The sequence below is a fragment of the Lygodium microphyllum genome, chromosome 3, assembly GCF_053477565.2.
Source record: "Lygodium microphyllum isolate KBCC chromosome 3, Lygodium_microphyllum_v1.1.10, whole genome shotgun sequence".
NCBI classification, from domain to species: domain Eukaryota; kingdom Viridiplantae; phylum Streptophyta; class Polypodiopsida; order Schizaeales; family Lygodiaceae; genus Lygodium; species Lygodium microphyllum.
In genome coordinates, this window is record NC_141137.1 from 32,169,353 (window position 1) to 32,313,531 (window position 144,179).

The window sequence follows — 144,179 nt, forward strand, 5'->3', positions numbered from 1 at the left end:
TATTGTATACATGAAATCCCTATAAAACAAACTTGGCTATAAAGCAATCCATTTATATACTATGATATAGATGTAGCTCATAACCTCCTTTTGAATTAGGTCTTTCATGAACTTGTAGCATACATGTTCATCCTCATCCATCTTTATTTGTTGGGGTAAAGTTCAATGTGGTCGGTGACCCATCTTCACTAACTCTACCTATATATACATACATACATACATACATACATACATACATACATACATACATACATATATATATATATATATATATATATATATATATATATATATATATATATATATATATATAAGGTAATAAGGTGTGGCTCATAAGAGAACAATTGGAGGAACCAGAAACATTCTCTCCCTCCCTCCCTCTCTCCCTATGTGTGTGTGTGTGTGTGTGTGTGTGTGTGTGTGTGTGTGTGTGTGTGTGTGTGTGTGTGTGTGTGTGTGTGTGTGTGTGTGTGTGTGTGTGTGTGTGTGTGTGTGTGTGTGTGTGTGTGTGCAATCTCCATTCTCCTTGATCCATCAACTGGTATCATAGTGGGTGAGAGTGTCAAGTGAATGCCACCATTAGTAATTTTCATGGTCTTCATTTTGGATGAGATTTGATGTGTACAAAGAGGTCCATAAATTCTTGGAGGTAGCTCATAAGGGCTTCATTTGCCCATCAACCTCCTAAAAAGGAAGGCAAAGCGCTCTCTATGGAGAGGCTTTTCGTGAGCAAGTGTATAGGATTCAGGTCAGTTGAGAGACATGTCCACAATGACCTCATGAATGAAGTGATACATCACCTCAATGTGTTTCGTCTTCGCATGGAAGATCAGATTCTTGGCTAAATGGATAGCACTCATAGAATTCGAATGCAGTGTGGGGGGTAGTATCTACAATACCAAGGTCAACGAACAAATGACCCAACCAAATATCCTCCTTGCAAGCCTCAGTGGTTGCAACATACTCGGCCTCTATAGAAAGGGCCGTGCATTTCTACACCCTGGACATCCATGAAACAGCACCTCCAACAAAAGTGAACACATAGCCAGAAGTGGACTTCCTACTATTTACATGTCCTGCATAGTCAGAGTCAGTGTATCCCACCACTCATGTATCCTGGCTACCATAACATATGCACATATCAATAGTGCCCTTCATGTATCTCATGATACCCTTCACAGCATCCCAATGCCTCTTGCCAAGTGTAGCCATATAACGTGTTGTAGAAGCATAGGGAATCTTGGCCATCTCGACCCTCTACTCATCTATTTGTGGACAATCGGCCTATGATACCTTCACATGAGAAGGCAATGGATAGCCAATAGGCTTCACATCCTGCATATGGAAGTGCTTATAGTCCTTCTATGACAAATACATTAGTCCCTGAGACTTGTCATGCGTAATGCGCATACCAAGTATATGGGAAGCATGTTCCACATCTTTCATCTCAAAGCTCTTCTTTAGCTAAGCCTTAAGAGCATCTAGCTCATCATGAGCTTTCCTTGCTAAAAGCATGTCATCCACATAGAGTACCAAAATCACTAATGAACCATGATGGGCTTTCTTCCTGTACAAGCACGGATCCATAGCACTACCACTATAGCCCTGTGATTGCATGAATGCATCAAATTTCTGGAGCACTACATGGCTCAACACAGTGACTCCCACTCCCATGTCTACAATTCCTTTCATTGTGGTATCGCCTAGAGCAGCAGCCTAGAGCGGCAAGACAACATGCATTTCAGTGCCCTCCTAGAAAGCATTGATGTGTAAGGATTTTGGCACTAAGTATGATGTTGGACTCGGTATCTGTGACATGCAAGGATTTTGGCACTAAGTGTGACGTTGGACTTGGTATCTGTGTTTCTGCATCGTGTTTGTGCAAGTCAATGGCACCTTGCCCCATTGATCCTTCAATCCACTATTTTAGCTCTTGCCATAGCAATAGATACTGCCTAAGCAGATCTCCTAGGCTTAGCGTCACACATGGGTGGTTACCAATGAGGTGAGGAGATTGCTAACCGCTTGCCACTCTCCTATCCTTGTGCTTCTTGGCCAATGGCCTTGGTTGTTCCGCTGGGCCGTAGCATTTAGGCTTTGTTTATGTGGCACTGCTTGTGGTGCAATCACATCTCTCGATTTTGATTATGGAGGTGACACTGGCATGCTCATGCTTGAGAGATCATCAGTCTTGTCCTCCAATATGGAATTGACGTCTTTTAGGTGTTCCTAGGCTTCTTTGACCCACTCCTTCACCTTTTCGATGGCTTCGAGTTGGCGCTTTGGGTTGGCTGATCTTTGCACTTCCCTTCTTAGCCATCCTTGGGGCTAATGTTTCTACTTTTGCATCCATCAATTTCTTTCCTGTAGGCAGCATTGTGGCACTCTCCATTTTCAGTGTGACCTTTGCATCCAGTTTCTTCCTCCTTCTATGGCTCCTCTTTTCGATTGAGGCTACATCTAAGTTGCTAGGCCCTAGCAATGATATGCTAGCCTAGTTTATCTGTGTGTGGGTCACGACATGCAACGGGATAGTCGTGGCCTCCCTATCGAGTGTCTTGACACCAAACAATCCCAAGGGGCTAATGACTCATTTGCCGAATTAGAGAAGGGATTTTATCTAGGAAAATCAACAAAGAGGTGTGTGATTCTGCATTTGGTGCATCTCTAATTAGCCTTGTCTCAATTTGCTTGCTACCTTTCAAGGCAGTGCGAAGAGATATGCCCTGGGTGACCGCAAGTCCAACATTAGCTCTTGGGTCTACCCTCCTAAGCCTCTACCTCTCCCTCTACCTAACGCCATCATTGGTACTGGTCGGTAGTCCATAAGGACTACATTGCCCTATTCATCATACAAGATGTAAGGGTGCACATAAGGATCTTTGTCGTTCGGCTCCTCCACATAGTGGACTGGAGCGTCACATGGTGGATGGGTCACGTAGGGTCTAGGTGGTCTAGGTATGCCCATAGGGTTTATTTCCATCCTAGAAGTGGCTAGCTTGGTGTCATTTGGTGCCATAACTGCCAAGGGGCTCTCCTTCCGAAGAAGTTTGGCTGCCTATTCGCTAGGTAGGGTTGATTTTATGGTTGCAGGTATAGGAGTCTCCTCGGCAGTCTCCAATGCATGGCATCGTGGCCAAACCTACCACAATTGGTAGAAGGTCGGGAGTGAAGGTCCTGACACTCAATTGGAAAGTGGTTTCCATTGCAATACATGCATTGGACGTGCGGGTGTGTTGGTCATCTCATCATCTCTTGTAATCTAGCTAGCTCCATCTTCATCTCTGCTAGCTCTTGGCTTGAGTCAGTGCCCTTGCCTTTATCCTAAGTACTTGGATCTGATTGTTGTAGCTCTCTCAAAATTCTTAGAGGTAGTCTCCTCTCGATTCGAGCTCCTAGATGTTCTCTTCTTGAGCTGGTTGTCCACTCTAATGGCCTCTTCAAAGACCCTTGTCATCACATCTTGCTGTAAGCTCGAGTTGCTGGCCAAGGCCTTGTAGAGCTCTTTGCTTCGTATTCCATTAATGAATATTGTGGACACTTCTCTCTCAGTTGGTCACTCGCCCCATTGGGATTCTCTTGAAGAAACTCCTCACGTGGGTCATGTAATCTCAGATATCTTCCTTATCCCTCTGCTTAACATTCATTTGCCATATTAGTAGGTTGTTTGAGTTCCCAGTCTTTGAGAATCTCTTAATGAAGAGATTCTTGAGGTCATTGAAGTTGTTGTGCTCTTTGCAGGATCTAGACTAGTGTACGAAGTCCTTCCCTTGTCGACTAAGCATAATCCAAAGGCTTGCAATCCCTGAGTGAGATTGGTGAGGCCATTGGCTTCATAGACCTGCTCGAACTACTCCACGAAGCTATAAGGGTCATTGTCTGGTTGGTATTTGTCTAACTGCTTTGTGACTGTAGGGATTTTAGATTGGCTCTTGGAGCCTTGAGTAACCCCTAATCCTGCAAGCAACAAGGTTGCCATTATAGTGGAACTTCGCTCGACAAAAGCGTTAGCAAGGTCTAATAGTCGCTTCATGAGGAGCTCACTCAACGTAAGATCTCCTTCTAGTGCTCTTTCCCTCTCGACATCAGGGCATGTCCTATTCATGTTTGCTAGTGCTAGCACCCATTGACTTTCATGCAACTCCATGTTCTGGCACAAGTTCTTGGCCTGATGCTCCTGATTGTAGATCACTAGGCTTTGCAAAGCTTTGCACGCTAGTCTCCTCTCCTCTCCTAAGTCTGTTATGACATCCTGGACGTCCTACCATGGTGGTCTATTTGGGCCTATAGATTGTAGTGGGTAGCTAGCCACCACTGGATGTCCATGGTCTCTCTCTCCACCAAGTTGTTGATGAGATTGATTAGATTGGGTAGATTCACTTCTCCAATGGTGCATGTTCCTCTTGTCTTCATTGCTGCATCTTCTGCTTGGTCCGACGCTTGGGGTTTTGATCACCCAACCATGTCTCCAAGTCTTCTCCTATTGGTGGGTTCCTTTGGGTTATTACGTCTAAGTGAGTTCCTTGTTATTTACAGACACTCCTCAACTTAACTTGTTAGAAGATAGGCATAGGAACCCACTATAAGCAAGGGAGTATGAGAGCAGATGAGTGTGAATAGCCTTAGGGGTAGGGGAAACCCTAACCCTATCTTGGCAGAGGCTATATAAATAGCCTATGGGTCACTATCAAGTGTAAGATAGAGTGTACCCAAGTTGTACCTTGAGCAACTTATTAAACAAGAATTTGTTATTGTACTTTGAGCCTCTTTCTCCCTCTTGTGCACACATTCAATGCTGCAACTCGGCTTTCAAACATGGTATCAGAGCCTCCTATGATCCCCTCAGCTTCCTATACCCTCAGCCTCACTAAGTGCATAAGATTGTCCATCATCTTCATCTTTTACCTCTTGCCTCCATAGCCACAAACCAGACCCACCTCTGATGGAGGACTCAGGGAGAATGAAGGAAGAGGTTTCAGCTCATGGTTCCTTTTGAGGAACTCTTCAACAACTCAGGGCGATTCAGCCTGGCACAACAAAGACTGACATTAGTCGACGTCATGGATGACATTACAGAAATCGCAGATTTGGTGCAGTTTTCGTAGGCGACCTGATTCGAGCTAAAGTTCATTTGGTACAAGGCATAATAATAGCAGCTACCTTAGGGCTATTGTAGCCCCTATAGAGGACTATACTCACCTAAGAGGGTTTGTATTGATTCATCTCCTACAGCCTGCAATGATGAAAACCCTAACTATGGGTCTCTGGCAGCCATAGCCAGGAGCTTCAAGCTTCATCCATTTTTAAAAAATTTTCAATGTTTGGTCATCAACAGTGATTTTAATCACTGAGCCAACTCTTATAGAGTGCGTTATTAATCTAGGAATCTCATTTTAGAAGTTCCTCTACTCGAAGAGTCAACATCAAGCTCATTAAGACCGACATTTACCATCTCTAGCAACATGAGCTACAGATGAGTGCTTGTAAGCACTAAGGCACTTTGTTTAAATCATCATTGCTGCTAATACCTACACAATCTGAATGCTTTTATCAGGAAATGAAAAAAACTAAGTGCTCTGCTTAAAATTGTAAGGCTATGTGTACAATTATAAACACATAGACCATCATACACTAGAAGTGTATTGCATATCTTGAGTGACTTTGTTTCAACTGCACTGGTCAATGAAATCAAAAGGATGAGTGCCATTGTACTCTCCTCAGAATCATCAGCAACAAGCATTGAGATCATATACCAACCTTGTCCAACACAAGCTTCATCCACTAAGCCATATCACAAGGAGGAGCCTGAAGTCCAGTCTAGGTTTACTTCATTAAAACCTAAAAAGACTATTAAAGGTCGGAAGAAGATTGCATATAAGAAAGGATCACCATAGTCATACCTTGAAATATTACATCTGTATGATTTTCAGCCTTTCTCCTCATTGCAACTTTGATTTCAATTGTTTGATTTGCTTCCGCATTCAGTGAAAAATTTGTAAGGGACTAGATACTGTCCTTGTCCTAACAAGTGGTAAGACCTTCCCAATGGCCACAACATATGCTGATGTCTGTCCTCAAATTCGAAAGTTTGATGGCAAAGATTTCCACCCATGGCAGGTACTTATAAAGTACAAAATGATGGAGAGAGGATATTGGCCTCTCATTCAAGGCACTAGAGTTGTAAACTCTACAAATCTGGTTGATATAGAGGATGACCAACGTGCCCAAGCAATCATAATGCTACACTTAGATGAGTCCCTGATTCATCATGTTGATCAACTAAACACTGCTAAAGAAAAATGGGATGAGCTTGAAAAGCTCTATGGAGCCACTGGTAAAAATACTAAAATCTTCCTTAAAATTGAATTCTTTAGCTTGGAATATAGATCAAGAGAAGATTTGGGAAAATTCATCTCTCACATGAAGGGGCTTATGGCACAGCTTGCCTTTGTACAAGCTCCAATACATGAAGAAGATGCTATTGCTATTCTCCTAAAAGCTGTAAAACAGGTGTTTCCTACTCTTGTAACCACTCTCACCAACATTCCAGATCCTACATTGACAAGTACCATTCAATCTTGTTTGGATGAAGAAAAGAGGAATCACAAAGAAAGCAGCAACAGTCAGGCATCTTCAACTTCCCGTGATCAAGTATTGGTACATACAGCTCTCACTAGATGTTCTTTTTGTAAGAAAAAGGGACATATTGTAAACAACTGTTGGAAGAAGTATCTCGAGAAAATGAAATGTAACAGATGTAAGAAGATAGGGCATATCACTAGTGAATGCCCCAACACTCCTGATGTACCCAAAGAATTAGTGGCCAACTATGCCTCCAATCCATCTGAAGATCGATTATTTTGACTCTTTAAATCATCTATCTAAAACACTCTTGTAAGCCTGATTTATAAAGGCATCCCAAGAAGGGGGGGACATCTTACATGCCTTGTAATCCAATGCCATCCTGGCATTGAGGGGGGGTGTTAGAAGATAGGCATAGGAACCCACTATAAGCAAGGGAGTATGAGGGTAGATGGGTGTGAATACCCTTAGGGGTAGGGGAACCCTAACCCTAGCTTGGCAGGAGCTATATAAATAGCCTATGGGTCACTATCAAGTGTGAGATAGAGTGTACCCAAGTTGTAGCTTGAGCAACTTATTAAACAAGAATTTGTTCTTGTGCTTTGAGCCTCTTTCTCCCTCTTGTGCACACATTCCAATGCTGCAACTCTCCTTTCAAACATAACTCACTTGGTGGATGAGTGTTGATGCTCTCTTTCATGCACTGTGTGAAATCAGGCTCTCGACTTTTTAGTGCATATTAAGTGATAAAATTGATGCAGGGTGTGAATGCAAAACAAAGAATGCAACTCATGCTATCCCCCCTTTTCGTCTTGTAGCCTAATATGGCTCTAGGTGTGTTCCTTGGCTGCCCATAGGAATTATTTAGGGTCTCTACTGCTCCTCTCTGCTCGGTCAGGGTAATTTTATGATCTATGGATTGGCTTTGGGTCCAAGTGGGGTTGGGCCCTCATTTAGGGCACTAGGGTTTGCCTTTAGGTCGTGGGTCACGATTGCTTGTATCCTTGGCTTTTGTAACCCAGGTTATTTATCTTGGGGGGTTTCTGGTGGTTCTAGTAAGAGGCTAATAAATTTTTCCTATTTCTATTTTGCTATGTTGGTCTGATTTCCAGAGTCGGACGGTCCGAGTTAATTGGTCTGACTAGTTCGACTTTGTGAGTTGAACAGTCTGAGTCCGATTGGGTGTGTTTGACTGGAAACGAGTGGTCCAAATGGTAAGTCGAAGTGGGGTCTCATTTGACCAAACATGAGGTCGTCCGCCGTTGACTGGTGTTGGTCTAATGGTCTTAGTCTTAGTGCTGGTCCTGGTGCCGACGCAGTCTTAGTTTGACTGACCAAGACCGTCCGACTCGAACTGTACGGTCCAGCCAACTAGACTCTAGGAGTCGGACGTCGACAATTGCGACAGCAGCCGTAATCCTAAATGCTAGTGTGATCGATGCTAGAGATCCCCATGGTTCATTGCCTGACCTGTAATCCTACCTGATTAGAACACGACAAAGGCCTGAAACTACTTGGATTGCAAGATCGGACTCAAAATCTATGCGCTTGATCCATCCTGTATACCTGCAACTCTCTCAGTCTCTCTCTCAAGCTCTCCCTCTCACACTGGAGTGTAGAAATGAGCTCTTCCTTGGCCTCTTGGGTTATAAACCCTTCCTTGGCTAAGGCTCGACCTTTCCAATCATTCTTCTAGTGACATAAATCCTTCTAGCACTTTTTCCCTGATCTATGCCCTCTTTGGGCCCATTTCACAACAGCAAAACCCTACTGTTTCCCTGTAAGTTATTGGTCCCAATCTACTCTAAATGCAATAGAAATTCAAAACAAAAAACTGAAATGCTCCCTTATACTTGCCTAATCATTAACAACACAAAATACTTACTTGTTTTGAAGATTAAAATCCCAAATCTTTATTCAGTTTGACACTCAATTCGAAGCGTGCAAGCGCTCAATCTTGAATCTATTGGTCCCGGCAACGGAACCAAAATGTAATGGAAGCTCTTGCTCAACTACTAAGACCCATGGACCGCTTATTGTTCAAGTGTTTCAAGCGAGAACTAATGGCTACCTCTCACATAGCCGATGCGCTTTCCCTCTCTACAAGTGTAGTGAGCTTACCTTGATGCCCAACAGAGTTGCTTCCTCTCTCAAGCACTCTGATAGCTCCACGATTCGTGATGCAAGCTCAAGCATCCTCAAGCCTCTTCCTCCAAGCTCCATCCTCCATAGCCATGTGTGAGATGAGAGAAGAGAAGAGTAGAGAAGAAGAAGAGAGGAGATGATGGAGAGTTTTACCTCTAAGATCCCTCACCCTCACACACTCACTCCCTTACTCACTCACACTCCCTCCCTCAAGCTCTCACAAACAAGCAAAGAGAAGAGAAGGAGACAAGAAGAAGAGTCTACTTTGCCACACACTAAAGAATGAGCCCTTCATTTACTTTTCAACATTATATACAAAACCCTCAATGCCTTTTGGGCGATCATGCCCTTTTTTACATGGTCGGCCATAGCCTAGGGCCTTTTTTCCCATTGTTCTCCTATTTTCTTCCTAGCTTCCTTTCTACCACCCACCTACCTTTACAATTTACATAGGAGGGAGCCTGATACTATTTTACAAAAATTTTTAGGGGCGCCTTGCATTTAAGAATGTGCTTTTGCCTTTGCCTTAGCTTGCACTTTTTCACTTTTTTTGCTTTCTTTTTGAGTTGAGGTTAACATAATGTTATAATCAAATATGTCCATCTCTTGCCACCCAATGATTGATGATCTCTTGGATTAGCTAGGCTAATCAATCAATTGATCTGGCCTCATGTTACTAGCAAATAACACTAGTACTCAACTAATGCTCATAAAGTAGCATATTGTATAGCTATTGGTTCATATGAAGTAGATCCTAGAAAAGTTTTAGCAACTAGGATTATCCACTTCAGACATCAATAAAACACATTCAAAGATTTATTGGCTTGATTGCAAGGACAACAAGATTTGTACCAAATGTGGCAATTGTTGCTTATCCATTGAGAAAATTGCTAAAATAAGAGAAACATTTCAATACTCAATAGCATGTAAATCATCATTTTGACAAATGAAGGAACTTCTAGCTACAAACTCTATCTTAAAATATCTAGATTTCAACAAACCATTTCTTCTTCACATGAATGCATCAAACTTAGGACTTAAGGCAATGTTATTGTCAAAAAATGAATCCAATAAATGGCAACCCCTATGTTTCATCAATTAGAAGTTGATGAAGTAGAAGAGAACTACTCAACAATTGAGAAGGGACTATTAGCAATTGTTTGGGCTACCAAATTACATCCATACTAGCATGGGCCATAGATGAGAGCACTCAAATGAGGCAAATTAGTACATTAACAATTCATGTAAGTAGTGTAACCGCTCATATTCTATTTAATGAAAGAAGGATATAGAAAGGTGTCCTTCTTTCCCACAAGATACAAAATTCTAAAATATGTTAAAGTAAAATATTAATGCTCATTATTTGTATTAACATTGATATTTTGATTATTGATATTTGTTGGCATTGTTAATAAAATAAGATGCATTATGGTTTTATCAATACAATGTTTAAATAAATATGTTAACATTGTTAATATAACATATATATTTTGTTATAATATTAGTATTATATATTTCCAGATGATTATATATTAGAGATAAATATTAATGTTGTAATGTATGTGAAATGTTTAAACTTTTTCCTACTTTAAAATATTTTAGTAGTAATGATGTAGTGAAAATTTTAGTATTAAAAAATGTTGATTTTAAAGGTTTTTCAAATGTTTAGTGTTTACTATTTTTTCAACTTTAATAGTGATCATCTTAACATATTTATTTTTAGCATGTATAAATTTTTAAACCTTAACGTTGATTTGTGTATATTTTCATCATTTTTTCTTTGCATTTGGATTTAGAAAATTCCATGTATGTGCCATTATGTTGTTTTGAATATTATAATAGGAGTTTTATTTTTCAAAAATTTAAATTCAAGTTTTCTTTTTCATTTTTAAAGTATATTTAGTGATGTATTAATGGTTCTATTTCTCTCTCTCTCTCTCTCTCTCTCTCTCTCTCTCTCTCTCTCCATGTGCATTAGTTTATTATATGAATAGGTTATATTTATATACTTTTGTATTGTCTCTATGTATGAGTGATAAATGATTTTATCAATACATTTGAAACATCATATTTCATATTTAAAAGGTTGCATTGGTTTTGAGCCTCTCTCTCTCTCTCTCTCTCTCTCTCTCTCTCTCTCTCTCTCTCTCTCTCTCTCTCTCTCTCTCTCTCTCTCTCTCTCTCTCTCTCTCTCTCTCTCTCTCTCTCTCTCTCTCTCTCTCTCTCTCTCTCTCTCTCCATGTGCATTAGTTTATTATATGAATAGGTTATATTTATATAATTTTGTATTGTCTCTATGTATGAGTGATAAATGATTTAATCAATACATTTGAAACATCATATTTCATATTTAAAAGGTTGCATTGGTTTTGAGCCTCTCTGTCTCTCTCTCTCTCTCTCTCTCTCTCTCTCTCTCTCTCTCTCTCTCTCTCTCTCTCTCTCTCTCTCTCTCTCTCTCTCTCTCTCTCTCTCATGCTATAATATTTTTACACTAACATGTCAAGTTTAGGGTGGATGGATTAATGCTTTCTACTTATTACATTAAGTTTTTTTATACATTATGTTAAATATGATTTCCAAATTTTTGTATTGATATTGAATTTATTATTTTGATAGTAATTTCTTTTATATCTAATACATTATTCTCTCGCTCTCTATGTGCATTGCATTATTGTTTTTAATCTTTTTAATCATGTGAATAAATTATATTTATATATTTTGACATTGTCACTATGAATGAGTGATAATTGATTTGACTAATAAATTTCTAATATTATATTTCAAATCTAAAAGGTTAAAATGGTTTATCTATGTGTGTGTGCGTGCGTGAGTGCGTGCGTGCGTGTGCGTGCGTGCGTGTGTGCGTGTGTGTGTGTGTGTGTGTGTGTGTGTGTGTGTGTGTGTGTGTGTGTGTGTGTGTGTGTAAACAAGACAAAGTATGAAGGCTAATGCTTCCAATAAATTGTTAAGAATACCACATAAGGTAAATTCCAATATATCATGCCAAATTTTAGAACAATACAACCCGATTTGCATGAAATAGCCGACGCTAGGACATAAACAAGAAATAAATGTTCACAAAGGAGGAGTACCGCATGTTACCTACAAGGTGAGTAAACAGATTATTAGTAAGGACTAGATAATCAAACTTATATTGCAAGTGTCAACAACAATACATAGTTGCTATCCTTGTCACCAACATGAAACAAGTTTACCTTTTTCATGTCCACCATGAAGCTATTCCAAGCAGGTTTTCCAAAAGCTTGAGATGTGTAAAACTATAGCAACTATATCAACCAAAGAATAGTATGAGGCCAAGAGTATGGCAAAGGAACAAAGGGGGATTGTGCATTTATAGGCACTTGGTCAAGAACTAAGTTAGATATAGCATATAGTGACCAAAAAATCAAAAGGAACTTGGTTAGATACCAACCTAAGAAGGGAATTCGTCCAAATGCAATTACACTACTAGTTATTATTAGTGTTTCGTGAGCGCAGTGATTGAGGATCTCCTCTCACACGACTCGAAATGAGGTGACAAGGAGTACCGGTAAGTGATTGACTTTGTTTGAATTCCATACTTAACAAGAGATTTTGACAAAAACACCCCAATACAACCAAACTACAAACCAACACCGTAATCTCTGATGATCGTGAGCATTTTTAAAATCACACAGTAAATTATAGCATCTACAACCTCAAGAAACAAAGTCTTTTTGAAAAAAACTTCACACAATATTCTCATATATTAAATTTCAATTTTGGTGACACTTCGAAGTGGGTGTGACCCTCCTTTCCTCACTCCAAGGCAAGAGAAACAATTGCAAGAGAAGGGCCCTCTATTCTTTTGTGGTATGGTAATCTGGGTTGCAGTGGCTACTGATGGATCTATCAACACTAGTAATACTGAAAATACACCTAGAGTGAGTACATCTATGAGTGGTCCTACAAGTGATGGGTCACCCATAGTAAGTCCTTGGTCAAGACGCTTGTGGAGTCGTACTCCTATGTCCACTGACATATATATATTAGTGAGGGGGATATTGGATAAGGGAAAAGAAAAGATGCTTGAGGATGTGATAGGTCCACTTATAGTAAGTTATGAGTCATCTAACAGCGACAATTTGGATACTAAGTTGGGCATTCCATCTATTATGACACTTGGAGCAAGGCAGAGTCGTTATGTACTGCCTCATGAGAGACAAGCTCAAAGTGAGCCAAAGTTACGAAGATCTGAGAGAGTCAGAAAACTAGTTGACAAGTTTACATAAACTGGTTATTTAGCCCGCCATTATGCATATATGGCTAGTGTGACAGGTTACCAAATGCAAGTTCTAGGTCATGCAAGCTTAGTGCAAGCCCTAGGTGGTGCAAGGATGGTGCAAGTCCTAGGCCATGCAAGCTTAGTGCAAGCCCTAGGTGGTGCAAGGATGGTTGTGCAACTACAAAGTGACCTAGGTGGTGCAAGTTGTTGATGCAATTCCTAGGCCATGCAAGCCTAGGTGGTGCAAGTATGGCACAAGTCATCAGCTGTGCAAGCTTAGCTACAAGCCCTAGGTGGTGCAAGGATGGTGGTGCAAGTGGAAAGTGACCTAGGTGGTGCAATGTAGGGTATGGATTTGTTTTAGGTGAGTGAGTGTGTTGTTAGTGGATGAATGGGATTTATGTATTTATATATGTGTGGTTAGTTTATTGTGTGTGAGGGTGAGTGTATGTGTGTAAGTTCTAATGTGTAGTATTACGGGTGTCTACGAAGGTTTGTGTTAGGGTGAGAGTGGAAATGTGGTGTGAAAGTATGTGTGTGTGTGTTAGTAAGGGTGTATGTGTGGGGGCTTGTTAGCGAAAAAGTCTGAGTGTGTTTATAGGGGTGAATAGGTGTGTGTGAGTTTTAATGTGTGTGAATGTGTGGGTATTGGTGGGAGGTGTGTGAATGGGTTTGTATTTGGGTGTATGAAGATAGACACATGGGTATTAATGCATTTGTAAGTGTTGGGGGGGGGGGGGGGGGGGGGTGGGGGTGGGGGTGGGGAGGGGTGAGTGAAGGGGTGGGTTGTGTAAGTGGGAAAGTGCACGTGAATGAGGTTTGTGAGAGGATGTATATGAATATTATGTGTGTTTTAAGGGTTTTTTTAAAGATCAAAAAATAAAGGAGAGAGAAAAAGAAAAATTAAAATTAAAAAAACTTACCTACACACATCTTTGCCAGTCAATCATCATAGCCTATACACATCGCCCACCAACTAGTTGCAGCCAACATTCAAGACACCACCCAACAGCCTCAAGCTACCAGCCATTGCCCAATAGCTTCCAACTACCACTCAAAATGTAGAGAGAGAGAGAGAGAGAGAGAGAGAGAGGTAAATATTTAAAAGACCGATGGAGGGACCTACTAACCGATTGTTTTTTGTCATCTCTTCATCCTCCTCCTTCCTACTCCTCCCCCTTCTTATTCTTTCTCTTCACTTTCTATCTCTCTTCTTCCTCTTCTTCTTCTTTTCTACCTCCACTACTTCTACTTCTTCTTATCTTCTATCTTCTTCTTCCTCCCCTCCATCTTCTTCTTCACCCCCTTCTTCTTTCTACTCCACTTCTCCTACTATCTCATCTTGCTTCACTCTCTTCTTTTTCTTCCATTCCTTCTCTTCTTCTATTCTTCTTCCTCTTCTTCTTCTCCCCTATTCTATTCTTCTTCCTCTTCTTCTTTTCTATTCTTTTTCTACCTTCTTCTCTTCCTATACCCCTTCTTCCACTTCTCTTCTCCTTTTTCTTCACTCCATCTTCTTCTACCTTCTCCTCTTCTTCTATTCTCTCTTGCCTTATTCTTCTTTCTTCTAATCTTCTTTTTCTAACTCTTCTTTCACTTCTTCTTCTCTTACATCTTCTCTTCCATTCTCCCATCTTCTTTTCTTAACCACCTTCTACTCTTTCTTCTACCCTTCTTCCTTCTATCACTACCTTCTCCCTATTATTCTTTCATTTACTCTTCGACAAGCCACAACCGACATGCCAAAACCTTCCTTTGAACCTTCCAAAGGAAGCCACAAGTGCAAGCTAAACATTGGATTAGAGTCTAGTCATGAGCACATATGTAAGCAAGATGAACCATTATTTACAATGTTACTACATAATAACTTCCAACAAAAAGAGCACCTTGAGTTTTGAGTTTTGCATTTTGCATTTTGAGTTTGGGCTTTTTTTGTTTTCTAGTTTGTGATTTGTGTTTTTCCCTACTCTAATAATTCATATCTCTTTACTTTCAATCCAACAAACCAAATTCTTCTGATTTTGCCTTCTTAACCTAGCCACATATTTTGAAATACTAGCCACAAACACAGACAATCGATAACTTATCGATCCCATCCATGCACATGCACAAGCCTCCTATTCTACCACACGATAGGAGTGTGAGAACCTTGATAGTTGCACTATCCTTGGTCTCAGCTATGGAACCAAAATATTGAGCTAAATTCACAACAATCAAGACATTGAACAAACTTCTATTATTTCAAAAGTTGCAACTCACTTTGGTGACAATCTCTCACATTGTCACTCAACACTCCGCTATAACTAACCAAGCATCCTCCTCTCTATTCCAAGAAAGCAAGAACACAAGACTAGCTTTGAGGTGTAGTGAACTCACCAACTTACCTTCTCACATTGTAGTCGAAAGCTTGAAGGCTTGAAGATGGTTCACAATCATGATCAACATTATCCAATGTCATCGCTCCTTTGCATCCAACACCAAGCACACTAACATGTTGGAAAGCTACTAGAGAAGAAAAGAAAAGTAGGAATATAACGAAGAGCTTCATCTTCCCTTAGTCCCTTGCTTAACACGCCTCTCACACACACTCTCTCTCTCATTCACTCTCACTGATGGAAGCAAGAAGATAGAATAGAATAAGTGAATAGAAAGCTTCGATGGTTGCACTAATAGAGCTTCCGTAGCATGGATGCACCAAAATGGTTAATACAACTAAGACCTTCCACCTTTATATAGACACAATTAGTATTAGGTCACCTCTCTAGGACAATGCACCTTTTTAGGATTAGTGTTTGCACCCCACTTTACATTTTAGTATTTGTACCCCTTTTGTATTTTAGGGTTTCCACCATTATGAATTAGGGTTTTTGCTCTCTTTTGGGCATCCTACCTCCTTTGTGGGATCTAAGCCAACCAATACTCATACCATGCTTGTACCTTAGTCTAAATAGGCCAACCCTATGCTAATCTAATCACAAATACATGTGTATAATCCATGCAACACTTGTGGGTATGACAAATATAATTGTGGGTAATAAATGTGCATGGGAGTGAGCTCGACTCTCACAAAATAATACATCCATGATAATCTAGTATCCATGAGTACAACAATAATATAAAAGTGCCCAAAATAATACAATGAAGCTATACAAAACTACAATCCCTTCCAAAAAATAGTAGCCAACACTTGTACTTTTATTTTGCTTTGACCTGCTTTGACTTTAGCCTTCATAAAATACTATTAACAAATTCCATGCTTATGAATTCACCAACCATATGAGAACTAAGAGTTTGACAACCAAGAAATACTGTTATGAATGAAGCTTAATCATGCTACTTAGCAAAGAGGGAGGCAAATGTCTGTAGTTCCACGATTAGCACTGGTCATCAACAAGCTGAAGTCTTGAGAAGAAATCAAATAGTTGTGTTTTGTAAGCACAACAATTGGTGGCCATGGTTGTCTCGCTATCTCTCTTTACCAATGAGCTTCCATTGGCTTGCCATGGCATCTTCAAGTTTGTTGAAAATTTTGATTAATGATGAACAAGTAGAGAGGAGGATTGTAGAAACTCAAAGAAGGAAGCACACTTAAAGAGATTGAGAAGAACTTTTTATACCCTTCTTCAACATCAATCTGTGTTGTAAATCGTTGTCTCTCTACCATAGTTGACATATGCCTCATGACTACCAAAAGCTAAATATTCTTGCAAATCTCTTCCACTAGCCAAAGCTTCTTTCTCCAATCTTCTAAAGTTCAAACTTCCCTCTATCTACTTCAGGAGTTCAATGTTCTTTATCACCATAACTACTATTGTAAGGTTCAAATGATCGAAGGAAAGACTAAAGTAATACTTTGCTTTCCTTGACTTCACTAAACTTGTGTCTCCACAAATAATAAGGAATCCCACTTGATACCAATTGCTATCCTTCTTTAGTATCTTGCTTTACTTCTTATCCTCTATAGATTTGTGGCTTGATCCAATTGCCCTTCGACAATATCAAGAACACTTGCCCTTAATCTAATGTCTATTGCTCACAAACATGGAAACTGAATAAAAAATGTTGTACATGGCCATGCCATGGAGAAATTTTTCCATTATTCTGTAGCACAATGGAGCCATGGTTGCTATAGGAAATACAAGAAAGCAACTAATGCTAAGCGCTAAATTTTCTTGATGATTTTGCAAAAATGAGCCAAAAAGTATTTATAATGACGCCAAGGCCCCCTTATATACTCCTAAGAGAATACTCTAAATCCCTCTTCACTTTGCAAACAATTGTCTTCTTTTTCCATTTAATAATGGACTCTTGAAAATGTATTTTGGTAGAGCATTTTTCATTCATTACAAGGATGGCTTCGCACAATGCCCTAATACTAGCTAAGGGTGCGAATTTATGGAAAAGGTCTTCAAGTAGATCCTATCTCTTGGACAGATATACTAATGTAAATAAACCTATATTGCTCAACTAGAATAAAGAATTATTTTTTGTTGAAAGATTATTTTCAACTTGTCTTTATATCCATGCTAAGATTGCATGAATAAACCTTATGCGAAACAAGATTAATTAAGAAATTTTTGGGTGTTTTAGGAGGTAATTAGTGAATATTAAGAGTAAATGAGAGAATTTATTGATGACAAATGGGATATGAAAAATTAATGTCTTGATAATGAAGGAATTAGTGAAACAAATAAAAAGAGACTATAGTTTATTTTATGTTCAAATTTTGATGTTAAAATTTCACGGCTAATGAAATCCATTTGCAAGTACTTCTTTTGTAAAATGCTATTCAGGGGGGCTAAAGTAATGATTAGTGTATATTAGTGGTTTTATTGAAGTATTAGCAGAGGTTAATGGTAAATTAGGAGTTTTTGGGTAATTTATTTCTCTAATTTAAATGCTAAATAAAATGGGTTTGATATGTTATGAGTTGTAGTTCAAAATAAGGGTTAAGTAGCAATATTTGAAAGATCACAAGTAACCTAAAGGGAACTGTTGGGTTAATAGTTGATAGTTGGACTACATAAGGAAAGATAGAATTGTGGGCTTCTTAGGGGGCCATCATTTTTTTTGTGTTTGCCGAGAAGGACAAGCGTGTTAATTAAGGAGAAGAGAAGGTGGTTTTTTATGTTTTATTAATTTAAGGATAAACTAAAAAGAAATAAATTTTAAGACGGAGATAACACTAAAAATGAATAAAATGTGGAGGGAAGATCTATAGAATCTCTCCATTACCTGAAACCAAACTTCTTTCAAAGTTCAATATTCCAAAAGGAGCCAAATAATAAACCACCACAAGTATGGCAGGAGCAACATATGAGGAGTCTTCCTAAGAGATGGGGAGAAGCTATGGAGCTCAGGATTAGAACTTTACACCTATTTGACCTTGCTACAAGACTTTATTAGCTATTTTGAGATTAAGCAAAAGAATTATTGACCTAACCAAACGAGACCCTAATGAACAGTTATAATGAAGATTTCTTACAAGGCTTCTTCCCGGAATTGCCACAGGATATTCAGTGCATTATCATAGATAAGGCAAGGGATACCGAGTTAGTGGATGGGGGCAAACACTGTGGATCTCAACTGTGGGTTGATGTTGAGCAATTGTTTGGAATTGGATGTTTCAAGATGAAGAAAAGGGGATTGTCCTATTAGCATAACATTTTAAATTAGTTGATGAAATTCAACTTAATACCATTAGTATGAACCACCATTACAATTGGTTTTCTAGAGAAGCATATAAGTCTTTTAGGAGAATAGACTGGGCTCAAGTGTCTTAGTGCATAATAATAACACAGGGAGTCAAAGTAACATTTGATACAAAGGAAGCAAGGGAAGTGGCTGAGATTTTAGGTTTAGAAGAAAAGATTAGTGATAATATACCCTATGGGGCTAAGGATAAGGAATTACTTGACATTCTTCGGAACTTGGGTTTACAGAAACAAGGGCTCTTACAATAGAGAATGATAGGAGGATGCACGATAGAGAAAGCTATCATGGACCAGAGTGAATGAGTGAAAGCCAGAAGTTAGCATGGAGGAGAGATCCAGAAGAAGATTGGAAAAGGAAGCTAAGCGAATAGTGGAATAGTTAGAACAATTGAACATTGAGCTGCTAAATACTTTGCAAGATGGACTAAATTTATCACTAGAAACCGAAAAAGTCACTAGAGATCCATCTTCTATTGGAACTGAGTTTAGATTACAATTGGGAGAGGCAAGCAAGAAGCTCTAAGAAAACGAGTTATACCAATAAGGGTAGCTCAAAGAAGGGGTCAACTACTAGTGAGAAGAAAGAAGAAGACACAAAAGGAGAGGGATAAAATGGTGACGATTTTGCGGGCTCTTATAACTTTTCCACTGAAATAGTATGATATAGGACAGACAAAGACTTCATTGATTGTATGATAGAGGACCATAGTATATATAGTCTTTTAGAATATTGGGGTCTCAGTACATTATTTGTCGACCCAAAAGAGTGGATTCCAATCTTCAAGGATCTAAAAGAAGTGCTAAGAGTGTTATATATGGCTGTGAGAGCACCTATGCGACTTACAAATTTCACACAATATTCTGATCATTGGGATGACGATCTTGACATGCATGTCCAATGGTTTGAAGTGACATATATAGCATATAAGATTATTGATGACTATCAAAAACTTCATATATTCCTAGCAACTTTGAAAGCTGAAGTAGCCTTATGGTATGGTAACCTTCCTGTTGCCAACAAGGACAACTTATAGAGTGTTAAGAGATGCATTCTTAACTAAGTTTAGGCAACAAGGGTTTCATGACTATTTAGGATTAGAGTTTGATTATTTAGCACAAAACCCAAGAGAAACCATGGAACATTACTTCAAAAAGATTGAAATATTAATTAGAAAGATGGGACAAAATGCTCCAAAGGATATGCAAAAACAAAAATTTATTGAGGGGCTACAAAAAATTATTAGGGAACATGTAAGCCTTAAACGACCAGCAACTTTGGCCAACACAAAGATAGAAGCACAATGGTGGGAGAAAGTGCAATTAGGGCGATTGAGGATTAAGGGGTTATACAATAACCTTGGTTCAGTTCCCTCAAGTATGTCCCTCCATGGTAGCTAGTACACCATATGTAGGAGCTCTAGTCACTCCTTAGGCTTCGTATATGACAAGTTTTAGTGTAACACTATCATCAATGCCATATTCAAGATTAAATCTATATTTTGTGCCCCCAATATATCCACCCCTATCGACAATTACTACATCTATAGGATGGAGTCTAGCTGAGTTTAAGATGGCTAAGCTTAATAGCTAAATATTTGGCATATATGAAGAAAGAGATTTTAGCTTAAGTAAACCCCAATGTGAAGGGAGTCTATAATGTTAGCTAGCGTGCTAGTGTGATAGGATCAACTCAAGCATCTAATCAAAGGAATCCCACAACACCAGGGTCCAACACCTAGTGTAGAAAATGTCATGGTTTTGTGCATTTAACAACAAAATGCCCCACATCAAGTAGAGTGGTTCATGATCAGCCAAGAAATTTGCTATGTGGGTATTGCTTGAGAAAGAATCATGTGGAGGATCAATGTTGGGTTAAGCAAACTCATTTATGACAACGAGCAACCCAGATGTAAACAAATTATAATTACATGGATAGTCAAAATGTGACTTACCCGATAGGATCTCCTGATAGACTATTTATGCCGAGAGGTACGCCAACCCAAGGGACACCTCCAATGCCTAGAAATCAAGGATAGGGAGGATATTTGGGAAATGAGAGGACACCTTCACCATATAGAAATCCTAATTTTAGAAGGAAATAATAACGTACGAACAAGTTTGGTCTCCCAAGATAAGGGCAAGGGCAAGGTTGACTCAACCCCGCAAAACTAGTAGAAATTATAGAGGATTTGGAGGGAACACCACTTAAGAAAAAACATGTCACTTTTAACTCGGATGTAATGATTGGAGCAATCACTTTTTCAAAATCAAACCTAATAATTATTTTAGATAAGGAATAGGTCCTAGGTTTGATTGAGCCTAATGGTGCTACACTTGAAGCTCCAAAACATGAGAGATCATTACCAAAACATTCGAAAGATCATGATATAGGGAAAAAGATGCGACAAATTCACCACCTAATTTGGAAGATCAGTCTGCTTTGCCCATTCCCTTAAATTCCCCAAAGATTAAGGAAGGAGTGGCACCATTTCCTCTAGATAGTGTAGATAACATCATTTGAATGTTTTTCTTGCTCATCTTGGTGTTTTGTTTTGTTTTGTATGGGGGAAAATCTTCATGGGATGCAAGTATGGAGATTATGTGGATGGATGCCCTTAGACCATGCCGGTAGTTCTAATCCTATACATGCGGGACCTTATTATATTCCTTGATTTCAAACACACAACATGTTTTTGTATGCTCCATGGGCTAAAATGTGTCGTGGTGTACATTTTGTCACTATATTTTGTTTATAGTGTCACCCCCAATTTAGTTGTTGACTATGTCAGAGGTATCTTTATGTACACTCTCAGTTACTATGTTGGCAGTGTCGGACGTATTTTTTATGCTATGGTACCATTGCTATGGAGGAAGCTATTGGTTACACTCATCAGCATCACGATTATGCTAGTGTTTTTGCCCCTAAGCATGTTATTCATTAGTACCGGATGAATAGAGAGCAACAAGAGTTTGCCAAATATCAAGCTGTTGTCTACTGTCTAACTCCATCATATTTAGACCTTCAATTAGATGATAGTTGTCCTTATTGGGACCACATTTATCAGTACATGGATGCAACAGTAGGCTGCTCTTTGGGATGTTTACCTATGGCACCTATGCCTTATGTTGATGATGCAGTTGATGCTCCACGCCATGAGATGATGGATAATTTTAGTGGTGCACTTGATGGCAAATCTATAACCTCTGATGTGCTTGTATTGGAGGCCTTCCAAGAGTATCCTATAGATAGTAGTTTAGTTGATCATTTTAAATTTGATTGTGTCGATGATTTTGGGCTATGTTTATTATTTGTATTAGAGGATCTTAGAGAGTGTGAGGATTTAGGTTTAGATCTTTTGTTTTCTTAGATTCTTTTGTGTTTATTTTATCTTACTTTTAAAAAATAAATAAATATACAAATAAAACAAAACAAAGAAACAAACCCTTTTAAAAAACAAAATAACAAGACTTATTTATGCTTTTTCATTGTAGATTTTAGTGCACTTTAGTTTAGTTAGAATCCATGTAGTTAGGTAGTTAGTTGCAGGCACGTTTGGGATATTCCTTCAGTGCTATGAGTTCATGACAAGAACGTTTGGCTAGGTGGCCGTTTATTAAGGAGTTTTCCTCTTTATTGCTCTGACCCGTTAATGGTTTAGTGGTTTTAGTGGTTGAGTTTTGTGCAAATTTGATGATTGTTATAATTTGGAAGGCACTACGTGCTTATTTCAACTATACTTTGGAGTTGCAATATTACCTTTATAAACAAGTTGTTTCATTACTTAACCTAACAATAACTATGCTCTTTTGAAAAGGAATCAAAACAACATATTAATTGGCTAGAATAATTTAACATTTTGGAATAGATAATTCATGGAAAGAAACCAAACTAAAAATGCATAAACACCTAAAAGATTAAGTATATAAGCGAGTTACACCAATATGGGATATTAGCACTAAGAAGTGATCTAAGGGGGTAGTGTGTGTGCATGACTTAGTGAATTTCATTGTAAGTTGTGACTAATTAGAAATCTAATAAAGTTTATTCTCTTTTCTTTATTGCTCCTTTCAGCGATGTAGGGTAGTTAAGCAACAAGATTCTCTCCACAAGATTTCGACTAGTAGTAGCATGGATGAGATATGATGCGCTAGTGGGTATCTTTGTCTATCATTTGCTCAGGCAGAGTGACTAATATATATGCTAGATTAGATTTCTCAAGCAAATCCATTAAGCTTAAATGTTTGAACGTTCAATTTAGTAATGAATTCCTAGCCTTCTAGTTGTTTCCTTTATGAACAAAGACTTAAACTAAATTAAAATAAATCAAGTTCGAAAGAGTCTATCTATTTATTCTTCAAAAGAAAGAAAGAAAACAAAAGAAAAAAAACCAAACATCCTAAAGACTGAAGGGTTGAAAGAAGGGGAAAAAAAAAGGTAACCATTGCCTCTAAGGTCTAGGTAGGCTATAGGGATTTCCTTGACAGGTACCCTACATATGATGCCTTGCATCTCTTTGGGGTGGGATCTTTTGGGAAGGAGAATAAATATATATACTCTTTTGACTTTGAAAAAAAAAACTAAAATATAGAAAGAATGAAAAAAAAAAAACACTTAGGACAATTGGGAGTTAGGGACCATTGATTAGGTGTTCTAGTAGAACATGAAGGGTTAGTAGCTAAGCCCTAGGAGTCCTATTTGGTATCATAATATTAACTTGCCTTGTTTGGGTTCTTTGTTAGGCATGGACCTTATCAATGATGCTATTTTCAAAGCAATATTTCTAGTAGGAAAGTAGTGGGGCATTTTCTTGCCTAAGAGGGATTATTGTTGCTTAGTGGCTCTAAAACGCTTCCCAGTTGGTATACTACATGCCGTGGTGGATGAAACTAAGTTATGCCCTTTAGTGGGGAGAGTGAGTACGGGGACCGCTAGTTTGCACATGTTTCAAACTCTTTAAATGCTATCTGTACTTTGGTTATTTACTTTATGCCACAAGCACTAGTTGGTTTTTCTATCTTTTCAGTGTTTACTAGTCTTTTCTGTGTGCTTTTGCAGATCTTGTAGCTATGCTTGTAGGGACACTTGGGGCTTGGAGGGGGAGAATGTATTTATTTTTCATATCACAATTATTGGCTCATTGGCTTTGAAGCTTTCATGGATGATGCCGCCGTTGAAGTAGTTCTTGAAAACCGGAGTAGTTCCTTATTTCTTAGTTCGCGGGAGCTCACTAAAGCTAGTGAGAAAGGAATGATAACTTGTTATTTTGAGCTATTTTTACACTATTTTTTATGCAAACTAAAGGGCTTTGGCTCTATATTTTTTATGCAAACTAAAGGACGCAATATTTTTCATAAAAACTTAATACGAATAAGATCGTAAAGACGTATTTGATCATGCTAAGGCTAAGTTAGAAGTAGAGAGTTGTGATATTTTAGATGAAAATTTTTAGGGAGTGAAAAAGTAGTAAGTGATAGAAAGCGGATGCGGGGAAAGATTTTTAGTGAAAAGCATTGACATTTTAGACGAGAAGAAATGCACGTTTAATTTAGCATGCATACATAGAATTTGGTTTTCGAGAAGCCATAGGTGGGGTCAAAAATAAGTCCAGAGATGTGGAAGGGTGCAAAAAAGATCCGGTTCAAGAGGAAAAACCTTAAAATTTGAAAAGAGGATATTCAAGAAGTTGGAGAAGGATGTCATGGGAAGTGGGGGATTGAGAAAAAAGCAAGAAAGTGATAAAAAACTGGGTGCCATATCACATGAGTGTATTGATGGTTTTGCTGCAGCACTTGGCCTTATCTTCAGCATCATATGTTGCAGACAATTCCTTCTCTCATCTCCTTCTTCATCATTTCGTTCTCGAAGACCATTCTTGGGTGTCGAGAGAGAGAATTTTCAATAAGATTAAGGAAAATTTAGGAAATATTAGAGAAAAACATGGGAGATTAGAAGACTTGAAGATTGCTAAGTGTGAAGGGAGAGGAGAAGCAAGCAAGAGCATCATCAAATATGATTGGAGACCTTTCTTTCTCTTATTCATTGAGTATATCAAGTTTTATTAAGGATTGAATGAAAAATGCATAGTCTTAATGATTTGGTATTGAATGCATTGAATTTATGATCTCTGAGTTTCAAGTGGATGAAAAGAAGTTGAATTCTTGCATTGGATGGATTAAAATGATAAGAAAATGATGCAAAATAGACTAAAAACTGTATTTTTAGGTCACAATTAAGAAATATTAAGAATTTTGAGTAGTATAGATTAAAAATAAATTGAAACAAAGTAAAAACACATTAAAATGAACCTAGGGAAGAAGTTTTACCTTTTGGAGATGAACCAAATAAGAGATATAAGCATTTTATTTTTTACCATATTTAGGAGAAATTAAGAATATTAGTGAATGATTAGGGGTAAAACACAAAGACATAGTTGAATTATAGTATGATGGATCTCGCCATTAATTATTAGCTTTAATAGATCTCTTGAATTAGATATATTTAATATTTAGAATTAAAAATTTTAGTTTTTGTGTTTTTAGGAGGTAATTAATGAATATTAAGACTAAATGAGGGAATTTATTAATGCCAAATGGAATATGGGCTTCATTCATTTTTGAGAAATCTAGCTAAGAGGGCTTATGATTTTGGGTTCAAAAATAATTATTATGAATATTTCTTTTTTATCAATAATAAAAAATTAATAAGTTTTGATAATAAAGGAATTAATGAAACAAATGAAAAGATATTGTAGTTTATTTTGTGTTCGGATTTTGTTAAAATTTCATGGCTAATGGAATCCATTTACAAGTACTTCCTTTGTAAAATGCTATTCAAGGGGAATGAAGTAACGATTAGTGTATATTAGTGACTTTATTGAAGTATTAGCAGAGGTTAATGGTGAATTAAGAGTTTTTGGATAATTTATTTATCTGATTTAAATGCTAAATAAAATGGGTTTGATATGTTAGGAGTTGTGGTTCAAAATAAAGGGCTAAGTAGTAGTATTTGAAAGATCACACAAGTAACTTAAAGGGGACTGTTGGGTGAGTTGATAGTTAGACTATAGAGGAAAAGATAGAATGTCTTTTATACTGATAATTTGTGGATAAAGAGTGTCAGAGAGAGAACTAGGGAGAGAAGAAGAGGAGAGAGAAAGACTGCAGAGGAGAGAGAAAGACTGCAGGAAGAGAGAGAAATAGAGTGACGAGGAGAGAGAAAGACTAGAATTGGAGAGAGAAAGACAGGAAAGATGAAGTAACCATGGAAGCTTGGAGCAAGAAGGGAGAGAAAGATTGTAAATGTATTGATATGTCAAAAAGATATGAAAAATTACAACTTCTCTCCTTATATACCAGTGTCAGTGTGACATGGCATATTATTAACATTCTAAGTATTCCCAGCTTCTTACAATCCATCCCTTCCCAAAAGTTTTTGTCCCCAAAAACAAAACTAGAAAGAGCTAAAGAAAAGATGGATAGAACAGAGTACTACTCTGTTTTACAGCTTAACAAATAGGGAATGAGTGAAGAATTTATCATTACAAGGGCTGAATTTGAAGTACGAAAAGTGGACCCTGCTATATACATGATTTGAAGAACCTTAGAAGCCATTGGAGCCATAGAATCTTCAACAAATAGTTCCAGAAGAAAGTAGACAGCTTGCTGGAATAACAGTCCCTGCTGGACCAAATCAGCCATAACTTTTGATAGAAGTGTCCAAATGAAGTGTACCACATATCAAAACGAAGCTCTTGAAGAGTACTTTAAGCTCATGTAGATAGCTCAATTCTGAAAATGAAGTACGACAAAAACTGTTCTAAAACAGAGTGCTGTCCTGAACCAGTCTGCACCAATACTAGCTCCATAAGCAATAGGCTTCAGCCACTAATGTATCCTTCAAGTATGGATACTCATCCAATATTGAATCAGGTCTCCAAGAAGCCTCTTCAGAGGGTAAACCTCTCCATTTAATCAAATATTCCACAATAGAACGTGATCGAAGCTTCTTTTCACGCTGACCTATAACAGCCTCTGGGATGTACTGAACAATACCATCTTCATCAATAGGTGGCAGCTCATCAACTAAATCCACTGGATCACCATAATAGGGCTTGAGCTGACTAACATGGAAGACGTTATGAATCTTTGTAGAAGAGGGAAGCTCTAGTCTGTATGCCAAATCTCCAATCCGCTTAAGGATCCTGTAAGGGCCATAGAATCTGTGGGCAAGCTTATTACTGGATCCATCTTTCAATGTAGAATACTTGGATTTGGGCACCTTCAACAAAACCAGCTCTCCTTCCTGGAACTCTAAAGGCCTCCTCTTCTCATCAGCATACATCTTCATCTGATCTTGAGCCTTCCTTAGATTCACCTTGCATTGCTGAAGAAGGGTCTGCATTCTATCCAACTCTTCCTTCCCATGAGGGTTGATCTTTTCGTTAAAAATGACTGTGGGTAGGGGCACCTTGTAACCATACAAAGCCTCAAAGGGTGAAACTCCTATGCTCGCATGAGTGGAATTATTATAAGCAAACTCAGCCAGGTGTAACCAAGAATCCCATGAGGTTTGGACATCATAGCAAAAATGGCGAAGATAAGTCTCCAACCATTTATTAACTCTCTCTGTCTGTCCATCAGTTTGGGGATGATAAGCCGTAGATGGAGCCAACTTGGTACCCATAGATGTAAATACCGCTTGCCAAAAGTTACTCATAAACTTTGAGTCCCTATCATGGACAATCACCTGCGGTAATCCATGCAATCTGAAAATATGCTCCATAAACTGGTTGGCCACCTGAGAAGCAGTAAACTGAATTTTTGTTGGGATAAAATGAGCTGCTTTGGTGAGTCTGTCAACCACCACATAAATGCTATTCCACCCCTTCTTGGTAGTAGGTAAGCCAGTGATAAAGTCCATAGTAATATGAGTCCATTTACCCGTAGGAATAGGCAATGGCTGCAATAAACCTCCTGGCTTATGGGTGCTATCCTTATTTTGCTGACAAGGCATACACTTCATAACGAAGTCCTTGACATCTTTCCACAGTCCTTTCCAATAAAAGCTCTTGCTAATCCTGTCATAAGTCTTGAAAACTCCCAAGTGTCCAGCTAAAGGCGAAGAATGCATCTCCTCCATAATTTTTCGCTTGAAGGAAGAAGTAGAGGGAATAACAATCTTGCCCTTCCACCAAATAAGACCATTTTTAAGCTGGTAGTGCGAGTTTTCTTCCATGAGACCTTGCTGTAATTTCTGAAAGATTTGGCTGAATTCCTCATCTAAGAGATATGCCTCTTGTAGCTCTTCAATCCAATCACTATGTAATTCCGTCATGGCTGATACTTTGCAGGCCCACATACGAGAGAGAGAATCAGCCACTATGTTATCTTTGCCCCTTGTATGAGTGATGTCAAAGTCATAATTTTGTAATGTTGCTACCCATCGTCGTTGCTTTGGAGTAAGATTTGACTGAGTAAGGAAATACTTGAGTACGCGATGATCACTATGCACTCTGAATCGGCTGCCATATAAGTAATGGTGCCATTTCTTGATTGCATGCAGAATAGCCAACATTTCCTGATCATAAACATTCATGGCCATCTCCTTATCAGTAAGCTTACGGCTTTCAAATGCAATTACTCCATGCTCCTGAAGCAAAACAGCCCCAATGCCACGGCCACTAGCATCACATTGTATAGTAAACTCTTTAGAGAAATCCGGGCATACAAGAATAGGAGCGGAGGTAAGTAATTCCTTTAACTGGTTGAAGCTGCCATCTGCAAGAGAATCCCAAAAGAAAGCCTCTTTCTTCAACCTGTCAGTTAAAGGGGCTGCAATTGCCGCATAATGCTTTATAAATCTGCGATAGAATGAAGATAGACCAAGAAATCCTCTAAGAGAGGTAGTAGTAGTAGGCATTGGCCAATCTTTTATGCATTGCACCTTCTTGGGATCAGCCTGTATTCCTTTTTCACTGACTATATGTCCCAAGTATTCCACTTCAGTCTGCATGAAAGAACACTTCTTCTCCTTAGCAAAAAGCCTATGATGTCTCAACACATCAAAAACCTTCCTCATATGCGACAAATGATCCTGAAAAGTCTTGCTGTAGATCAAAATGTCGTCGAAGAATACCAAGACAAACTGAAAGAGGAAAGGTTGTAGAATCTTATTCATCAGGCTTTGAAAGGTAGCTGGAGCGTTTGTAAGGCCGAATGGCATCACCAAGAAATGGTAAAGCCCACGATCAGTCCTAAAAGCAGTCTTGACCTCATCACCCTCTCTCATGCGAATCTGATGATACCCTGATCTCAAATCAATCTTCGTGAAGAATCGAGCCCCCTTAAGCTCATCAAGCAAATCATCTATCCTGGGTATAGGATACCTGTTCTTCACTGTTATCTTGTTAAGATCCCTGTAGTCAATGCACATTCTGAAAGATCCATCTTTCTTTTTGACTAACAGGACTGGGGATGCATACGGTGAAGAACTTGGTTCAATGAATCCCATTTCAAGAAGCTCTTTGATTTGCTTGGCTACTTCCTCTCGTTCACATTTTGATAGTCTGTAAGGTGGCTTATTGATCGTCTTTGAGTTGGGTTCCAAATCAATGGGGTGATCCACCGCTCTCTTAGGAGGCAATGAAGTAGGTACTTCAAATAGATCTCTGTACTCCTCAAGAAGAGCTGTCAAGGCTGGATGGTTTGCTGAATTTTTGGGCTGATCCTGTGTTTCTTTGTTCAAATGCAATACAAATATCTGTGAGCGCTTCTTGTACTCTTTCTTGAGTTGTTGAATGGTGATAAGCTGAAAATCAGATTTACTAGGGATCCCCTGTAAACGGATGAGCTGTCCATTGGAGAAAAACTCCATATATAACTGTGAGAAATCCATAGTAATCCTGCCTAAGGTCATCAACCAGTCACAACCAAGTACAATATCTATGGGCCCCATTTCCAAAGTGATCAGGTTTACTTTGACTTCAAAATTTTCAGCCATCTGCAAAGAAACCTGTGGACAAATCTGTGTGCTGATTTCCTCTTCACCATTAGCCACTTGTACTCTAATGGGCTGCTGTAAGTCGGTGGGAACACAATTCAACTTGTACAAAATGGATTTATTGACAAAACTGTGAGTACTGCCACTATCTATCAGGATGAACACTGGCTTTCCACATATGCTTCCCTTCATACGAAGTGTATTAGGGTTCTTAGATCCCGTCCAAGCATCCATAGAGATAGAACAATTAGTGGCAGCAGGCAACTCATTACAAAATCCACCAGGATCAAATGGGATATCACCGCCTGGATCAAAAGGAAAAGAGTCAGATGGATCATAGAAGTACTCCTGTCCACCATCATCCTCGAAATCTTCATTTTCAGCATTGATTGGGACTGCATTCACTTCATCTGTGTCATTTTCAAGGTCCTCAAGAACTAGCATACTCTGAATTTTTGGCTTGGCATTTTTGTATACACACTTTGAAGCATGGTCAGGAGTATACTTTTCTCCACACTTGAAGCATAAGCCTTTGTCCTTTCTTTCCTTATAAAGATCCATGGGAATATTTCTGAAATTTGTATTGGCTGAAGTAGACTTAGGCTTATTGTCACCTTGCTTAAATTCAACTTTTGGACTGTTTGCTGTCCTGAAATTGCCTTGAAGCCTAGAAGCATTAAATGGGGGATAAGTTGGTATCCGTAAACTCCCATTAGGCATATGGTTGCTGCCATAATTGTTACCAACTTGCCCTTGCTTTAAAACAGTCCTTGGCTGTCCATAACTTGGCTGAAATGAAGACTCTTTCCTATACTTCCTTCCAAAGCGCTCTGCAAGCTCAATAGCCTTGAAAAGTGAAGTAGGATTTTGCGCCATAACATCAGCTGACAAGGATGGTTCTAAACCATACATGAACTTGTGTAACTTGGCCTCATCACTGATGTTTTCCACATACATGGTCAAGTTAAGGAATTGGTTTGTATAATCTCTTACACTTAGGCTCCTTTGTTCCAAGTTATACCATCTTCGTTCTAACTTCTCTTTTTCAAGAGGTGAAACAAAGACTTCAGCCATAAGTGCCTTGAAAGCTTCCCAATTCTCAATAAGTACATTCTCTTTCTTGATATACCTCCACCAAGTGTGAGCAAATCCTTCTAAGTGCAAGGAGGCAAAGTGTATCTTCATAACATCAGTTTTAGGAAATATATCAAAATAAGACTCCATCTTAGAGGTCCATTCCTCTAATTCTGATGGTGAAGATGACTGGCCATTGAATTTGGATAAAATAATTTTGTCCTTGAATTCTCTATCATGGAAGGGTTGCTGTCCCAAAACTGGCTGATCAGAATTTCCAAGTACAGAACCCCCAAAATGAGATTGAAATCTTCCAACAGGTGGCTGAGAATTACCCTGTAATCTTCCTGTTGGTAAAGCACCCCTAGAATGCTGTGTATGCAGTCCGAAAGCTTGAGTATTGGCACCGTTCAAACTGCCCAAATAGTCATCATGCCTTTGTGAAGCTTCTCCCACTTCATATTGACTATTGGGTATGCCTCTTCTTCCTATGATTCCATCTCCATGACCATTTTGGTTGGATGGCTGAAGTGGAACTGAAGGATCAGTATTTGAACAGGCCTTTTCATTAGCTTCTTTTGATGCCACTTGTAATTGTAAAAGTTTAGAGACTTGTGCCATGAGTAGTTCATTGGACATTACCAATCTATCAATGGAAGCCTTAGTCTGATCAGTAGATTGAACCATCTGATCCATTCTTGATAGCATGGCCTCATGTCGCTCTCTATGCCTTAGTTCATGGGCACACAAAGTATCATTGAGCATGCTAATTTCTCCTTGTTGAGGCTCTTCAGGGTTCTCTTGAAATGTGCTTTCCATCATAGAATCCCTGATTTGCTGTGCATAGTCCTCCTGGACCTTATTTTTGCCTTTATGCCCTGCCATACTAGTGCAGTCCTGCAGTACCCCCTGTCAGTAAAACGGCTATAACTTTGGCTAGAAAACTCCGATTGCAAAACTTTTTTGTGCGAATCGAAGCTTACAATGCCCTCTTCGAGATGAGCTATAGCACGCTATAACAGGTTTAGGACAGAAAATTCTGTAACTGACTTTCAGAGTCTGAACTGTCCAGTCCTGCACCCTGTTTAAACCTGTAAGTGCCCTGTTTTGACCCTGTAATGCAAGAAAGTAACCTCCAAAGGCTACCAAACCCTGCAAAGGGGTATATAGGACCTGTGGGTACCCTGTAGTACCTGCACCTGTACTTCAGTATCAAAGGGTGTACCTGTATCCACCTGTAAATACCCTGTGGGTAACCTGAAAATGCCCTGTTTTACCCTGTTTTACTCCAATAGGTACTTGAGTTGTTGGAAAGTCTTCAATCTTCAATTATCCACTCGCTGTACCTGTGTGAGGGATAAAACGGCAGGACGGGCTCCCTACACGGGCTCCGAATCACCGGGAGGTGGGCAAAGTTCCCCCCGGGTCGGTTGGTTGCACCCCTTCGGGATCTTCGATAGTGAGGGAGGGTCACCTCTCTTTTGTCCCACTATCTCCCCCGGCATCCACCTTTTTCCTCGGTGGGAATATCAACATGGCAGAGGCTAGTGTACTAAGCAATCAGCATGATATGCATTTGGAAAATATTCATTCAGCCTTTCATGAGATGCAATTGATTGAGATAAAAGAACTTGAGATGGGAGAAGGGTTTTACCTATGCAATTCAGTGACTCACTGATTGCTAGTACTTACCCTTTACAATTTTCCAATTTAGGCAAAAGAGAATCAACCAATCAATTGGATTAGAGTAAGCAAAGGAATCAATCAATGTATTCAGTCTATAGGATTCAAATGTTATGCTGAAATCTCAGATTAAGGCCCTTCATTCACTGATTGAAACTAATATGCATTAGACAAGCATTGCATTCATGAATAGATGAATTCAAGCAAAGGTTGGCTGAGAATTTGATGAAAATGTTCAATTCTTTAATCTCTCAGTCAAATGGCTTAAGCTCAGCAATTGGATTAATGAGAGAGATTAAAAATTGAAGAGAAATACCTTGACATGGCTGAAAATAACTTGCCAAATGCTTGATAGGGCTCCCGGTTGTCCAATGTTAGCAAAATAATCCAAGAAGCTTGCTTATCTGATGGTAGAGACCAATCTTGAAGCTTCAAATGCTTGAAATTGAAGCATTAAACCCGTTTCCCCCAAATTTTTGCTCCATAGAAGCTCTTGATCTTCAATCTTAAGCAATCCCGTGCTTAATCCTTGCAATTTGTTGAAGAATCCTTGCTGAAATGATTCCACGGGCCAAAAGGATGAAGAATCTTCAAGAAATTGTCAAGAAATGGAAGCTTGGGCTGAAGCTTTCATGGCTGCCCATGGACTGTTCATGTAGGGTTTCAAGAGAGTGAAAAGCTGAGAAATATGGTTCTATTTTGGAGTAAACACACCAAAACCTTGAAGGAATCACTGCCAATGATGAATTAGAAGCACCATAGCTGAAGATTGGCTGAGAACTGGAGGAGAACAGGGCTGGAAAAATCAGCGCAAATTTCGGGCTGCTGTCCAGGCCACGTGGCAGCTTCTACAGGGCATGATTGGTACTCCACTTGTTGCATTTGATGTCTAGAGTGCCATTATGCAGGCCATTGTTGATGGAGAGCAAAGATCAGTGAGAAAAGAAGAGATCTCAGCCAGCAAACTCCATGAAAGCTTGGGCAGAGCTTGAGGAAAGAGGAAAGGAAGACCTCTTTTGAAAAGTAACTGTAGTTTAGTCTCTAACTAAGCCCGGTTAACCATTCTTTACCCTAGTTACCTCCATTTTTGCATAAAATTTGATGACGTCCAGCCATTTAAGCCTTTACCCGCCATATCTGACCTTGAATAACTCCAGATGTAGTCATTGCTAACTGTAGTTGTCCTGCAGCACTCCACTAGTCACTGTCTTGTACCATTTTTGTCTGAAATTGGTTTTGAAATAGGAAAATAGGAGTGAAAATGGAAGAAAATAATGGATCAAAGACTGAAGCTCTGATACCACTTGTCAGAGAGAGAACTAGGGAGAGAAGAAGAGGAGAGAGAAAGACTGCAGAGGAGAGAGAAAGACTGCAGGAAGAGAGAGAAATAGAGTGACGAGGAGAGAGAAAGACTAGAATTGGAGAGAGAAAGACAGGAAAGATGAAGTAACCATGGAAGCTTGGAGCAAGAAGGGAGAGAAAGATTGTAAATGTATTGATATGTCAAAAAGATATGAAAAATTACAACTTCTCTCCTTATATACCAGTGTCAGTGTGACATGGCATATTATTAACATTCTAAGTATTCCCAGCTTCTTACAAAGAGAGTGTATAACTCCACTTCCAATAACACAATGACTTCACATATAGTCATCTTGTTTGTTTATTTGGGGGCTTCTTAGGGGTCTATCAACCTTCTACATTTGTTGTCCTCCATCTAACATTTGTCTAGATCACCATCAAAGTTCATAGGAGTGCACTAGTAGACAAAACCTTTAGCCATCAATTGTATCAATTTGGTAACAAATAAACTTTTTCCCCTTCTCTCCTATTCTCTCTTGTACTTTTATTTGTTATTACCTTCCATTTGCTATCTTTTCTTACAAAGAGAAGAATTTCCAAAGAAGGGGATGTATTGGTGGCTCGAAAATCTAAGTTGGGAAAATTTCTTGGAAATTTGAGATTTTGGTATATGGGTCCTTTCCACATAGTCAAGGATACCCATCAAGGGACCTTCATCCTAGGATACATGCAAGGAATGATTCTTAAGTAAGAAATTAACAAAGTTAGACTTAGAAAAATGCATGTGCTAAGTGTGGGTGTGAATAGGGTCTCACACAATGTGAGGTAGGATCTCACAAATTTTCAAAAGGTTTTTTTCAAGGATGATTATGTTGCATGTAAGTGTGGAGAGTTTTACATCACACATACTTCCTTGTTTTCTATTGTAGGTAATAGCCTTGTGCAGCACCCATGTTCTCTTATTCGTAGCATTTGAACTATCTCACATAGGTTTTTGCTACCTTGCAATCTTTGATAGTCACCATGACAAAACTTAAGGGCAATCCACAAAGAAGTCGTAGCTAATGAGACATGTTTGTGGGAGCTCTTGCTAGTGCATGAGATGAACAATGAGAATGGCACATTACAACCTCATACCTAAGGATACAAATCATGGAAAAGATATTAAAGTGTGTGCAAACTAATCATGGCCTATAATTTATTTGCCATCTGACATTAGAACCTACGAAAGAGAAGACAATTCTTGTGGTGGCATCCCTTTCATAGGTTTGCTCTTTACGAGGATTTGATAATGTAGATTGAGTTGAAGGATTAGTATACAGTGGAGTGCTTTCCTAAAATAGGATTGTAAGACCATGCATGTCATCTATGGGAGAAGTCAAAGCATGTAGTGTGTATGCACCTATGAAAATGGAGGCACTAAGAGAAACCTAAGGAAAGATAGCATGCATGTTGCAAATCTCTAACAAGTTATCTCTAAAAATGCTTTTAGTGCTCTTACATGAGTATGCTTAGAGAAAACCCTCCAAGGTTGGTGTAGATTTGTAGGCTAGAAATAATAATGTGGCTAATAAAGCAAGTGTGGAATCCTCTAGTTCTATGAAGCAAAATCAAAGAAAAGTCCCACTAAGGAAACACCAAAGAAAGTGTAGCAATAAAAGCTACAATATATCTTTGATAATGATGACTATATGTAAATCTTTATTTAGATTTGATTGAAGTAGGATATGAGGAAGAAGAAGTACAAAAGACCATTAGAAACAAGTTGGAACCCTCGAATGATTTCTTACAATAGTTGAAATGCACAGAAGTACAACAAACTTGGAAAATTTTGGAACTTATAGGCCACTAAGATTATGAAATTGTGAAATATTAGTGTGGATGTGAGGAGAGTTCCTAGGTTTGCAACCCCACTGAAGGTCTAGTGATCAAAGAAATTATAACAAATTTGAAGCAATCAAAAGTTGATAAAAAGCCAATTAATGTTGGAATGGACATGTAATTAGCTATTGTAGCATTATATCAAATTGAAGATTTTTATAAAGAAGCACATAAACCTTTGGTAGGCTCTACAAGAAACAAAGAAGGTATGATGCTTGAAGTTGAAAAAAAACAAACAATTAAATAAGCATGTTAAGACATGCATTTGCAATGCACACATGAGTTAAGCTATGCAAGATAAAGTTCACGCAAAACAACAACAGCTTGTGAAGGGCAGCATGTCAACAAAAGCTTTAAAATTTGGATTGAAGATTTACAACTGAAGGTCATGTTACAATTGCAAATTTTGGCAGAGCAAAATGCTATCTTGAAGGTGGAAGTAGAGTTGTTAAAAAATAGACTTTTGCCATTATAGGGAGTAGAGAAGCAAGTATTGCAAAACCTTGATTTGGAAATTGAGGGATGAACTATTACAAATGTATAGGAAGAAGATTTGAGAAACAGCTTGATCTCAATAGTTAAACTTGGAGTTGTCTAATAGCAAGGACAAGGTTAGTAAGTCAAAGACTGTATGAAGTATTGCATGGACCTTTTACTGCAAAACCCTTAGAAGAAGTGATGCAAGATAGAGATAAACATATTGTTCAAGTTGAAACTTTGTCAAAATGGAATAGAACAAGCTAAAGGATAAATTGCATAAAGTAGTTAACTGTAAGAGATTTTGGTTGAGGGATAGCTAGCCAAGTAAGTGTAGAAGGACTTCTAGATAAAATGATGTGCTTGTTGAGCAAAACTTCAGGGGGATAATTTCTTATTGCAATTATTTTTTGTTTGAGGCTAAAATTTTCAATAGTCTATAACAACATGTGGGAGAACTAATGTATTAGTTAAGGCACCCAAACTGAGCAACTTATTAGGAAAGAATTTTTTTATTAGTGATGAAATATTGAAGATGCAAAAGAATATTTAAAAAGATGCATATGTCAAAGTTGATGTTGTTGGTGAGAGAAACATTCAAGTTACACTTATAATTATTTTAATCTTACCATAAACTAAGGTTTTTAGGCTAAACTGAAGTCTTTGGGAGATATCATTTAGAAAGTCCATGTCTCATTTCACATACAATATATCGTACTTCTCTTTTAGTTTATATTACCTTATAAGCTCTTTTAATTTCGAAATTGATCGATTCAAGCCTTGGTCACCTCTTAGCTACTTTTGGCAACTATCCACTAGGCTATGTTAAATGCTAAGGCTTGAACTAGTAACTTTGTAGGTGTGAGTGCCTGTACATGTCCTTAGAATGCAACCTTTATTGTATCTCCCCAGAAGCCTTTGTTGTATCTCCCCAAAAGTTAATCTTGGGATTTCACCACCTCGATGAATGGATCAATATGTTCGCAGCATGCACATATTGTGATGTGATTATTTGTCACAATTTCTCTCTCATTGTTGCTAATGTCTTTTATTAATTTATGTTGAAAGGTCAAGGAGAGAGATTTCCAATGTGATTCTCAAGAGTGAAGGGGATCCAACAACAACACCTAGGTGTGCTAGCTAAAATTGAACCTACAACTACAATAACACCTAGTAGGTGCTAACTAAAGTTGATTGAACCTTCAACTACAATAACACCTAGTAGGTGCTAACTAAAGTTGTGAACCTACAACTACAACCCAAGACAGAGAGACTCGAAAGCGCAAAAGTGGGAGAGTACCGTAACCCAAATTAACAACTTGGAGTGATTGACAAAGTAAACGATGGATGTTAAGAAGGTTGAGGAGCATTTTCAAGAGAAAGGAGCTAAGTCCAACTTGACCAAAGGAAAGATGAGGAACTACATGAAAATCAACCCATTAGGTCTTGGTACCTTTGCAAGTCTCAAGTCTAACTACATCAATGAGGGAGGGTTGCCCATGATATCCTCCCACAAAGAAAGTTGGTCAACTTGCAAAACAAAGCTAAATAGCCTCAAAGATGTGAATCCAGGAATGTTTGCATTGTTGGCATGCATGCACATATCATTTCCCATCTAAATTCTATTTAAATAGAACATATTTATTTAGAGAGCCTTCAATCATGGATAGAAGGGACCATGGAACCTCTCCCAATAGTTATTGCATTCCAAGAACTCAACCCAAGTGTTTACATTCCAAGAACCATACCCAACCAAACACTAAATGCTTGAGTCAATACCTTTTGTGTAAGAGCAAAAAGGTATCTGGTGTTACCAATAGTTGCCCAAGATGATAGAATTAGAAGATGAATTATTAACATAGCTGATGGGGTGAGCATAGTAAACTCATTTGTACTCCAAGCATGGGATAGTCCACCTATTAAGAACATATACTTCAACTTGCGATAGTTAAAATTGGATCAATGGTCAAACATGTTGGAGTCTTATGGGACTAGCCAATCAAGATTGAAGGGATGCAATTCTCCATAAACTTTTTTGTAAATAGGCGGATTGGATTGTGACCTTTTCTTAGGACAATCCTAGATAAGAAATACCAAACTCATAGAGGATTAGGGATACACACTAGTAGTGTCTAGGAATCACACACGTGTAGCCCGAGTATAGATGGAAACTTGAAAGACTTCTAAAGTCCATATTGATGCCATTTCTACCTTTCTCAAAGGACACACAAAATTCCATGAGCCATAGATCCTTAAACAAACACATCCCATACCCTAATGACAACAGGGACGAGATGCATGTACTTGCAACCATTGTCCTTCCTTTCTCAAAGATAGAAGAATACAAGATGGCTAAGGAAAGACTAAGTGTTACCAATCAAGCCAAGCTTGAAGACCTACCCTTGATACTAGTCTACATGATGCTTAGCTCATCAAAAAATGGGATGATGTTTGGAATGCCATATCAAACACCAAGATATAAATTTGAGCTTATAAGGGCACTAGTTTTCCTTATGGCAAGGCTTAATCACAACCCCTAATGAACTTGCTAGAAGATATCTTGGAATCATAAAATTAGAGCTAGATGAGGGTGCATGATTTGAACTTCATGTGTGACTACACACTCCTAGCATCCCAAGGCCTGAAAAAGTCTAGAAGGACTCCTAGATGACAAAAACTCTTTGAAAGTTGCATTGGAAGACAAGAGGTCGAATGATGAATCATAGGATAAAGCCTTGTAAGAAGAGCTAGAGATGGTCGATTATGATATTGATGGATGGACTGTAGAGAATATATTTAAAAATGTCACTTTGAAAAGTACAATAAGAGTACTAGTCCATGGTGAAGAGAGTGGTTAGAATTTCTTGAAGTCATAGATTAGGAAAAAAACACTAGAGCTACCAAAGTTGACCACTTTATATTAAGTTGGAGCACATTATGCCCCTGATCACAAAGTAACCACTAATGACTCTTCAAAGTCCAACTCAAAGTCGAAAATCAACATGGATAGCAATCTAAAGTTTCCTCAATAATCCAAAAAGCCAAGCAAAGTAGAAGAGATTTCCCATGTTCCTTACAACATTGAAAGCAAAGGTAGACATGATACAAAGGACTCTAAGGAATAATAACAAAAGAGTCCACATAAACTCCCTAAATGGTTCAGTAAGTTCAAGAAATGGGATTGCATTATGATTTTGCCAAGAGTTAAATGAGAAGGAGAGACTACTAAGGATTTTGCGTTATGATTTTGCCAAGAGTTAAATGAGAAGGAGACACTACTAAGGATCTCATCAAGGAAGAGAAAACCAAAGTGTTATGTTTGTATGGTCATACAAGGACCCCAAAGGAGCACCTCATGATATTATCACACATAAAATTCCAATGGCTCTTATAGCCAAACCTGTGAAATATCCTTTCAACCTAACTAATATCCTTGCTATATTTCAATGGCTCATGCGTACCACCTTGAAGGATATGCTAAGGAAATGTCTCAAGGTGTTTGTAGATGAGATTTGCATCAACTCCAATTGGGATGAGCATTTAGACAAACTAAGGCAAGTCTTTGACATGTCTCAGCAATACATCCTCTCTTTGAAGCCCTTAAGGTGGCCATTTTTGGAAATGAAATTGCCACTAATTTTTCAAAAGTGAATGATTTTGTGGACCTTCCACTACTTACGAATGCAAAGGGGGTTCAATGCTTCCTAGGATATACTCAATATGTTATCAACGGTTATTTTTTAACTATACCATTATTGTTAGACCCTTATACAAGCTATTGGTTGTTTTTTAATGGACTGGGGAATGTCGTCATGTATATGAGACTGTTAAAAAGGCTTTAATGATAACACCAATCTTACAAGCCTAGATCAATCATAACATTTTGTATTTATATAGGCACATATAAAGCAACAATTAGAGCACTATTTTTCCAAACTAGGGAGCATAACATGGATTTTCATCGAAATACACATAATAAATCATGATGATAAAAAAGGACAATGATAACTCTTCATCCAAGGAGAAGCTATATCTCCTAAAACATGCTCCGTACTAAAGGGGAACATTTAAGGCACTCATCACTTCAATAACACGTGCAAGAGAGAACCACTTTAAGATTCTTATTTTCTTGCATAGGTGCCTCTTGGAAATGGCAATAGACACTCAAGATACCCTAAATAGAAAACATGTCGAATTGGGGTTTTGCTATTAACAAGCAATGGCATGTGGCACTCGACATATCAATCTCTTAGCATGGTAGAGCATGTATGGTTAAATGCATTAACTTAATTCTAAACTTGTGATAACTTTGTATGTGAAAGTGTTGAATCTTGGAGGAGCTTTATCTTCATGGGCATTGACTTATGGCTTTACATCAGGTGTGTAGACACTTTCAGTCCTCTTTTTGATCTAAGAGCATGTAAAAAGGACCATGAATTCATCCTTGTTTTTTTATAATTGCATACAAAGGGGCCGTGAATGAATGCATCATTGTATCATTTGTAGGATCATGATAAAGTACTATTGCAACAATATGAGTTTGAAATGCGATTGGTGCTCAGTGACTTGATCACCGAAGGTCATTCTTGATATGTTCTTGATCATTCTAATTCATTTTCGTATTACTTTTCATGGATATTTTTTCACTTGTGTACTATTGCTTTGATTGATTCTCCTCAATGGTGATAATGATTGCTCATGTTTTCAATTTGATCTTGGGTGTTGAACAGCCCCTTCTATGGGATCAATGACCATGCTCATAATTTTTTAGTACAAAGCTGAGAGTATGAGAGTTTGTTGTGCACTAATTCCTTTGACTATCGCTCTAATAAATTCTTCTAAAAGGAAATAAATAATTACTCGCTCCTAAACGGCCATAGGTAAAAATATGAGGTTGGAATATCATTCATAGTTTACGAAGTCTCTAGATATCATCAAATCTCCCAGGCTCGTAAGAAACCCTAAAGCGCAGGTGCATAGATGAGGCACATGCAGATGTGCACGAGAATGGCGGGCAATAAAGAGAACAATGCACTGGTTTTGGACTTAGAGATTTACGAGGAGTCATCGTAGAGGCACAAGAGGATTCTCCAACCACAAGGCGATCAACCCATTGGCTTCAAGCGTTCTCCAAATAAACTCTAAACCCTGGCCACTCTAATGTTCTCCCGCCTTTGTCAACACGCAGTAGAGGAGCCAGTGTGTAAATAAAACCCGGCTAGACTTTTAGCACTCTCACCACACCTCGCACCTACAAACAAACACCGCCGTAGACATGCAAAATGGAAGTGATCTATGGCGGAATGCACATGGTATTCATTTGGGCAAAACAGGAAGAGACAGCTGCCCGAAAATGCCCAAGAGCAGAGCTTCCCAGTGCCAATAACATGTGGCTTGCAAATCAAAATTTCTTGGTGGGCGCACAGTTTTCGAGGGTGTAGTAGCATACCCATTCATCGCGTACGTGGACAAGTCGATCAAATTGTAGCTCAATTCTGAAAAAGAGTTCAGAAACAATATTGGGTTTGATCGTTATGTGGCCAAAGCATGCCCTCATCAGCATCCATTAATCGTTATATGTGGACGAATCAATAAAATCTTCGCTCAATTCTGAAAAGTTCAAAAACAATAATGGACTTAATCGTTGTATGGACAAATCGATAAAACTTTAGCTTGCATTCAGGAAAAGGGTTCAAAAACAGATTGACCACAAGCAACTCGAGTGCTAAGCCCTTCTGACAGCAGGGCAGGAAGAAGCCAAGAACTCAAAGTGGAGGGCAGGGGTATATTTTGAACCCAAGGTCAAGGATTTTGCTTTCACGGGCAGCACTGAGGCATCTTGCAGACTAGTGTATCAAGAGCCTGCCGTACCCCCTTGGCTGGTCACCAACGAGGGATATTGTAAAAGGGACCATATGTTAGTTGGCCTTTGTGTAGGGCTCACAGGTAAAAGACATATCACCCAGAATTTTACCTGGGATAGATGAACTAGGATCATCAGCCCAATGGTCAAAGTCATCTAGGATTAGTAATACCAGTCACCTAAATTAACATAACCTCTCCTTACATCACTGCCAAAAGAATCAACAGTACCGAGTATTTTCACAGACCGTCAGTTCATTTCGGAACAAATTTTAATATTGTGCCAAGCAGATCAGTTCTCTGGACTGAAATGCAGCTTTATTCTACTGAAGCGACTGTTTTGACAAGTAGAAAATGAATGAATGCCATCATTCTATGAAGTATGTACTTGCTCAGTGTACACAAAAACTGTTGAGAAATCTCAACTCTGCAACTGTCCTCTCTCTAGCAACATTGATCACTAAAAGGGTACCAACAAAAAGTGTTTCAATGTTACACACACATTCCACTGCAACCTGAACACCAATCAACAAAAATCAATCGATCTTTTTCTCTGCATTTGATTGAAATTTCCTCATCATTCTGCTAAATGGACCCATTGTAGAGTCCATTATGTACATGTAAACCACCTGAGTCCAGGATCTATAGGATGCAAGACCTTCATAATACTCAGGAGCTATCTCCTTGACCTTCTGTAGCCTACTCCCAGGAATTCGAGGAAAATCATGGTGCTCATTGTGATAACCCACACTCCATGCTAGTAAATTCAGAGGCCCATAGTAGGAGTATGTCTCTTGTCCTTCTTGGAAAACATAGTGCTCAGATATGAAATGGCCAGCAATAGGATGTAAGCCGCCACCTACGAAGGTAGACAGCAGAAGGTACACAAATGGTCTCCAACCCCATGTGTAAATCAGAGCAACATCAAGGGCCACCTGTACCACAGCATTGCTGAACTCCCATAATCCTGGGTTTTTGGGGTTCAGAAACAATGGCCTAAGGGCATAGAAGAAGAGCTGAAACAAGACCCAACAAGCTTTCAAGAATGTGTTCGTAATAAGCCTTCCTTCCAAATAGCTAGGTATGTCCATATCCAGTCCTTCCATCCCTTGATACCTGTGATGATCCAGATGATACTTCTGAAATGTCACAGACATTGGCACCCCCACAGGCAAGTTTGCAAAAATTCCAAGAAGCCGGTTGTATATCGGTGTAGAGAAGGCCAGATTATGACTTAGTTCATGTATCGCCAGAAAAAGGTTGTGATTGAGGAAGGCTCCAAAGAAATAGGCAACAATTAAGAGTGTTGTCCACTGAGCATCTCTGAGACAGAATGCTGTCCAAAACTGTACCAGCACTACTGCTACTATCTGCCAAAAGAGAAAATAACAAATCTTTAAGCATGTGCAGCCATGCTAAAACTTTTCATAACCACAAGGAATAATCTTTGAACAAATGTTGCCCATGTGGCAGATCACCAATCTAAAGCCTCCCATCTCATGTCACTATGTATCTGGTATGCCTGTGGTGTGCTATAGTATACTAAGCAAATCTCAATTACCCCCAACTTTAACGATGTGCAATCATACCCTATCAGTATATCAATTAGATGCAGGCTTTCATCATATTCACATACAACTCTTCACAAGAAAAACCACTATGTAAGTCATAACATGCAAAAAAACACCATCAGTTTCTATCACACTCTCAAAACAGCAATCAAGCTTACAGAAAAGGCCCACCCCCATCTTGTTTTGGAGTGGTATAAAGAGTATACTGAGCAAATCCCAATTAACCCTAACCTTAACGATGTGCAATCATATTAAAATGGATAACTATACAGTGTAACTATATGCTGACACTCTTGCCATGTTGATGTATTCTGATCACACATATGCATCCTCCCAAGCAACTGTGAGGTCAGCATCATCATGAATTTTCACAAGTCGAGACGCAGGCTTCTGATTAGAGAACCTCATGAGAATACAGTTTGATTGTTAAAAAACCAAACGACCAATTTACTATGACACAGGCATGTTGCACACTGGGTTTCTGCTTAACTGGGGCCATGACAGATACAGCTACCGTGTGTAAAAGAAAATTCATAGAACAGCCTTTTTTTAAAGCTAATGGTGAAGAGCGATAGTCCAGCATTACGCGATACAGGTTTGTGCAGTTGTAATCAGCTTGCCTCAATCAAGATGTACTTTTTTTTTTCAGTTTTACTTTATCTTATGCGATGAAAGCTACTGACTACCGTCACATGGAAAAGATCAGGATAACACAAAATCATGTGCTTAAACACATGTTCATTGTCTCACGGAAAAGATCAGGATAACACTAAATCATTTGCTTAAATACATGGTCATTGTCTCACTCGAGAACCTAAATCACACAGCCTCATCTATCCACAAGTTTTTCAAACTCCCAACCATCAAGGCACCAAAATGATACAAGGATGGAAAGGATATCACTTTGCCATCCAAAGAGACCCCCCGATCAGTTCAAATGCATATCGGAAGCAGTACAGATGGCAGCATTGCATCCAAAACTGCAAAATCTTAAGATATAGCTAAGATCTGGCATGAAAAAGAAAGGTACATTGGGGAAGAGAGATTACCTTAGGGAAGGCCCAGACATCCGGACCGAAGAGGGACTTGATTTCGGGGTATTTGGACAGGATCTCTCTTCTGCGGGAGGCATGGGGCTCCTGAGTGTCGGCCCAGTAGAAGTCCGAGGCCAGCTGCTCCGCCTCAGCTACCACCATCGCACCCCACAAAAACAAAACTGGAAGTTCGTTTTCCTTTTACCCCTTTCTTTTTCAGAATCAGACACAGCGGCAACGGAACAGGGGATGCGAACCCACAACAAGAGGAAGGGTACGGAGGACAAACAGAGGATCACGCACCTCCGACCCGCCCATAAGATCACAAGGCCCTGTGATCACAGAAGAGGGACAGGGGATGATTGCTCACCTTACTTGGAAAGGGGGAAGTACAGAGAGAGAGAGAGAGGGGGGGGAGAACGACGACGACTAGGCCTAGGCTAGGAGAGCGTCACTGCCACCCAAGAAGATGCCAAGGCAGGATCCGAGCCGGTGGAAAGGAAGGTGGCTCGTTTTTTCCCGCTTTTATTGGACAGTAGATATATACTATTTTTTTGTTCCATGGCCGACTCTAATAATATCTTCCCCTGAATTGCCCTATTCCCGAATTCGGTTGCGACTTTTCGCAATATTGACGTTCATATCGTTTTCATTTTGGGGGCTGCTGTCTCGCTAGAGCCACTAAATACCAGTGACTTATTCTCTTACTAGAAGTGACTAACACCACTTAAAGCCCTCACACATGAGGTACGCTCCTCCTCTTTTGTAGTTTGCAATTCAATCAAGCTTCCCAACAATGCCATGGGGAAAATTCATGTTCATCGTTAATCAATTGGTTGAACCAGAAAGGTTCGTCAACTGGAGCATTTTACTGGTGTGAAAAAAAAGGCATCCCAAAATAGATGTTTATGGCACTAGTCTAACTAGCCCTTGATGTGCGTTTGATGGTGGAGTTAACCTATCTTAGTTGAACTGATATAAAACTCAATCGACTCACCACAAGGCATCATCTGCGTGGGCTATCAAGCCTTATGACTAGGTGACCTAGCCACTAGTCTTTGAGTTGCACACAGTTTAAACTTGATCCCAACATTTGGCTTCAACAAAAGTCTAATGTCACTGCACTACTTATTGTCAAATTGTGCTATTTCTTTTATCAAAAACAAAACTCCAAAGCATTTCAATGCTCTTTAGATATTAAATTATGTTAGTAACCTTGATTGATAGAAAGTAGTCAGGTATTAAGAAAATATTTCCTCTCTTCACTTGACAATCAAACACCTATCTGTGCATACAAACACCCTAAAACAGTCACCCTACAAGATAAAATGAGAACAACAAACATATGCATTCCTTTTAATCACCAACAATTGCCATAGTCCACCATAGAGCAACATCATACAACCTAGTTAGAGGTGAAAAAGCCAATGGTTGGAGCCTAGCAAGGAAAGTTAGTGAGTGAGTTGTTGACATGGCTAATCCTTTATTAAGGCATGATTCATGGCCCAACATGGGGATAGAGGCATTAACTGACCTATGTGGCATACTTAATTGCATGCAACAATAGCAAGGGAGGAGCCGACGCATTGAGAAGATGCCAACAGAGGCTAGGAGAGAGCAACAAGGGATTAGAAACAAGCTTTGCAACACAATGGGTAGGACATGACTAAGGTGGAGGAAGTGCTCAGGTATCATCAGAGGCAAAACACAACGAAGCTTGCAAGTCCAAGATCAATGATGGATCGAGGATCCTCCAAGCATCGATCTTGCTCTCTTATGAGAGAGTCAGGGAGAGGTACGCTACTCTTCATGTTACATGTGTTTATTTGTATTTCATGGGCAAGTCCCCCTATTGAAGATGACTTTTGTCGTTGGTTTGACCTCACCTATCAAGGGAAAGCCACCATGGTGCAATATAAGTTTGGGGGTAGAGGATTTTATTTGGCTATCTTAGGATCAAAGGGAGAGAGATTGGCTCCTTGCCTCTGTTGTTGGCTATAATGGAAATCTAGTTTATGTGCTTCCCTAGTCATCATCTTTCTCACCTAAGGGAGTCCTCGATCATGAGTGTTATGTTTGGGTGAAGTTCACTGACATACCACCCTGGTTGATCAAAGAAGTGTTGACCATTATTGCAACGATGGGGAAGCTCTCATATGTGCCTTCAATAGCAACACCTGAGGAGCTCATCAAAGTGTCCAGTAGGGCATGTGTCTTGTGGCATAGGAGAAATGGCCTGCAAGAATACTTGCATCTTCAAGACTTTAATGGTATGGAAGTCATTCTCACTATTAAATTCATGGCTTTTCCTGATTCATGCTACTTGTGCAAGTCGAGTGGGCTTTTTGCTAGGAATTGCCCTAGCAAAGGGGTTGGGAATCCTAACTTTGATTTGATGGAGAATGAGAAGGACAAGGAGAAAGGGAAAATGCATGAAGCAACTTTGGGACTAGATAGGCTAGCATAGGAGAAAGCTTCACATAAATATGATGCAAAAGAATGCAATGAAGTGCAAAGGTTGGATAAGCAGGGGAAGCAAAGTTCTATCTCCAAGAATCAACTTGCACCCATGAAGGAGGCTTTGTCTGGCAACAACAACTAGAGTAAGAAGAATGTTCTGCCTAAGGTCTATGAATGAAGAGGAGAGGCTAAGAAGAATGGCGGGAAGCTGTCAATGGTGGTGAGGAATCCATTGGTGGATCGAAATTTCTTCACATCTATTAATGATTATGAATTGTAGGATCAACCAATTGAACTGTGCTGAGGGGGACATCTCTCTCAAGTAAGGTGAATTCTGGTTCATGTAATGCTCGTGGGCTCTCTTCGGACATGCACAAGTAAAGCACCTTTAGATTGAGAAAAAGGATCAAACCTAACTTTTTGGCTCTTCAAGAAGTTAAGCTTGATGCATATGCTTGCAAGGCCTTTCATGTGCTTGGATATGTGGCATTCTATAACACTAATAGAAAAGGGTAAAGGGGCACTATTCTCCTCATCAAGGATATATTAAAGCCTACTTTAGCCTTTGTCGATGTCAATGGTAGGTGCATTGGTATTAGACTTGAGATAGGGGTGAGGAGATTCATCTATGCTCACTCTATGCTGATAATTACTCTGCAACAGCAAGAGCTTAACGGTGGCAATTCCTAAAATAGCATCTACATGGCAAGAATTCTCTTATTGGTGGTGATTGGAATATGATAGAGCTGGCAAAGGATAGGTCACATGGGGATGGGAGCATGATCTCATAGGAGAAAGATGCCTAGCAAATGTTGGTGGCTTCTTGTGATGACTTGGAGGATATGATGCTCTTAGCACATGGCACTCAAACTAGTAGAATCACTTGGCATAATAAGCAAGTTGGTATGACTTGGTGGAGAGGAGGAAAATTAGATAGGTTTTATGCAATCGATGGTGCTTGGTGACTAAGTGGTGGGATCAAATATGCTATCATTGAGGATTGGGTTGCATTAACATATCATTTCTCCATATTGGTGACATGCAAGGTAATCCTTAATTTTGGAACAAATGAGGGATTGGATGAATGTCTTATCCTTGAAGAAGGATACATTCGTAGACAAGCTATGATTAGAGTGAATTAGAGCTAGAGATCTTAACATAACGACTAATTTCAAGTGGCTTAGGTGTCAGAAGGCTATCACCGAAGCTTCCAAGGCACACAACAAATACAAAGCACCCTGTAGAAGATATTTCAACAAACACATGACTAGTGCCAAGACAATGGCACTCCAAGCTCTACAAGTAGATCTAGATGATGTGACTATGCAATGGGTACTCAAAAATGTGGAGGAACATTTGAAGGGGCAGGAGAATTAGGCTATCCAAATGCGATGAAAGTACAACTCAAAGGGTAGTGAGAGTTGCAAGGTGATGGCCCTAATGCTTTTTACTTCACCAAGTTGAAGGCTAAGTAGAAAAAGGAGACAATTATTTATTGTGAATCAGGAGGGGAGCCTAGTTCATGATTAAGCCTCCATTGTTCGAGCCTTCAAGTAGCATCTAGCATCTACAATTGGTGTCAAACATCCTCCCATCCCAAACTATGACAAAAGGATATGTGAGTTTCTGAGAGAGATTGTAGTTCAAATTGGTTTGGATCAGGTTTTGTCACTTGATAGGCCATGATCTGAATGAAAAGGAGATGGATTGGTTGACAGAGGTGATATTGGCATGTAGAAGAGACTGACCTACCTTAGTTGTTAGGAAGAATAATTCGGCACTTTAGGATTTATGTAGCCCAGTGGGTAAAACCCTTAGCTCTTATCACTCAATGTGTGATTATAGATCCCCCTCTCTAGCTATACTCTTGAATTTGATCTAGAATTGGAAGAGAGAGTGTTGTATGTCAAAGCATGCTATGTGGAGGAGAAGATTTGACAATGTTTGGAGAGCTTCCCCTTCTTATAAAGTGAATGTCCTATATTGGAGATTGATGGTAAAGAAGCTCCCACTTTGTTCTCAACTGACTAAGAGGATTAGAGTCTCCCTGCTATGACTGCTATGTGGCCAAGTTGAAGAGATCGAAAAACACCTATTTTGGGAGTGCCCGCATGTGGCTTTAGTGTGGAAGAAGGTTAGACTTTGGCTCACGAATGCCAATCTCAGGAGTGATTTTAGAATGAGCAATGCCCTCATTGCTGACCATGAGAACTTGGATGAAAGCACCTAGAGGCTAGTCGGTTTGTCTTGAGGGTCTCCTTGATCACTGTGTTAATCAACTTAGGCAAGAGTTTCTTGCCCCACTAAGATATGTAAGGGTAGGCATTGGGTTTTTAGGCTTTTTTGAAAAAAACTAAGTGTTATGGCTTAAAGTCATGTTGCATCCTAGTGATGATGTAAACACTTACTTTTGATGAAATAAAATCTTTTCGAATGCACTTTTTTAAAAAACATCATACAACATGCATGCAATTGCTATAACACAAATCAAATAGGCCATATCTAGGGGTTGCAATGTAACAAGTATGGTGGTGTTCCATCTTATGATTAATTACTATGGAGTGTATAAAGAGACATGCCTACATCAAATGCATGGCCTTCATTTACTAGATATGATATTCCATCATATGAAACCTCAAGGGGGGGGGGGGTGCCACTCATGAATATATGTATATATAACGTGAGTTCAAAATAAGGGGTTTTTAAAATACCATTTTTTACATACGGAAGGGTGTCATATAAAGGGGTTACTTATAGATTGAATAGAAAAGGGTTGTGTTTTATTCATAAAAAATTCACAAAATAGGATATTTATAAATAGGCCATGAACGCACGTTATATAGAGAATATATATATAGTGAACCCCCCGAGTATGAAACATGATAGAGCTTGCATGCATCTATTAGAAGATAGTTACATAGATTGTCTTTGGGGACCTTCAATCACAAGTTGTACCGCAAGGAAAGGGCTCATGTATGATATTATCTTGCATGCATGAGTACACACACACATACGAGAGAGAGAGAGAGAGAGAGAGAGAGAGAGAGAGAGAGAGAGAGAGAGAGAGAGAGAGAGAGAGAGAGCGATACATATATATATATATATATGCATTCTTGAGCATTTTGCTTCATGTCTATAGAGGTAGAGAATCAACACATAAAGAGAAGTGAATGCCTACATGAGGGTTGCTACTACAATCATGGTAGCTACACTCTATTTTTGCATGTGTTAGTGTAGAAGGTGGGTGGTTCCAATCAAAGACCTTACACTTAGTTTTGATAATATGTATTGGCTCCAAAGAAGATGCACATTCATAAATATTTGTGTGTTGTAATCTCTCTCTCTCTCTCTCTCTCTCTCTCTCTCTCTCTCTCTCTCTCTCTCTCTCTCTCTCTCTCTCTCTCTCTCTCTCTCAATTCACATACTTAGGAATAGTCATCCATCTAGATGTGACTTTTATCAAAGCAAAGTAACCATAATTATGCATATGCTTCATGTAAACCCATAATCAAATGCATCTATGTGCTTTTAAGCATTGAAGTAAAACTTAGACTTTCTATCAAAAGCACAACATTTTGGCAATATGTAACTACAAGGACCAAAGTGAAAAGATTATTTTCACATATAGATATTATTAGACTATTTGAATAAGATAAGTGATCTATTTGCTTGATCTAAGTAGGAAATTTATGGCATTATAGAGAAAATGAGTATGCTCTCATCACATCAATAGAAAGCTTAAGATTTGTAACAATTTGATTTTGCTTGATTTATGGTTATAATCATCTCTCACTCTCAATTTTTTCTCATCACCATGAAGATGGTAATTGCTTGCTCTAAAATGATTCTATTTGGATTTGCTAAAACATTTCACCTTTGAGCCGCTACCCTAAGTTGGAGCCAATATAGAAGGTGCTAACGACAATAGACACAATGCATAGTATAAATGCATGGCACCAAATTTGGATGTTGACTCACTTGCAAAAAATTCAACCTATTAGAACCTATACACGAGAGAGAGAGAGAGAGAGAGAGAGAGAGAGAGAGAGAGAGAGAGAGAGAGAGAGAGAGAGAGAGAGAGAGAGAGAGAGAGAGAGAGAGAGAGAGAGAGAGAGAGAGCACATCAAGGCATAATAAATCGCTAGATTGAAATATCATTTCTAGACCACATATGTAGACAATAATATATCCATAATAAAAAGCATATCTTTTCTCTAAACTTGTCTAGCTACTACTATTGCCTAATTGTAAACATGCATGGGATAGGAACATGGTGGATCTTTCATTAGGCTCCCCTTGAACCTCTTGTACACATGTATGCACAATCCCTAAATGATGTGACATGAATTCTATTAGCCCTCAACCCATTTATTGAGTTGTTGATGCCATCAATCACAATAGTCATTCAAGAAAGTAAACAAGCTAGTGGGGACCTCTAACTCCTTACTTCTAGACAATTTGTATAAAGAGGCCTCTGAGGTAGTGACATAACAACTGATAAGATGATGATAAAGGTCTTATTTATACATCATTACCAAATGAGAAGATGGACACATAAAACAAAGTATAGTTGGTAGCCAATGCCCTTGACAAAGTAGCTAAGAGTTCAATCATATTAAGAATTTCACAATATAAGATTTACTTTCAAGCTAAAAATAAAAAAATGATAGCTTCTTGTTCACTTGATATTAGTGGATAATGAGTGTGAAGAAATATAGTAGAAAACCAAAAAAGCAACATCTTTGGATGTGGTAGATCAAGCATGTGGCCTCTTTACAAGAGAAGAAATAGAAGATGTGTTTAGTGGAATGATCATGATTCAATTGCACATAGGCTAGAGCATGTTATAAAGAAATATTGCATCTCATGGCAAGGGTGCAATTATGTTGTTGGCGACTTCTATTCTTATTGCATGATTCTAAACTACATACCTATGTTCTAAATGATTCTCTTTGGATCAACTCAAACAATTCACCTTGGAGCCACAACCCTTAGGTAGGGCCATTATAGACACTACTAATGATAATGGGTGCAATGCAAACATTGGACAAGTGGCATCAAATGCTGGTGCTTGAGTCTATTGCAACAAAGTGAACTTGTCAATGTGACCTATCCTACAAATAGAAAGCCATAGACTATTAGCATAGATAGACACAAAGAAAGTTGTGATGACTACATATTGGAGAAATTGAGCTATGGATTTGTTGGCATAACTTTGCAATGAATTATATGGTCAAAACAACCTATCCAACCTAATTGTATTTGATAGACTAAACTAGTGGACCCTTGAACTATGTTGACTAAATGTGTACAATTATTATTGCGGGCACGATAAGTGCTCTTTAAGAGGGAGGAGATTGCTCTCACAACTACAAGAGAAGAACTTGAAAGAGAAATTGAGCTAGAAAGAGCCTTGCTATCCTTTCTCCATTAATACTCTTAGTTGTTGGGATAAAGTGTGCTATTTTTTTGAATTAATCAACCACCACCAAGATAGAATCATACCTTCTTGAAGAAGGTAGTTCAACAATGAAGTCCATGGATAAGGATGACCATGGCTTACTTGGAACAAGTAATGGTTGAAGAAGACCAAGAGGTCGATATGATGAGAGACTTTAGCTCGATTGCCCATGCCATAAGAATGCACAAAGTCCTTGACTAGTTTCCACATTTGCGGCCATCAAAAATCCCTTAAAACTAGCTCAATTGTCTTGTTAACCCCAATATGCCGTGCTGAGGGGGGATTATGTCTCTTCTTGAGTATATCCACTTGCAAAGGAGCGAGAGGAATGTAGAGAAATCCTTTATAACAGAGTAGCCCATGGATGTCTTGAAAATCCCTTTGAGCTTGTTCTTGGCCTTGATGTAATTGCCTCCTTATGTCCTTGGTGAATGAATCTTTTGTAATTTCCTTCTTGACCTTTGATAAGAATCCAAAGTCTTTTGGGGCTTTGATGATAACTGCCCTTAACTTCAATTGCTTAAGTTTCTAGATTGATGAATTCTATTGGTCACGTGCTTTATGACCTTCTTTTGGTGCCATGTAGGATCTTCGAGATAAAACATCTAGATTTCCTTGTTTAGTGGCCAATCCTTAGGTAATGATGACAAAGGCAAAGCTGGATGGGAAACCACTCCATCTTGCTTGCAATGATTCAAGTCACAAGAAGTCATAAAATATTCCAGATTCTTGTGATCTATGTAGATAGTGATCTTATGAGGGGGCACATTCAAGTAGGTGTTGCTAGATCTCCAAGAAGTCCACAATAGCTGGAAGTTCTTTGACATGAATTCCATAGTTGATTTCTATAGAGTAGAGAATTTTCTTGAGTGGAAAGCTACTAGATGAGAGACTAGAGAGCCTCCTTTCACCATTTGTTTCCATATTTAGTTCATTTACTTACTTCTTTCTTCTAGATACATACTCACATGGTCACACAAGAAAAAAGAAAAACATTGTTGCACAACAATGTAAAGATTTCATTTATTGTTAAAATTTTATTATAATCATGAAAATAAGTATATGAGAGAGAGAGACACAGACACAGACACAGACACAGACAGAGAGAGATAGAGGTGTATTCATAACCTCTCATATGCCAATGCATGTGATATTCAAGCAAGGTTGGCATACACATGCGATATTTTAAACCATGGACTCTTTCTTGAGCATTTTATCTTTATGGAATGCAATTATAGTTTCACTTATACCAAATTGTTTGCATGGATGAGAATGGGTGCTGAGGCGAAGGCTTGATTTAATATTTGAAAATCTTGTTTAGCCTTTTGATCCCATACAAGCGTGTCCTTTTTAGTTAGGTTGGTTAGAGGGGTAGCAATATCAAAGTAATCCTTGATAAAGGTTCGATAAAAATTTGCAAATCCCAAAAAGTAATCCTTGATAAAGGTTCGATAAAAGTTTGCAAATCCCAAAAAGCATTGAACATCTTGCATAAATGAAGGAGTCTCCCATTCTAGAATTTTTTTTACCTTCTTAGGGTCCATAGAAATTCCCTTCTCAAATGATGTACCCTAAAAACTCAACTCCAATTTTATGGAAAGAACACATTTCTAGCTTTGCATACAGGCCTACCTCACACAATTTATTTAAGACTATTTTGACATGATGCTCATGCTCCTCTTGGTTTGTGGAAAAGATTAGGATGTCATCCAAATAGATCACCATAAAGTTGTCCAAGTATTCTCAAAAGATATCATTCATCATATGTTGGAAAACTATTGGCACATTCATGAGGTCAAATGGCATGACAACATATTCAAAATGCCCATAGCTTGTGCAAAAAGCCATCTTCCATTGATCACCTTCCTTTATCTTGAGAAGATTGTAAGCGACACAAAGATCTATCTTGGTGAAGTCTTTGGCTTTCCCAAGTTATTCAAGGAATTCTGGAATCAAGGGAAGAGGGTAGCGATTCTTGATAGTAATCTTGTTCAACCCTTATAATCTGCACACATGCAGAGGGATTGATATTTTTTCTTGACGAATATTTTGAATGATGTATGAATCCCTTGGCAAGATTCTCATCAATATATTTCCTAAGCTCTGGTAATTCATCTTGGGATAGCTTATAGATGGGGCCAAATGATCTTTTTCTTGTAAATTTATTACATAAACATAAGGTCAATCTTTCGATAGTATATCCACATTCTTCTTTTCAAACACATCCTTGAACTCTCCATATTGATCTTGGAGTGTGTCCAGGCTTTTGTCCTTTTGCTTCTCCATTAGAATTGCATAAATAAAAAGGGATGGATTATTCTTTGCTTGGCGCATGAACACCTTTGTCCCAATGTATTATTGGTCAAGAATTCTCCCTTTTATTATGTTGTAGTGGACTTGATTCAACCTTTCTAGACCTCCAACTAATGTTGGGATTATGTAATTCTAGCCAAGGTAGCCTAATAACAACCTTTTTAGACCTCCAATTGATGTTGGGGTTATGTAATTCTAGCTAGGGTTGCCCAATAATAATGGGACTATTTGGACAATTGATGGTGTTGAAGACTATATTTGACACAAGACTTCTTAGGGTAACTTGTATGGATTGAGTCTCATTCCTGCTGACGTATTCTAAAGCAAGAGATCGACCATCAATTACTTATACACATATCGGCTTTGCTTTCCCTAGAAGTTGTATACCATGTTGCTTTGCAAATTTCTCGTCCATGAAGCATTTGAGTCTTAAAAAGCTTGTTCATCTACTTGTCTTCCCTCTAAGTGAATCTTTATTGGTAACATAAAGCTTAACATTAGATCTATAGATAGAAAGAGACCTTCTTTTGGGTGTCTTGAAGCTTTTACAACCATATGTTCTCTATTGAGGCTAGGTGTTGATGTTTCCAAATAGTGATGGAGAAGTGGTGCCATGAATTCTCATCCTTCCTTTGTTAGGAAAATATTTAGCTATGTGCTCCAATTGGCTGTAATACATGCACAATCCATTAATGTGCCACCTTTTTTTTCTTAAGCTATCAATGTATTGAACCATGTCATATCAATTTACATAGGCTTTGCCTTAGATACTTGGTCTTCTTGGTTTGTCGGGTCTTCAAAATTCTTTGTCTTGCTTGAATTCAAGGTGGCTCCTTGACGTATTTCTTATCTTCTCTCAAATAGATAGTTGTCATATTCAATTGCGTGTGAGATAAATTCACTAAGTGTATGCACCTTTGGCATAGTGAGAAAAAGATCTTTAACATCATCTTTCAATCCCCAATAGAAATTGACTAATAAAATACTCATCATGCCATGTTAAATCGCATGTGAGTTGCCAAAACTCTAATGCATATACCAAGATGGGTCTTGACTCTTGGCATAGATTTCTAATCTTTGTTTCAACTATTCTTGCTCTGTCTACTTTTCCAAATGTGCTAGAGAACTCTTGTACAAATGCCTCAAAATTACATAGCAATGGGGATTCCTTCTCAAGCAAGGGGGCAAACCAAGAGAGAGTTTTACCTGAGAGAAGAGTTTCTATGAGACCGACCCTAGAAGCATTATTTGGATAATGATTTGGTTGCATATGTATAAACAATCGTACCTATTGGAGGAAACCTTTGAATTTTAACCTTGTGCCATCAAATTTCTTTGAAAGAGTGACCTTTGGTTCTTTCTTATTTTGATCATGAAGGTTGCCATTAGTTAATGGACATTTGGCTTGATGAAGTCTTGCAAAGCTAAGCCCAAAGCTTGTCTGCTTATAGCCCCACATTCCTTTCATGAAGCTCTTGAATTTGTTGTTGGATGCTTTGTAAAGAAGCAACAATACCTTCCATCATGGACTCCATCCCAATTAGGCAAGATTGTGGTAGGAGAGTTTTGCCAAACTGTGATGGGCACAACAAGTGCTCTCTTCGAGAGCAAGGAGATTGCTCTCACAATTTACAAGAGAAGAACTTGAAAGAGAAATTGAACTAGAACTTGATTGCGAGATAACTCAATTACAAGAGAATGCTCATAAGAGTGTGGCTTGATGACAAGACAAGACTAGGATAAGACAAGAAATGAAAGAGGACTTACCTCACAGGAGCCTCACAATTGGTGTTGGCAAGACCTCTATTTGCACTATAGCCTAGGGAGGTTTAAGGGGAGCATGTGCCATTACAAGAGGATGCCACATGGTATGACATGCATGTCGACACATGGCATGACATGCAAACTCACATAGGGTAGACTAACATCATTGATGACAGAAGCAATGATACAAATATATTCTAGAATGTTCTAGAAACTCCATGGAACCAGAGGCTATCCTAGCTGGCATACGAACCAGGTGTTGTCCTTGCTTGAGTGTTCATTACACTTATGTCTCAGACAGCCTAGCTAAAATGACAACTTGTATAGTTGAGAGCTGAAGTTTGAGAGATAGATGACCCATGTTTGGGATGACCTACTGGAAATGATGACCTGTATAGAAGCTAAAGTGAGAGAGAGAGAGAGAGAGAGAGAGAGAGAGAGAGAGAGAGAGAGAGAGAGAGAGAGAGAGAGAGAGAGAGAGAGAGAGAGAGAGAGAGAGAGATGTGATCTAATGATTGTAATAATACAACACCAACAAAATCATGCAATGAATCATCATGAACCCCTCCTCTAAGCATGCACAAAGAGCTTTGGGGTGTCCTATATTCAATCCTTGGCAAGCAAATACTTCACTCCCAATTGTATGTAGTTTTTAGTAAAGAAAATTGTTTCACCTTACCATGCTTCCACCTTCCAACATCTCTTTGGATCCAAATGGGAGGACTGATGCTAGATTTTTGAGTGATGTCCTTCAACGTTTACTTGATGCCTTGGCAAACATCTAAACTAGGCTTATTTTAGAGTGCAAACATGCCAATTCATTAGTCCATCTTGTACTTTCTCTCTTATTACAATAATATATTTTCTAGTTCAATTACAATCAAAAGAATATGTGTATTAGATTGTTGAAGAATTTTCTTCGATCTTCGGACATTTAAGGTCTTGGCAAACATCCAAACTAGATTGACTTTAGAATGTTACATTGTCGATTGATTAATCCATCTTGTACCTTCTCTGATTACAACAATATCTTTTCTAGTTCATGTTATGTCTTATATAGCTTTTGTATCTAGTAATTCAATTCTTTTTGTCTATCTCCAAGTTTTTGTTCATTCTCAAATAAATTTATTATAACACTATGCTTTCAATAAGGTTAAGTTTTTGGACCTATTGGAGTGAACTTGCCTATTTATTTCTTGTTGGAAATATTCTTCATCTTGATGGTAGTGAGTTGGGTCAAATAATTTATGGGGAGTAGCCACAAAATCATGCAAAGTTAACAAACGTCCATATTATTTGTAGTTTGATAAATAGTATTCTTATAAAGAGAAATAGTTGTTTGACTATTAGACTAGTCATGTGTACCTTGTGATCAACATGGATCTCCTTCAAGATTTGTACCAATCATGGAGACTTAGATATTGTTGAGTAATAGGATTTTAATTTTTCTTGTTCTATGAAAACTTGAAAACTAAATATTGTTTCTTGCATAACACATGAGGATAATTTTTTCTTGTTCTTTTTGGTGCATATGACCTTTGACATGAATCAAAACATAGTAAGTAGTTTCATGACTTTTTCTTCTCCTTACATGCAACATTAGAAAATAAATATGAACAAAAACTATCTCCATTAGTTGCAACCTTTCACTAAAATTAGACACGAATAACTAAAATGTACAATAGTAATACTCTTATTCAAGCAAAATCTCAAACTACAACAATCATTCCCAAAAGAAAAGAAAGTTGTTCATAATATTTTTTTGGTAATGCGCAGTGAATTAATTTAAAAAGATAAGTAGATATAGCATCATATAGATGCAACATGACCTTAGGTCATGTTGCTCAACTTCCTAAATAAGAGCTTGTACATCTAGTGTTTGGACTTGAGGACACTAAGGACGGACATACAATCTTGTCTTAATTGACCTATGCAATTATTTGGTTTCTCATTCTAATGAGAGCTAAAGACAAGTATGTTTCTTATGAACCAAATAAACTTGATGGTTACTCCTGCAACGTGATTGATTAACCTCTAGCTACTATAATCTAGGTTGGCTTGACCAGCAAAAAAAAACAATAGCCATGCCAAAATTATCATTCAAATTTGCATCTTTAAGCCATCTCTTAAGCCTTCTCTAGACTAGGGTTACATGCAAGCAATCCCAAACAAGTGTTTCTCTATTTCTTCATCCCTTCCGCAAAAGGGGCATAGAGGGAAAATCAAGATTCTTTTAGCTAGTTTGGCACAAAGGGGTAGCTTCTTCATCATGATAAGCCACCGTTGTATCACATGCAACTTGTATGACGGAGTGGCTTTTCAGATCCTTTTCATCCTTCTCTTCCAGGTGTATGCTTTGGACATAGGTCACATTTTCTTCCACTTGATTTGAAGATTTAGAAAAATAACTAGAGAGGGAGATTGGTAATCACATGCAACCTTATAGCAACTCAGTTGCTTACTTACTAGACTGATAAGGTCCTTCATGACTAAATTATCTTTCTTGGAGATCGAGGTCAACCAATCAAATCTCTTGTGATCGAATCACTGAAACTAACCAATTTCTTTCACTCTCAATTAGCTAAAAGTGAGCTACTATTCAATCAATAGGTTGCTACACACATCTTCGAGCATCCTAGATGTCAACCTACGCTACCAAACCCTTGTCATGTAATTCTCTAGCTAGTCTTGGGTTCCTATGGACAGGAACATTAGCATTTATTGACCAAAGAACAATTATAAATCAATTGGAAACAAGATTGATGGTGTGAGTACACATTACTTGTTTAATCTAACCAAGGAAAAGATAAGCTCCCAAATAACTATCTTATCAAGGCTTAGAAACTTGCAAGACACTAAGCAATACTTCGCTAAGTCGGGAGCAAATACTATAGTAAAAGCACCAAAATGTAAGTACCATATAACAAAACACATCATTGTGGCACCCTTTAATACTTTTTGCTAAGAATTCTTTTCTTGTATAACTTCCTAGAAGTTGGGATATTTGAGGCATGGTACAATTTTGTATCAAAACCATGGCTTACCTAAATACATTTTCTAACATGTTGTTCTTTTAGGTAATCAACATGTCTAACTTTCTTGCTTGGATTTGAAAGGGGGCGGGATAATGCATGGCCCTCCCAATGGACTTCTCTCATGGCCTTTAGCCTCCTCTTTCTATTGAAGAGCCTTGCTACATTGTTGTGATAATGTATTCAATTATCCTAGCACAAGACCAAGCCAAATTAGCTGAAGTACACAAAAATGCACTTGGTCTTACCCATTTTTCTTGCAACATAAATCCTCCAAAATATATATGACATTCTTGTTAATTGAGCCCTTAACACGTGTCACATTATAATTTGTAAAGTTGTTTGGACTTTATGGGATGCCTTTACAAGTATTTCTTCAACATTTCCATGCATCTATTTCTAGGTTTGTAGTTAAGAGTCGCAAATACTTGGATGAGATCCCATGATTATTCCTCTCATTTGTTATGAAGTACTAGTTGTGCTATTCAATGCTTGGCAAACATGTGCATGACTTTGTAAGCTATCATGTACAAATATAAAATTACATTGCATGGATTATACACATTGATGGTCTTGCTTGGACTACACCCATTGATTGGCTTTCTTAGATTACATCAATTGTGGAACTACATAAACATGAGGTCACAAATTGTATGATGCCAATTAAAACTTGGTGTAGTACATGTAGCATGAGCACCATCTAGGGTTTCTTAGCATAAAGGATAGGATATGCTTATTGTTGGAAGACAATATTAAGAAAAATGTGGTCAAGGAGATTCATAATGGTTAGTACTCAAATCCCAATTTTAAAAAAATAGGCATGTATGTTTCAAATGCACATCAAGATCCTCCATAGCCTTTCAAGAGAGATGCTAGTATGAGGGAAATCTCAATAAAAATCGTCTATTTTCAAGGAAATGCTTTTTAAATAAGTATCTTACAACTTATAAGTTGCAATGATAGCATTGCCTCCTTAGTGATATTGCTTGCCAAGACCATATCAAGACAATGGTTGTTCTAAAAGTATTATTTAAGAAGATAACTATTGTCATCCATAGGATTGAAAATGAAAATATGATACTTATTACCGTTTCTAAACTCAAAGTTCATGTATCTCAGATCTCACCCAATTATTATGCCTACAAAAGCAAAGAGAATGTTAATGTAATTCAAGAGTGGTTAAAAATAACACTTGCCATAAATAGCACTCGCTAAAAGTAGTGAAGGATAGTTGATAATAGGAAATAGTAAAATGTGATCAAGGTAGGGCCTTCAAAGAAGTGGAATAATTTTTGGAGATATTTAAAGCCTCAGTGTTTCATCAATTTGTATCTCTATTCATTTTTCACATTCGTGACTAGCTTACCATTCTTTAAAGCCAAATGTAAAATAGTGATGGTGCACAAAGAACAAGCATTGTAAAATCCAATTGATAGGCTCACTCTTATGCAAATTGTATATACCTATGAGTAGAAGTAAAACTTATGCAAATTGTATATACTAGGGGTAAATCGAATAAAGAGCTCATTCTTGTGTGTGCAATTTATTAGCATCCTCTTCTTCTCTATTTCCTTGTTTGCTTCACCATAGCTTGAGAGTGAGAAAGCGAGAGCGAGAGACTCAATGAAGAGAAGTTGCTCACCATTATTCTTCCTCTTATTTCCATATTTTTATCCAAATGGTGACAAGGTGAGAGCACGAGCATCCTCCCAAGAAAGTATGAGGTCGGAGGAGGTATGTTGGCGTAGGGTGTGACATGTTTGAGGTGAACTCTACCGCATGGGCAAGCCAACTGTAATGGGAACTGAGGTTCTCGCCACATGAAGATCAAGCATGCAAGCCAATTGCTCTATTGCCCCCCCCCCCCCCCCCCCCCCCCCCAAATCAAGCTTTTGAAGCAAGGTACACCGGTCGACTTTGGTCCCCTACCCTCAAGTACGTATCACTCCCATCATATCTTTTCTTCCTCGCTATTGCATGCAAATGTAGGCTTTCATTGCCTACTACATTTTGGGTCGGCCCTACTCCGTGGCCCTGCTCTCCTTGGGTTGGCTTGAGTCACGTAGGGGTATCCCCCAGTCTCCCCCATAATATACTAGGCATGGATCCTGCACTAGCAAATCAACCTTTATCGAATAATGATAGGTCTCCTTGAGGTTTACATGATATTTTACATTTCTCCTTCCCATATGTCCAAGGAAATCCCTCGGAAATCCTTAGTTTTACCAAGGAGATGTGACCATTGCCCAAGAAACCAATGGCTTCCAAGGCGAATTCACCTTTGGATATTATAGTGCCTCTGACCCCAATTGTAAAAGAAAGCCCACCACATTTGGCCCCCCTCCCTTGCTCCAATCCTCACGCCCCCGCTCAAGATCTCCCAGAATAGGGTGCCTCAAGGAGGACAACTCGGATAGGACAACCTTGGAAGCCACCCCTTGGACAAAGTGCATGTCCTCTTGGCAAACATTAGGGAGGTGACCCACAAGGCACTGTAAGACCAACTCCTAGCAGAAACCAAGGAGCAAGATGCTCTGCTGCTACAAACTTTGAAGCACAAGGTACGTGCTTTGTCTGCTTCTTTGACAAAGTCCTTGGTAGGATTTAAATGCCTATCAAGAAAAAAGTCTTGGAGATGGGACCCAGTTCTTAGATGATGCCAAGGTGCAAGAGGCTTGATTTGAAGCTGAGATTAGTAGTCACGACCTTCACCGTCCAATACATGATATTGCTCCCCTAGGATATCATGAAAAATCCAAAGTGGAGGAGGAATCCCTTCCTCCAGTTGCTAATCCCACATATGTGGAGACTTCAAAACTTACCAATGACTTTTGTGCCACACACTAGGTCCTCTAGAGGCAACAAAAGGAGATAGTCCAAAGTCGACACATGAGACATGCTAGCCCCATTAGCAGTACAAGGAAGGGCCAGAAAGGGAAACAAGTGCCACAAAAGAAAGGAAGAAATAATGTACAAAGCCTATAGGATTCTCTCTTATAATACAAAGGGGTTGATTGACTCACTTCACACCATGATCATCCATGACTAGCTCTACCAAGAGGCCTTAACACCAATTTTCTTTGTCTATAAGAAAATTGGCACAAGGAGCCTATTTAGACAAAAATCTATTGACTATATCCAAGGACCACTCTTGAAACTCTACCAACCATGAGGGAGGCACCTCCTTAGGGGTACATATAATAGACTTAAGGGGAAAATAATGGAGATTGTAAGGGATAGTGACCATAAATGGGTAGTGACAGTGATCACAAGTGATAAGGAAATTGCAATCACCTCTGTGTATGCCACAAGATCAACCAACATTGGCCTATGGAATTCACTCAAAGCCCTGCAAATACCCCCTTATAAAATCGAAAGATTTCAATATGCTCAAGTCATTGGATGATAGGTTTGAGGGAAGAGGATTGGTAATCTCCAGTCATGAAAGGAAGGAGTGGCCTAGTCTACAAGGCTTAATTAGATAGGTGCTATATCTCGGTAGGGCTACTCAAGTCCTATGTTGATTGCAAAGAAAGGCTTTTCCAGTCCACCATCCTATCAGACCAGTGCCATGTCCTCACTATCCTTAATTCGAGCTACATTGATAGTATCAAAGCTGGATGGTTTCATGCAGTCTTGACTCTATTCCAATTTTAGTATATACTCAAAAAGGTATAGTAGATATTTGGAGGACGCACTTCCCCTCCCAAGGGAGCCCTACTAGGGCCTACACCCAAGTAGTTGAGGAATATCAAGACTTCTTGAGGAACTCCCAAAAAAACCCATACCAACATAAGACAACAACGAAGGGCTAAGTCATATCATGAGGTGACTAGATTGGAGGTGTGTGCCACTGTTGGGAGGTCTCACTTGCAAGAATCCTTGCTACACACTAGAGTGAGAACCTGTGCCAAGAAGAGATGATAGAAGCTGAGAGCCTCTGAAGTTTTTTTAAGGGCTCATGGTCTAACAAACTAGATGGACCTTCTAATGAAAATTTTCATATGGAGGACAAAAACAGGCTAGAGAGAGAATCCCCCCTCATAAAGGAGAATACCCCACACACTCTATCCCAAGAAGAAAACATGACCCTAGTCTATGATCACTTCTACTCTGTTTTTAGCCAGCCCAATCCGACTACTCCCCACATGAGAGAAGCCAAAGTGAAAGTTTCTAGGTGTCACAAAAGGATGGTCACTGTAGAGTTGGCAACCATCCTAGATTTGGTCCTTCTGAAGTCAACATGAAGACATAATCAAATCCTTGGCCAAAGGAAAGTCCCCAAGGCCCAATGGGCTCCCTAATGAGTTCTACCACACCTTCCAAGAAGCCCTTATTCCCCATGCTCCTAGAAGTCTAGAAAAAAGCAGTACATTATAGAGCCCTCCTTGCCTTCATTAATGAAGTAGTGAAACTAATCCATGAGGTTGAAAGGGACATTCTCAATAATTGCAAATCGATTACATGAGTGAACATTGCCTACAAAATATTTGCCAAAGATGTGTTCACGATGACTCACTCGCCATGTGGACCAATGGATTCATAAGGAACACAAAGGATACATTAAAGGAAGATATATCTAGGATGTTATTAAAGTATCTTTAGGAGGGCCTAAACTATACGCAAAAATAGAATTTGGATTACATTTTCCTGAAGATTGACTTTGATAAAGCATAGGGTTGGATCGAGTGGGATTTTAACCTGCAGTTGCTTTTGGATATGGGCATAAGTAGATGTTTTATTAAGTTTTGTCTCACTACTCTTTGGCAATCCCTCTACTAGGATTTGAATCAATAGAGATCTAACAACCCCTTTTCCTTTTTGTAGGTCCATTAGACAAGGATGCCCCCTTGCATCTTTGTTCTTTGCCATCGTAGCAAATGGGTTAGGTTGGCTAATCAAGGAACAAGTTAGGCTTGATAGAATTTAGGGAAACAACCTCACCAATGGGCCTAAGGAAATGATCCTCAACTTGTTTGCCGATGATACCAACGCCACTCTAAACAATGACCCTATCTTTCTAGCTACCTTTCTAGGAATGCTTTAAGATATAATGTCGAGCATTCGGTTCTAAAGTCAATCATGATAAAACATGAGTCAAAACCCTTTTAAGTAACCCATCAAAATGGCTATTAATAAAAGGGTATCAAGTGATTAGAGAGGGCAAAATTTTTAAACTTCTTAGGATCCCAATGGGGTTCATACTCACAATGAAATAGAGATGGGAATGGGGTTATGAATAAAATCTAGGGCAAAATTGAGAAATGGAACAACCTTAGGATGAATCTAGCATCTCAAGCTATCACACTCAATCACATACTCTTCCCCTCGTGCATCAACTTTTTGGAGTGCTACGCACCCCCCCCCCCCCCCAAAAAAAAAAAAACTTAAACACTAAAGTCCCTTATAAAAAACTATCTATAGGATGGCGACTTGACACAATTCAAAAACCCAAAAGTGGCTTGGGAGATTAGCACACTGCCAAAGAGGCATGGGGGCCTCAGCATTATGAATCTTAAGAAAATAGCTAACAAGCTAGTAGTGGCCAAATGGATATTCAGATGCCAGGAATAGCCTAAAGAAACTTGGGCGGTTCTTTTCTTTTTCAATCTCTCCAACTTTAGAGCCTTGAAATGTCCCAGATTGACCAAGCTTCCTATCCAAAAAATCATATTCTCAAGAACCTTCTTCTTCCCTAAGGGAGCCTCCCCCCTCATAAAATGCATTGGGGAGGCGTGTGGCAGACTTGATTTGGTGTAGCATCATAGTTGCCCTAATAGAAGAGGAGGCAATGAAGGTAGCAACTCAATTAAATTATAAAGGTATGTGTACTTGGGGGGATTTGTGGGACTTTGATAAAAAATGGTTGGATTCAATACAGTATAATTAAGGCCAAGTATAGACTCCATGATATGGACTTTTAAATGATTAAGTCAAGGAAAGATTGCTAGTCTAAGTCACACCCTAAAATTATTCAATGCAAGCTAGAGATTTATATTGGCAAATTTTGTTGATCTATGCAGGCTAAACTCTTCTCCTTACCTTCTCTTCCTTCTAGCAACTTGACTCTGACTTTGAAATTGAACAATGGGTGGCATATCCAATGGGATAAAAGGGAATGAAATTACAGATTTCATCAAATTTGGTCCCCCTACTTGCAACCAAAGATCTCCTGTCTCCTATGGCTTCTTCTACACAAAGCCAATGAACCTAAAAGAAAGTAGCCAACCAGGCAGCATAGGCCTCGAGCTATGCCCCCGATGTGAAAAAGGAAAAGAAACAATTTCCCACCTATTCATTGGGTGGCCAAACAATAAAAACTATTTAACATGGCTACACTATTACTTGGATATATTACTCCTACCCTTTCAGTTGGAAAGAGCTGATTTTAGGAGAAGCTAATGGCTTACCTCCCTTAATTTGGACATGCATCCGAGGACTGTATCTTTGGTAAATCTGGATTCCAAGGAATGAAAAAGTGTTCTCAAGTAAGCTAGTTTACAATTCTCGAAATCTAACCTCAAATTTTTTTCGCAAGTATTACGGATTGCTGAGCAGATTGCCAGGAAAGCTACAGAAATCAAAATCAAAAGGCTCCCACACAAGCTAAGCAAGGCTGAGAAAGACATAATCCTGGAGCCCAAATTCTAACCAACATGGAGAACTCCACCTTTGCAAGAATGCCCTAGGAAGAGATAGCTTCGAACTTGTCGGCTTGGATAAGCAATGATCATGATGAGGAATAGGAATCTCTCTCCTTGGAGGAACTCAGACTCCATGAAGAATGTAGAATCCAAATGGAAAGATAAGAGGCTTTCATCACAGAGCGTTGAAACTGACTCTTTAGCCCCCTAAGAGCAACATATTTTGTCTACAAAATAACCAACCCAATGGCTTCGATGATTTTTTTACCCACCAGAAGGTTTTATGTAAATGGTCCTAAGTTCAAAGTGAATTCTAGAAGAGTCACCACGTGTAACTTGCCCCCCTTAATGCCCGTTTTGATACTTACATAAAACCGTCCCCCCTCCATTGTAAAATTTCATCTATTTTAATATAACTTAATGCTTTCTCCCTGTATAAAAGAAACTTTTGAATCAAATTACATGTACTCCCAATTTTTATAACTAAAAATTTTCAAAGGTTCAAGGTTTTATACCTTCTTCAAAATTTGAAGGTGTTTAAAAAAAAACCATAAACGTAGTGAAATTATATTAAAGAGGAGACAAAAGTTACATCAGAGAGGGCCACGAAGGGCAAACCCGACTAATGTTAAGCCATCTTGGCTTCGATACATCATATACATGGTCATCATAAACATCAGCATTGACATCTAAAAGGTGCTGGGGACAGCACTGCCTACATAGCTTGGAAAAGGGTCACGCATCTCAACCAGCAAGGGCATTGATTTTCTACTTGCACTTCCTCCAGAAAAATTTGACCATCTTTAATTCGAGACTCAAGGTGGTGAATCTCAATGTCAATTTTAGCTTCCCATTTGTCTCTGGTAAGCCTTTTGTCCTGCAAGATTGCGGAGGAGCACCCCACTTCAGCCAGTCGATAGTGATGGTCAGCATCCTTCAACACCTGTTTCTTGGTTCGGTAGATGGTAATCTAGTCCTTCACAATCTTCAAAATGTGCAAATTAACATCAGCAAAGAATATTCTCAGACAAGGTGTCTGGTAAGCTCCCTCGTATAGCATGAAGTTCCTCTGTCTCCACATAATCCAGAGGAGTTGTCCCCTCACTTTGTTCCAAAAGATCGACAGCACCCCTACGTAATCCCCTAGTAGCAATTGCTTCTAGGTGGGAGGGACTTTGAGCACTTTGTTAAGTGGGGCAAGGATCTGCTTATTGTTTGGGCAAGCATAGAAAAGGTGGCATATGTCCTTCAAGGATTGGTTGCATTTGAAGAAAATTCCAAATCCTAAGTTAGCTCGGGAAAGTTTCTTGCCAGTCTAGATAGGTTTGTGAAGGATAAGCCAATTAGAACAGATTTCTTGGGTTCAATGGACTAAGACCAAAGCGAGTCAAATTTAAAAGACCAATGTTTGGCCGCGAGATTAACCTTCCATCTTTTGTTCAAAGTGACACTTAGGGGGGGTGACAGCTTAGAGAGGAGACTCTGTGGGTTGGATATTTTGAACTGGTCTTCCCAACAAAAAGCTTGCAAAGGGGGGATAGGAGGGTGAATGTGTAGGGTCCACAAGAGCTCTTGGGGGAAAGAGGACCATCTTTCTTTGCTGACAGGGAGGTCCCATTGATTCGTTTTGAACTTGATGGATAATTTGAGGTCAGATATCTAGTTGTGAGTAAGGGGGTCCCATAACTGGTTCCGACAGCTTAGCCCTTTATTATGTAAAATGAGGGCCTTCTTCTGGCTTGCCTGAGGGATTTGAGGTGCTGAGATAGCCAACCACTAGATAGAGTTGCCCGACTGGCGAAATAAGAACGTATGCTTGGATTTGCCATTGATTCTTAGGGTAGCATGATGCCTTGTCTAGGCTTGCCATATGGATCTCAGGAGGTCAAATCCTTTGGCGGTGACTTTTTCTTTTCCAAAGAAGATAGTTGTCCATGGGAGGTTGGCCCACCCTTTGGCCTTCCTTAATTTAAAGAGGGGGAGATTTCTGAACAAGAGAAGGGCCCATTCTTCTTAGGGAGAATTGAGGGCTGGAGCAATGAGTTTACGAGTCACTTTACATTAAACCTTGGTTTTTTGTGAGCACCAATGAGAATGGAGTTTGATTGTTAAAAACACCAATGGGCCAAATGACTATGACACATAGGTGTGCTGCACACTCAATTTCTGCTTGATTGAGGCCATGACAGATGACAGATACAGAGCTTGCCTAATTCGAGATGTAGATTTGTTTTGAAGTTTTCGAAATTCACGCGATGAAAGCGACTGTCGTCGGATTGAAAAGATCAGGACAACGCTTAAATGATGCGCTGAATGAAGCACATGGTCATTGTCTCATTGGGAAAGACCAGGATGTGACGCTAAATTCCTGAAACATGTGCTAAAAGGCATAGTCGACTCACGGTCTCAACTCGAGAACCTGAACCACACTGGCAGTCAGTGATTGGCACACGTGACACAGCCTCCCCTTAGATTCTCAAGTTTTTGGAACTCTCAACCATCGAGATACCAATTTCCAAAAGGATATAAGAAGGATGCGGCCGCTTGGCATCCACAGAAACTGCCACCCCCTCCCCCAATCATCCATCAGTTCAGGTGCACATCGCGAGCAGTAAAGATGGCAGCGCAGGCGGCGGCAGCATTGCACCCAAAACTGCAGAAACTGAAGATCCGGCCGGCAAAAGCAAGGTACGTGTATGATGTGACATCGGGGAAGAGAGTGGTTATTAGTAATTACCTTGTGGAAAACACATAAGAGAGGGTTTGCTGCTTCTGCGACGGGACCGGTTGCATGCGCGAGGGAGGCACTCAAACTAGTTGGTGGGCTTTCTGTCTTCTCTCGTGCCGCCCGTCAAGGTATGTGCGGAAGTGCCTGCGTCTCGGGGATGCAGATCCAGAGCTCTGCTCAAACTTTGCCGCAACTTGGCACCATGTCCTTGCCTACCATGCAGACGACACCCCCTTCTCTCTCCCATCATGAGCCTGGCATGGCGGGTTCTTTACAAAGGGCCTTTGGGAAAATAGTGGGTAACCCTCTGTTTAATGGACTCTCTGCGCAACATGTAGGTCTCAGACCTATTGGGGAGCATGCAGAACAATATGCACGAAGACGAGGGGATGGACTGTCCTCAGGATCTGGAACCATCCACCTGGGAGGCTTTGCAGAACAGCTGGCAGGTAGCGGTAATAGAAGCCCCGCGTACCAAAGGGAGAGTCTCCAAGAAACTGAGGGATCTGACAACTTCTCAACTCCTCGAAGCCAGCTGGGTCTTCCTCAACGAAGCGAATATCAGACTCAAGCAGGAGTGCAAAAAAGGCTGCAGGACTCCGCCACCCCCCCAAAGCGCCTCCGGAATCTGGACAATCGTCCAATCCAACAGGTATGTCAGGTAAGAAATTCTGTCTCTTTGTCCCTGCTGTTGAGTTGAAGAAGTTCACTGTCTCTTATCAGTCTAGAGCGCTTATCGAGTTGTGTCATGGGGCATGCCCCCCCATGGATTTTCTACGGAACTGGGTCAAGCTGAACTGGGAACCTATAGGGGGGAAGCCCATTGCTATCCAATACCTCCCAAACAACTACTTCTTCTTCCTATTTGAAACTGAGCATGCAGCCCTTACCCTCCTAAGCCATGGACAATGGATGCTTAGAAGCTCTCCATTGTCCCTCTTCAAGTGGTCTTCAGAGGTCGACCCCTCTGGTCCCAAACCAACCTGCGTCCCGATTTGGGTCGAATTCCCAAACTTGCCGTTGCACTTATACCCCTTCTTGAAAACCCTAGCTGCCCCCTGGGTAGACTGTTAGGGCAAAGACCCTACACGGACATTAACCCGCAGTGTCACCCCCCAACTTCTAATAGAGATAGACCTGAGCAAAACCCTGATTGATACATTGCTAATTACTGATACAGAGGGCAACTTTGTGAAGGACCAACCTGTCCTGTACAAGAATCTCCCCAATGCCTGTTTCAAGTGCCTCAAAACGGGACACATCATTCGAAACTGCCCTGAATGGAAAGATAGAGTGAGTCCAGAACCCAACAAGGCGAATTCCCATCCTAAAACTGGTGACCCACAAGATGATGGGTTCCAATCGGTCAATAGGAAGGGTAAGAGTAAACATCAGTCATCCCAGAAACAAAACATTAATAGTAAGAGTAAAAACACTCATAACAACAGATACTCCCCCCTTCTCATGAACTTAGAGGATACACTAGCAGGGAATAGTGAGAAGGGGGTAACTAGGGCAAAGGGTGAGGATGCTACAACAGAGCTAGACTCTGATGAGGTAATAGTGGAAGAAACTCAGGGTGACAACAATGGGCAGACCACCAAAACTAACGAGAATGTCATACATCCAGAAAACTTAAACTTTGACCTCAATGAACAGAATGAAGATGTAGAGTTTACACAGGCAGAGGAAGAGGAACTTTCAATGGGAAGAGAACCCCCTCTTAGCCCTATCCCTGCTGAAAGCCCAACCAAAGAGGGAGGATATAGTCAAAATGCCAAAAGAAGGTTCTCAAGTGTAGGACAAAGTGCTAGTAACCCATTTGGGCAAACAAAGGGACCTCAGAAGAAAGGGAAACAAAAAAAAACATAAATCTGGATAATGAATAAACTAAAAATTGTCTCTTATAACATCAAGGGGTTGACTGACCCCAAAAGGGCAACACCACTCAGGGAATGGCTCAAAGTTAGTGCCATCCTCCCTGATGTTATTTGCCTACAGGAACTAAAAGTGTCAGGTCCCCCTCTTCTTAAGAATCTGCAGTCAGTGTCTAAGGAATATGTATGGTTCATAACAAACCACACCAATAGGAGAGGGGGAACATGCATAGGTGTCTCCGTCAAAATTAAGGATCAAATATGTAAGACAATGATAGATTCAGAGAATCACTGGGTGGCAATCCTTTTTAAAAATCAGGATGAATTTGCTGTTGTCTCTGTGTATGCCCCTAATACTTCTACTGAAAGATGTAGGCTTTGGGATTCATTTCAGGTTATCAATTGCCCCATTATTATTCCAGGTGACTTCAATATGGTCGAAACATGTAAAGACATGTATTTGGAAAAAGGTACATGTATTGCAGGAACTGAAAAGAGTAAGTGGCTGGTAACTAAAGCCTATCATGGGCTCACGGATGTAAGTGAACAACTAGGATTTACTTGGAGTAACAATCAAAGTGGATCCTCTTTACGTAAGGCTAGACTTGATAGATTTTATGTATCTACAAGTCTGATGGCCTCCTATGCCAATCTCAAAGTTAAAGTTCTAGATAACTTAATTACGTCTGACCATAAGCCTATACAGCTGGCTCTCTCTAACTCATCCCAAATAATAAGAGCTGGCTGGTTTCATACAGACCCCAGATTATTCCAAAACAAAATAGTTAGGGACTCTATCAAAGAAATCTGGACAATGGCCTTCCGGCAAATAGTCTCCCCAGCTCATTCATGGGCTACAGCCATTAAAGACACTCAAAAATTTTTTAGGGATGTCAAAAATAAAAAAGTTCAGCAGACTAGGGAACATAGAGCTAGACAATACTCAGTGTATAAATCCTTGGAGATCAGGATAGAAGCTGGAGAGACCCAACTGCAACCTGACCTAGTAAGAATCAATCAGGAACTTAGTTCTGCTGAAGAAAAAGAAGCTATGGACATACAACTCTTCACTAGGCAATGGTGGGCTGGCAAAGCAGATAAACCCACCAGAGACATGTTCCAAGTCCTTAAAAAAAGAGAGGATAAAGACTCCATCCCGTTGCTGAGAAAGGAAGATGGCACACATGCCCAAAACAATGGTGAGAATCTCCTTATAGCCAAGGAATTCTTCTCTAAAATGTTTAGCTCCCCTAGAGAGAGCTCACCAGAAGAGACAACTGCCAAGGCTAAGATAGCGATGGCTAGGAGGAAAGTTGTCCCTCCAAGTTTGGATGAGATTTCAGATGGGGAGCTCTCAGCTATTGAGATCAGTGACACCATTGACTCTCTAGCATCAGGGAAAAGACCAGGGCTTGATGGCCTTCCGAATGAATTCTTCAAAGAATTCAAAGACTTTCTTATTCCCGCCCTTCTCATGGTATGGAGAGAATCCCTAAAATTTGGAGCCTTGCCTCACATAATCAATGAAGGGGTAGTCAAGCTAATCCATAAGAGAGATGACAAAGAACTCCTAGCTAATTGGAGACCCATCATTTGTCTCACATTAGCATATAAGGTCTTTGCTAAAGCCATAGCTAGAAGGCTATCTAACCAACTTGATCACTGGATAAGAAAAGAATAAAAGGGGTTTATTAAAGGGAGATATATCTTAGACTCAATAATTGCCCTATGGGAAGGCATTGAACAAGCCCAAAAATCTAACCAAGATTTTGTGTTCTTCAAGATTGATTTTGACAAAGCTTATGATAGATTAGAATGGGATTTTATCCTTCAATCCCTCCATGATATGGGGCTGGGGAGAAAGTTCATCAAGTATGTTAGTACCCTTTTTGGTAATGCTTCCACAAGAATAGCCATTAATGGGGAGATGACTGACTCTTTTCCCTTGAGGAGATCCATTAGGCAGGGTTGCCCTCTTGCTCCCTTGCTGTTTTCCATTGCAGCTGATGCACTAGGGTGGCTCATTCAAGTTGAGATTGACAAGGGCAATATTAAAGGTATCAAACTTCCTAACAACAAAGACATGGTTCTCAACCAGTTTGCTGATGATACAAATAGTACGGTAAATAATGATCCAGTCTCATTAGTGGCCTTTTGGAACTGCTTGCAAACCTTTTGCAAGGCTTCTGGCTATGTGTGATCAACCCCAACAAAACAGGAATTAAAACACTAATCAGTCCTTGTCCTAGTTGGCTCCTAGCTGAAGGGTGCAAGGAGTTGGAAACATGTAAAGTTTTCAGACTTCTAGGCATACCCATGGGCTTTGGAATTTCAATGAAACAAAGATGGGATTGGGTCTTGGAAAAAATCAGGGGAAAATTTGAAAAATGGAAGGGGCTACAGCTCAATATGGTTGGAAGATGTATGGTTCTTAAACACATACTAATTCCATCCACAATCTACTTTTTGGCTTGCTGGAAACCTTCTAAGGTAGGAATGAAGCAACTAGAGCAACTAGGGAGAAACTTTCTCTGGAGTGGGGATGGGGAAAAATTCAAGGTACCTAAAGTATCTTGGGCTATATGCACTACATCTAAGAAATCAGGAGGTCTTGGTCTTCCCAATCCTAGCGTTTTGGCAGACAAACTGGCAGCCAAATGGATAGCAAGAAGCATCATAAGGAAAGAAGAGGGCTGGATAACTTTAATCAAGGTAGCCATTGGCAAATTTTAGGTAAAGGGCTGCCCGAAATGGAAAGGCCTAGACCCACTAACAATAACTATATGTCCTGTCAATCTGAAACCTAAAGATTGCTCGCCTTTGGCAAAAGGACTCTGGGAGGCCTAGTTCAAGTACAAAAACCTATTAATCCCCTCTCCCCATTCCAATCTCACTCTGCCCTAGTGTTCCAAAGACTCCATCTGGTTTAGCTTCTATAAGGGAGCCATTCCAGACAACCAGTTAAACTTAGCCTACAAGCTCTTCAAGAAAGGAATTAAAAGTTGGAGGGACATTTGGGATCCAGCCCTTAAAAAGTGGATGACTGGATCACAACTAAAACAGAAATTCAAACTAAAAAGACAGGAACTGGACCTGTTAACTGAAAGGGTACTCTTGTGGGGATCTAACATGCTGATAATGAGTAATCTCAACCACCACTTCAATCACCGGGGGATCCGATTGTTGGGGGACAAACCTCTTTTACCCCTTCCCGACTTAATAGAAAGCAATGCTCCGCTCTGTAATAAACTGAATAACAGATGGCATATTAATTGGGTAGTAGCACAGTGGAATTACATGTTTAATAACATTTGGGCTCCCTCTATCCAACCAAAGATGTCCTGTCTAATGTGGCTCATTACCCTCAAAAGTCTGTGGACTAATGAGAGAGTACTCAAAGCTGGTCTGGGGAATGGACTTTGCACAAGGTGTGGCCAGCAGGGAGAATCAATCTCACACATTTTCCTTAACTGTACTAAAAATGCTAATATCTGGTGTTTTTTGCAGGTCATTGTCTTCAAGTATCACCCCACCAAACTCACCTAGAAGGAGGTGTTACTGGGGGGAAATATATGGTCTCCCTCCCCCAATTTGGAATTGGATCAGAAGTTATTACTTGTGGCACATTTGGATAAGCAGGAACAAGAAAATGTTTGAAAACACTGATGTGGATCCTATACATGGCCTTAAATTTGATCTTTTTTTTAGGCTGAGAAAGACACAGCAACCATTCTCAAGCAGCATGAGGACAGTTCGAAGGAGGGACTGGAGACTTCAGCCTCCACTGTGGACTTGGCAGCAATATTGCTGGATATCAAGAAGAAGGCTGAACAATGACTTAAGTTTATTAGGTTTTACATTTCTGATGCTTAAGACCTGCTATGGTCTGGTTTTGTATAGCTAACTATCTGTCCACCCAAGCAATGGTAGCTTCCCAGTTTTGAAGCAGCACTTACTCAACCAGCTGTAAAAATTTTTATTCTATATTAATACGTCTTTGTAGCTTCCTGCAAAAAAAAAAGTAATTACCTTGGGGAAGGCCCAGACATCCGGACCGAAGAGGGACTTGATTTTGGGGTATTTGGACAGGATCTCTCTTCAGCGAGAGGCATGGGGCTCCTAAGTGTCGGCCCAGTAGAATTCGGAGGCCATTGCACCCGCCCACCAACTACACCGGCAGCCCACAAATAAACAAACACAGGATCACCCACCCACCTCCAGCCTCCGAGAAATGCCAGAGAATGCCGCCAATAACATCGCAGGCCTGCCGAGCCAACGACACAAGAGGAAGAGGGGATGATTCCCCACGTGGCACGCGTTCCCAATATTACCAAAAGCAGTCACTGCACAACAAGGAAAAAAAATAACGACCTCCCGGACCCCACACCCATGTCATGGATTAGGAGAAAGTGGGTGCAAAAACAGGGGATCCAAGTTCCAACCAACAACACATACATAGTGTGATTTCTGTTCCACCCCTCAATCACTTACATGCGTTGTGACCATCAGAAATCTTTATTTTTATATTTTCCCCTGGATTACTCTTCCATTGTAATATTTTGCAATATTGAAGTTTCTTAGCGTTCCGTGCTAGGACGTGCATCTGAGGGTCCCCGTAAAGTTTCACAAGGGTGTTAAAGCCCCCCTTCCTCTCTCTCCCTTGTATAGTGATGCTGTTCTTCCCCTGGCAAGCACCCCACTCCTCCCTCATCACTTCTCTCTTTATTATTAACGGCATTCCACACGCATGGAATGCTAGGTTGCTTTGGGACTGCAAAGTGCGCACAGAACGTTGCGGCAAGCAAAGTTGCTGTGTTATCACATGACAACTTCGCTCAACAATCCATTTCTCATCTTTCTCTCTTCTCTTTTCTCTCTTTGTTTCTAAATTTTTTATTTACTTTCTCTCTCTCTCTCCCCAACCCCCCTCCCCTAAATTTTTTTTCTATGTTTAATTTTCTCTCTCTCTCTCTCTCTCTCTCTTTCTCTCTCCTTTTATTCTCCCCTCTTTTCCTTCTCTTTCCTCCTCTTTTTTTCCTTTTTTCTTTTCTCTCTCTCATTTTCTTCTATTTGCTCTTTTCTTCTTCTCTCTCTCTCTCTCTCTCTTTTCCTTCTCTCTTTCTCCTTTATTTTTTATTCTCTCTCTCTTTTTAAATTTTATCTTTCCTCTTTATAATTCTCTTTATATGTTTCCTCTTTCTCTCTCTCTCTCTCTTCTTCTTCTTCTTTTTCTTCTTGCACTTTCTTCCCCCTCTTAGTTTCTCACCTATATATAATTCTCTCTCTTTATGTTTATATTCTCTCTCTTTTTCTCCTCTCTCTCTCTCTCCTTTTATCCCCTCTCTCTCTCTGCCCCCTTTTCTTCTCCTTCCATTTCTCTTATTTTTTATTTTAAATTAAAAAAAACTTTTTTCTTTTATCTTTTTTTCTCATTTCTCTTCTTCTTTTCCTCTTTCTTTCTCTCTCTCTCTCTCTCTCTCTCCTCTCTTTTCCTTCTCTCTCCTCTTTTTTTAAATATAAATTTCTCTTTAATTTTTTATTTAAAATTTTATATTTTCTCTCTCTATAATTATTTCCATGTGTTCAAATTCTCTCTCTTCTTCTTCTTTTCTCTCTCCTTTTCTTCTCTTTGTTTCTCCCCCCCCTTTTCTTCTCCTCCCTCTCTTCTCTCTTTTCCTTTTTTCTCTCTCTCTCTCTCTTAAATTTTATATTTCCTCTCTCTATAATTCTCTCTCTCATTTCCCCCCTCTCTCTCTCTCTCTCATTTTTTTCTTTTTTGCTCTTTGTATATTTCTTCTCGGTTTCTCTCTCTTTTTCTCTCCTTATTTTTCTTTTTTTCTCTCTCTCTCTTTTTTCTCTATATATTTTTTCTTCTCTCTCTATTTTTCTCTTTTCGCTCTTTTCCTTTCTCTCCCCCTATTTTCTCTCTTTCAAATTATATATTTCCTCTCTATCTCTCTCTCTAAGTCAAAAACTATAAAAAAAAAGTTTAGTTTAAAGAAGACTATTCTCTTTTCACTTTTCGATCTCTCCCTGTCTTTTTCTCTTTCTTCTTCTTCTTTTTTTTATCATTTTCATTTTTCTTCTTCTTCTTCTATCTCCCTCTCAAAGTGTGTGAAAAATTATGTTAAAAAAATTAAATTAAAAAATATTTAATTAAAAAATTAAATTAAAAAGTTTAATCTAATAGAGAGAGAGAGAGAGAGAGAGAGAGAGAGAGAGAGAGAGAGATAACCTAAGCCTTACATATGAGAGAGAGGGGAAGAAGAAAAATGTTTAATTTAAAAAAGACTATTCTCTTTCCTTTTTCCCCCCCTCCTCTCTTCATCATCATCATCATCATCATCATCTTCTCTCTCTCTCTCTCTCTCTCTCTCTCTCAAAGTGTGTGAAAAATTGTTGGAAAAAAGTTAAATTTAAAAAGGTTTTTAAAAATATTTAATTAAAAATATTCAATTAAAAATTTAAATTAAAAAGTTTAATCTAACTATGAGAGATAGAGAGAGAAAATTTTGATTTAAAAAGAAGTTTGATTTAATTAAAGGAGAAAGAGAGAGAGAGAGAGAGAGAGAGAGAGAGAGAGAGAGAGAGAGAGAGAGAGAGAGAGAGAGAGAGAGAGAGAGAGAACCTAGGCCCTACACAATGAGAGAGAGAGGAGGGAGGGGAGACAAATTTAATTAAAAAGGGGAGGAGGAAAAGAAAGAGAGAGAGGGGAGAGGGTTTTAATTTAAAAAATGGAGGTTGGGGGGGGGGGGGGGGGAATTTTAATGAAAAAAGGGAGGGAAAAGATAAAAGGAGAGATTACACGCGAGAAAGAGGGGAGGGGAGGGGAGGGAGTTTTGATTGAAAAAGGGAGCTTTGGAAAATGGGGTAGGTTTAAGAAGCCCTCTGGAGGTTCCGAACATATAGCTGAAATAATATAGTAGTAAGATACGAGATTTTTTCAAGTCCCCCCATGAAAAACACCTCAGGATCTCTAAACACCAATATATTTATTAAGGGGTGGTTGTCTAATTCAGCCAAGGCATGCAAAATGGAGCAAAATCCTCCATTTTCAAGAAAGAAGGATGGCTCGCAATGCACTATTGATGCCATGAGGCATATTCCACAGTGGATTCCGTAAGGTTTTGCAGTGGATTCCGTAAAATTTTATTACCGGGGCTCATACACAAGGTGGATTCTTTGTGCGAAAAGTCGATAGGGACGCCTATCCTTTTCGGGAGTCTTGTTAATTTAATGTGTAAGTGGATGATTCCATAGTGAGTGATTTCGCAAAATACATATTTAAATTAATAAACGTTTATGAGTTTAGAGTGCGCACTCGTAATAAATTAAGGTTAGGATTGAGTTCTAACCAATTTATTTATTTTGTAGTTGAAGATTGCTAGGTATTCACTTTTGTCAGTTTAATTGTATTATTTTTCTAACAATTGTGAATGCTTTAGTTGATGTGTAGAGCAAGCAGCAGTGGCATTGGGAAGCATTGGAGGATAGCATGTATTCAAATTATTATCAATTTTTGATGGGCGCGCATCTTAGGCATGGCGCCAATATTTTGACGTGCTTATTTATTAAAGCACTTGATATTTATTTATTACTTTTGTATGTGCATAGACGCACGATTTAAATATTTGCATTGGACATTGTATTTGGGTACCACCTGACTCCTTGGGTGCCCAATAGCCTTAATTCTTTAGTGGCACAAAAGCAAACACAAAAGCTAAAGCATGCTAATTGTAAATTGGGCTATTTTTTGAGCTTGAAGATGAATAATATATAAAATACATGCTTTGTGGAGCGCTCACACAAGGCATGGGGGGAAATTGTACCCAATTAGTCTCTTGCTTCATGTCGTGCAAGCTTTCTTCCTTATTTTTGGTGCAAAAGTAGAGTTCTTTTGTTCTTGGAGACCTTCCGACACTCACTACGTGTGCATACGGCATCCGATCTGTGCACCAGTGGTATCAAAGCGAAGCTGAGATCGAGAGCTTCCAATCGCTTACCATCTCGCGTGAAGGCGGAGCTCCTAGAACAATTGAGCTCTATAGTCAGTCTTGTGGCAAACGGTCGATACCAGCGTGTTCCTGGCACTCAAGAACCTCCTGCTGTACACTTAGATCACGAGGAACCGCCCTCTGCAGGCGGAGGACCACGCAGAAAGATCCTACATCAAGTCATTGGTTTCTTCTCAACAGATAAGCAAATTTCCACCATAGCTATTAAAGCTTCAAAGTCAAGCTTAGAAGGCTTAAAGAGAAGCTTTTAAAAAGCTTCAAATCTCGTTTTTTATCCGTCGGTGGCGGCAGTATGTACTGCACGTCATCGGAGCGGACGTCAACATACTCTTGTCCTCAAAGTCACGATTAATAAAAAAAAAACTAAAGGCTATAAGCCCCAAAGGTCCTAAAGATCCTAAGCTCTAATCTCAATCAACTACATAGAGACAGTTCCTATTCGACAATACACGAACCTGCTTACAACTCTCTGGAAGCCCCTGTTCACACCTGTGAATTGACAGAATCAGATTTCAACGAACAATCGGCAACACGCAGTCTATACGCAAAATTATTTTCTTGGAAGACGACTGTGATATCAAATTTCATAATCGTAAAGGAGAAATACCACAAAAGCCAAACTCAAAATATATATATATAAGCCTTGTAAAACCGCCTTTGAGCTACGCTCATCCCGCTAACAAGGTTTCGAGTGTGTGAGGTCTTTTGGAATTTTGCAGGATGACTGATCAAACCATGGAAGATTTTATGGCTGAAGATAATCTACCCGAACCAACAATGGAGCAAAAACTGGATTTGATTATGATACAGCTTCAAGAGGAACGAAGAGCACGACAAACTTTGCAAGCTCAATTGGCCAATCTGCAACAATCTATCGCGGACCAAGATGGATCGCAACCTGAAGATCTTATACGATGTACGATCGATGTAACACTTGAAGCCCAATCTATTTAGAAAGAAACAAAGATAAGTAAAAGAAACTTCAAATTTCGTACTTTCAATCGATCACGTGATGGAAAGACTATACTTGCTTTTATCAGTCAACTTGATGATTATTTCCATGAAGAATCATATGCTGAGAAAGACAAAATTAAATGTGTCACTAACCATCTAGTTGACCAAGCATCCTTATGGTGGACTGTTGTCCGCAAAAGCATTGATTGTCCCACTACTTGGGAGACTTTCCAAAAGAAATTTTTGCAGAATTTTCTTCCACCCCAATTCCATAAAAAAACAATCAAACAATGGGATCTTCTACAACAAAGGGATCGCGAACCTATTTTACAATATACTGAGCGTTTCTGGAATGCTTTATTGCAACTACGGATGCTCGAAGATGTACCTGAAGCAACTCATAAATGCAAGTTTATGTCTGGCTTACTTGGATATTTTTATGCGGAGGTCAATATGTTTAAGCCAATAACCCTTGAAGATGCAATTTCCTTGGCCCATGACACTGAAGACAAAATTCGCGGACGAGATAAGCGACCACAATAATTTCAAACTAATGGTAACTTTGGTTCTAGACAGTTCAATTCAAATTTTCGAAGATTTAATCAAAGTCATTTACTTCCATCTTCATTCCGTAAATCTTGGACACGACCACCTGCCTTGCCATCAAACACAAATCCAAACCCTAAGCCATCTCTTCAGCCAAATCCCAACATTCCTAAACTTCTTGCCATTACCAATAATGTATCCAAAGCAAAACCCATAGTTTGTTACAAATGTCATCAACCTGGACATCTAGCAGGCACTTGTTAATCTAAAAAGCCATCTGTTCATATCAATTATCTGGGAGCAATAGAAGATGAAGAACGTGAAGAGATGTCGGATTTTATGGAAGATGATGACGACATTGGTACTACTTGTGATACTTTGCTAGGTATGCCAACTCCCCATTCCTTATTAACAATGAAATGTTTTGTGCATGGTAAAGAAAAGACTATTTTACACGATGATGGCAGCACACGCGACTTTATTTCTGCAAAATTGGTCAAAGAATTGAATTTACATACTATTTATACACATTATCGCATCAAGACTGTATTCCTAGGTACGAGATATAATGGAACAAAAGAGGTACATAATTTAGAAATTAAAATTGGTGATTATACTGAACGAAGAAATTTCTTAGTTGTACCTTTGCAGTCTAGTGACATTATCTTAGGAATGCCTTGGCGATATCAATACAATCCTGATATAGATTATTCTATGCATTCAATAAAAATCCATTCTCAAGGAAAACAAATCACACTGAATGGTATGCACACTTCCAAGAATTCTCCATTGCTTACTCATACTCAAGCTAAACATGCATTACGTAAAAGTAGCAAATCCTATTTAATATGGGTGAATGAAATTAAAGCTAAAGAAAATCAGATGCATCCTAGGCATGCACAATTTCTTTCCCAATTCCAAGATTGTTTTGCTGCTGATTTACCACCTGGATTACCACCTGTACGTCCTGAAGATCATAAGATAGATTTAATTCCTGGATCACAACCACCATGTAAAGCACCATATAGACATAACCAAATTGAACAGAAAGAAATTCAAAACCAAATAGACGAATTGCTAAATAGAGGACTAATTAGACCTAGTAGTTCTCCATTTGGGGCACCTATCTTATTAGTGAAGAAGAAAAACAATACCTATCGCATGTACATTGATTATCGTGCCCTAAATAAAATTACTGTTAAGAATAGATACCCGATTCCTAGGGTAGATGATCTTATGGACAAGCTACAAGGATCTGCCATATTCAACAAGATAGATCTTAAATCTGGATATCATCAATTAATATTGGACAAATCTGATATATTTAAAACTGCATTTAGAACACAATTTGGACACTATGAATTCTTGGTTATGCCTTTCGGTTTAACTAATGTACCAGTCACATTCAGTCGTATGATGAATCACATATTTTTGAAACATCAGCATTATGTCATTGTTTTCTTTGATGACATATTAGTTTTCAGTAAAAATGAGAATGAGCATTATGAACATTTATCTTTAGTTTTTAAATTATTAAAAGATAATTAATTATATACTAATTAAGAAAAGAGTGAATTTTTCCAAACAGAAATTGAATATTTAGGACATATTATTTCATCAGAAGGTATTAAAGTCAACCCTAAAAAAATAGAAGCAATTTTAAATTGGCCGATATCCAAAAATGTGTATGAATTACGTTCTTTCCTGGGTCTTGCTAGCTTTTACAGAAAATTTGTGAGGAATTTCTCATTACTTGCATTACCTTTGACAAAACTATCAAAGAAAGGTATTGTGTATAATTGGTCTGACAATCAACAAAAGTCCTTTGATTTGCTGAAACATGCTTTAACTCATGCTCCTGTATTAGAATTACCTGACTTCAATAGACCATTTTTCTTAGTAGTTACTGATGCTAGTGGAACTGGAATAGGAGCAGTCCTTATGCAAGATTCTCATCTCATAGCCTACTCTAGCTGCAAACTCAAACCAATTGAACTTAAGTATTCTACCTATGACAAGGAATTGCTAGCCGTAGTACAAGCCTTACGTCAATGGAAACATTATTTAATGGGATCTGAATTCATGATCAAAACTGACCAACAAAGCATTAGACATCTCCTTAGTCAACCACAAATATCTGACCAACACATTAAATGGGCTGCTACCATGGGAACAGATTTCAATAGATTTTATCACTGGTTTACCTAATACTAAAGCTAATCGTGATATGATTTGGACTATTGTAGATAGGTTTAGCAAACAAGCATATTTTATTCCATGCAAGAAAATCTTAACTGCATCTCAAGCTGCTCAATTATTCTTGAAAACTGTTTTCACTAGCCATGGTTTACCAAAAGTTATTATTTCTGATCGTGATTCTAGATTCTGCAATAATTTTTAGATTACTTTGTTTGCTAACTTAGGAACAAAGATTGATTTTTCATCTGCATTTCATCCTGAAACAAATGGTCAAACAAAAGCTACTAACAGTACCATTTTAGATCTTTTGCGTGCCTACACAATTTCAAAACTGTATACATGGGATACATATCTACATTTACTTCAGTTTGCATATAATAACACACCACATATAGCTACAAAGAAAGCACCATTTGAAATTATTTATGGATATCGATTGCCTACACCTGTTACATCATTGTCAAACAAAATTCAAATTGTTGATGATATTGCTAACATGCATGCTACTATTTTTGATGAAGCTAAAGATATGATTGCCAAAGCCCAGCAATCATACACAAAACAAGCAAACAAGAAAAGAAAAGCTATGAGTTTTAAAGTTGATGATTATGTTTGGTTATGAATTGAAAAGCGAAGATTACAAAGTGTTGATAAACACCCCGTTGTAAAATTAGCACCTAGATTTTATGGACCATTCAAGATCATACAGAAAATCAATGACAATGCATTTAAACTAGAATTACCACAACATTGGAAAATTCACAACACCTTTCATATCAGTTTATTACGACCTCTTAGAGGACAACTACGTGTACACCCTATCTATGAAAACCCTCCTTTGCTAGACGAAGAAACTGAAATTCTTGAGCCTGAAACTATTATAGATACTGATTTTATGACCACTAGAACTAGCCGTCGATATTCTAGATATTTAGTTAAGTTTAAAAATCATCCTATTGAAGAGGCCCAATGGATGCACGCTAGAGACCTAAGTGCTTTTCCCACACTGTTAGCTCCACATTGAGCTAATAGCAATTGAGGACAATTGCTATTCCACCTCGGGGGTATGATGCCAGGAGGCATATTCTACGGTGGATTCCATGAGGTTTTGCGGTGGATTCCGTAAAATTTTATCACTGGGGCTTATATACAAGGTGGATTCTTTGTGCGAAAAGTCGATGGGGACGCCTATCCTTTTCGAGTGTCTTGTTAATTTAATGTGTAAGTGGGTGATTCCATAGCGGGTGATTTCGCAAAATACATATTTAAATTAATAAATGTTTATGAGTTTAGAGTGTGTACTCGTAATAAATTAAGGTTAGGATTGAGTTCTAACCAATTTATTTATTTTGTAGCTGAAGACTGCTAGGTATTCACTTTTGTCAGTTTAATTATATTATTTTTCTAACAATTATGAATGCTTCAGTTGATGTGTAGAGCAAGCAGCGGTGGCATTGGGAAGCATTGGAGGATAGCGTGTATTCAAATTATTATCAATTTTTGATGGGCGCGCATCTTAGGCATGGCGCCAATATTTTGACACGCTTATTTATTAAAGCGCTTGATATTTATTTATTACTTTTGTATGCGCATGGGCGCACGATTTAAATATTTGTAATGGATATTGTATTTGGGTACCGCCTGACTCCTTGGACGCCCAATAGCTTTAATTCTTTAGTGGCACAAAAGCAAACACAAAAGCTAAAGCATGCTAATTGTAAATTGGGCTATTTTTTGAGCTTGAAGATGAATAATATATAAAATACATGCTTTGTGGAGCACTCACACAAGGCATGGGGGGAAATTGTACCCAATTAGTCTCTTGCCTCATGTCGTGCAAGCTTTCTTCCTTATTTTTGGTGCAAAAGTAGAGTTCTTTTGTTCTTGGGGACCTTCCGACACTCACTACATGTGCATACGACGTCCGTTCTGTGCACCAACTATCTCTATCAAAGCATCCATATGCTCTTCTCCCTCCATTTGCACTTCCTAAAAAGTGTTACCATTCAGACCTGCATCATGCATCTTTCATCTACTCTGGTCTATCCCCTTACTCTTCCTGTATAATGTTTTCCTTCAACAATGAGTGGCTCACGTTCTGCATTTGCACTTCTTCCCCCATGACAAACAATGGTCTCTATTAGCTCGACATGCCCACCAATCACAACAGTGCTCCCATAGATTAAAGTGCCACTTCCATACTTTTGGAATGTTGGATGCCCTAAAAGCACATCATAATGGGTTTCCATATTTCCCACGATATCATGATGAACATTGGTCCACACATCACAACATGATGCATGGACATTATCCATGGAAAATGGTTGTAGCTATTGTCCTGCTTGCAATGCATGCAAACCACCATGCAAAGCATTGGAGATGCGTAAATGATCCAAGGAGATTTGTTGATGGCGATAAGATAAGGGCAATGCAAAATTCTATACTCTTGAAACATGAAAATGTGTAAAAGAGATAATTGTTTCCAACAACTCATGATTTAAAACCTCTTCGAATGTTTTGAGAATATGTTCTCACGCTTGCTTGAAGTCTTCATCTTTCTCGTGAACTTTCTAAAAGTCTTCTATGAATCCCTCATATGTTATTTCTCAGAACATTCCTCACAACTTGAGGCATTGTTTGTAAAACAATAATGAAGGAATGACCTATGAAAAGAACATAAAGGGCATGTTTTAAGTAAATGTAACACCAAACAATAACATGTGCTAAATAAATGGAAAAATGATGATATCTAACAAATGGAAGTTGAAACAATATTGCTCGAATCACACACACACACACACACACACACACACACACACACACACACTCTCTCTCTCTCTCTCTCTCTCTCTCTCTCTCTCTCTCTCTCTCTCTCTCTCTCTCTCTCTCTCATTGGCATTCACCCTCATTTACACCCCCCGCATTTACACTCCCTTCTTTCTCTTTTTATACCCTTTCTTAATTAACAAAAAGGGGGGACATTGCATAATCACACATTTATTTTTATGCATTTATAACACACACACACACACACACACACACACACACACACACACACACACACACACACACACACACACACACACACACACACACACACACACACACACACACACACACACACACACACACACACACACACACACACACACACACACACACACACACACACACACACACACACACACACACACACACACACACACACACACACACACACACACACACACACACACATTGCATCATCACACACACTTATCCATATGCACACATGCATCTGATCACCACCTTTACTTATTCTTAGTGGTGTGCTCTCATCCTTAACTATTTCATGCTGTGTTTCCTTCTGGATTCTTCTTTTACTAGATATCTCCATTCATGTTTTGGTGCTTTAGGAACTCTTTGGGCTACTACCTGAACTTCTCAAGATAACTATGGCTGTCGTGCCATCAACATCGATTGCTCATGGATGACCCAAAAATGTCTCATAATTAATTAAGCAAAGCATGTTCTTGTCCATTCTTGATAATTTTTATAAAAAATGGTAGGTATCTTCCATTCTTGTTGTCTTGTGAGGAGTTTACTCAAATAATTGGTTGAGTATTTGATGGTTTTCCTACTATATAAAAAAACCCTATTACATGCTTTGGCCCATATAGCCACACCTACATACTTTTGCAGATCAAACACGCCTCTTCATGAAATGTCATTTCTTTGGATGCCAAAATAGTAGACTTTATGTTGGTATAAATGCTTAGCTATTGGGATGATTTAGATTTATTGATTCAAGTAGCTTTAGTTCAAATCTCTCTAACTAATTTTGGTGCTATTGATTACAGTTTGATTGGAATAAATGCCTAGTTATTGGGATGATTTAGACTTATTGATTCAAGTAGCTTTAGTTCAGATCTCTCTAACTAATTTTGGTGCTATTGATTATAGTTTGATTGGAATCCTCTGCTATTCAAGCCAGACAACTCTTATCATTTGACTTCCCTTTGATCTTCATCTTGTTAGATTATCAAAACTAGATCACAATAGAATCTTATAGCACACACAAAAGACACCTTGAATAGTGACAAGATTGCCAAACCCAAAAAATTCCTAAAAACTTGTTGGAATACCTTTCACCCATTTATTAAATGTCAATATCATACATCAAATAACCCATGCTCTTCATCCATTATATGGTTTGACCACTTACTTTGGTTTGCCTTTCAAAACTTATCCAAATATTTCCCATTTTCATTTAGATCTGCACAAGTCTTTGCCTTTATCTGATGGGTATCTACAATCCCTATTGAAATCAAATCTGCCCTCATCATATACTAATACTTTCATTCATACATGCTTGAGGTTGTAAAGAACTTCTATTACTCCTCTCCTAATACAACACTTTTACCCAAATTGTCCAATACTCTCATAGCCAATACATAGAACTCATGCTCCAACCTCAAAAAGAGGAATTCAACAACAAAAGAAGTATTGCAACTGCTTCATCCAACCAAGGATCTTCATCTGTAAAAAAAAACCCAAACAATATAGAGGATCAATGGATATACAATACATAACCAAGGCTTTGGAATATTTCGAAAACATTGATTCAGTAAGATCCCTTGTTTCCAAAAATATTTAACTCCTTATGTTGCACAATGAAAAAAGAAAAGCTAGTAAAAGATTCATTCATATGGTATTTGAAAACAAAGGATTTGACTTAATTGAACTTAAGGATATTTTTCTTGAAGTTGCTGTCAATTTTGGTTATAAAAATATGTTACTCAATAGTAACATTTCCTTTGTCTCGAAATTTACAAATTCTATTGGTAGTATGGTCTGTAGAGACCGATGTTTTTGAAGAAAAATTAAACATAGACGATGATTGTATATGCAAAACATCCAAAAGGTTTCACTCTTTTTGTAAGAATTTTGATGAATTTGGTACTCATGTCATTACAAATGACGTGCAAATATTTCAATACCCTTTTTTGATAGAAAACTTCAAAAAAGACCTTAATTGCATACCAATATTACCCATCAATCCACACAAAATCATTGACGAGCTATGGTGTGGATGGCAAAAATTATGCCAAACTCTAAATATTGACCTTTGTTAGGAACATAGGAGTTGTCTTAAAGTAGTGGTTACTGACTAGATTTAGAGAAAAATTCCCTCGACATAGACAAAACCAAAAACGATGGTATTTTGATAGAAGAATGATAGATGAGCTTCAATTCATAACAAAACATGTATTCATTTTAGGATTAGATAAGGATACCCAAACCCCAATCTTCATATGTAAAATACTCATAAGACTAGCAACTCTTAATAGAATTCATGGGAGCAAATTCATAAATATTGAACTCAATGAGATAGATATCTACACATGTTGGTTACCGCTCCTAAAAGAATTAAATCTCCCCAACATGCAAAATATATCACTCCCAATTATAATGGGAATATACAAAATACACAAAAATTCTTTCAGATGGATTACAAATGCCCATAATTGTATATTCTCATTGTTAGTAGCATCTTTATTAGGTACATCACTTCATGCCTTAAATACATCTATCCAAGATTATACTAAAGGATTACACAAAGATATTTTCACATTCTCAAAAACCCAAATAAATGCTTATTAGATTATCTAAAATCAATATGATTTCTTGATCAACTTACCCACAGATATAATATCTATCCATATATTTGACGTCACTTCATGCTATGAAGCCATTCTGCATATCATGGCCCAAATAGCCTTATGGAAGCTATAATTGGCCTTACAAAATTTGCCAAAAAAATTGGCTATGTTGGCTTTAAAAAGTCTAGAAGCATAATCAAAATGACAAAGAAAAAAAGCAAAGATGTATTCCTTAACCTCAAAAATTTCATTGAACTGAATTAGGAAGTTCTAGGGAACTATTTTATCAGAGTGGGTAATACTATAAAATAACAAGTTAAAGGTATATCCATGGGATATTCCTATTCACCCATGTGGTGTAACCTATATCTTGTATTTTTTGAGATAGAATTTATAAAAAAAACTATAAAAAATGAGAAAATTCAAAATGCTTACTGCCTTTAAATCGTCTTTTCGATTTATTGATGATCTATGCTTTCTCAATAACAAGTTCATTGTTGAATGCTTGAAAGAAGACATGGTTCTATCACAAGATGATCCCATGAGCATATATCCATTACACATTATCTCCAATAAAAAAAACACTTTCAACACATCTGGTACTACTTTTCCAAACATAGAAATCAGTCTTACAAGACCATACATTGGAGAATATACTTCATGTACACATGGAAAAAAGACAAACTATCTTATCAAATTGTTAGCTATATCCATGCCCTGAGTAACAGACCCAAAAATATGGCTGAAAAGGTTTGTATTTCTCAAGTATTGTCCATTTTGCATAATGCATCTTTAGCATTTTTTTTGTATCAAGATTTTTTACATATGATTGACTTATTCCAAAAAAAATGGTTTCTATAGGAAAACTATAACTAAACATATTTTTTGATTTCTGTCTAATGGTAGATTTCCAGGAATTTGTCTTCATATGTACAAGTTATCATAGCATTTCTTGGTGGGGAGTAGGGCCACTTGGTGGGCCCTGCTCCCCACCTTGTGGCCCTACCCTTGGGTATGGGGCAGGACACACACATGCATGCACATGTGCACGCGCGCGCGCGCGCACACACACACACACACACATGCACGCATGCACGCACGCACGCATGCACACACGCACCCCCCACACACACACCCGCACGCACATGTGCACGTGTGCACACACACATGCGCAAGCGCACGCGTGTACCCACACTCACGTGCATGCATAGGCGTACGCGCGTGCACACACACACACACACACACACACTCTCTCTCTCTCTCTCTCTCTCTCTCTCTCTCTCTCTCTCTCTCTCTCTCTCTCTCTCTCACATTGACATTCACCCTCATTTACACCCCCGCTTTTACACTCCCCCCTTTCTCTTTTTATACCCTTTCTTAATTTAAACAAGGGGGGCACTCCATAATCATACATTTATTTTTATGCATTCATAACACACATTGCATCATCATGCACACTTATCCATATGCACACATGCATGTGATCACTGCCTTTACTTATTCTAATGCTGTGTTTCGAATTAGCCCCCTTTTGAGAATGAGGATCGTTGTTTTTGTGCAATCTCTGGCTAATAGCCATGATCATAGCCATTGCCCTCAAATTGCAAGAATTTCTGGGTTAGTACCACCATTCATGCCTCCATTCTGGTTTGATGCAAGGGATTTGATAGTATTTATAATCTTGATGCTGTGCTCTCATCCCCAAACGTTTCATGCTATGTTTTCCTTCTAGATTCTTCTTACTGGATATCTCTAGTCATGTTGCAACTTCTCAATATAACTATGGTTGTCGTGCCATCAACATCGATTGCTCATGTATGACCCAAAAATGTCTCATAATTAATTTAGCAAAGCACATTCTTGTCCATTTCTGATAAATTTTATAAAAAATGGTAGGTATCTTCCATTCTTGTTATCTTGTGAGTAGTTTACTTAGATAATTGGTTGAGCATTTGATGGTTTTCCTACTATATTAAAAAACCTCATTACATGCTTTGACCCATATAACCACACCTACAAACTTTTGTAGATCAAACAGGCCTAGCTCTATTGTATCAGGATAATAGATTAGATGACATGCATGAAATTTCAGTTCAAAATACTAATTATGAATTAGTCCTTTATTAGTAATCTTTATTTGATAGATCAACCATTCTAAAATATGATAGATGCTTAACATTGGTAAGTTTAGCATGGCTGATCTTTAATGGTTCAGGCAACAGCTGTTGGCACCCCAGCTTCATGCATGTAGTCCTTGTAGAGCACATAGATGCAAAGAAGTAGGGATGTTATCGATGGGAGCAAGCTAGGATGTACATACCAACTACTTTTGGTGCTTCTAAGGGCAAGCCACAACCATCACATTCACTATTGTCATAAGTTGCATCATGTGACACCGATGAAACCGGCGGTGTGGGGGTAATGGTGTGCACCACCCCCCTCATAAGCTCCTCAACAAGGTGCTCTATGAACCCAAAGTGCATGATTGCATCCTTCTCTTGTGCCAAAGAAATCTTGTAGTTAAGCTGCGCACCTGATCATGGAGAGTCTGAGACACACAAGATAAATGCTTGTTATAGGCTTGTAGTGAGATCCACACACTTAGAAGTGTTGACAGGAGATAGGCATGTGAACCCTATGTATGCAAGGGTGGATAAGGATAGCTAGGTGTGAATGGACTGGAGGGCAGGGGAAAACCCTAACCCTAGTCATCCAAAGGCTATTTAAAGAGCCAAGAGTTCACTCTCAAATTAGGGGAGAGTGTACCAGTTGTACTTGTGAATAACTCATTAAGAAAGATCTTCTTCTTGTACTCTCTCTCTCTCTCTCTCTCTCTCTCTCTTTCTTGTGCACACCTTCTCTTGCTCTCACTTTGATATTTCAACATGGTATCAGAGAAAACTCTGACAAACTTCCTTCAACTATAGATTCCACTAACTGCACATGAGCATGTCATTTTCTCATCATACCTCTTCATCTCCATATCTGCCTGACATACCCACCTTTGTTGGATGACCTGGGGAGAAAAAAAGAGAGCATATTTTGCCTTGCTTTTATCTAGAGAGATGCTCCCCAACTCAAGGCATCTCATCACGTCACATAAAATTCCAACATTGGGCAATAAGGAGCATGACATTGTGGTTCTTCTCAAAACAAGCATAGTCTAGGCAGAGTGAAGTTTAGTGACCTGGCACGATTTGTAGGCGACACAATGCTAGAGGCTATCATGGGGCTTTGGTAGCCCACCCTTCCCCCGAGGTGGGCCTTCTAACCTTAAAAGGGTTTGGCCTAATTCTATCCCTATTGCTCACAGTTGGAAAAACCCTAACTATGGGTCTTTATGGTAGCTAGCCCAAGATTGAAAGCTTGTTTTTTTGAATTCTTTTACTCATTGAAATCATCAATAGTGATTTTAATCACTGATTTAAGTCATGTGGAGTCTGTTTGTAGATCTAGAAGCTTCATCTCAGGTCCAAACACACTTGGTGGATATCATTAAGCTCATAAGAAAGTCGACTTGTAAACATATACTATGAGATGAGTGCTTTACACTATGTAGCAATCAATATGTGGAAGATGCTTTACACTAAATCAATATGTGGAAGATGCTTTACACTATGTAGCAATCAATATGTGGAAGATGCTTTACACTAAATCAATATGTGGAAGATGACTTGTAGCAATCAATATGTGGAAGATGCTTTACACTAAATCTCAGTCTTGAGGAGATTAGTCTCTATCTTAAGCATATTCATTGAGTGCTTAGCTATCATTGTAAGGCTATGTGTAGGTTATAAACACATAGACCATTATCCTCATCCCTCATCTCATCTTGTAAAACATTACATTTGAGATTGCTACTTATTAACCATTTCTTTTGCTTCCACACTTTTATTGGCCATTGTGTAAAGGACTAGCCACTGCCATTGCCTAGAGCAATTGGTAAGACTTTCCTATCATGGCCATGGCCTATGTTAATCTTAGACTTCAAATTTGTAAGTTTGATGGAAAAGACTTAATTCATCCATGGCAAGTATTAGTGAAGTATAAAATGATGGAACGGGGCTACTGGCCCTTCATTAAAGGGACCAAGGTTATTGACCCATCAAACCCACTTGATGTAGAAGATTATGAAAGAGCTCAAGCCATAATCATACTTCATGTGGATGAATCTTTGATTCATCACATTAATCAACTCTCCATTCCAAGAAGAAATGGGACGAGCTTGAAAAGATTTATGGGGCTAAAGGAAAGAACTTTATAATTTTCCTTAAGATTGAATTTTTAAGCCTAAAGTATAAGCAAGAAGAGGACCTAGGTAAGTTCATCTCACACATGAAGGGGCTCATGGCACATCTATTCTCAGTTCAAGCTCCAATTCATGAATGAAGCTGCTATTGCAATTCTCTCGAAAGTTATAAAAAAGGTATTCCCAACCCATGTAGCTACTCTTACAAATATCCCTAATCCAACCTTGGAAAGCACCATCCAATCTTGTTTAGATGAGGAGAAACTAAATTAGAAAGAAGACAACACTAGTTAGGCATCTACTTCAACAGCCCATGAGTAATTCTTAGTTCATACTGTCTCCACTAAATGCTCATTTTGCAATAAAAAGGGACATCTTATAAGCAACGGTTGGAAAAAATATCATGATAGGATGAAGTGCAACAAATGTAAGAAGATAGTGAACATTACCAATAAATGCCCTACCACTCCTAAAGTACCAAAAGAATTGGAGGCCAACTTTATCTCCAAAACATCTAATGATCGACTCTTCTAAATCTACAAATCCTCTACCCACAAGCACTCTTGTAGCCTGATTTATAAATGCATTCCATTTGATTGAGGGAGGAAACATTAACATGTCTTATAGTCCAATGTCACTCTGGCATTGAGGGGGGAGGGGTGTGGTGAGATAGGCATGTGAACCCTATGTATGCAAGGGTGGATAAGGGTAGTTGGGTGTGTATTGGGGGTAAAGGTGCATGTGCCTAGCCTCTTATGTATTAGTTACACTGACACTACCCACATACTTGCACACCTGTACACTACAATTGGTGGGTGCCTATCATTATCACTTCATTCTTTATTCTCTCAATGATATTTGAATAAAGGGAAGGCCGGTCACACATTGTGACTATTGGAGTTCCCACATACTCTCTCTCTCTCTCTCTCTCTCTCTCTCTCTCTCTCTCTCTCTAGCTCTTGCTCCTTCCACCATAGCTCTTGCTTCCACTCTATGCTTCCACTTCACAGCTCACCTCCCTTCAATTGGTATTAGAGCTATCTTCCTTGAGAGCTCTCGAGCTCAACCCGGCAACTTGTGGAGAAAAGCTTCAGCTCACAATTTCAATGGCAACCATAGATTCTTCACCCCAAGTTATGCATTGAGCTCTACCTTCTTCTTGACTTCTTCTTGTCACTTGAGGCTTGTGCCAAGCATTCTCTGGCACCTACTGGAGCTTCCCCAGTGACACATTCCACTTTGTAGAGTTAGTAGGAGTGGCCAACAATTTAGCCTGAATTGTGCATGTTTGTTGCCCCCCCATCCCTGATCAGTCTGCTCCTCATCTCCAGCTTCTAGAGCCCCTTGAGCACTCTTGGGCATTAACTTGGCATTGTATTCAACACTTTGGGACTAAGTTAGGCCTCATTTGAAGCTCTCAAGATCATTGGCCAATGGTTTATGATAGTTTGTTGTCATACAGTTCATGACATTACTTCACTCATTGACTGGAGGTCACTTATGCTTCCCGAGATGTCCATTTGATGTTGAATCATTTGGGGATGTTATGCCAATGTATTGGAATGCTATGGGGCTGATTTGAGCACTCTTTGCTCAGTTTCATAGAGGTTTTTCATTTCTATAATAACCAAGCCTGAAGCTCATTTGATCAGTGGAATACATACCTATTGCTTCTTGGGTACTTATTGACTACTTGGGTTGATATACCGATGCTTATGCTTCATGTTACATGCTTTGTCATGCTTCTAGTTTTCTTTTGAGCTAAGATTGGAGCTTTGAGTCTTGAAATTATCTTTCATTCACTGTCATATATGGCTATTTGATGCTCTAGTAAGAGCTTTGCAGGTTACTTGGGTCGGATGCTCTCGGATATTTTAAGCTTTTTTTGCTCGTCTCTTATTCAACTTTTGTTCCAATGGGAGCCACTACTTGACACTTGGATATTTCATTGAGCATTTGGTTATGCAGTTGAGCTTGAGGGTCTTCTAGTAAGACAGTGGTACTTGGTGACATGTACATGCTCTTGTCATGCTTTATGTATGTAGTTGATGATTAGTGGGCTGATCTAACATTCCTCTTTGGCTCGCACCTTGTCATGGTGTTGTCAATGATGTATCCATCTTGGTTGGTTATGTATTGAGCTTTCGTTACATTGCTCAGTTTATTGTGCCTTTAGTTGGTCTCTTCTGTTACCTGTCGTGAGACCCACTCTATGCATGATGGTTATGCCTATGGGATGCATCTCAATTTGACACACTGATTCTTTGATAATTCTTGATTCCAGTCACATATTCACTCATTTCTAGTTGGAGCTATTCCTTGGTATTGCAGTTTGTCTTATATTAATGATTGCCCATCTTTGACATTGATTTCTTACTGTTATACTTCATTTTCAACATGTCTTAATTGCAGTTTACTGTGTTGTTTATGCAAGAAGTCACCTCTATTTGACAGTTCTTTGCCTTGAGTTTGCAAATAGTTCATTACTTGGTCAGTATGCCTTGTTTTTAGCTTGATTTAGCAGCGGTTTTAAGGCTGTTTGTAGTAATTATAATAGCCTACTTTGATAGTTTGTGCACTTGTTTGCCTTCATTATGGCTGGTGACTTGAGTAATAGTGCTATATTTAATATTGAAAAGATAGATAACACCAACTACAGCTATTGGAAGACTCAAATTTGATGAGTTTTAGTGTAGAAAATGCATGTTATGCCTTTGAACCATAAGGGTGTCAAGCTTGAACCTATTGATGCAGAGGATTGGAGTGAATTAGATGAGCTATGTAAGTCCACCATCATATTATCCCTCTCTAAGAAGGTGTTCCATAGTGTTTTCTCTGATGGGAAATCCACATGGGACTTATGGGAAAAGATTCACAATGTCTATGACCAACATAGCCTCCCTTCTTAGATGTATTGTTTGAAGCAACTCATGGACCTTCGCATGAAGGATGGCACTTCTATGTTAGCTCAAATGAGTTTCATTCCATTATTAGTCGTTTGTCTTTGTAGCAGGGTATTGAATTCAATGGTACTCTACTCCCCTTGTTCCTCTTAGTTACAATGCCTGAATCATGGGATACATTTCGTACTACTATGTGTGCCAACATGCCTACTGATGGGGTATAGTTGCAGGATGTAGAGGGTGAAATCTTGACCAAAGAGGTTAACAAAAATAATATTGATGCTTTCGCACCTCTCATGCTTTGATAGTTAGAGGCAATAATGGTAGGAGTGATAATGCCTGCTGCCATGGGAGAAACTCTCCATAGTCTTGCTCTTAGTCATGTGGACAATCTCACACTAATCCCATGGCTGTTAGTCCTCATTGACTTGTCATTATTGTGGGAAAGTAGAGCATATTTGGCCATAGTGTCATAAAATGCACAAAGACAAGCGCAAGGAAACGGGCAAGGGTAAAGTACATGACAAAAATGATAACCACATCATTGTCCCTAGCAAGTTAGGCGTGAAGATTGAAGAGATTAATGCTATGCAGAGTGATTTAGATGATGACTTCATACTTGTAGCTTCTTCTCTTGATATTTCACAATTCTTGAGTGATGCTTTGTTAGGGTATACGCAATGTCTAATAGATTCAAGGGCTTCTTTTCATGTGACCCCTCAGAGAGAGTAGGTTCACTCCTATCATTGTACGACTAGATTTGTCTATTTGGGTAATGACCTAGCATTTGTAGTTGGTATTAGTGATGTCCAACTACAGTTTGGTTCAAGTTACATGTTTACTCTTCATGATGTACGTCATGTACTGGCTCTCACAAAGAGCCTTATCTCTATTGGTACTTTGGATGATGCAGGTTATGTAGTTTCTTTTGTTGATTCCTCATGGAAGATTAGCTATGGGAATCTTGTCATTGCACATGGTACTAAGTCCAATACTCTCTATCCCTTGGCTGTATCTGGGTCAATTGACCATATTTTGGCAGTGGATGCAATTCCAAATGTATCTTTATGGCATTGTTGCCTTGGGCATATGTCCTTAAAAGAAATAAAAATGCTTACTCATTTGCAGTATCTTTCACCCCTTGACTATAATGCTTTGAGTCTTGTGATCATTGTTTATATGGCTGGCAAGCATGCAATACACATAAAAAGTGTGGTATGACATGTATGGGTGAGCCATTGGCTCTTGTTCATTCGGATGTATGTGGTCCCATGCCTTGCAAGTCATTAGGTGGTGCAAAATATTTTGTTACTTTCATTGATGACTATATGCATAAGGTCTGGGCATATCCTATTAAGCAGAAATCGAAAGTCTTAGCTACATTTCAATGTTGTCTTGCTTTGGTTGAGAACTAGTCTGGGTATAGGCTGAAATGCCTAAGGTTAGATAATGGGGGTGAATATCTCTATAGCCTTTGAGCAGTTTTGTGATGAGAGGGGTATTAAGCATCAATTGACCGCCCCTTACACCCCACCCCAGAATGGTATAGCTGAGTGTGTGAATATGACAATTCAGGAGCGAGTTCACAGTGTACTTAGCTAGGCAGGCTTACCACAACTTTTTTGGACTGAGGCAATTACTACTACCATACACTTGATAAATTAGTCTCCATGTACTACTCTTGACTTATAAGGTTGCAAAGGACGTATGGTATAGAAAACCTCCCTCATATGCTCATTTGCGTGTCTTTGATTGTGAGGCTTTCTACAATGTATCCAAGGACAAGCGCAATAAGTTGGATCCTAAGTCTAGGAAATGCATCTTTCTTGGTTATGGAGATGTCAGTGAGATGTGCTATCGCCTATGGGATCCACAGGCTCAAAAGGTTATTCACAGCCATGATGTTTTTCCATGAAATGCATAAGTAGCTTGAGTATGTCATTGAGATACAAAGGGTGATATTTTAGAAGGAGCCTCTTGCTACTATACAACCAGATAGACAACTTGTCATGCAACACATCAGCTAATGCCCCAATGGCCTAGGTTCTTGATGCTCCACAGGATGTACAAGCCACATAGCCATCTTTGAGGTGGTCTACTAGGGATAGACGACAGCTCGACAATAGCTTGCGCAGTTTGAGCCCTCTATAGATTATGTTATGGTGATAGATGCTGGTGAGCCTCTTACTTATGATGAGGCCATGCATAGAGGTGATAGTCACTCTTGGGAGAGGGTCATGTAGTCAGAGTATGACTCATTGCAAAAAAATCAGATGTGTGATTTGGTTTCTTTGCCTAGTGGCAAACATGCTTTGCCCTGCAAGTGGGTGTACAAGTTGAAAAGTGCCCCTAGATGCACCAAGCTGAGATACAAGACCAGATTGGTTGCTAAGGGCTTCAAGCATGAACATGGTGTGGACTTTGATGATAAAGCCTTTTCTCCTATTGTGAAGATGACTACCCTACGCTTGTTGGTACTGGCTTTGGTTGCTCAAATTGACTTGGATCTTTATCAGAAGGATGTCAAGATGGCTTTTCTTCATGGGGACTTGCATGATGAGATTTACATGGGGCAGCCTAAGGAATTTGTAGTAGAACATAGTAGGGACCACCTAGTGTGCAGATTGAGGAAGAGTCTTCATGGCCTTAAGCAAGCACCAATGAAATGGTATCACAAGCTTGATGCTTTTATGCATTTATAGGGATATTCCCACAATGGTACGGATCCGTATTTATACAGGAAAAAGGCTCATGATGGAAGCTTTATGATTTTGATCCTCTACGTGGATGATATGTTGATTATTGGGAGTGCTTGTGAACGAGTTGGATACCTTGAAAGGTCAGCTTAGGAAGAGCTTAAAGATGAAGGACATGGGATAGGCCTCACATATTCTTGGGATATGCATTATATGCGTGATTGCTCAAAGGGCTCCTCTATTTGTCATAAAAGGAGTGCATCTAGAAGGTCCGTGAGTGGTTTCATCTGTAGGATGTTAAGTCTCTTGGCTGTCCTTTGCCTTCTCCTGTGAAGGTTAGTTAGGCCAATTGTCCATCGTCTAATGAGCAGAAGGCTGAGATGGCCAAGATCTCTTATGCATACATAGTAGGTAGTTTGATGTATGCCGTGATAGCCACTCATCCTAACATAGTATTTGCAGTGGGAGTTGTGGCACACTATGTTGCCAGGTGGCACCTACGCAAAGGGATGAGCACCTTAAATGATTCTCCTTTGTGTGTACATTGGCGGGATGAGCGCCTTAAATGGTTCTCCATCAATGCGGGGCACATTTCTAAGAATTGTCTTAGGCGGAAGATCAATGGGAATGCCTATCCTTTTTGGGCATCGATGCAAGTGTGAACGTGGGTGGTACCATTTTATCCACATGAGTATTAATGTCTTCATGAACTAATTATTGTATGGATTTCAAATTAATTGATTTATGTGGCTAGCTGCAATTATTCAGATGGTTATTATTCTAACACGATTTTCTAAATTTTTGGCAGCTGATATTTAGAGCAAGGAGAATTGGAAAAGCGCGCCATGCACAAGCATTCTAAAGATTATTTCCCTAAGAATTTATTGGATTATTGTATTAGACGCACCGCTATTTCTTATAAAGCGTGCGCATAGCCTCTATGTATATATTTATTAGGAAAATAGATTTTTAGAAGATATATCCAATAAAATATTAATGGTTCTAGAGAGTTGTGGGATACACAACTGCTAGCATCCATTAATTCAGATTACTCTATCTCTTTTTCAGTTCACTCAAACTCTTTATGCAAAGAGTAATTGTAAAGGGCCTAAATTTTGGGCAAAGAAGATTTCATAATATTATTATAAATACGGCATGAAGGGAGCTGCCCACTTCATGTTGGGGGGGAGATTGTGTTGAGATATCGAGCTCCACTCGTGATATGCCAGGGTGACCGTTGTGCATTTATGTCACCGACTTGTCAGTTGCAGATGCACTTGGTACACTGCCCATGAATAATAGCTAGATGACAGCTATCCTTATCTACTCTAGTTCGTGGTTCAGTTAGAATGCCACCTTAGTTATTTGAGTTTGGTTTGAGACCCATATATAGGGTTCTTCTATTTCTTTGTATGTGAGTTCTTTTTTGGCTTACACAACTAAGAAGAGGAAAACTGTTTTCAGCCTCCACCTTTGTGTGTATTCCCCCATTGTGCAAGCAAGAAAGCTACAAGTGAGACTCCTTCCTTCTCTCCCACAATCTTGACATGGTATCAGAGCCTTGTTCATGGTAAGGAGCTCAAGAAAGCAAGCCAAGTTCGCGGTGTTCTGGTAAGAGGACCAGTGTTGCTTTCATTTTTCTGTTTGGGAGCAAGTCTCTGCAGGTAGCACAGTCGGAAAGTGCAGGAGTGCATTGTCTCAGATTGAGATGCCCTTCGCGGTGTAGTAAGAGGGCAGTATATGCAGCGGGAGTAGGCTTTAGCCCTTGGTATCTCTGTTTTTTTGATTTGAGGCCATTTCGGGGCCTGTTTTGGAGGCGGAAGTTTTCTGTACGCACTCAGGAAAAGGCCCAGTTTTATGCTGTGCGACCATTGTTCTACAGGTCGATGAAAAGTTACTGTAGAAATTGCATCGTATGCCTTTGCGCAGAGACATTGGGAGTTACAAAATCATCCCTGTTGCCTGTTGATACAAAATCGTCACTAGGAAGTGACTATGTGGTCAAATACCACTTTCGTCAGTTTTGCAGATTTGCCCTTGTGAGGCTGAAGCTGTGTTCTTTGCAGTGACATAATTTTTTCCAGTGTTGTGTAATGGCGTCTGGTTCTCTTTCACAGATTGTAACTGAAAAGCTTGACAAGAACAACTTCCAAGCATGGAAGTTTAGAATGACGAATTTCCTTATGGGAAAAGGATATTGGGAATTTGTTGTAGGAAATGAAGAAGAACTAGTTCTTCCTGATGTTCCCAATCAACAGCAAATGCAGGCATTTAAAGCATGGCATGAGAGAGCCAGGAAAGTTATGTATTAGCTGTCTATCAGTATTTCAGACTCTATGATTGTGCATATTCAGGATGCAAGTATGCCAAAGAAGGCATGGGATACTTTGTCAAAAATGTATAGCACAAATACGCAAGCCAGGAAAATGCAGCTCAAGCAAGAGTTGCATAATGTGCAAAGAGAAAGTATGAGCATCAATGACTACCACATGAAGGTGAAGAAGATTGCAGATGCACTTGCTTCCATTGGGTCGCCAGTGGAAGATGATGATTTAGTTTCTGTGACCTTGAATGGTCTAGGAAAGGATTATGCACAGTTTCGGACATCCATTTCAGTTCGTGAAAGATTTCCTGATTTTGAGGAGTTGATTGCTCTTCTAATTTTTGAGGAGCAGAGAAATGGTGGTGTATCTTCTTCAGGAGGAACTTCAAAAGAAGCTATCTTCTACTCAAATGCTGGAAGAGGTAGAGGCAGAGGTAGAGGAGGCCGATTTGGAGGCCGTAGTAGAAATCAGAATATGCAGCAAACTCAAGAAAACCAGTCCTATGGAGGAGGACGTGGTAACTCTAGAGGCAGGGGGAGCCAAAGAGGTCGTGGTGGATGGCAAAGAGGCCAAAATGCAAACAGCAATGTTGAATGCTACTACTGTGGTAAAATGGGTCATATGGCTAAAGACTGCTATAAAAAGCAGAATAACATCATGAATGGAAAATTGCAACAAGGGAATTATGCATCTTCTAGTAGACAGGGTGATGAAAGAAATGAGCATTTGTTTATGGTGCAGCACATGACCAATTCTGTGACAAGTGCAGAAGAAAGTAACGATGTGTGGTATGTTGACTCAGGTGCATCAAACCACATGACAGGTCATGCAGAATGGATGCAGGATGCAAGGAAAATGGAAAAACCAGGATTTTGGAGACTAGTGATGATACTGCACATCCTATTGTGCAATTTGGAAAAATTCCTTTGTCTATGTAGGATGGGAAAAAGAAATACCTATCGGATGTATTTCATGTCCCGAATATCACCAAGAACCTGGTTTCTGTTGGTCAAATGGTTGAGCAGGGCTTGTAGGTTAGATTTAATTCTCATGGATGCTTTGTTGAGGATATGAAAAATAAAGGTCGCTTGATAGCAAAAGGAAAGAAGAAGGGCAGAATGTTTACGTTGGATGCAGACATGCCTGAATTGAGTGCAGCAATGTTTGCACATGGGACCAGTGTAGTTGCAGATATTGATATCTGGTATAAACGCATTGGTCATGTTAATGTACAGCGACTTAAATCAATGCAAGCCCAAAATATTGTTGCAGGATTGCCTGAATTCAAGGTTGCAGAAATGCATAAGGTATGTGAAGCCTGTCAGTTTGGAAAACAGGCAAGGAAACCATTTCCTAGACATGTTCAAGAGAGTAAGAAGCCATTGGAATTAATCCACTCTGATGTGTGGACTACTAAAGCTGCATCTCTTGGAGGCTGTCATTATTTTATCACTTTTATTGATGACTATAGCAGAAAAGTTTGGGTGTATTTTATGAAAAAGAAAAGTGAAGTTTTTGGGCATTTCAAAACTCTTAAAGCTATGGTTGAAAAAGAAACAGGCCTGCAAATAAAATGCCTAAGGTCAGATGGAGGGGGAAAGTACCTCTCAAATGAGTTTGCAAGGTTCCTGCAGGAGCATGGCATAAAGCAGCAATATTCATGTAGTCATAACCCACAACAAAATGGAATTGCAGAAAGGAAAAACAGGCATATTGGAGAGGTATCTCGTGCCATGCTCAATGAAAAAGACCTGCCAAATTTTTATTGGGCTGAGGCAGCTACTACAACAGTCTACATAATGAACAGGACTCCTACTGCAGCAATACATGGGATGACTCTAGAGGAGAGGTATACTGGTAGGAAACCAGATATTTCTCATTTGAAAATTTTTGGTTGCATTACCTATGTTCATGTGCCAGATGAGTTGAGATCCAAGTTGGATCCAAAAGCTGAGAAGTGCATCTTTATTGGTTACTCTTTGCAGCAGAAAGGGTATAGATGGTATAACCCTTCTACTCGTAAGTTTACAGTGAGCAGATATGTTGTTTTTGATGAGATGAGTAGCTGGTATAAACCAGTAAATGTGGTTGATAATGTAGATGCACAAAATGGTAATGCTGCACAGAATTCACAGCAGCAGTCACAAGATATTAGTGGACCTGGAGCGTCCTCTAACAGTGGTTCACATTCTTTGCCATGGACAGGCAGATTGAGATCAGGAGAATCTTCTCAAAGCAATGCAGATAGTGGTATTCAGGTATCACGAAAAGGAAAAGAGAAGGTATATCAGCCCATGTTTGATGTGAATGCAGGTCACTCTTATGTGGATGGTGAATCCAGTGGCTCAGAACAGAGCATTGATGATGAGTTGGGTATTCCTTCTATTGTTACACCTGAAGTAAGGAAGACCAGGGATGTTTTGAGAGCACCTGGGAGTGAACCTACTTTGGGCAGGTCTACCAGAGCTAGGTATCCTATGGATAGGCTGAAATATGATGGATTTACAGCCATTCACTATGCCTATATGGTCAAAGTGATACACGAACCAGAACCTACTTCTTTTGAGCAAGCCATGGGAAAAGAAAAATGGGAGAAAGCCATGGATGAAGAAATGGATGCCTTGGAAGCAAATGCTACATGGGAATTGGTACCTTTGCCTAAAGGTAAGAATGCAATTGGTTGTAAGTGCGTTTATAAGGTGAAACACAATGCAGATGGTTCTATGAATAGATACAAGGCAAGATTAGTAGTCAAGGGATATGCACAAACATATGGCATTGATTATGAAGAAACATTTAGTCCGGTTGCAAGGATAGCAATCGTAAGAGCAGTCATTGCTATGGCTGCATCAAAGGGATGGTCTTTACATCAGATGGATGTAAAGAATGCTTTCTTGCATGGTGATTTGCAAGAAGAGGTATATATAGAGCAGCCACCAGGTTATGTGCATGCTGTTCATCCTGAGTTTGTTTGCAGGTTGAAAAAAGCATTGTATGGCTTGAAGCAAGCACCTAGAGCATGGTCTGATAAGATAGGACAGTATCTTGTCACTATTGGCTTTCAGATTTCCAAGGCAGATTTCTCACTTTATGTGAGAAAAACAGAGAAAGGTATTATGCTGCTTGTCATTTATGTTGATGATTTGATTATCACAGGCGACAATGATGAAGATATCCTTCATGTGAAAATGCTATTAAAGCAAAAGTTTGAGATGAAGGATTTGGGAGAGCTGCGTTATTTTTTGGGCATTGAGGTGATTAGATCACCAAGTGGGATATGGCTCTTACAGAGGCAGTATGGATTGGACATGCTGTCCAAATATGGGATGACAGGCTGTAAGCCTATTTCAGTTCCTTTGGAGCAGAATGTGAAGCTAAGCGCAGATGTAGGTGAGCTTTTGGAAGACCCTACAATGTACAGACGCATAGTAGGAAGTTTGATTTATATGACTATTACTAGACCAGATTTGAGCTATGCTGTTGGATTGGTAAGTCAGTTTATGCAGGCTCCAGGGAAACCGCATTTAGATGCGGCTAGACGCATACTCAGGTATGTGAAGTCCACATTGCAGTATGGACTACTTTATGAGACTGGGGTTCAGATATAGTTGCATGGATACACTGATGCTGATTGGGCTGGTAGTATTTCTGATAGACGATCTACCAGTGGATATGTGTTCTCTTTTGGGAGTGCTGCAGTCACTTGGAGCAGCAAGAAACAACCTACAGTTGCCTTGTCGAGCACAGAGGCTGAGTACAGGGGTGCAGCAATGGCTGCATGTGAGGTAGCTTGGTTGCATAAGCTACTTTATGATATGCATCAGTCTACAGATGGGCCAGTTGTCATTTATTGTGACAACATGAGTAGTATACACTTGGAAAATAACCCGGTCTATCATGCTAGAACAAAGCACATTGAGGTGCATTATCACTATGTGCGAGAGAGAGTTTTACTAGGTCTTATTGATCTAGTTTATGTTAGCACAGAGGATCAGGTAGCTGACATATTTATAAAGGCATTGGGCGCAGAGAAGCTGCGCAAGTTCAGAGACCTGCTTGGTGTGCAGGAATTGGGATTGAGCTCGAGGGGGAGTGTTGAGATATCGAGCTCCACTCGTGATATGCCAATGTGATCGTTGTGCATTTATGTCACCGACTTGTCAGTTGCAGATGCGGTTGGTACACCGCCCATGAATAATAGCTAGATGACAGCTATCCTTATCTACTCTAGTTCGTGGTTCAGTTAGTATGCCACCTTAGTTATTTGAGTTTGGTTTGAGACCCATATATAGGGTTCTTCTATTTCTTTGTATGTGAGTTCTTTTTTGGCTTACACAACTAAGAAGAGAAAAACTGTTTTTAGCCTCCACCTTTGTGTGTATTCCCCCATTGTGCAAGCAAGAAAGCTACAAGTGAGACTCCTTCCTTCTCTCCCACAATCTTGACAGATTGAACCCAATCTTGAGTCGTTTCATATTACTTTATTTTCTCTTTCAGTCTATTTTTAAATTCTCATGAGTCATATACAATTTTATGAGTAAAAGAGAGAAAGAGGGAGCTTGTTCCATTCGCTACGTGCAAACCACGCATCTGTTGCTCGCAACGGTAGTATCAAAGCCCAGCCTACCTCTTGGGCTTCCAATTGTCTATCCTCTGGCGTGAAGGCGAGGCCTCTGCTGCAAACGGGCTCTACGGTCTGTCTCATCGCGAACTGACTACATGGCTAGATTCCCAGGCCTTCAAAACCCCAAACCCCTCTATCATAGTCAAGAAATTCTGCTGTTTTCCTAGACATTGAAGAATACCCACTCCTACATCATGGCTCCATATTTCGTGATGAGTTGGAGCTTACAGATGGTTAGTAAGCTTAATTAAAGCTAGCAAGAGCTTAAGCTCTTTTTTTTGATTTCGTGGGGGGGGTGTTTTTTGACGCCATGGCAGCATCACGACACATTCTTGTCCAAAAACGTTAAGTTTTTTCTTAACTTGATTAACTAATCAAGCAAGTTACATTACTAACTTACTTGATCAACTTCAACCTCTCTTACTCCCTGTTATGCACAAAATCTTCCAATCTTCACGTCACATCTGACTATCTCTCCCATTGAGGTAGTTCTCACGCAATTCTTTCCAGCTTCATAAATCTCACAAAATTTCCACCAAAAATTTCCACCTTTCTTGCCTATTTCTATCCATAATTTATTGTCCAAAGACCGCTTAAAATTTTGGTCTTACATGCCAAAATTCTTCAACAATAAGCAAGGCATCCTAAATCTCCGGATTTCTCCATCAAGCAATCATGGCCAATTTTGACTCTGCATCACCGCTTCCTGAGCCAATTTTGGAGCAGCGTATGGATTTAATATCCATGCAACTTGAAGAAGAGCATCAACACCGTGTACAACTGGAGTAAGAACTGAAGTCCCTCAAGCATCCTGCCACTGAAATTTCTACCAATGATGACAACCTAGTCCGTGCCATCAACACTACTTTGGATGTCCACGCTAGTTGAAAGGAGTCCAAGATAAGTAAGCGTACATTCAAATTTAATTCTTTTGATGGTCTTAAAGATGGTCGCAAAATTCTGTCATGGTTAAGTCAGTTCGAAGCTTATTTTGACAATGAGAAATACTCAAAAAGTGACAAAATTAAATGTGCATCTCATTATTTTATTGAGAAAGTTGCACTATGGTGGGATGTCATGCGTAAAAGCACTGATCGTCCTCTCACATGGAATGACTTTCGCAAGAAGGTTCTTGTAAATTTTCTCCCTGCACAATTCGAGCTCCACATGCAACAACAATGGGATCTATTCATGCAACGAGAACGTGAGTCTATCCCTCAATACAGAGAAAGATTTTGGAACACTCTCTTGCAACTCCAAATGGTGGAGCCAGGGCCGAATATACCTTCAAGAGAAAGTATATATCCGGCTTAATTCCATCCATCCAAGCCGAAGTGAACATGTTCAAGCCAGCCCAATAACCTGGACGAAGCCATATCCCTAGCTCACGACGCTGAAAAGAAGCAGACTAAAGACCGAAGGCAATTTCTAGCATCCAACGGTAACAACATGGGTAACTTTCATTTTAATTCTTTCCATAACTTCAATTCTCAATATAGAAATAATTGTTTTAACCGACGACCATGGATGCGAAATGCTCTTAATAATCATGGTCAATCAATTTCCAATTCTAAACCTCCCAATCTACCTTCAAATTTGCCTAAATCTGGTGAACCTAAAAATGATAATCCAAGTGTCTTCAATGCCATTTTCAAAAATGTAATTTGTTATAATTGTAAGCATCCTGGTCATATTGCGAGTCGTTGTCCCATGGGCAACACCCATGATTGGAACAAATCCACGTCACATCTAAATTTTCTTGGAGCTAAAGAATCCAATGAAGACCTTGAAGCAATGCCCGACTTCGATGAGGCTACACTTATTAGTGAAAATTCTAACGAACCTGAAGACCTTGCTGGTAAAATTTCTATGCATACCTTATTAAAGATGCGATGTAAAATCAATAATAATGATATGACTGACTTGCATGGTGATGGTAGTACTCATGATTTTGTTTCAGAAAAAGTAGTTAGAAACTTACAACTTAAAACTATTCCATTTGCCTATAAAATTAAGGCTGCATTTCTAGGACAACGATATAATGGTACTAAAGAAGTTCATAATTTAGAAATTTGTATTGGATCTTATAAGGAAAAGAAAAAATTTTTAGTAGCACCTTTGCAATCTGCTGATATAATTCTAGGCATGCCATGGCGTCACCAATTCAACCCCAATATAGATTACAACACACACTCAATGCACATTGAGAACAAATGTAAACAAATTTTACTTGAAGGGTTAACAAAAACTAAATTATTTCCAATTATTAGTCATACATAGGTGAAGCAAGCTTTGTGTAAACAATCAAAAGCTTTCTTAGTATGGATTAATGAAGTTGATGTTACAAAAACTGAATTAACTCCAAAGCAACAACATTTTATTGCTAAATTTTTCGATTGCTTTTCTAATGATTTACCTTTACAACTTCCTCCATCACGACCCGAAGACCACCAAATTGATTTACTTCCTGGTAGTCAACCACCTTGCAAAGCTCCCTATTGCTATAACCAATTAGAACAGAAAGAGATTCAGAAGCAAATTGAAGAACTTCTAAGTAGAAAATTAATTTGTCCAAGTAGTTCACCTTTTGGAGCTCCTGTATTATTAGTTAAAAAGAAAAATCAAACTTACCACATGTGTATAGATTCTAGAGCACTTAATAAAATAACAGTTAAAAATAGGTATCCAATACCTATAATAAACGACCTTCTAGATAAATTACAAGGAGGAACAGTGTTTAGTAAAATTGATTTAAAATCAAGATATTACCAAGTTTGTATGTCTACTTCTGATATTTTTAAGACAGCTTTTTGTACACAATTTGGATATTATGAATTCTTGGTAATGCCCTTTAGACTTCCCAACGCACCAGCTACATTTAGTAGAATGATGAATAGAATATTTTTGCATTTTCAGCATTGTGTAATAGTCTTTTTCGATGACATTCTTGTTTTCAACAAAACTAAAAAAGAACACAAAGAACATTTATCTTTAGTGTTTAGTTTATTAAAACAAAACCATCTATATGCTAACCTTGACAAAAGTTCTTTCTTTCAATCTGAAATAGAATATTTAGGTCATATCGTGTCTGCCAAAGGCATACACGTAGATCCACGTAAAATTGAAGCAATTAAGTCTTGGCCAACACCTAAAAATGTCCATGAAGTTCATTCATTTCAAGGACTAACTAGCTTTTATCAAAAATTTGTTAGAAACTTTTCATTGCTTACTTTATCGTTAACTCTTTTGTTAAAGAAAGGTCTTGTTTATCGTTGGGGTGATAGCCAACAATGATCGTTTGAAATACTTAAGCATACACTCACATACGCACCGGTTTTGCAGTTACTTGATTTCAATAGACCATTCTTTCTTATGGTTTACTGATGCAAGAAGTTCTGGCATCGGTACATTATTGATGCAAGACAATCACCTATAGCATACTCTAGTTGTAAACTAAAATCGTCTGAAGTTAAATATAGTACATATGACAAATAATTACTAGCCATAGTTCATGCATTGCACATATGGAAGCATTATTTAATGGGTTAGAAATTTATGATTAAAACCGATCAACAAAGTATTTTAAACATTTATTGTCACAACCACAAATATCTAATAGACACATACAATGGGCATCATTTATTCAATCCTTTCATCCACTCATTCAATATCAACCAGGTAAGGAAAATGTAGTAGTCGATTCACTTAGCCACTGTAGGCCATCATTAAACAATATTTCTGTCATTTCTGCTTCTTCATTGGACACAATGAAAAATACTTATCTTCAAGATCTCGATTTTCATGATGTTTGGTTAAATTTATCTAACAATCAATGGATCCTTGCTAATAACTTTTTTGTTTCCGATGGTTTTCTGTTTTATGAAAAAACGGATTTCTGTTTCCGATGGTTTTCTGTTTTATGAAAAAACGGTTATGTATTACTAATCCTTTTCGTCATTTCATTCTGCAAGAAGTACACGAACCTTCTTATATGGGACATCGTGGTATTATCTCCACACTTAAAAATTTACATGAAGATTTTTTCTGGCCAACTATGCAAAGTGATGTTTCTAATTTTGTTTCTGACTGTATTGTATGTCAATGCATAAAAAGACATCATGGTAAATCATATGGTTTATTACTTCCATTACCTATCCCTAATTCACCTTGGGAGCAAATTTCAATGGACTTCATTACAGGTTTACCACAAACTTCTTCACAGAATGATATGATATGGACCATAGTTGATAGATTTAGTAAACAAGCTTACTTCATTGCTTGTAAAAAGACCTTAAGTGCTGCACAAGCCGCTAACTTATTACTCAAGCATATTTTTGTGCACCATGGACTGCCAAAAATTATTGTGTCCGACTGAGATCCTTGATTCTATAATAATTTTTGGATAACATTGTTTACAAACTTGGGAACTAAGATTGATTTTAGTTCAACATTTTATCTAGGTGAAACAGAGGCCACAAATAGCACAATTTTGGATTTAATCTGTGCTTACACAATTTCTTCTCCAACCATATGGGATAATCATTTGCACCTTTTACAGTTTGCTTACAATAATGCCACTCACACTGCTACACAAAAGGCATCTTTTGAAATTATTTATGGTCACAAATTGCCAACTCCCACATTTCGTCTAACTCGGAAAACACCTTCTGTTTTGATGATTGGATTCAAAATCATTCAAGTATTTATGAGCAAGTTAAACAAATACTAGCAAAGGCCCAACAATCATATGTGAAACAAGCAAATAAAAAGAGGCAAGCTATGATTTATAAAGAAGGAGATTATGTTTGGTTACGTGTTGAAAAACGTAGACTCCATAGTATAAAAAAGAACCTGAATGTAAAATTAGCTCCTCATTTCTATGGACCTTTTAAAATTCTCCATTGTATTAATCCTAATGCTTACAAATTAGAGTTACCTCATCATTTGAAAATCCACAACACTTTTCACATTAGTCTTTTACGTCCCTTCAAAGGTTCTCTTCTTGCTCACCCTATTTATGACTCACAACCCTTGATTGCCGATGACCATGAAATCCTAATTCTTGAAACAATAATTGATGTTGACTATATGACTACTAGAACTGGAAATACTTATCCTCATTATCTTGTTAAATTCCACAATCACCCTGTTGAGGAAGCTCAATGGATGCATGCTTGTGATTTGCAATCTTTATCCAATTTATTGTCTCCACATCCATCCAATAGCAATTGGGGACAATTACTATCCCACCCCGGGGGTATGTTGCCAGGTGGCACCTACGTAAAGGGATGAGCGCCTTAAATGGTTTTTCTTTGTGTGTACATTGGCAGGATGAGCGCCTTAAATGGTTCTCCGCCGTCAATGCGGGGCACGTTCCTTAGAATTGTCTTAGGCGGAAGGTTGATGGGGGGACACCTATCCTTTCCAAGCGTCGATGCAAGTGTGAACGTGGGTGATACCATTTTATCCACATGAGTATTAACCTCTTCATGAACTAATTATTGTATGAAATTCCAAATTAATTGATTTATGTGGCTAGCTGCAATTATTTAGTTGGTTATTATTCTAACATGATTTTCTGAATTTTTGGCAGCTGATGTGTAGAGCAAGGAGAATTGGAAAAGTGCGCCATGCGCAAGCATTCTAAAGATTATTTCCCCAAGAATTTATTGGATTATTGTATTAGACGCACCATTATTTCTTATAAAGCATGCGCATAGCCTCTATGTAAATATTTATTAGCAAAATAGATTTTTAGAAGATATGTCCAATAAAATATTAATGGTTCTAGATAGTTGTGGGATACACAACTGCTAGCATCCATTAATTCAGATTACTCTATTTCTTTTTCAGTTCACTCAAACTCTTTATGCAAAGAGTGATTGTAAAGGGCCTAAATTTTGGGCAAAGAAGATTTCATAATATTATTATAAATACGGCATGAAGAGAGCTGCCCACTTCATGTCGGGGGGAGATTGAACCCAATCTTGAGTCGTTTCATCTTATTTTACCTTCTCTTTTAGTCTATTTTTAAATTCTCATGAGTCGTATGCAATTTTATGAGTAAAAGAGAGAAAGAGGGAGCTTCTTTCATTCGCTACGCGCAAACCTTTTCCAAAGTCACACATACATTCTACAAAACACTTATAGAAGATCTATAGAACAGAACAGAACAGAAACAGAGCAGAGACAGAACAGAGACAGAGGCTCTATAGAAGATTTAGAGAGGGTTATAGAAGGTCATCAAAGAACATCAAATCCTCATAACTCATACTAAAACCATTCCAAACTATAAAAAACTATTCAATAAACTTTCAAAAGATTTCAACCTTCAAACTGCGCCAGCTGGTCCTGCAACTGCTTAATCTAGGAAGCTTGGGATTCCAATGTATTGTGAGCAGTCTGAAAGCTAACAGTTTCGTATCTAAAAGAGTCTTAAACTCTTGAACCTCTTTAGACATTTGCTCTTTCTCTTCCGAAAATCTAGTGACCTCTAACTGAGCCTCTACTAATTAAATTTTCAAAGAAGATATTTCTTCTCTCTGGGTCTCAATCATTTGTGTCTACTGCTCCATCTGCTTAAACAGATCGGCAAGAGTATCTTTAGCAGAGGCTAACTTTGTGGTTGCCTTATGCATCTGGTCTTTGGATTGCATCAATTCTTCATAGAAAGAAGCATATAATTGTTGAACACAAGTTGTCTTCACTGAGAGTTCAATAGAACTCTGGATGCTGTTACAATGAAAAGAAATGGCATCCCTTGTCAATAAACCGTTTAGCGAAGAAACTGATATTTCCAAAGAACCCTCTCGATGTCCCCTGAATAAGTTGTTGCATGTGAGGTAGGCAGGGAGGTCACTTCAAGAGGTAGTAGGAACTGTTACTGAAGGAATGACTGGTGGTTTCTGGGCTACACGCTTCAAGCACTTCCACTGAATGACCAATGGAGGAGGGGAATCAAGATTCTCTATGTCAATGGGTTACAAATCTTCTGAAGGTGGAGGGGGAGGTACTGGATCAGATGGAGGAGGGGGTAGCACACTCTTCTTAAGGCCTGAATATGTCAAGAAAGCATATAAATATGAACCATAGGTTACGTTGGTAACATTCCCTCTAGCCACTTTTACAAAATATTGGTCAATATTCATAAGAAGGTAAGTACTCCAATCAATGGCAACCCCTTTTAATACCATCCTGGAAGCTATGAAGAGCTCCTTGGACAAATAGTGAGATGGTGTCTTGGTAGGTATGAACCTATATTGGAGAAATTGATAGACTAGCTTCCAGAGAGGATCACTGATCATTGAGAAAGACACTCCTGAAGTGTTGATCACCTTCTTGACATCGAGGACCTCTTTAGTCTGCTTCTGTAACAGCTTGAGAATCTCGTCATTTGAGAATAACTGTCTGGCTATAACAAAGGGTTCGCCTTTGTAGGGAAGAGACAAAGCCTTCCCTAATCCTGTAGGTGTCAAGACCATGGAAGTACCATGAACCAAGCCTGAATTCTTACTATATGATGCAAGAAACTCATTACATAGGGGTGGATCATCTGGAATCAAAGGGAGTGAAGCAGCCACAAAAGATGCAAGGCTAGCTTTCGCGATAGGCTCAAAAGTCAGTAGGGAAGAATAATCCCTATTGATCAATGGCACATACTGAACATGAGGAGGAGCTTGAGGCGCCATTCAGATGGAATATACACATACCACAAATATAGACAATCACAAAGAATGCCTGCAAAACAACAAAAAAGCCATAAAAAAGAAATCGATCAAAATAAGCACACACAAACGTTACTAACCAATTGACCATCCCAAACAACCCACATCCTAGGAAAAATTTGGCATGACCCCTGCACATATGCGACCGAAAGCTTCATGCTATATGCAACAAACATGCACCCAAGACCCCGTATCAGGCAAAAAAAAGAAAACTACATACCGCACCCGTAATCCTATCACACAATCAAACCATAATACCTCAAAAACCTAATCAGAACATAACCAGAACTTTGATAGACAATGTCATCTTAAAGGACTATACGTACCCATCCCACAAAGCATATTTATTGAAAAGGAAAAAAAAGTGCAGTGAGAAAAATGATTTTAGTGGAGGTTCGTTTTAATAAATTATTAATATTTGTTGAAATTTTATTAGGTTGTAAAAATTAATAAGAAAACGACGGTTCATTTTTAAAGTGTTAGTTACAATTTATTAATGTGAAACTGTGCTTTTAATGAAACCCAGATTGCGATCCCCAGACTCAGGTCTCTAAATGCATATTCATTGATTAAAAATTTAATGTGTCTAAAGCGCTTTTCTTTTTCAGCGCGTGCATTTTTTGTGATGATCGATTCATTTTTATTTAAAATTAAAGTGCCTCTGAAGCGCACGTAGCACGTGCAAAGTGAACGGTGGATTGATTTTAATTTATTAGAAAAATGTGTATTTGGCACGAGTGCGCGTGAAAAAGTGAGTAAATGAATTTCATTTTAACAATTAACTGTGGTTAAAGGATGACCAAAATAAATAAAGCACGAAAAATAGATACCTGGTAGGGGTGTGTATGTAAGAGACTGAGGGCACACTGAGTAGCCCCAAATGCAAGGAATCCAAGAAAAAAGCAAAAACCACTAATTGGAAATAATAAAATACATTATTATTTAAAAATAAATAAATAAATATCAAAGCAATGTTAGTGGAATCACATTTGGTTTAGGTAATGTTGATTAGTATTTGGGTGATATTTTTACTACTATTTTTTAATTGCAATTTAGGTGTGTTTTTTATTTTTTATTTTGTATTTTTTTTCTTTTTTTAAGGTATATTTTTGATTTTTAAAATGTTTGATTTAATAGGGTATCAATCAAACCTAATGGAAAATAAAACCATCAGTCTTCAACAATGTATTTGTATTTTTTTAATTATTTTGTAATTTGGCAGCTTATTTTTGGAATTTAAAATGTAATTTTTATGAATTTAGATTAAAAGTTTATCGTTTGGGTCCAAAAATAATAGGATGAAATGTATTAATGGATTTTTTGGTGATTTTTTTGAATTTAAGTCTGATTTTTAGGGATTTTTAATGAATTGTTCTCGATTTTTAGTGAATTTTAAAAAGGATTGCAAATTTTGTTATTTTTTGCAATTAATTCTCTGTATTATAATAAGCAAGATCAACCAAAAATTTACCCAATTTAGTAAGGAAAATTTTAGTAATTTTTTTGTTTTTAAATTAAATTTTTATAAAAATTTTAATGTTTTAAAGCGTTTTTAGGCATTTTTCGCGAGTTTGTGGAAAATCAAAGGAGATACTCAGGCTACGTGTGAATAGTTGTGTGTGCTCGGGGACGGCACGCACCACCGCACAGATAAGACCAAATGCGCGTCCTCGCGCATGAACACTTGCTGGCAACTCTCGATCCCATGCAAATAAGCCGCGGCACCCGCACGAACACACGCACATACGAAACCACCGGGCAGCAAGTGGCCTGCGTGTGGAGGGTGGGGGTAGAGTGGTGTAGGGACCCATAAGAAATGGGGGTGACAACGGGTGGGGGTGATGGGAAAGGGGGCTAGAAGGGGGGTAGTGGAGAAGGGGTAGGAAAGGGGGCTAGAAGGGGGGGGGGAGGGAAACTGGGGTTAGGTTAGAGGGGGGGTTAAGTTAGTGTAGCCAGGGTAGGTTAGTGTAACTAGGAATAGGTTAGTGGAACTAGGGTTAGGTGAGTTAACTAGGGATAGGTCAGTGTAACTAGGAAGAGGTTAGTTGAACTAGGGTTAGGTGAGTTAACTAGGGATAGGTTAGTTGAACTAGGGTTAGGTTAGTTAACTAGGGTTAGGTGAGTTAACTAGGGATAGGTTAGTTAAGTAGGGTTAGGTTAGTTAACTAGAGGGAGGTGAGTTAACTAGGGATAGGTTAGTTGAACTAAAGGGAGGTTACTTAACTAGGGTAGTTAGTTAGTTAGAGAAGGTGTGGGAGAAGGAAGGAGGAGGCGGCGAGAGGAGGAGGAGGAAGCGGCGGGGCGAGAGGTGGCAGAAGCGGCGGGGCAGAGGTGGCGAAAGTGGTGGGGCAGAGGTGGCGGCGAGAGGGAGAGGAGACGGTGGGGCGAGGAAGCTGGTGATGGCAAGGAGAGTAGGCGGAGGAGGAGGCGAGAGGGAGAGGAGTATAACGTGTCCACCTGTTATCTTCAGGACACGTCTTAGCAGTCCATCGGAAAGGACGTCTAGAAAGCTCCACCTGGCACTCCCATGGAATGTTACGGGGTTTGTGATCTAGGACTTTCCATGTCTCCCACGTAGTGAAAGTATTCTGGCCGTTCCCACTTAGGACTGACCTGAATCAAGGTTTTCCCTATTGGTCATTTCCTAAACGGCAACTAGTGTTGAACCCGAGCGAACTACTTTACGCAGAAACGCCAGGTCCGAAGTGGATTCACACTACACTTGGTTCAAGGAGAATGGGAAACAAGAGGGATGGGAAACTCAACCTCTCTGCCATAAGGCATAGTCCCATTCCATTCCCCCTAAAACGGCGTAAATTGGGATCATTTATAACTTATACTCTAGGTCAGCGCCCTTGCTGTTCATGTCCTTTGAACGACCTTCTTGCTGTCCATCATGATTGAGAAAAGTTCCTAGCCAACCGGGACCACCCATTCGTAGGATAGACCTATGGCCACATCCTCCGCACTTTCCTCAGGTTGTTTTAGTTATCTAATTACCTACCACATTTAGTTGGACATGCATCAAACAACTTCCTTAATTAGTTTGTTAGGCAGCACTGGTTCCTTCACGTAACCATAGCACTTGACATAGAAAAGCAATGTCAAACAAGTTCCTTTTCAGCAGGTTATCATATTTATCTTTGAAATACATAAAGTCCATCCCGTAGGCTTATCCATAATCTGCCCGAAGGCTATCCAGCAATCCACAGGGATTACTAATCCAAGATTCCGCTAGTAGACTAGTATGCGGGCCTCGAGATCCAATCTCGAGTCACGTTGGCCTCTTATGCAGGGCCCGGAAGGCAAGGGATTTCCAGCTAGAGCCCCCTTTGGCACCCAAGCGTCCTCCTGCTCCAAGTAGCGCTCAACGGAGAGACCTCTTGCAGCGGGTTCGGTCCACCTTCCCGGCGCGGTTATAAACCCCCTTGGTTAGGGTCAGGCAGGTAGTCGGGGGTAACTGAAGCTGCCTCTCCCTTCAGGCCTTCACCTTGAAGCATTAGATATCCATTTATCCTTTAATTCTTTGAGCAAAAAAGGAAAAACAGTGCTCTTAAAACTGTTACAAGCACAATCACTTCCATTGGTCGTTATTTGGCCAACTGCTAAGGAGCAAATCCTTCTTTCTGAATGCATCCAGCACTCGATTCGGGATCAATTGCGACTTGGCAAGATCCCCAAGGGTTTGTTTTGTTAACCCTATATCCTTGGATTAGGGCCATACCTTATTAACCCAACTTAATTAATATCTTAAGTTCTATTAGCAGTAAACATGTTATTCCAATTTACTGATTGGTCCTTTGCTTCCAAGCAATTTATCTAATCCCCGTATCTTGGTCACTTTACCCAAGGAAGGTACTATATCAGGACGATTATTCATCCTCTTGCAAGATAACTTGCGTAAGAATTTGCCAATCTCATTCCGAGGAATTGGCCATTCCCTTGTGATCAAATCACAAGATTGTGCGACTCTACAACTTGTTGCACAAGTGTCGCATCAAACTATGGGACTATTTACCTATCGAATGGAGTCACTAAATCATGATTAGATATAACAATCTGTTCCTGATTGCATTAGGCTGACATTGTCGGTCCTTGGGTTCCAAGTTTAAACTGAGTTTCATCTTTTTAGCGAGAGATCCTTGGGGTAAAAACCCTAGATCATTTCTCGCAAGTATGTCCTACTGTCCCTACATTCAGTGAATGTGGGCAAGTCTTTAGGGTATAGGAGTTTCAACTTTGGCAATACGAGCGACTAGGTCACGTCCTCAACGTGTTAAATCCTAGTTAGCTCTTTGGGATATGTCGCATTGAATTAACCCTTCCTAAACGAGTACCTCGCGGTTTTAGGTGTTTAGGTTTAAACCAATTTAACTTGTTTATTCTTGAAGATAACTACGCTACCATTTTCGTAACCACATGATTTATTGTCTACGTGTAAGTTGATTTACAAACCCTAACTTTTCGGGTTAAGATCAAATCATAGGTTAAGTTATAGGATAATTCCAATTGATCATCCTATAACATGCAAACAAGATTCATGTTACTAAGATTTAGGAATTTATGTTTAAACATGCAACCTTTTTCTACTTTCTGTTCCGAATGAATTTGTCGTATGCTGAACTTACACACCCTTTCGTTGATTTTAAGTTTTTAGGCTACTTGTCTAGAGTTAAATCTTCTTCATGCAGCCCTAGCAAATTCCTATAGTTGCTAGTAACTTTCTTTAAGAATCATTTCGAAAAAAATGTTCAATAATGCGATATGCGGTTTATTTCTTCCACGCTTAATCGAAGTGTACATCATAATTCCATTTTGTAAAAATGGACATTAATTAATCTAATTTCATTTCTTTGCAATGCATAAAGACCACTTACTAGAAATGCATAGGAATCTTATGCTCACTTTATTTTGTTCATTTTATTGAGAAAAAAATACTAATGACCGAATCCCTCAATTGTGATCTATTAGCCAAAGTATTTTCAATCGAAAAACATGCATCCTTATTCCTCAAATGATCCATGCATAATTGAAATATTACGACATTAATCAAATTTAGAAAGAAGAACCTAGACTTGTGGCGAAATGTCCACATGGATGCTAGGAGATGATACTCCTGCGGTTGCACCTTGTGCTTTCTTAGGAGCCATCGCGAATGTGGCCTTTCCGTCTTTGATGCAGATTTATGATCTTGGCCAATCTTCTTCGAACACGAAACTCCCTTTGTGACCGATTGCACCGTCTTTCAGAGTCGGCTTTAGAAGGCTTTATAGGTTTCCTCCTTAAACTTCAAGGAAGAAGGGATGTAAAATATTTGCTTTGTGAAGGCAAAGGGGATTTTTAACAGATCCTAGGTTAACAAGAATCTGCTTGAGAGGCAATATGGAAGGCCCACGGGAAGGGTTTTACAAATCGGATTAGTGGAAGCTTGTGGGGAACCCAAAGAGGGGAAAGAAGGCCTTAACTCCCGGTTTAAATGAGCTTTTCAAAGGGCCTTGGGTGAAATGGAAAAGGGGGGAACGAGGGTGTCTTGTGAAGGCCAATAGAAAGGGGATCCGAGGTAGAAATGAACCTTGTGTAAGAATGCAGGGGGGGAAAAAAAACTTAATGACCTTTTTTAAGCTCGGATGGGACCGCAGAGGGAAAAGAAAGGGGGGAATACTAAATGGTCTTTAATGGATTGGAAAAAGGGGGAAGCAAGGGGTGTAAAAGACCTTCTAAAGGAAGGCTTTAAGGAAGCCACATGAAGGGGGGCTTTCTAGGAGGCTTTAGAAGCTTCCTAAGAAGCTTCTAAAGCTTCTGAAGAACGTGGAAGCCCACGTGGAGGAAGGAGTATGGCGGCAGCTACTAGCGGTTTGATGGCGGCAGGGCATGCTCCCCTGTGATGGCGGCGCTATTGCAGTAGCTACAAATCTCCTCCACGAGCTCCTTGCTGTTCTCAAGGAACCTCTCTACCAGCTCCGACAGCTGCGACTCTCTCCTCCCCTTCAACGGCGGCGGCAGTGCAGAATCCTCACGACCTCTCCCTCCTCAATTTACAGCGTGACCGCCTTTAGCCTCTCTCCCATGGCACACACTATATAGGTGAGGGGAGGGGATCCTCCCTCCCCCACGTGGCATCATGCATGCCTTCGCCCCCTCGATAGCATCCAGCAGGGATGCTTGGTCATCCCGCCTTCCCTCCCTCTCCCCCAGCACGACAGTCGGCTGGGGGAAGGAGGGAATAATTAATTTTTTTTTTCCATAATTCTAACAATAATCTCTTCCCAAGAGGGGATTTTTATGAAAAACGCGAGAGGAATCGGAAATTGAATGCGGGAGGAATTGGAAATATTACATTCTCTCCCCCTTGGAGGAATCGAGATGTCCTCATCTCGAGATAAACTGGGGATATTGATGGTTGAGAGTGCTTTTATCTATCCAAGTGGCATCCTCCTCAGGATAATCTTTCCACTGGACGAGGCATTCTCTCAAGGTTCTAAATCTCAGTTGTCTCTCCCTAACATCTAAGATCCTGTCAGGTCTTAATTCAAGGACTCCTTGACTAGGCATTACAACTTGTTGGTCATCAAGTACATGGTTAGGATTAGGTACATACTTCTTCAATAGGCTAATATGGAATACATTATGAACCTTTAGGTTCTCAAGGAGTTGCAGTCTATAAGATTTAGGTCCTAGGCACTTGAGGATCTTGTATGGTCCACACTACCTTGGACTTAGCTTCTTGCAATCTCCTAAGGATAGAGAACTCTTCTTTGGGCATACGCAAATGAAGACCATGTCTCCTTCCTCAAAGATTCTATCTTGATGCTTTAAATCGGTGTATGCCTTCTGTCTATCCTTGGCGGCTTGGATGTCCTGTCTTATTGAATTTATTTGGTCATCCATCTCTTCCAACATCTGCCTTGAAGCTTCAACCCTCAAGGTTGGATCTGAGAAGTTTAGGGGACTTCGACAGCATGACCATACAATGCTTGGAAAGGGGTCATCTGAATGCTTTGTTGGTAAGAAGCATTGTAGGAAAATTCAACCAAAGGCAAGTATTGAATCCACCTTTTTGGCTCACGACAGTAGTGTGCCCTAAGCATATCCTCGATAACTTGATTGACTCGCTCTGTTTGACCATCGGTTTGGGGATGATAAGCTGTGCTAAAACAGAGTTGAGTTCCAATGGCTTCAAAGATAGCTCTCCAGAAGTGTGATGTGAAGAGAGAATCACAATCACTAATGATTCTTCTGGGTAGCCCATGCAGCTTGAATATCTCCTTGATAAACAACCTTGCAATATTTGAAGCTTTATAGTTTGTCTTTACTGGAATAAGATGTGCAACCTTAGTCAGCATGTCAACCACAACCATAATGGAGTTGTATCCTCCCTGAACTTGGGGTAGGCCAACAACAAAGTCCATACTGATGAATTCCCATTTCATTTGGGGAATGTCAAGTGGTTGCAATTTCCCTCGCATATTGACATGCTCGGCTTTGATACGTTGACAAGACAAACACTCAGTGACGTATTTGAGAACGTCACCTTTAAGCCTCTCCCAATGGTAGCTCTTCCTAACTGCATTGAGAGTTTTGGCATAGCTAGGATGTCCTGAGAAAGGGGAATCATGAGCTTCCCACAATATCTTCTGCTTAAGTGACTGGCTTGCCGGTATACATACTCTTGTTCTATAGTAGACAAGTCCACTATTGATAGAGAATTCATGATACTCAGCCTGCAGCTTTTGATCTTGATCCTTGATAGAGATCTCCCTTAGCATCTTTTGATAGGCTGGATCATGGCATGCTTCCTCTCTAGCTAACTCAAGTATTGGGTTGTTTGGCATGGATACCTTTGTGGCTAGAGATCTAACTGTTGATGGATTTTGCAAGATTAGAGAATTAAGGAATGCCTTGCGACTGAGTGCATCGGCAACTACATTCTCCTTTCCAGGTTGGCACTTGATTTCAAAGTTATACTCCTCCAGCACTTCAATCCACTGACGTTGCCTCATGTTGAGCTCGTTCTGGGTAAAGATCCACTTAAGACTTTTATGATTAGTTACTAGTGTAAACTTGTTACCCAACAGGTAGTGTCTCCAAAGCTTTAGAGCATGGATGACAGCTAACAATTCTAGATCATGGGTAGCATAATTTTTCTCACGACTCTTCAGTTTCCTTGAAGAGTAGGCTACCGGGTGACCTTCTTGCATAAGCACACATCCTAAGGCAAGTGTGCTAGCATCAGTTACTACCTCGAACTCCTTACTGAGGTTTGGAAGTTTTAGGATAGGTTCTGATACCAAACTTTGCTTCAATCTATCAAAGCTAGTTTGTTCGGGAGTTGACCATACAATGGAAGTTTGCTTCTTCAGTAAGTCCGTCAGAGGTGCTGCAATCAAAGCATAGTTTTGGATGAAGACCCTATACCATCCTGTCAATCCAAGAAAGCTGCGTATTTCTTTGATAGTTGTTGGTATTGGCCATTCCAGCACATCTTTGACTTTGGCTGGGTCCACTGAGATTCCTTCCACTGATACGTTGAATCCCAGATATTCAATCTGACGCTTGAAGAATGCACACTTCTTCATCTTAGCATATAGCTTATGTGCCCTCATTGTCTCAAGGACAATCCGAAGTTGGGGTTCATGATCTTCTTCCTGTTTGGAATAGACTAGAGTGTCGTCGAAGAAGACGAGTACAAAGTCATCAAGATATGGCCTAAAAATATATTGCATTAACCTATTGAAGGTAGCAGGCACATTCTAAGCCCGAATGACATAACTAGGAACTCAAAGTGTCCATATCTTGTGTTGAATGCCGTCTTCGGGATATCTTCTTCCTTGATCCCTATCTGATAGTAACCAGATCTGAGGTCAATCTTGGAAAAGATCTTCGCATACCTTGAAGACGATCAAGAAGCTCATCTATTCTAGGAATAGGGTACTTGTTCTTGACAATTGATTGATTCAACCTCGGTAATCAATACATAGTCGAAGTGTTCCATCTTTCTTTTTCTGGAATAGTACTGGAGCTCCCCATGGTGAACTGCTACGACGGATGTAGCCCTGATCTAGCAGTTGCTTGAGTTGTTCCTTCAGCTCAATTGCTTCCAGTATGGACATTCTATAAGGTCTCTTTGCAATTGGCGCAGCTCCTGGTACTAGCTTGATCTCATGATCCACCTCTCTTTGAGGCGGGAGTTCTATCAACTCTTTAGGAAATACATCCGCGTATTTCGTTGGCCATGAAGGTCCCTCACTAGACTCCTGCTTCTGATCTAACTTGTTGAGCTTAATTAAGTAGACATGTAGTCCTTTTCTGACTCCCTTTATGATCTGAGATGCTTTGGCCAATTGGATTTTTGGATTTCCAGTCTCACCTTGAGTTGTGACCAATTCCCCTTCAGAGTTTCGAAAGGAAATTTGGCCCTTTCCACAATGAATGTGGGCGTCATTAGGCTTAAGCCAATCCATTCCGAGTAGACACTCATGGATACCTAAATTCATGACTCTGAATTTGACCGAAGTCACCTTTCCTCCCAGAAAGAATTCCACCTTAGCAGTTTGCCTGGTACAAGTGACCTCACGACCATTTGCCAATTCCACAAGCAAGATAGGTGCTTCTACTGTGGCTATTCCTAATCTTTTTGCACAAGCTGGTGAGATAAAGGAATGTGTACTACCACAATCAATCAAGGTTTTGAAACCTTTACCTTGATAGTCCGACGGTGTCTGAATCATCGAGAACTGGCGATTCGGCCCTTTCTTGTGAAGAGCGGCATGGATTGTCGCCCTTTCAAACTCTGCTTCCATGGTCGGATCTTCTTCTTCTTCACACATCTCCCTGTTGGCAACACAGACGGTTCTTCCTCTGCCTCGGGTAGCGGCTCCCTGACCACGGCCAGTTCCTTGGAAAGGTGCTTGGCAATGTCCTCCTCCAAGTTTGGGACATTGCCTCTTGAAATGACCGGGCTCGTCGGAGGTTTTGGCCATTGCTTTGAGTAGGAACAAAGTTGTTGACATTATTAGTCCTTGCTTTATTTCTTTGTCCCTGATTCTGACATTGAACTCTCTTCATTTGAGGCCTAAATGCTCCTCTGATTGGCTCATTATAATACCAAGTTTTGTTACCTCTTGATCTAGCCTGCACCTCTTGAATTATAAGGGCAGCTCGAATGAGTGCGTCTTGAAGATCTGATGGGCACATAGATTCGAGATGGGTATTCAATGGTGGGTTTAAACCAGCACAAAATTTTGACATCTGCTGTGTCATGTCCATCTGTGGCGCATACTTAAGAAGTGAAACAAATTTAGAGTAGTATGCGTCAAGAGTGAGTCCCAGCTGTTTTAGCTCGTAGAACTCATTCATTTTCTGCTTGCGATACGCAGGTGGTAAGTATCTTCCTTGCATGGCTTTCTTCAGCTTCTCCTAGGTAACAGATCCTTCCGTGATCCCTTGATCTCTACACCATTACTTCCACCAAAGCCTGGCTTCGCCGGTGAGCTTTAGCTTGGCGAGCATAGCCTAGTTGGCGGGTGTAGTACCGGCTGCTTCAAAGTAATCCTCCATGGATTCAATCCAAATTTCAGCATCTACTTGGATGAACCTGCCTCTCTCGTCAAATTCGGGCGGCTTAATCTGCTTGAGAAGAAACTTCTTCTCCTGGATTACAGCAGTACTTGATGTAGGAGGCAAACTGGGATTTTGTACCTAGGGTTGTGCCTGGATAAAGGTTTCTTAACGTTATTACTTGTTTATGATTTATATTTCATCTCCATTTCAGCTATTAACCAAGCAATCTAACCACTTAACTTCTTATCAATTCTCATGCACAAACAGACATTGATAAAAAGAAGTCTTATTGTATTTATTTGGGCATAGCCCTTTCGGAATACAACATTTCCAGAGATGATAGATCAACTGTTTACATTTAATTTGGGGAGAATAATGTTATATTACATTTATCTACAAGAACTGGATAATAGTATGGTTTCAGGTCATAGATCTTCAGGAATCGATAAGTCATTGGAAGATCAGGGTATCCTTTCCTTTGGAACCCATTCTTCTCATGGCGCCCCAATACCTTGATCCTGTCAGCGGGGATTACGTGCATCACTTCCTCATATACATATGAGTTCAGATCAACCCTCCGACCTCGAATATGTAAAGTTGAGTTTATGTGAGCCTCCACAAAAATGAACAGCTTCACAACTTTCAGGTCTTCCAACCACTTGATCCTCTTTAGGTTGGTTTGAAGGTATGCAAATTGGTGGGCAGCTACATAGTAGATTCCTGAGGCACCTGTCCATCTTCGTTCCATGTACAAAGGTGATGGATTATAAATACGCTCTAGGATGTTCATCATCCCAACCCTTTGTTGATAATCCGGGGAATGCATCGTAGTCATAAACATGACTCGGAACACTAAGAACCTGTTCCATGCTTCATAATTCTGCAAGACAGTATTGAAAGTAAGGAAATGTTCGAAACATCAACATTTGCTTTACTTCATCTTATTAAGATTTCATAAAAACAAATCCTTCGTTGGTTGGCTCTGATACCAACTGTAACGTGTCCACCTGTTATCTTCAGGACATGTCTTAGCAGTCCATCGGAAATGATGTCTAGAAAGCTCCGCCCGACACTCCCATGGAATGTTACGGGGTTTGCGATCTAGGACTTTCCGTGCCTGCCACATAGTGGAAGTATTTTGGCCGTTCCCACTTAGGACCGACCTGAATCAAGGTTTTCCCTATTGGTCATTTCCTAAATGGCAACTAGTGTCAAGCCCAACCGAACTACTTTACGCAGAAACACCATGTTCGAAGCGGATTCACACTGCACTTGGTTCAAGGAGAATGGGAAACGAGAGGGATGCGAAACTCAACCTCTCTGCATAAGGCATAGTCCCATTCTGTTCCCCTAAAACAATGTAAATCGGGATCATTTATAACTTAGACTCTAGGTCAGCGCCCTTGCTGTTCGTGTCCTTTGAACGACCTTCTTGCTGTCCATCATGATTGAGAAAAGTTCCCGGCCAACTGGGACCACCCATCCGTAGGACGGACCTATGGCCACATCCTCTGCACTTTCCTCAGGTTGTTTAAGTTATCTAATTACCTACCACATTTAGTTGGACATGCATCAAACAACTTCCTTAATTAGTCCGTTAGGCACTGGTTCCTTCACGTAATCATAGCACTTGACATAGAAAAGCAATGTCAAACAAGTTCCTTTTCAATAGGTTATCATATTTATCTTTGAAATACATAAAGTCCAACCCGTAGGCTTATCCTAATCCACCCGAAGGCTATCCAGCAATCCACAGCGATTACTAATCCAAGATTCCGCCAGTAGACTAGTATGCGAGCCTCGAGATCCAATCTCGAGTCACGTTGGCCTCTTGTGCAAGGCTCGGAAGGCAAGGGATTTATGGCCAGAGCCCCCTCTGGCACCCAAGCGTCCTCCTGCTCCAAGTAGCGCTCAACGGAGAGACCTCTCGCGGCGGGTTCGATTCAGCTTCCCGGCGCAGTTATCAACCCTCTTGGTTAGGGTCAGGCAAGCGGTCGGGGGTAACTGAAGCTGCCTCTCCCTTCAGGCCTTCACCTTGAAGCATTAGATATCCATTTATCCTTTAATTCTTTGAGCAAACAAGGCAAAACAATGCTCTTAAAACTGTTATAAGCACAATCATTTCCATTGGTCGTTATTTGGCCAACTGCTAAGGAGCAAATCCTTCTTTCTAAATGCATCCAGCACTTGATTCGGGATCAATTGTGACTTGGCAAGATCCCCAAGGGTTTGTTTTGTTAGCCCTATATCCTTGGGTTAGGGCCGTACCTTATTAACCCAACTTAATCAATACCTTAAGTTCTATTAGCAGTAAATATGTTATTCCAATTTACTGATTGGTCCTTTGCTTCCAAGCAATTTATCTAATCCCCATAGCTTGGTCACTTTACCCAAGGAAGGTACTATATCAGGACGATTATTCATCCTCTTGCAAGATAACTTGCGTAAGAATCTGCCAATCTCATTTCGAGGAATTGGCTATTCCCTTGTGATCAAATCTCAAGATCGTGCGACTCTACAACTTGTTGCACAAGTGTCGCATCAAACTATGGGACTATTTACCCATTGAATGGAGTCACTAAATCATGATTAGATATAACAATCTGTTCCTGATTGCATTAGGCTGACATTGTCGGTCCTTGGGTTCCAAGTTCAAACTGAGTTTCATCTTTTTAGTGAGAGATCCTTGGCGTAAAAACCCTAGATCATTTCTCGCAAGTATGTCCTACTGTCCCTACATTCAGTGAATGTGGGCAAGTCTTTAGGGTATAGGAGTTTCAACTTTGGCAATACGAGCGACTAGGTCACGTCCTCAACGTGTTAAATCCTAGTTAGTTGTTTGGGATATGTCGCATTGAATTAACCCTTCCTAAACGAGTACCTCGCGGTTTTAGGTGTTTAGGTTTAAACCAATTTAACTTGTTTATTCTTGAAGATAACTACGCTACCATTTTCGTAACCACATGATTTATTGTCTACGTGTAAGTTGATTTACAAACCCTAACTTTTCGGGTTAAGATCAAATCATAGGTTAAGTTATAGGATAATTCCAATTGATCATCCTATAACATGCAAACAAGATTCATGTTACTAAGATTTAGGAATTTATGTTTAAACATGCAACCTTTTTCTACTTTCTGTTCCGAATGAATTTGTCGTATGCTGAACTTACACACCCTTTCGTTGATTTTAAGTTTTTAGGCTACTTGTCTAGAGTTAAATCTTCTTCATGCAGCCCTAGCAAATTCCTATAGTTGCTAGTAACTTTCTTTAAGAATCATTTCGAAAAAAAAGTTCAATAATGCGATATGCGGTTTATTTCTTCCACGCTTAATCGAAGTGTATTATCATAATTCTGTTTTGTAAAAATGGACATTAATTAATCTAATTTCATTTCTTTGCAATGCATAAAAACCACTTATTAGAAATGCATAGGAATCTTATGCTCACTTTATTTTGTTCGTTTTATTGAGAAAAAAATACTAATGACCGAATCCCTCAATTGTGATCTATTAGCCAAAGTATTTTCAATAAAAAAACATGCATCCTTATTTCTCAAATGATCCATGCATAATTGAAATATTATGACGTTAATCAAATTTAGGAAGAAGAACTTGGACTTGTGGTGAAATGTCCACATGGATGTTAGGAGACGATACTCTTGCGGTTGCACCTTGTGCTTTCTTAGGAGCCATCGTGAATGCGGCCTTTCCGTCTTAGATGTAGATTTATGATCTTGGCCGATCTTCTTCGAATGCGAAACTCCCTTTGTGACCGATTGCACCGTCTTTTAGAGTCGGCTTTAGAAGGCTTTATAGGTTTCCTCAAACTTTGAGGAAGAAGGGGTGTAAAAGATTTGCTTTGTGAAGGCAAATGGGATTTTTAAAAGATCCCGGGTTAACAAGAACCCGCTTGAGAGGCAATAGGGAAGGCCCATGGGAAGGGTTTTACAACTCGGATTAGTGGAAGCTTGTGGGGAACCCAAAGAGGGGAGAGAAGGCCTTAACTTTTGGGTTAAATGAGCTTTTCAAAGGGCCTTGGGTGAAATGGAAAAGGGGGGAACCAGGGTGTCTTGTGAAGGCCAATAGAAAGGGGACTCGAGGTAGAAATGAACCTTGTGTAAGAACGCAGGGGGGGCAAAAAACTTAATGGCCTTTTTCAAGCTCGGATGGGACCCCACGGGGAAAAGAAAGGGGGGAATAATAAATGGTCTTTAATGGATTGGAAAAAGGGGGAAGCAAGGGGTGTAAAAGACCTTCTAAAGGAAGGATTTAAGGAAGCCACATGAAGGGGGGCTTTCTAGGAGGCTTTAGAAGCTTCTTAAGAAGCTTCTAAAGCTTCTGAAGAACGTGGAAGCCTACATGGAGGAAGGAGTATGGAGGCAGCTGGCGGTTCGATGGCGGCAGGGCATGCTCCCCTGTGATGGCGGCGCTATTGCGGTAGCTGCGAATCTCGTCCACGAGATCCTTGCCGCTCTCAAGGAACCTCTCCACCAGCTCTGGTAGCTGCGACTCTCTCCTCCCCTTCAATGGTGGCAGTGCAGAATCCTCTCTCCCATGGCACAAGCTATATAGGTGAGGGGAGGGGATCCTCCCTCCCCCAAGCGGCATCATGCATGCCTTCGCCCCCTCCATAGCATCCAGCAGGGATGCTTAATCATCTCGCCTTCCCTCCCTCTCCCCCAGCACGACAGTCGGCTGGGGGAAGGAGGGAATAATTAATTTCTTTTTTCCATAATTCTAACAATAATCTCTTCCCAAGAGGGTATTTTTATGAAGAATGCAGGAGGAATTGGAAATTGAATGCGAGAGGAATTGGAAATATTACAAGGAGATGGCGAGGGATGATGGTGATGGAGGAGGCAAGAGGGAGAGGAGATGGCGAGGGATGATGGTGATGGAGGAGGCGAGAGGGAGAGGAGATGGCAAGGGATGATGGTGATGGAGGAGGCGAGAGGAAGAGGAGATGGCAAGGGATGATGGTGATGGAGGAGGTGAGAGGGAGAGGAGATGACAGGGAGAGATGATGGTGATGCAGAGAGGGAGATGACATGGCAGGAGGGATGATGGCTATGGCGCGCGTGAGGAGGAGGGTGTCGACAGATAAGTAGTTAAAAAAAAACATTATAAATTTAAGCACAAGATCATGTTCCTCATTTAATATTGGAAATTGAGAGTCCTAAAATCTTCAGCATTATTCTCCAAAGAGCCTATTAGCTCTAATTAGTTACCAAAAGCAACATTAAATCAAGCAAACACGCATCCAATCCTTCTCTATATATAGCCTAAACCTTTGAATTTTGATCTAAGATCACCAAAACACGTTTTCTACATGAAACAAAACTAACATGTAAACAAAAAAAATCCTGTTGTGCAGCCTCATTTACTCTTATCAAGCTCGTTATCCATCTTCTTGCTCTTGTTCGTCATCTCCAAGTAGTACGAGGTTATTCTCCATGCCACTTCTCCATGATCTATCAAAATATTATATCTTCATCCTTGTTGCTAGCACTTGGGATGATGGTGGTGCAATTCTAAGGGGAAGATACTCATATTCATGGTTAATGCTATTTGTGCTTATAGGTTGGCAAGTTGAGTTGGAATTGCCAAGTCATGTTAGCTCAAGTGGTTGTGAGATGGTGTGTTAAACCAAAGGTTAAGGGTTCCACTCTCAAGGGGGGAGTGGTGAATCTTGGGAGGAAGATAGGGACTTGGGGAAAGGATTTCGAGAATATAGCAATAGATAACAAGAGGTTGATATTGTGATGAATATAGGGAAGAGGGGGGGTAAATGGAGTATTGTGACGTTTCCTCCTCCTCCTCCTCCTCCTCCTCCTCCTCCTCCTCCTCCTCCTCCTTTGCTCTCTCTCTAGTTTGGTAGTGTGGACAAACATTCGATTGTGAACACATAAAGAAAAAAGAAATCACCTCTATGGCTTAGGTTGTAAAGGCTTTTATACGGCCTTAAATCTCTTGCTCGTTTCAATCATCTACTCATCTATTTCATTGTAGTCCATTATTGCATCTTCAAAGTCGAAAAAGCCACCGGTAGAGAAATATACCGCCAAGTCTAAGGATGGGGGTCGTGACTCGTCATCACCCACCAAACCTAAAGACTTGCACACCACTGAAGCCAAAATTAAGACCCTTGAAGAACCAAGACTTCAATGGATGCCTAAACATCAAGGCTCGCCCCCTAGGAGCACATATCCCTGGCCCCACAAGGCTAAGAACCCACACCAAAACTAGGAGGCCAAGACAAAACCATAGACATCGATGTAGGGTCAAGCCATGATGGGTTCCCAAGGCCTTATTGCAAGCACAAGGCTACTATGAGGGTAACACCTAGATCTGGGTACCTAGAGCCAAAAACGACCAAAGGCCCTACTCAAAGACCGCCCTCAAGCTTGACCACACAACACATGAAAACAAATCAAGCACTCAGGCCACAAGAGATTCAGGATGCTAAATCCATAGAACCTCTGAAGCCCAGCCCCATAGAATCTAAAACAATCTATATAGGTCTAAACTGCATCCTGCTACTAACAAACTATCTCAACCTAGGCCTACTAGTGCCCCTCAAACCTCAGAAGCACCCTTAGCAACCGTAGCCTAGCCAATTGAATAAGAGGCCAAGCCACAACTGCAAAAGTAACTAGAGCTGCAAAAATAGCTACCAAACTCTCTAGTTCAGTCAACACCTGCAGGCCTTAGACCCTCTTATGAATGGAGGTCAATTCTAACCTTGGCCGCAGACTTTACTGAGAATATGGGGGATGACTTGGTTGCTTGCCTTAGATGCCTGGATGCTACCTTTATGACACTTGCTAAAAGATACAACATGTTGGATTTAGGTCTTTTGGATGAGCCTAGGCCTAAACTGCATCCCGCTACTAATAAACTATCTCAACCTAGGCCTACTAGTGCCCCTCAAACCTCAGAAGAACACTTAGCAACTGCAACCTAGCCAATTGAATAAGAGGCCAAGCCACAACTGCAAAAGTAACTAGAGCTGCAAAATTAGCTACCAAACTCTCTAGTTCAGTCAACACCTGTAGGCCTTAGACCCTCTTACGAATGGAGTTCAATTCTAACCTTGGCCGTGGACTTCATTGAGAATATGGGGAATGACTTGGTTGCTTGCCTTAGATGCCTGGATGCTACCTTTACGAAACTTGCTAAAAGCTACAACATGTTGGACTTAGGTCTTTTGGATGATCCTATAGCGACAAAAGTGTGTGCGCTCCCCTGTTCTTGGGAAGAATTGGAATTTGTATTCATTAAGGCTTTTGAAGCAGCGAAGGAGCTAATTGCCACTAAGATCTCCAAAAGCATGCACGAAACCAATGCCTCATCACCTTTTATCATAAGAGCATTGTCCTTGCCACAGATAGAGAAATAGAGGAGTTAAAATAGCTCGCTAGCATAGACTCCTCTTTCTTGAGCAAATGGTATGCTCTCTGACTTCAATGAGAGCTAGAGGGCTACCAAATCATGACTAATGTTGAGCAATAAGGTGCCATTAAAACCTTGAAGCATGACCCACTTACGTAGCTCCAACCTCCTATAAGGTGTTGATCACCATCCGTAATTGATCTCTAGAAGAGCACCTCCTTACCCACCCATATCTAGATCAAATTCTCTGATGACAGAGGAGAAGTTACACATCACCAGTCGAGTAAACTCCAGTGACTCCCTCAGAGATGTTCTCACCTACATCACTCAAGTCGACATCTGTCCATTCGACATGGACCACTATACTCAATTACAATACAATCCAAATTTTTATACTTGGCTCATGTGGAAGTAAAAGCCCCAAACACAAGTACTGAAGGCCCTTGACCTCTCAAACTCTAAATCTTAGGAAGGATTCTTCTCATTCCCAAGGGGGGAGAGGGAAAGGTGAAGTAAGGCAAAATCAATAGGTGGAATGGAGAGGTGAAGTCAAACATGTAAGGGAAAATGAAACATGCAAGGAAAAATTAAAGTCTCAATCAATGCCAAAATAGATGAAAATCAACTCGTGATTAAGAAAGAGTGTCATAGAATTTTGGGAAATGAATAGAACTACTCAAAGGAAAATTCTCTTTTTATGCTTAAGCATGTCTTGTTTCCATAAAAGCTTGATTAAATCTTGTTTATCTTAGAGAAAGAGAGAAAAGCATAGCAAGAGGCAGAAGAGTTGAGAAGAAAGGAAGATGAGGACATGGTGCAGGCCATACATAGGTCAGTGGAGGAAACCTTGGGTACGGAAGGACCAGCCACCATGAGCCCCTGAGGGGAAGGAGAGCCAAGCACTAGTACCAAGACCTTAGAAATCGAAGTAGTCCCAATAGTAATGGGCAAGGGTAAGGCCCTAATGTACCCCCTCCCCCCTCCTCCCAATCTTCACATCCCACACCCTAACCGCCTCATTGCCCAAGAAATTGTAGCTGTCATGGACACGAGCAACTTAATGTCCATGATGCAATTTTTGGTGTTAAAGATGCAAGAGATAGATCCAGATTCAAAAGCAGAGCCCCCTCTTGTAGGAGCCAAAAGACTTTGGCTGTGGTCGATGATGCTGAATCAAGGCAAGAGCCCAAGAGGTAGACGCTAGAGGCCTCCACAACTACAGCATCCCCCACAATGCTTGGTGCCAAAACATATGATGATTATGTCAAAGAGCTCCTAGCACAACTAGAAAAGGCCAAGGAGGAGAGGAGAGTGGGAGCAGTAGTTGGAGATTGAAAGAGAAGCCTTAGTTGCACTCAGGTTGGAAAGAAATCCGCCAAGTAGCAAAGCATCAACGAGAAATCCGAGAGCTGAAAGAGCAACTCAAAGCCAAGATAGGAGAAGAAGATGAATGGGAAACAAAGTTGGCCGAGGAAAAATGGAGCCACATAAGCCTACAACAACTCAATGAGGAACTAGCAAAGTTGGGTGGAGAGCTGCAAGGGAATATGAACAACATCCTCAAGGCTACAGAGGAGCTAGAGGCTGCAACAGAGGAGGAGAGGACACGAAGATACCAAAAGGAAACATAAGACTTGAAAAAGAAGATTGTCCTAGAGTTGGAGGAATAGGGCAGACTAGAAAGGGAGATTAGACACTTGGAGAAAGAGAGGGAGGAAGCCATTGAGAAAGTAACCCAAAGGTTGTAGGAGGAGTTGAAAAATCTAAAATAGGAGGTGGAGGAGATAAAAGCCTGCCCGAATGTGAAAGATAGTGGCTGGTAGGAAACCAAGTCACCCACACACAGAGGAATGAAGATCTATCTAAAAGGCTGTCAAAAACTTCCATTGCTACTCTCCATGGTGCAACAAGCTCGAAGGATAGCCAAGGAGTAGTTGAATCACTAGAACAAGGAAAAAATACACATGTTGGATGTGTGGAATAGACAACACAGTAGGTGGTGATGATGCTATCTCAAATCATGGAGAAGGGCAAGGAGGAGTTGGAAGAGGGGGCCAAAAAGTGGAAAGAGCACAACTTTGAACGAGTGCGAGAACTTGCTGAGTGCTTGGCCATAGTGGAATGCAAGCGGGTGTTGGCAAAGGCTAGAGCCGAAGCTGCAGAAGTAAGTTCAGAAGCTCTACGTCAAGCCTTCTTGGGCACAGTGTTGCATGTAACACAAGTGGAGGGCAAGGATTCTGTGTGGAGAGGATGAAAAGGAAGCTAGAGTTGACCACCAGAGCCTTAAAGTACAGTCTACATGAGGAAGCTCTCCCAACTGGCATCGGCCTAACAAGAAAACAACAATGCCAATATTTGAGGCAAGCCGGCCTCTCCACAGATGAGCTAAAGGAGCGAGTCTTTGAAGAGCACAAGCCGCCAATCCACCCCCAACTCAGACCCCACAGGTGCAACCTCTAGAGGAAGGGCCGGATTTTGAGCAGGAGCTAGGAGAAGAGCAACAGGCCCGGGAGCTTAGCCCACTGCTGCAAGATGAACCCCAAGAAGATCCTAAAGACAGCCAAGTACCAGAGCGCATCATTGCCACTAAGAGAAGAAGATGGGAATTGGTGGAGTAAGCACAGTAGAAAACTAGAGCATAGCCCCAATAGCTTCTTGGAGAGCCCATGACACAACACAAGCATTGCTATCCTATCAACAATTGGCCCTAGGAGGTGAGCGTTTAGGAGCAAGAAAAACTCCAAACTCGGCCCTTTGAACTATCATTCCTCTACCCACAGGCCTTGGACCAATTCCAACCATTGGAAGTAGTGGACACATAATAATTCAAATAGCCAACAACTTGGCAAATCGATGGGTCGCGGAGCATGGCATAGTTATCACTCAATGGAGGTGGAAAGCTCTAGAATATTGGCAAGATAAGGTGTACCAAATCCCCAAGACATTCCAAGGCTTTGAAGCACAACACAAGTGGCGAATGAGGATCTAGGACAGGAACCTTGATACACGGATGTCATTTTGTAGTACAATCCTTGAAGAAAGGAACAATCCTATCTACATGCCCTACCCTCATAGCAGGCACGCAGTAGACTACAACAAGGAGGAGCATAGTACGACTTTCCCAAAATCTACAATGCCAATGCAGAGAATCCCGAGGAGTGCCTAACCTTCAGGAGACCCCTATATCCTTCAATCACACGCTTCCTTAAGGATTTCTCATCATGTCCAGACCTCTCTTTTATCACAACTTGTAATTATCTTAGGACCATTAGGTTTCTACTAAAGCAACCGCCCATGCCGAGGAGGCCCACCTACCTCCACTCTTTTTTTATCTCAATCTAGGAATAGATAGATGTGCTATGGCCAAGCTTATGATGAGGGCTACTTTGTTACCCTCTTTTTGCATGAAGGTGCTTGAAGACATGAACGATAGCTAGTTTACCAGGTGTGCACACCCCTTCTTATCAACCACACCTCAAAACGTTAGGGCTAATCTCAAGAGCTACATGCAAACCCATGACTTTTTGAGCAAATCCCTTAGGCCACCATGTGATGCATCATCATAAGAGGACCAAGGTACAGCCTAGGAGTGCTACCGTATCTATAAAAAGAAAAAGAAGAAAGAAAGAAAGAAAGAAAGCAAAGATGAAAAGTGAAGAAATCACAACAAACAAAGGTTTACACCACATAGGCCACCACGGTCACTACACTTAGGGGTTCTCAAGTGTTGTACATCTGGTGGCTTTGGTCAGTTGGCTCCATCCCTAACCCCCTAGCCTCATTTTGATTCCCCACTTCACCCTTAGGGAACATCAAGGGCAGGACATACCTAGGGAGGTAATACTTGCCTATGGTTAGACCTCTCACCCCAAGCTACACACAGCACACCTCCCTTATGCACAAATTGGAACCAACTCCCAGTTCTACCAGCACAAGCACAATGGACCACATGGGAAAGCAAACACACCCCCATGTAGTGCACCTTTTGTTTTCAAGTACAAACAAGGCTCCAACCCCCAATGTTGGAGGCCCCATCATCCATGCAATGTGCTCCCGGCCCCCAGGTAGTGCACCTTCTTTTCTTTTTAGGTACAAACAAGGCTCCAACCCCCAATGTCGGAGGCCCCATCATGCAATGTGCTCCCGGCCTCCACCACCTTAATCGATTGATCAGCTTCTTCCCAAGACCAATAGCCCCAAAACCCCATCATCATCGACTCACATAGCCGCTCTTTTAAATCAAAAAAACTTCATTAGCTCCAAACCGCAAGTGTCCTAGAACCAGCATCCATCTAAGAGGGGGGTCATCTTACACGACATGTCATCATGCAACCGAAACATAGCAGATACAGACCAAGGCAACCCTAGTCAAAAAGTGCATGAAGAAGCTCATCTGGAACAGAACAAAACAAGGCAAGCTAAAAAAAAGAGGGAGATCCACCTATTGTGACAAGGTTCTCTCAAGGATGAGGGAGGCCCTATCAAGGATGAAGGATGCTCTCTAGGATTATAATAAGCAGGGAATATTCTAGCAAGGCTCTCTCAAGAATAAAGGAGAACCTCCCAAGGCCCTCACAAGGATGAAGGATGCTCTCTAGGATTATGATAAGCAGGGAATATTCTAGCAAGGCTCTCTCAAGAATGAAGGAGAACCTCCGAAGGCCCTCACAAGGAAAGCGCGACACGCAATGTAATTCATTTTATGAGGAATACAAGTTTCCTCCTATGCGAATGGTGAACTTTAAGCAGAAATAGGTGAAGAGATGAGGAAACTTGAAGGGAATGGGAAAAAGCCAGGTTTGCAACCTCCGCCGACGAGAGGGAGATCTGCCACCATATTCAAGGGACAGATCCACTCCAGGTCAGCATAAGGGAATGAGCCATACCAACTATATCTTCACTTTCAAGGCCGGTCCCACCCAACACCATCCCTTGCAAGGGCTTGTATACAAACTTAGAAAATCCATATTGCTACACCCATCCCACCTTCCAACTACTATCCATCAGTGCCATGGGACTAGCACTAAACTAGGAGGGGGCAATGTTAACCTCAGCACAAAAAGAAAGAGAAAAAAGTGGAAAAGCGCAAACTAAGTCAAAGGCAGAAGCACATTCTTAAATGTAAGGTGCCCGTAAAACTTTTTGTAAAAGAGCTCCAAGTTCCCTCCTATGCAAATTGTAAAGGTAGAATGGTGGTAGAAAGGAAGCTAGGAAGAAGATAGGAGGAAAATGGGAAAGAAGGCCTTAGGCTATGGTCAGCCACATAAAAAAGGGGATGACCTCCCAAAAGGGATTGAGGGTTTTGTATATAAAGTTAAAAAGTGAATGAAGAGCTCATTCTTGGGTGTGTGGCAAAGTGGACTCTTCTTCTTCTCTCCTTATCTTCTCTTTGCTTGTTTGTGAGAGCTTGAGGGAGGGAGTGTGAGTGAGTGAGTGCGTGAGGGTGAGGGATCTTGGAGAGGTGAAGCTCTCCATCATCTCCTCTATTTTTCTTCTTCTTCTTCTTCTTCTTCTTCTCACGTGGCTATGAAGGATGGAGCTTGGAAGAAGAGGCTTGAGGATGCTTGAGCTTGCATCATGAATCATGGAGCTATCGGAGTGCTTGAGAGAGGAAGCAACTCTCTCGCACATCAAGGTAAGCTCACTAAACTCGTAGAGAGGGATAGTGCATCGAATATGTGAGGGGTAGGGATTAGTGCTCGCTTGAAATGCTTGAATAATAAGCGATTTGTGGGTCTTGGTGGTTGAGCAAGAGCTCCCATTACATGTTATTAAGATGATTATAATCAATACAAACATGTATCTCCATTACCTTTCTTTGCTAGATGTGTCTCACTAGCTCATGAGCTTACTAATGGTCAAACAACTCCTCTTTGTAGTATCTCTTTGATAGCTTGATTAATGTGTGCCCTTCCCTTGGGCAATCTTATATGAACAGGCATTTTAATTGGAGCAACTGGCAATGTATGAATTTTGTGACAAATGGAGCCTTTTATTGTTTTCTGCCTTGTTGGATTCGATAGCAAATTTGGAAATCAATGTAATATATGTTGTTTTTTCTTTAAGCCTTAATGTTATTGGATAAATGTTTTTATCTTATGAAATTTGTGAGCATATGATTTCTTATGTGTGTTGTATTCTTTGAAGGAGGACATGAGGTAAGTAGGACAGTTGCAGAGCCTTAAGATTAAAGTAATGCTCTTGTTTGAGATAACCAATCACACCCTAGAGGGATAATAATAATTGTGATAGCAATAGATAGACATAATGATAGAAGGTTTGATCGTGAAATCAGAATTAAATAGTGGCTATAATCTTTGAGTGATGAAGATGTTAGTATCTAAAACTATGGTGAATCTTTGATAACTAATTATGAGTGGGATAGTTGTTACTAGTGTGAGAAACTATTGATTGAGGCTTGTGCATATAGATGTTATTCCTTAAACAATCATGTGCTTAATCGTTTCCCAATAAAGCTTCCAAATTTGTTGATCCATTTGACTGCAATTGAACATTTTGTATTTTTTGTTTCCTTGCTTTGAGTTTCTTGCAATACTTCTTAACATGACCATGATTATGGCAATAAAAGTATTTAGGCTAGTCCTTAGCATCCTTAGAAGATAGAGTTCAATGAGTGTTAACAGTCAGATGAACAAGGTGGAAAATCTGGAAAAGCTAAAGTAGAAGACAAAGGCTAAGGCAAAGTGAAATGGAAGATGAAGGCACACAAAGAAAAATATGGAAGCACAAGAAATGCATAAAAGTCCTAAATAAAGAAAAAAGGTGCACAAAAAAAAGCGCAAGTCAATACTTTTGTAAAAGAGCGCAAGCGCATAATGGTTTAATTTAAAGAGTGTCGGGCTCTCACTTGTGCAATTTGTAAAGGTAGATGGGCGGTAGGAAGGAAGCTAGGAAGATAGAAGGGCAATGGAAAAAAAGGCCTAGGCCACGATCGGCCATGTAAAAAAGGGGATAAGGGGATGACCGCCCAAAACGGATTTAGGGTTTTGTATATAAAGTTGAAAAGTGAATGAGAAGCTCATTCTTGTGTGTGTCCAAAAGTGGCTTTCTTCTTCTTCTTTTTCTTCTTCTTCTCCTTGCTTGTGTGTGCTCTTGAGAGAGGGAGTGTGAGAGTGTGAGAGAGTGAGTGTGTGGGAGTGAGGGATCAAGAGGGTGAAGCTCTTCACCATCTCCTCTTCTCTTCGTCTCTTCTCTTCTCTTCTCTTCTCTTGCATGCACGGTGGATGGAGCTTGGATATGGAGGAGGCTTGAGGATGCTTGAGCTAGCATCTAGGATCGTGGAGCTACCAGTGTGTGTGAGGGAGGAGGCAACTCATATCAGCATCAAGGTAAGCTCACTACACTCTTAGGATCAACGGCGCGTTGGCTAGGTGAGAGATAGCCATTAATGCTCGGCTTGGAATGCTTGAAACAATAAGTGATCCATGGGTCTTGGTGGTTGAGCGTGAGCTCACATTTTGGTTCCATTGCTGGGACTAACGGATTTAAGCCTTGAGCGCTTGCACGCTTTGAATCGAGCATCGAAGTAAGAGATTTCCACGAACCGGTGCTTGAGGTAGATAGGTAGGAAGCAAGGGAGTTTGAAGAGGTATTCGATCTCCTTAGTAAGTAGGTTTTTGGTTTTTTGGATTTGGAAAAGTATGTTGGAGTAGTGTAGTTATTTACTTTGTGATTTGGGTGCATTAGGGTAGGAAAAAACAAAGAAAAATAAGAAAAACAAGCATCAGGGTTTCTACTGTCATAACATAGTATGAGGGTTTGATTTGGTTGCCGATTTGCATTTTGGAGTTTATTGGCTATTCCAAGTATATACAACTCTTCCTCTCCATCCATAGCTTTGATCTAGAGGTGTGTATGATAGGCCGTGACCTGAATCGTGTGATTCGAGTGATTTATCATTGCGTTGGTAAAAATCGCGTCGCGCTCGGCCCGTCTGAGTGACGACGATTCTGGGCCAAGTCCCAGAATCGGCCCTCGGCCCACTATCGCTCGGACCACTCGACTCAGACGCGTCGAAATTCGGCCCACGGTCCACTCAACTCGGACACCCATTGCTCAGCCTATCCGAATTGACCATTCGGACCAACTTTGAAATTTGGTCCTCGGCCATGTCGACTCGGCCCGACCCCACTTGGACAAGTGACATTCGGCCCAGCCAAACTCACCACTCGGCCCTTAGATAAACACACTCGAACTGGCCAAATTTGACATTCGGACCAATTACATTTGGCCCTTCCTACTCGGCCCTCGGACATGGCCGAATCAGGCACTCAGCCCCTGCAATTCGGACTTGTTGGGCCGAATTTGGATTTGTCCAAATTTTAATTTGTAGACCTTGAAACAGATTGAGAGACCATATAGAGACAAAACCATATCATAGATCGATCCTTGGGCTGAAATTTAGAGCAAGTAGTTCAAAGTTTGGCTACGAACAGTCCTTCAAATCGCACATGGCATTTACTATAACGGCCCTACGGGCTGGGGGGATCCCCCCCTTCCCCACTAAACCCCTATAGAGGGGGCTCTTGCCCCCTCCGCACCTCCCCCAAGTAGGTTGGAGAGAAAACGTGCACCATGATAGGTCCTCCAAATTGAGCCCTAGTGTAGTAATGGCTCTACACGAGCATGGATTCTCACTTGCAAAAGAGCAACCAAAAGCTCATACCCGAACAGAGACAAACAGAGACTCTAGAACCTCAATGGGCCAATCTAGCCAACAAGGGAAAAAGGGCCACACTGCAAAAACATGTACGTGTTGCATTCGCACTGCATCTGGTCAAAGTAGAAAGTAACAACATCAAGCTACAACAATGAGGATGACTAGATATGACAGTCCTAACAATAGATGCACCTTGAATAGCACTACACGGCGATCCAAGACATCAGTGGAGAATCCACATCTGGTCGTGCAATTGGGGACTCAAGGGCATTTGTCAGAAGGCTTAAATTTACAAGCCAAGACCTGGAAGATGAAGACATAGTACCATATGCTTATCTTAGGGTTAAACTCACCGCGAAAAGAGAGCATACTATCGATGCTCTGATCGATGAAGGAGTAGATTTTAATATCTTAACCTATGAATCATGGACCCTACTAGGCCAATCAGAGCTCACACCGACTAATGCAACTCTTAGCCCTTACGGGGGACACCCACAAGCACTCATAGGGAAGTGCAAAATCCTTGCAACAATTGAAATTGAAAGCTTGCCTATCCTATTTCATGTTCCTCCAAATAGTGCTAATTATGGGAAGGAAACCGTCCTAGGAAGACCCTTCAAAAGGGCGACCAAGTGTGAGGCCAACTATGTAGCACAGAGGATACACCTGACACTACCGGGTGTGAGGATAGTCACAACCTTTAGGAAGGGTGACATCATCGAACCTCGAGGGAAAGGCAAAGAAGGTGCTGACATAACAGTCAAGCCTACTAACGAGAGCAAGGACTTGTTGGAAGAGTTGATACAAGCACAGTATGAACAACGAGAACCAATGAGTGAGGCCATGCCTGAAACAGGAAGGTCAAGAGACTATGCCAAGGACGGGCTTTGGACTTACAAATATCGTAGAAGACCCCAAAGAAGCCTAAGCCTTATAGACGAAGGCATCGATAGAGAGCTAATACAATGCCAAGATGGATATCCAAAGCATTGCTACGTGCTCAAGGGTATTATGCACGTAACCGATGGATTTGTGTACCAAAACCCCCTGCAAAACCACCTCTATCGGTCAAAGTCCAGGATGTTTCAAGAGTAAAGAAGTGTAGAAGGAAGTCTAAACGAAAAACCAAGTCTCGTTAAGAACATTGGAGTGATCGAGCCTCTCACAATCGAGATCAAGAAACCAAATGGGACTAATCGAAGGGTAGATCCTCAGTCTAGCGTGCTTGACAAGCAGATATCAGATGTAATCGTTGAGGATACGCAAAATCCACTAGTGCTCAAGGAGCCTTTGATTCCCCAAGAGGATAGTAGGCATCATAGGCACAACATTGCTCATGGCAAGGTTAAATGCTTAACAAAGCAAATGGTAAAATCATCTAACAGCCACGAGCAAATTTTCTAGCCAGTGTCGGAGCCACTTAAGAGTCCCAAGTCTCCAACACCCTCTTTCCCTAAACGGACATAGGAAGCACAAAAGCAGCCATCAAGTGTAGCTGCTCAATCCCAATCTCTATCTCCATCTAAGCTTCCAAAGGTCCAAGAGGTGAGACATGACACCATCCATAGCTCTCGGCCCAAGGATATGCCTGTGCAACCTAATGTGGCTAGATCAACTCATGCTCAATCTACACAAGTGAATGCTCAAAGGGAAACAAAAGACACAACCTAATGTGTCTAGATCAACTCATGCTCAATCTACACAGGTGAATGCTCAAAGGGAAACAAAAGACACAAGCACTTCCGATCACCCTAGAACCTTGACACCGCAATCCACCAAGAGTAGCCAGCCCACTGGACTAGCCACTACTACTTCCAATCAGGGATTATAGCAATCACAGCCCTTGGCCGTGACAACGCCCCTTATGGAATGTGTCCTTAGTAGTTCACCTAGGGAGGAGGTGCCACAACCAGCATCCTTGACAACTCCAGGACTTCCAAAGCACCTAAAGCCTAGGCTTGAGGTGAAACCTCTCAAAGATGTGGCCAAGGAGATGGCACATCTGACCAATCAACCTAGTAAGGCTGTCCAGCAGGGTGCAGCTATATCCCATGAGGACACACCAGAGAAGGGGAAAACTAAGGTCCAACTAAGCACATCAATGGCTGACCTAGTTCAGGGTCTTGAGTCGTTAAGTTATGCACCTTCACTGACCAAGAAAAAGAGGAGAAAACAATGAAAAAAATAGTAGTTATAGGTGGTTGTGGACCCCAAGAACATTGAGACCAAGACATTGGAGAGCTGAGGAATAAAGCATTGAGTCCATCCACCAATGAACCCATTGATGTCTCTCTTAATAGCGGTGAAACCTCGGATACATCCGTGTGCTCTAAAAAATAAAAGTAGTCGTTACCATCAACGGTTGCTTGCAACACTCAATCCATCGACAATAGAACTTGCATTGACCAATCAAGAGTGGATACAACACTATCACAACAAGGTGACAAATTTATACCAATCACATCTAAGGAGAACCATGACGCAATAACAAAGCCTCAGGAGAAACATGGAAACCCCAAGAGCATAAGCAATCCTAGCGTTGACCAATCTTGCTCATTTAGGCATGAGCCCCCAGCTATACTAAAGCCTAGGGAAACTCCTAGAACCTTGCATGAGATAGAGCAAGCCCTTGTTGAACATAGAAGTGTCACAGAATGCTTAACTGAGTTGGATGCTAAGCTCAAAGTGCTCGCACGTATCTATGTCCTGGAAGACATGGGTGCATTCTCGAAGGAGCAGCTTGAAGAATACTTACCATTTCCCCTATCCTAGGAAGACAAGAACATCTTGACGAGCACTATGATAGGCTCCTACATGAACGCATGCGACTCACCTCTGACGAGAAAGCCGACGAACTAAGCTTAACTGTAACATTCAATGATGTGCTCTGTCTCTTCCCTACAAAGGTGAACCCTTTGTTACAGCTCGCCAGCTCTTCTCTAACGATGAGATTTTGAAGCCGTTACAAAAACAAACCGAGGAAATTCTGGATGTCAAGAAGGTGATCAACACTTTAGGAGTTTCCTTTTCCATGATCACTGATCCTATGTCAAAGTTGGTCTGTCAGTTTCTCCAAGTCAGGTTTATGCCTGCAAAAATGCCATCCCATTACTTGTCAAAAGAGCTCTTTACAACTTCAAGGATGGTGTTAAAAGGAGTAGCTATTGATTGGAGCACTTACCTACTCACTAAGATGGATCAACATTTCGTAAAAGTAACCAGGGGCAATGTTATCAATGTCACATATGGATCCTACTTGTCTGCCTTCTTGACCTACTCAGGTTTACAGAAGAGTGTGCCTCCACCTCCTCCATCTGATCTAGTACCTCCTCCTCCACCTTCAAATGAGTCAGAACCAATTGATATAGAGGATTTGGATTCTCCGCCTCCCCTGGTCATACAGCGCAAACGCTTGAAGCGGGTAGCAGATAAAGCTCCTTCAATTCTTCCTTCAGTGCCCATTCTTGCTACATTTGGCAATGATCTCCCTGCTTATCTCACCTGTAATAACCTGTTACGAGAACATAGAGAAGGTTCGTTGGACATATCAGTCCCTTCACTGCACAGTCTCGTCTTGGAAGATGCCATTTCTTTCCTATGTAAAGACATTCAGAGTTCCATTGAACTGTCAGTGATAGCCTGTGTTCAACAGCTGTATGCTTCCTTTTATGAGGAACTGATGTAGTCTAAGGACCAGTTGCATAAGGCAACATCCGAGTTAGCCTCTGCTAAGGATACCCTGGCAGATCTGTTTAAGCAGATGGAGCAACAAACCCAACTGATTGAAACCCAAAGAGATGAGATATCTTCTTTGAAGATTCAGCTAACAGAGGCTCAATTAGAGGTCACTAGAATCTCAGAGGAGAAGGAGAAGATGTCAAAGAAGCGCAAGAGTTTCACACTCTCTTAGATGTCAAACTTTCAGCCTTACAGACTGCTACTGACACAGTGGAATCACAAGCTTCCCAAATCAATCAATTGCAAGATCAACTGGCAAAGTCACGGTCTGTTTCTCCAAACCCTAATGTTCCCTTGATCCCTTCTCTCTCACAGCAGGACTTGGCAGTTCTTCAGAGACAGGGTACCTTGTGTCATCTTTTCCAAGATAAAGTGGAAATATTGCAGTCCAGGATGGATTTGCTATGGTCTACATTTGAGCAATTCCAAGAATATGTTCCTCCGAACCATTCTTTCTTTGTCCACTATCAATTATAGAAGTTGGCCTTCTATATGAAGCTTTCAACGATGGATCTTCCTCTTCTAGAGGATGGGTGGAGTGGGGCTTGGTCTCCTGAGTTGCTGTAACAGAAGTGGTGCGCATGGTGTTTGAAGATTCAGTCACGACCGATACCATGTTGATGTCATATATGTATCTACGAGGAGACTTGTTGATTCCAGATGAAGTGGATATGGCCTGGTATGTGGGAGATGTGGTTTTACAAACTGTTTTGTATGTCAACTATTTGGAGTTGCGAATAGATGACATGTTCCAAAGTTACTCCTCAAAAGTGGCTACTTGCCCTCATAACTCCTGGCATTCCATGATTGATTCTGTGGTCTTGAATCAACGACAGAACACAGCTTCTAGCTATGTACATAGTACTAACCAACTGAGGGTGGATCTCTTAGCTTAGTTTTCCAAACATAATCCATTTGATTCCACCTTTTTTGATGCCTATCAGAGAAGATCTATCTTAGGTCCCTCTGTTTCTACCCTACTGTATTATCAACAAATGGCTCACCGTTATGATATCTATCTTTCCCTCTATCAAACCAATTCCACAGCCATCTTACCCCTTCTT

At 39.9% G+C, this 144,179-nt stretch overlaps 1 protein-coding gene across 1 annotated transcript; it reads right to left on the bottom strand.

The window, feature by feature from the left end:
* Nucleotides 1-42,338: 42,338 nt before the first annotated feature.
* On the bottom strand, nucleotides 42,339-45,083 carry DES-1-LIKE (fatty acid desaturase family protein). Its single transcript, XM_087669864.1, has 2 exons — nucleotides 44,604-45,083; nucleotides 42,339-43,353 (listed from the first exon to the last, which is right to left on the bottom strand). The coding sequence occupies exons 1-2, from the start codon at nucleotides 44,748-44,750 to the stop codon at nucleotides 42,520-42,522; spliced, it is 981 nt and encodes a 326-aa protein (XP_087525990.1). The 5' UTR covers nucleotides 44,751-45,083; the 3' UTR covers nucleotides 42,339-42,519.
* Between the last annotated feature and the right edge of the window lie 99,096 nt (nucleotides 45,084-144,179).

Excerpts from the sequence above, each read along its gene's own strand:
- DES-1-LIKE (XM_087669864.1), bottom strand. The coding sequence starts at position 44,750 with ATGGTGGTAGCTGAGGCGGAGCAGCTGGCCTCGGACTTCTACTGGGCC. Across the intron at positions 43,354-44,603 it reads ATGTCTGGGCCTTCCCTAAG|ATAGTAGCAGTAGTGCTGGT; the intron begins GTAATCTCTCTT and ends CTCTTTTGGCAG.